At 48.4% G+C, this 143,332-nt stretch overlaps 1 protein-coding gene and 1 non-coding gene across 2 annotated transcripts; one reads left to right on the plus strand and one right to left on the minus strand.

The window, feature by feature from the left end:
• Positions 1-17,725: 17,725 nt before the first annotated feature.
• Positions 17,726-113,675, plus strand: CRISPLD2 (cysteine rich secretory protein LCCL domain containing 2). The gene is made up of 15 exons (XM_060254375.1): positions 17,726-17,829; positions 45,952-46,247; positions 64,848-64,966; positions 69,076-69,208; positions 73,710-73,825; positions 75,023-75,123; positions 76,244-76,387; positions 77,557-77,617; positions 81,018-81,084; positions 83,597-83,727; positions 87,712-87,755; positions 92,993-93,065; positions 94,692-94,767; positions 110,694-110,827; positions 112,613-113,675. The coding sequence occupies exons 2-15, from the start codon at positions 45,999-46,001 to the stop codon at positions 112,665-112,667; spliced, it is 1,503 nt and encodes a 500-aa protein (XP_060110358.1). The 5' UTR covers positions 17,726-17,829; positions 45,952-45,998; the 3' UTR covers positions 112,668-113,675.
• TRNAA-GGC (transfer RNA alanine (anticodon GGC)) lies at positions 69,719-69,790 on the minus strand. Its single transcript has one exon. It is a non-coding gene; the product is annotated as a tRNA-Ala (tRNA).
• Positions 113,676-143,332: the final 29,657 nt, after the last annotated feature.

Raw genomic sequence — 143,332 nt, forward strand, 5'->3', positions numbered from 1 at the left:
TATATCCTGCCGTGTACTCTGAGTCTCAGAGCGATCACAATCTCCTTTACCTCCACCCTCCCACAGTAGACACCCTGTGAGATAGGTGGGGCTGAGAGAGCTCTTGCAGCAGCTGCCCTTTCAAGGACAACTACAAAAGTTATGGCTGACCCGAGGCCATTCCAGCAGGTGCAAGTGGAGGAGTGGGGAATCAAACCCGGTTCTCCCAGATAAGAGTCCATGCCCTTAACCAAACTGGCTCTTTGGTGGAAATTAGTGTAACTTTATATATGAGATATATATGCCCCGTGGCGCAGAGGGGTAAAGCTGCAGTACTGCAGTCGGAACCCTCTGCTCACGATCTAAGTTCGATTCCAGCGGAAGCTGGTTCAGGTAGCTGGCTCGAGGTTGACTCAGCCTTCCTTCTGAGGTCGGTAAAATGAGTATCCAGCTTGGGAAGCGGGGGGGGGGGGAGTGTAATGACCAGGGAAGGCGATGGCAAACCACCCCGTAAAAGGTCTGCCGTGAAAGCAGCATCATCCCAGAGTTGAAAAATGACTGGCGCTTGCGCAGGTGACCTTTTTTTGTATATATGAGAACCAGCCCCAGTGAAAAAACCCCACATATCTTTTTTCGTTCTCAAATTACCCTTTTGCCTTCATTTTTCCTGGGTCTCAAGTTTTTTTCCATAATACAGGGGAGGCATTGAAGAAAGCTTTTTTGTTTTTTTTGACGGAGATATTCACGATGTGCTGGATTGCGAAAGAGGGACAGGTTGCCTGTTTTGAAACGGTGCATCCTTCCTGAAATGAAAAGCTATCAACAAAAGTTCTGCTTATTGATGTTTGGTAACCAATCGGACGCGGCTTTCGGCCGTCTTCGTTTCCAAGACGTTACGAGATCGGATCTGGCTCCAGGGCAAAAAGCTTCGTAAGAGAATTCCGCTCTCTCCCCCACCCCAGCCCACCCGGAGTTAATGAGTGTTTTAATCCTAATCGCAAAAACAAGTGTTGAAATCCTGTGGGTGAAAGGAGTTAATTGGTTCATCGTTTTAAAGATTGTTTTCGGCAGCAGGGCTCTCGCAATAGACCAGCGCTTTGCCAAGTGCCCAGCCTGTAAACCCTTTAAAGAGTTGACCAACTCAGTGGAGCAACGCAAAACACCATTATCACTTAACCACACTTGGCTGCTCCTTGCTGAACAAAATGTGCTGTCTTTCTAAGATCGCTGCTGTGACGCGTTATCAGTGCATCACTGGAGAGAGTCGGGAAGGGGCTATGGCTCAGTGGAAGGGCCTCTGCGCAGCATGCAGAAGGTCCCAGGTTCAATCCCCGGCAGCCTCTACTGTTAAAAGACCCAGCAGTAAGTAATGGGAAAGACCCCTGCCCGAGACCCTGGAGAGCTGCTGCCAGTGTGAATAGACAAGACCAGGGGTGGCCAAACTTGCTTAACGTAAAAGCCACATAGAATAAATACTAGATGTCTGAGAGCCACAAGACATGAATGTCAGATGTCTGAGAGCTGCAAGACGTGAACATCAGACGTTTGAGAGCTGCAAGACAGAGGGAGGGAGGAAAGCAAATAGATAGGGCGGGAGAGGTATAAAGAAAGCAATTTTAAATGCATTCTCCAAGCTGCCAGCTGGCTTGGCATGGACAAGTGATTTAAAGAGACAAATGAGAGCCAGTTTGATGGTGTGGTTAAGTGTGCGGACTCTTATCTGGGAGAACCAAGTTTGATTCCCCACTCCTCCACTTGCAGCTGCTGGGATGGCCTTGGGTCAGCCAGAGCTCTTGTAGGAGTTGTCCTTGAAAAGGCAGCTGCGGCGAGAGTTCTCTCAGCCCCACCCACCTCACAAGGGTGTCTGTTGTGAGGGAGGAAGGTAAAGGAGATTGTGACCACTCTCGAGATTCAGAGTATAGGGCAGGATATAAATCCAATATCTTCTCCAAGCTGGCCGACAGGGCAGTGGGGGCTTCAAGAGCCACACGATGTGTGCGAAAGCCACATGTGGCTCCCAAGCCACAGTTTGGCCACCCCTGGACAAGACTGACCGTGATGGACCAAGGGTCTGATTCATTAGAAGGCAGCTAGCTTCACCTGTTCATGAGGAGTAGTACTGTGTGTAGAGATTCTGGAATTGGGCAAGGAAGAAAAAGGGGACTGAATCCTAACTTCCAAATTTAAGGTCTCTAAAATATCAGAGGACATCTGATAACTACCTTTTTGGAGCCAACCATCTTCAGACGCAACTGCTGTGATGAAGAAACCCATGGACTCCTCTGTGAAAGTCATAGAATCAGAGTTGGAAGGGATCTCCAGGGTCATCTAGTCCAACCCCCTGCACAATGCAGGAAACTCACAAATACCTCCCCTGAAATTCACAGGATCCACATTGCTGTCAGATGGCCATCCAGCCTCTGTTTCCAAACCTCCAAGGAAGGAGAGCCCACCACCTCCCAAGGAGGAAGCCTGTCCCACTGAGGAACCGCTCGAACGGTTAGGAAGTTCTTCCTAATGTTGAGCTGAAAACTCTTGATTTAATTTCAACCCATTGGTTCTGGTCCTATCCATTGGTTCTAGTCGTGGAACCTGTTGGTTCTGGTCATGGAAAGCCAATGGTTCATATTCAGCTTCGATGGGGGTGGGTTGGTTTTAGTTATCATTGCCATCCACCCACTGAGAACCAGTTTCTCTGACTCCCCCAATCCCAGTTCTTCAACGGGGATTTTGCTTTAGCCCATGCAGTTTATATGGACCAAAACTGAATCCTGGCTTTGATACCTTTGAAAGGGGATTCAACAAATTCATGGGAGACAGGTTTATAGCAACATAAAACCTCCATGGACGGAAACACGGTATCTCTGAATGTAAATTCAGAGTCAGTTGGGTGTAGTGGTTAGGAACGTGGACTCTAATCTGGGAGAACTGGGTTTGATTCCTCACTCTTCCACGTGCACCTCCTGGGTTGACCTTGGGCCAGCCACAGTTCTCTCTGAGCTGTTCTCTCAAGAGCAGCTCTCTCAGCCCCACCTATCTTATAGGGTGTCTGTTGTGAGAAAAGGAAAGGAGACTGTAAGCGGCTCTGAGACTCCCAAGTGAAAGCTGGGGTACAGATCCAATCATCTCCTCCTCTCGTGATATGGAGTGCTCTCTCAGATCCGCCTATCTCACAGGGTGTCTGTTGTGGGGAGAGGAAGGGATTGTAAGCCACTCTGCAACTCTGAGGGAAAGGTGGGGTGTAAATCCAGCTCCTCCTCCTCTTCTTCTTCCTCCTCATCCTCTTCCCCCCACTATGTGCCCTGTTGGGACTTTCTGGAGACAGCTAGCTAAATACAAGAAGACGACAACGAAGACGACTGCAGATTTATACCCCGCCCTTCTCCCTGAATCAGAGACTCAGAGTGGCTTACCATCTCCTATATCTTCTCCCCACACAACAGACACTCTGTGAAGTGGGTCGGGCTGAGAGGGCTTTCACAGCAGCTGCCCTTTCAAGTACAACTCCTGTGAGAGCTCTGGCTGACCCAAGGCCATTCCAGCAGCTGCAAGTGGAGGAGTGGGGAATCAAACCCGGTTCTCTCAGATAAGAGTCTGCACGCTTAACCACTACACCAAACAGGACTTAAAATAGGTTTTTGATCTAGCTGGGTTGGCTGCTCATTGGTTCAGAATTTATGCCCCACTTTTTCTCTCGGCGGGGACTCAAAGCAGCTTACAACATCATTCTCGTTTCTGCTTTGTCTTCGCAACAACAACCCTTTAATGTAGACTAGGCTGAGAGTGTGTGGCTGGTCCAAGGGCACCCAGCAAACGTCCATAGTTCAAGTGGGGACTCGAAACCCATTCTTCCAGATCCATGTGTTGACATTCTGTCTGCTATACCATGCTGAGTCCCAAATGTTTTTATGTGCTTATAGCGTTCAATTAAAATTGGAATGATGGGTTTTTTTTCCCTATTTGTTGTCTTTGCACCGTCTAGATACTGGGTGTTTTCTTCTCCATCCATCAGGAAGGAGGTTTGTAGAAGGCAGACTCATCCGGGGGCTGGAACAGGAGATGGCAGCCCACTTTCTTCCCGGAACCAAGCTTTTTACACAAATGACTAAGTGAAATGAGCATCAAATTGTGGCTAAGAGCTGAGAACTTGGAAATCCCCAAACTAGACCCAAGTCTCAAAGCAGAGCTATAACAGATACCTGTAGATCCAGGAGGGTTACCTTCACAATATGTTTTAAAGTAGGATTACCATATAATCGTATTTTGAAAAGCAAAAAAAAAAGAAAAAGGACAAATTTCCTGACTACTTCAAACAAGTGATCGTTATGATAAATCTCATTTTAAAGACCCCTATTTAAGCTGTGATAATTGCTGCGCACTGGGAATGTTCCTAACCTGCCTACATGAAAAAGAGGACATTTTTCACCAGTTTTTTTTAAAAAAAGAGCCCCGAAGAGGACAGACAGACACTAAAGAGAGGACATATCCTCTAAAAAGAGGACATCTGGTAACCCTGTTTGGAAGGGGACTTACAGCTCTGTGGATTCTCAGTTGGGATCAAAACTATGGGGCCAGAAAAAAAGAGATTTTTTTAAAATCCTGCCTGGGCCATTTCACTCATCAGACCCGAACCGCTGTGCAGTTATTTGAAGACTGTCTGCCATAAAAGAAAATAACCAAAAGCGTGCTTTATAATACTTGTATTAGAGACTCCATATCAGGGGTGGCCAGACTGTGAGTCGGGAGCCACATGTGGCTCTTCCACACATATTGTGTGGATCTCGAAGCCCCCTCTAACCCATCGGCTGGCTTGGAGAAGGCATTTGTCTCTTGAAATCATTTCTCCAAGGCAAGCTAGCTGGCGGCTTGCAGAATGCATTTAAAGTGAAAGTTGCTTTCTTTCCATCTATTTTCCTTCCTTCCTTCCTTCCTTCCTTGCAGCTCTCAAACATCTGACATTCCTGTCTTGTGACTCTCAAACATCTGATGTTTATTCTATGTGGCTCTATGCGAAGCAAGTCCGGCCATCCCTGTGTCCAGATCAGTTCTTTTCAAGTTCCAACACTGTTCAAGCCACTGTGGTGAGCGGATACCAAAGAACACAATCCCAAAGATTTCAGGTTTTCATGGCTGGTAACATCATTAGGGTTTGTAGAATCTTTCAGGCTCAAGTGCAGTGTTCTACTGGAGAAAGTTTTTCTTCCAGCCGTTTCGTTCTCAGCTGCGGAGAACATCCTCAGTGGCGTTGCAGCCAGAGCAGGCGCTCTGACCTTCTTGGCTGCTGTGCATTGAGTGAGGCCGGGGCCGCTGGAGAGCTGCTATTTCTAGGCTGGAGGGGGTGTAGTGAATAGGTTTGTGGATGTGCCCATTGTGTGGTGGGGCTTCCTGGAAAGGTAGTGATAAGGAAACTGGCTGTTGAATGTGACCATTGTTCTGTGTTAATTGCTGGGAGGGTTGGAAGGGGTGTGAAGAAAAGGAAGATGGTTGTTGACTGTGCTGATTGTTCTGGGGAATGTACTGGTTGTTCTGTGAATTTCTGCAATTTATAGTCTGTAGGGTGTTTTGCAGAGCTGGATACCAAGATTGGTGGATGGAAATGCCTTCTTCCTTTCTGTTAAAGTTGTGCTGGTGTTTGTAAATCTCAATAGCTTCTCTGTTCAGGCGGGTATGATAATGTGAGGCCGTAGAAAGGACTTCAGTTCTTTCAAAGTGGATGACGTGGTCTCCTTCTTGAAGTGCATGTTCAGCTACAGCTGATTTTTCTGGCTAATCCCAGCATTAGGAATTGGTTCTGTTGGTCATTTTGAAGCTTTATTGTTACAGCTTGCTAGCGATCCTGGTTTTTACACCCAGGCACCATTTTAAATCCAGTTTCTACGTTACGCTTTATTTATCCCAGCACATTTTGGCTGTCTTTCTGTCATTAAGGGACTCGGGGTGGCAAACAATATTTACAGATCTATTTATATTCATTTGAACACGGGGAAAATAAAAACAAAATGTGGATCTTTTCGTCGAGTCTACCGAGCTGTCAAATTTGGGAGTATCCCTGCCGTGCAATGCCCGCTGGTCATACTAACAATTACTTGCCTTTGCAGTGCATGCCAAATTGTCAAATAAATAGCAAGGCCCCTGAACCAGGGCTTTTTTTTTTTGTAGCAGGACCTCCTTTGCATATTAGGCCACACTCCCCTGATGTAGCCCATCCTCCAGGAGCTTACAGTGGGCCCTGTGCGAAGAGCCCTGTAAGGAATTCTAGCAGGACCTCCTTTGCATATTAGGCCACACTCCCCTGATGTAGCCCATCCTCCAGGAGCTTACAGTGGGCCCTGTGCGAAGAGCCCTGCAAGCTCTTGGAGGATTGGCTACATCAGGGGGTGTGGCCTAATATGCAAAGGAATCCCTGCTGCAAACAAAACCCTGCCCTGAACTAATCTCATGAACTAGCCTTCGGGAAGTTCCCTACGTATGAGGTAGCCCAGGCTAGTCTGATCTCGTCAGATCTCAGAAGCTAAGCTAGGAGTCAGCCCTGGCTAGAATTTGGGTGGGAGACCTCCAAGGAATACCAGGGGTGTGACGCAAAGGCAGGCAACAACAAACCAGCCTAAAACGTCCCTTGCCTTAAAAACAAGTCTTTTACCAGTCAAGAAAAGGAGAACACGGAAAATTAATTCAGAAAAATCTGTGTCCTAAGACACTACACCAGGGGTGTCAAACATGTGGCCCAGGGGCTGAATCAGGCCCCCCCGAGGGCTCCTATCAGGCCTCTGAGCAACTGGCTGTCATCTGCTTCCTTCTCCCTCTCTCTTGCTTCCTTTTGCACAACAGCTTGTTTGGCAAGGCTTCCTCAATTGCACAGGAGCTACAGAGCAAAACCTTTATTTTTCTCCATTGGCTGAGGCTCCTCCCTTGAGGAGGAAGGACAGGGGAGGCAGAGCTTGCTTTGCCAGGCTCTCTCAACTGCACAGCGGAGCAACTGAGCCAAGCCTCTCTTCCTTCTCTTGGCTGAGGCTCCTCCCCCTCCTGGTCCCCTGGGGAGGGAAGGAAAGACCCAGAGCTTCCTTGGCCCAGTTCCCTGGATCCCATGGGAGAAATACCATGAAAGCACCTTTAAGACCAACGAGTGCTAATGTTTTAAGCATGTTTTATTTATTTTTAGAAAAAAATCTTTGTGTTTGTCCATGTCCTTTATAAAGTTTATATCTCTGCTACCTAATCTTCAATAGGTACACACATGGCCCAGCCTGGCCCGACAAGGTCTCATTTATGTCAGACCCAGCCCTCATAAGAAATTAGTTTCACACCCCTGCGCTACGCAATGTATAAGGTATATTAACACGATTCACTACTGCAACATCAAATTATAATAAACGTGCATAGAAAGGTGGATACAGTGTCTCAGATCCTCAAAATGTTACAAAGCCTGGGACTCCTCCAATATTAAAGCAACACAGGATAACAGTCCAAGACACTGTAAGAACAACTTGTGAAGCAGAGAGTCTGTTGCCAAATGAAAAATTCCAAAGGGAATAAATGCTACGCAACTTCCGGATAAATCCAGCATTTCGAGATCCAAGCCCTTCTTCGGGAGAGTATTTCATTTTACGCCAAGGTTTTTGCTTAATGAGGTCCCGCTTATAAAATTCCAGCCAGCTTAGCTCACAAGGTCCAAAGATTCGAGTAACACATCTCCTCTTTTAGCATAACGCCACAAGAGCTACAACTTCTGGCTGCCAGGCAATTTTAGGATCACCTGCTTATACTGCACACACTGCCACACGATAAACTAATGAAGGCAGAGTTCCTGGGACAATCCCACCTCCCCAGAGAGTGGTGCATGGAAGTGGCATAAGAACAATTTGTCCTCAATGTGCACTTTTCAGGTTTGCTTTCCCATGAAAGTTTCGCTACAGTTTGGGTGTCTAACCACAGCCAGCAGTGCCGGATTAAACCCCGTGGAGGCCCCTAGGCAGTCAAAATCTCAGGGGCTCCCTCACAAATTATCTCAGAATTGGACTGCCCACCCCGCCACCCACGGCCCCCACTGCAGCCTTCTCGAAAGCCCCTTCTCCAAAACTGCAGGAGAGAAGCAGAGAGAGACAAACTTGGCGGCGATGCCAGCAGCAGCTGCACCAGGCAGGTCAAGCAAAGAGTGGCTCATTTGCTGGCTGCGCGTGCAGACTGGGAGGACTGCAAGCAGGGGAGGGAATGTGGGGGGGGGAGAAGTCAGCCCCGGGCCCCTAAAGGTATGGGGGCCCCTAGGCCAGTGCCTATTTGGCCTAACTGTTAATCCGGCCCTGACAGCCAGCTTCTTCTGAGCTTCCCTCTGACATTTTTCGTCTGTCTGTTCTCTTTTTATGGTCCCCCTTCCCCCCTATTCTTTCTCAAACCAGTTTCTCCTGCAGGAATGCACATCTCGATGTGAAAGATCCCCACATGTTTGTGACCGGTGGCGCCAGCCGGAACCCCACGTCATTTTTAACCCAGATGCTGAACAGAAAAGGTCCTCCAACGGATCCTTCTGCTGGTTGCACGAGGGATCATCTGCGGAAGTTTCTATGATGTCCAGTCCCAGAGCATCCGCGAGGGTCATGCCAGGGTTATTTCCCAGGACCACGACTGCGGACGCAAGAATATTCCTTCTCAGTCTGGTGCAAGAGCTCCCCCTAATGTTCTTCCTGGCACTGCAGCTTCCCCGCTCTTAGAATGTTCACTTAGAATCGGGCACCAGACGGACGCTGGATGCGCTCCAGGCATGGGCTTGTGATGAGACCCATTTTTGGAAAGATGGCATCGGTTTTCCTCACTGCATCTCACGACACTTCGAAAAGGGTTCTGGCTGGGAAGAGTAGACATGCAGAGCTGGTTACTGACTTCTGCCTTTGCCATTAAGGGTGGGCAGAGGGCAGGGGTTGTTTTGTAGAAAAATAAGTGGCAGAACTCATTAGCACAACTCATTAGCATATGCTGATGCAAGAAAGGACAGCCCTGGGCAAGCAAAGCCTGCTTGGGCTGGCTGGCTAGAGATCCAGCCAGCCCAAGCAGGCCTCGCTCACCTGGGGCTCTCCTGGGCCTCCCCCACCCCAGTCAACAGGCCAGCAACGCACCCATTGCCCAAAATCACATAAGAAGTGGAGAAAGGGTGGCGTGGGCTTCTCCAGGGATTAATGAGGGCTGCTGGGGGCCTGGCAAAGCCCCTGGTGGCTGGCTGCCTGCCTGCTCTCCTAATCCAGGGATTGTTATGCAGCTGCACCTCCTATTCAATGGACAAAGTAGGTAGGTGGGGAGGAGGTGGGGGAATTCTCAGAAAGGTTCAGGAGTTGGGCTTCTGTGAGCTCCTGCTGAATTCAAGGCCTGGAAGAGGGAAAGGTGTCCCCTTCCCTTCCCAGTAAGCACTGGATTCTGAATTAACTGATATGTTTATTTATCGAAGCGGCCCCATGGTGCTGAGTGGTAAAGCAGCAGTACTGCAGTATTGTGGTCTGAACTCTCTGCTCACGGCCTCAGTTCGATTCCGGCGGAAGCTGGATTCAGGTAGCCGGCTCAAGGTTGACTCAGCCTTCCATCCTTCTGCTGGGGGGAAAGTGCAGATGACTGGGGAAGGCAAGGGCAAACCACCCCGTAAAAAGTCTGCCGTGAAAATGTTGTGAAAGCAACGTCACCTCAGAGTCGGAAACGACTGGTGCTTGCACAGGGGACCTTTCCTTTTTCCTTATTTATTTACTTCATCTATACCCTGTTTTGAGAGCCAGTCTGGTGTAGTGGTTAGGTGTGTGGAGAAGATACATGCATGCTACGACACCATCTCTGCCGCGTTACCATTGTTTATTAACTGCAGTCACAGACCTTAGCATGTTGCAAACGTATGAACTACGCCACCATGTACAATTTGGTTTATAACTTGACATGCTGCTGTTTTATTTGTTTTAAAGGTATAATTTAAAATTGTTACTTTAAAAAATGATGTTATCCACCCTGAATTCATTCTTGGGAAAAGGTGGGATACAAATCAACTAAATAAAAACAGGCAAATAAATAACTTGGAGAACTGGATTTGGGGAAAGGTGGAACACAAATCAACTAAATAAAAACAGGCAAATAAATAACTTGGAGAACTGGATTTGGGGAAAGGTGGAATACAAATCCACTAAATAAAAACAGGGAAATAAATAACTTGGAGAACTGGATTTGGGGAAAGGTGGAATACAAATCCACTAAATAAAAACAGGCAAATAAATAACTTGGAGAACTGGATTTGGGGAAAGGTGGAATACAAATCAACTAAATAAAAACAGGCAAATAAATAACTTGGAGAACTAGATTTGGGGAAAGGTGGAATACAAATCAACTAAATAAAAACAGGCAAATAAATAACTTGGAGAACTAGATTTGGGGAAAGGTGGAATACAAATCAACTAAATAAAAACAGGCAAATAAATAACTTGGAGAACTAGATTTGGGGAAAGGTGGAATACAAATCCACTAAATAAAAACAGGGAAATAAATAACTTGGAGAACTGGATTTGGGGAAAGGTGGAATACAAATCCACTAAATAAAAACAGGCAAATAAATAACCACTTCTCCACATGCAGCTGCTGGTAGGACCTTGGGTCAGCCACAAGTTCTCAGCAGAGCTGTTCTCTCAGCAGGAGTCCTCTGAGAGCCCCAAGTATCACATGGGGTTGTCTGTTGGGGAGAAGGTAAGGGAAAGGAGATTGTCAGCTGCTTTGAGACACTGAGTGAAGGGTAAGGTATTCTCCTCCTCCCCCTCCCCCTGCCCCCCTTGAGGGGGGGGGTCCATATCAGCTTATGTTGCCCTCTTCTCACCTCCATTTTATCCTAACAGCAGCCCTGAAGAAGTGAACTATGAGGAAAGCTCCTACCTCACGACAAATTCCGTTAGTCTTTAAGGTGCTGCAGGATTCTTGCTCTTTTCTACTACAATAGCTGCCTTACAAGGTAGGTTATAGCGAAACTATAGGATCTTAGCATACAGCTGTGTAAATAAAAAAACCACTAAGAGACACCATAAAGTTTAAACAACCAGACAGTGTAATGTAGAGGTCAGTGGTGTTCTGACCAAGCTTGCACATAGAACTTCAAATAGAAAAGGGAAAGGAAAGGTCCCCTGTGCAAGCACCAGTCGTTTCCGACTCTGGGGTGACGTTGCTTTCACAACGTTTTCACAGCAGACTTTTTACGGGGTTGTTTGCCATTGTCTTCCCCAGTCATCCACACTTTCCCCCCAGGTACTCATTTGACCGACCTCGGAAGGATGGAAGGCTGAGTCAACCTCGAGCCGGCTACCTGAAAACCCAGCTTCTGCCGGGGATCGAACTCAGGTCGTGAGCAGAGCTTAGGACTGCAGTACTGCAGCTTTAACACTCTGCGCCACGGGGCTCTTACAGAATAGAAATACAAATACAAATAGAAAAGAGCATGTAGCAAAAAGGCATTCACAGAAGACAGTTCAAAAGCAGTCTTTCCAATCGCAAAGGAGTGACAATATTCCAGCATCTAGTTCATGGAACTAAAGGAAGCCCTTCCAAAGACGTCTGTTCTAGATATCAAGACGTTTCATCTGTCTTTCTTCGGTTTGGAGGCTTATTTGTCACTGGAACCCAGTCTTTACAATACATTCACAGAAAACCAACAAGGTTCAGAACATGCCTGTAAGACTTCCAGGTTCTCAAAAAAACCATGGCAATTAGGCATTTGTCGGGTACCGAGGGGGAGGAAAGCCTGATTTGACGCCCCCCTCCCGGTGCCCTAGGCAAATGTCTAATCTGCCTAGTGGGCAGGCTGGCCCCGTCCACATGCAGCTGCTGGTGTGACCTTGGGTCAGCCATAGGTTTTCAGCAGAGCTGTTATTCTCAAGAGCAGTTCTCTCAGAGCTCTCTCAGCCCCACCTACCTCACAGGGTGTCTGTTGTAGGGAACAACAGTGTGATGCGGTGGCTAAAAAGGCAAATGCAATTTTGGGCTGTATCAACAGAAGTCTAGTGTCCAGATCATGTGATGTGATGGTATCGCTTTACTCTGCTCTGGTAAGACCTCACCTGGAGTATTGTGTTCAGTTTTGGGCACCACATTTTAAGAAGGATACAGACAAGCGGGAACGGGTCCAGAGGAGGGCGACGAAGATGGTGAGGGGTCTGGAGACCAAGTCCTATGAGGAAAGGTTGAAGGAGCTGGGGATGTTTAGCCTGGAGAGGAGGCGGCTGAGAGGGGATAGGATCACCATCTTCAAGTACTTGAAGGGCTGTCGTATAGAGGATGGTGTGGAATTGTTTTCTGTGGCCCCAGAAGGTAGGACCAGAACCAACGGGATGAAATTAAATCAAAAGAGTTTCCGGTTCAACATAAGGAATAACTTCCTGACCTTTAAAGCAGCTCCTCAGTGGAACAGGCTTCCTCGGGAGGTGGTGGGCTCTCCTTCCTGGGAGGTTTTTAAACAGAGGCTAGATGGCCATCTGATAGCAATGCAGATCCTGTGAATTTAGGGGGAGGTATTTGTGGGTTTCCTGCATTGTGCAGGGGGTTGGACTAGATGACCCTAGAGATCCCTTCCAACTCTATGATTCTGATTCTATGATTCTATGATAAAAACAGGCAAATAAATAACTTGGAGAACTAGATTTGGGGAAAGGTGGAATACAAATCCACTAAATAAAAAAATAAAAAGTTAGATGCATTTTTCGCATGAAAGGCAGTTCGTGCAGCAGGAAACGTGCTTTATAAGACCGGTTGTTTTTCTTATGGAGAGCCAGTTTGGTGTAGTGGTGAAGTGTGCGGACTCTTATCTGGGAGAACCGGGTTTGATTCTCCACTCCTCCACTTGCTGCTGCTGGAATGGCCTTGGGTCAGCCATAGCTCTCTTATCTGGGAGAGCCGGGTTTGATTCCCCCCTCCTCCACTTTCACCTGCTAGCATGGCCTTGGATCAGCCATAGCCCTGGCAGAGGTTGTCCTTGAAAGGGCAGCTGCTGTGAGAGCCCTCTCCAGCCCCACCCACCTCACAGGGTGTCTGTTGCGGGGGAGGAAGGGAAAGGAGATTGTGAGCCGCTCTGAGACTCTTCGGAGTGGAGGGTGGGATATAAATTCAATGTCTGCTTCTTCTTCTTTATTTTGAAAGTTTCTAAAGAAATAGAGAAGGAAGACAACTCCTGTCTCTCTTTCCTCTTTCATTTTTCCTTCCTTCCTTATGATGAAAGAAAGAAGAATCTAATGTGTATGCTGGGGGAGGGGGAGAAGGCCCTCATTGCTAGCTTGTGCGGCATGAGAATAAACTCAGGTTTCAGGGCTTCCCACTTTTCACATGGAGTGCATCTCGGGCATTGAAGCTGTTGATGGACGAACACAGATATCTCACCACACATAATATTCTCCCCCCAAAACAACAGCAAGGCATTTTTATCATGATATTTCTAATATGTTCTGGGCATGCTTTCTCTCCTCTAGGCTTAATACAAAAAAGTGTGAGCTCCCAACAGTTGATTTTGATGAACTGGATTTCTTAATACAATATGGGGACAGTTCTTTGTACATTCCTACAGTAGAACCGGTCAACAGGATGTATTGGCACTGGACACTCTTCAGTATAATTGTATTGGAGAGCCAGTTCGGTGCAGTGGTTAAGTGTGCGGACTCTTATCTGGGAGAACCGGGTTTGATTCCCCCCTCCTCCACTTGCAGCTGCTGGGATGGCCTTGGGTCAGCCATAGCTCTGGTAGAGGTTGTCCTTGAAAGGGTGGTTGAAAGAGCCAGTTTGGTGTAGTGGTTAAGTGTGCAAACTCTTATCTTGGAGAACCGGGTTTGATTCCCCACTCCTCCACTTGCAGCTGCTGGAATGACCTTGGGTCAGCCATAGCTCTGGCAGAGGTTGTCCTTGAAAGGGTGGTTGAAAGAGCCAGTCTGGCGTAGTGGTTAAGTGTGCGGACTCTTATCTGGGAGAACCGGGTTTGATTCCCCACTCCTCCACTTGCAGCTGCTGGAATGGCCTTGGGTCAGCCATAGCTCTAGCAGAGGTTGTCCTTGAAAGGGCAGCTGCCGTGAGAGCCCTCTCCAGCCTCACCCACCTCACAGGGTGTCCATTGTGGGGGAGGGAAGGTAAAGGAGATTGTGAGCTGCTCTGAGACTCTTCGGAGTGGAGGCCGGGATATAAATCCAAGATCATCTTCTTCTTTTCCTCACTTTGTTGTTTTATGAATTACTTTTTTTCTTTTTCTTGGCTTTTTAAAAATTTGTTAATTATATCCTCACTAAGGCTGCATTCTTTGAGGTGATCGATTACAGCGTTCTTTATTGTGAACTGAAAATCTGTTAATAAAAATCTGGGGGTGGGGTGGGGTGTTATTTAAAAAAAAATATGAACAAAGGAGTTGGCTCTGATGGGAAGCGTTGCATTTGAGGCTTTTATGATGTAATACGAAGATCGGTTCTGTGGTACTGAAATGATTTATGCAAGCATGAGCCAGTCTGTTTTCAGGACTGGGTGAATCACAGTTTGATTGTGTCACACACACACACACACACACCCAACTCTAGGGCTCTCCCTGAGATATACTGAGATAGTTAAAAATAATTGAAACTTGACTTTCTAAGCAATCTTTCCAGATCATTCTTCCCGCCCCAAGATTTTCTCAAAACACAAGGCACATTGTTTGGTTTTAATCAAGTTTAAATTGACTTTGGTTTCTACTGATGATAGGGGATACCGAACCTGCCTTCTACTAAATCAGACCCTTGGTCCATTGAATTCAGTCTTGTCTACTCAGGCTGGTAGTTGCTCTCCAGGATCTCAGACTGAGGTCTTTCCCATCACCTCCTGCCCGGTCCTTTTAACTGGAGATGCCAGGGATCGAACCTGGGACCTTCTGCATGCCCAGCAGAGGCTCTGCCACTGATCCAGGGTCTCAGGTTGAGGTCTTTCCCATCCCCTCCTGCCTGGTCCTTTTAACTGGAGATGCTGGGGATAGAACCTGGGACCTTCTGCATGCCCAGCAGAGGCTCTGCCACTGAGTCAGGGTCTCAGGTCGAGGTCTTTCCCATCACCTCCTGCCTGGTCCTTTTAAGGGGATGCCGGGGATCAAACCTACCACCTTCTGCATGCCCAGCAGAGGCTTTGCCACTGAGCCAGGGTCTCAAGTTGAGGCCTTTTCCATCACCTCCTGCCTGGTCCTTTTAACTGGAGATGCCCGGGATTGAACCTGGGACCTTCTGCATGCCCGGTAGAGGCTCTGCTGATATCATGATATGTCTGATAAAGTCCAGTGAAGAACTGGAAGCTACTATTTTATTTTATTTTTAGCTGTGGTTTTGTCACTGCTTATTTATTCGCTTCATTTGAATCTGGGGAAGGGAGCTTAGACTCTAGAATGCTCACACCCTGAAAACTTTGTTGGCCTTTAAGTTGCTGCTGGACTCGAACTCTGCTCTTCGACGACAAGCTAACGTGGTGACCCTCTGAAACAAAGCAAGCTGTAAGTGCTAGATATGACCACCGGCAACTTTGGTGGTTCTCCGTTCGATTTCCAGACCTATGTGAAGAACTGAGGGGTGACTCATGAAAGCTCACATTGACTCACGATAGCTGGTGTGGATAGAGCCGGGGTGGCCAAATTGCAGCTCGGGAGCCACACGTAGCTCTTTCACACACATTGTGTCGCTCTCAAAACACCCACCAGCAGTTGGCTTGGAGAAGGCATCTTCCTCTTTAAATCACTTCTCCAAGCCAGCCAGCCAGCAACTTGGAGAATGCATTTAAAGTTAAAGTTGCTTTCCTTGAACATATGAAGCTGCCTTTACTGAATCAGACTCTCCTGGGTCCATCAAAGTCAGTCTTCTCTACTCAGACTGGCAGCGGCTCTCCAGGGTCTCAAGCTGAGGTTTTTCACGCCTACTTGCCTGGATCCTTTTTGGTTGGAGGTGCCGGGGATTGAACCTGGGACCTTCTGCTTCCCGAGCAGATGCTCTGCCACTGAGCCACCGTCCCTCCTGTAAAATAGTTGAACATATGAAGCTGCCTTCTACTGAATCAGACCTTCGGTCCATCAAAGTCAGTCTTCTCTACTCAGACTGGCAGCGGCTCTCCAGGGTTTCAAGCTGAGGTTTTTCATGCCTTTTTTGCCTGAACCCTTTTTAGTTGGAGATTCTGGGGATTGAACCTGGGACCTTCCGCTTACCAAGCAGATGCTCTACCACTGAGCCACTGTCCTTCCTTCCTTCCTTCCTTCCTTCCTTCCTTCCTTCCTTCCTTCCTTCCTTCCTTCCTTCCTTCCTTCCTTCCTTCCTTCCTTCCTTCCTTCCTTCCTTCCTTCCTTCCTTCCTCCCTCCCTCCCTCCCTCCCTTCCGTCCATCTTGCGCCTCTCAAACACCTGACCTTTATTCTATGTGGCTCTTAAATTAAGCAAGTTTGGCCACCCGGGGTATCGAGCTTATCTTAGACTAGCATCTGGGAGGCTCAGGTTCGAATCCCCTCTTGTGTCATGGAAGCCTGCTGGGTGAGCTCGGGCCAGTCACAGCCCCTCAGCCTAACCTACCTCACGGGGTTATTGAGGGGATAAAATGGAGGAGAGGGGAAGGATGTCAGTGGTTTTGGGACCCCACTGGGGAGAAATGTGGGCTCGGGGCCAGCCCCGCCGCTAGGCAAGCTAGGGGATTGCCTAGGGCGCCGGTCTTCTGAGGGTACGGATCTGGGCACCCCCCCCCCATGTGACTTGGTGGCATCAATGCAGGAGGGGCACTAGAAATTAGCCTTGCCCAGGGTGCCAGACAGTTTAGGGCTGGCCCTGGGTGGATTATAAATGAGTGAAATAAAGATTAAAAGAAATGCTGTGAGGCTTTGAGGTGCCCCCAGACTTTTTGTTCTCTTCTGCTACAGTAGAAGAACATCGTGACTCCTTTGGCGACCTTGGGCCACTGTAGATCCATCACATTGCGAGATTCTCGGTTGTGTTCGCGTTCAGCAGCCTCACAGAGCTCCGCTTCCCCCCGGGGACCCTGCAGCTGGGACCCTCCGCTCAGAACCGGTTGGCATCCACAGCTGGTCTCGCTCTGCCTTTCGATCCCCTCAACATCTGGAAGCTGCAAAGGAAACCTCCGCAGCCTGAAGTCAGCCCGAGAGACCCCCGGACTGGGTTGTGTGTGCAGACTAGAGAATCACATTTCAGAGCTCGGGCACGCGGGGAGGGGGGGGGGGCGGAATCTCCCACGAGAAACGTTAAAAGCTCCTTTTATCCCCCATCCATGAAATAAACACGCAGCTAACTCTTTCCTCGCTTCCGTCTCGGGCTTCGAGAGGTCCGTTTCTTTGTCATTCCGCCCCCGCCCCACACACCCCCGGACTGTGGTTGGGCGCGACCCTCTGTTGCCGATTCTCTGATCTCTCCTGGCCCCTTCGCCCTCGGGCAGTTTGTCTCGCTCTGTTGGCTTAAAGTGGGTGGGACGTTTGGACGGCGGGGGGGGGGGGGAGGGGGTCGCTTGCCTTGAGAAACTGGCTCTCCCCCTCCTCTTTCCTGAAGCAGAAAGGGGGAGGAAAGAACCCGCGTGAGCCCAGACTGCTGAGTCTGTCTCTTCCAATCTGAGCTCGGCACTTCTGAGAAAAGCACCTACTTCTCTCTGGCTCAAAGGGGTGGGAAGGGAGAGGAGGAGGGAGAGGAGGAGGAGGAGAAAAGGTCCTGGGGATGCTATAAATGCACCAAACCAGACGCGCTCCTGCAACAGTTATTCCCAGCGAGTTCTCCTCCCTTCGGCCTCCTGCTTTTCAGATTGAAGGGACTTGTGCTTCTCGCTCTCTCTCCGCCAGTGGCAGCGTTTGAAGGAGGATCTTTAAAAAAAAATCATTGCAAAGGTAAGTGCCCTGTTGGGGTTTCTTTCATTATTATTTTTTTTTGGGGGGGAGGGAGAGTGTCAGAAGGTTTGAATGGCTTAGAGGGGCATTTGTGTTCCCCTCCAGAAAGTCCCAGGCATTTTTCCCCTCTAAGCTGCAGAGTCTTGTGAGCCAAAATTCGATTTTGTGAGCTGCTGGCATGACAGTAGTGAGCTGCTGCATCGATTCGTGTGCTCCGGGGTCCTCCTTCCTGAGCTAAGACAAAAATGGGTGAGCTGGAGGCTAAAAATCGGCTCGCTGGCTCACGCTAACTAGATAGATAGATAGATAGATAATTTTATTTGTATCCCGCCCTCCCCGCCGAGGCAGGCTCAGGGCGGCTAACAACATCATACAAATTTCAATTATACAAAAAGCAAAAAACACAAAATTACATTTAAGCATTAAAATTCTGATTAGGTTTAAAATTAGTTAATTAAGTTAATAAAAGTGCTAATACTGTTCTTTAGGATGGCGGTTATCATTAACAACTCAGTTTAGAGGGGACCCTGGTCCCAGGTTTTAATCCCTGGGACTTCCAGTCGAAAGGACCTGGCAGGAGGTGATGGGAAAGACCTCGCTAAAAGGAGGAGAACTAGCCTGAGACCCTGGAGAGCTGCTGCCAGTCCGAGTAGGCAAGAGGCATCTGAAGAGCTTTGTGAGAAAGGACGGTGGCTCGGTGGAAAAGCCTCAACTTTGCATACAGAAAGTCCCTAGTTCAATCCCCGGCATCTTCAGTTAAAAAGACTCATACACAGGGCTCTTTTTTTTTTTTGCAGAAAAAGCCCAGCAGGAACTCATTTGCATATTAGGTCACACCCCCTGACAACACCGTTGTTTGACACAGGGTGTTTTTTGTAGAACAAGCCCAGCCGGAACTAATTTGCATATTAAGCCACACCCCCTGACACCACCATTGCTCGACGCAGGGTGTTTTGTAGGAAAAACAAGTGGGAACTAATTTGCATATTAGGCCACACCCCCTGACATCGCCGTTGTTCGGCACAGGGTGGAGGGTTTTTTAAAAAAACAAGCCCAGCAGGAACTCATTTGCATATTAGGCCACACCTCCTGACATCCCCCGTCGTTTGACACAGAGTGTTTTTGTAGGAGAAAAACCCAGCAGGAACTCGTTTGCATATTAGGCCACACCCCCTGACAGCACCGTTATTCAAAACAGGGTGTTTTTTCAGAACAAGCCAGCAGGAACTCATTTGCATATTAGGCCACACACCCCCGGATGCCAAGCCAGCTGGAACTGCTCAAAAAAAGCCCTACTCGTGCATAACGTGATGATGTGAAAGACTGCTTACTTTGTTTGAGACTTTGAAGAGCTGCTACCGGTCTGAGTAGGCAATCGTGGCCTTGAGGGACCGAGGGTCTGATTCCATACGAGGGGAGGCAGCTCCCCGAGGGGTCGTGGCTCAGCGGCAGAGCCTCTGCTTGGCATGCAGAAGGTCCCAGGTTCGAATCCCCTGAAAGACCTTTGCATAAGACCCTGAAGCGCTGCTGCCGGCCAGAGCAGACAGAACCAAATCGGATGGTCTGATTCAAGATACAACAACTTCATGTGTGTTGAGGTGTGTGCTTTTATTCCTCCGAAGAAAGCAAACGGGTTCTCTTTCAAGTGAGACAGCAATATCAGCTCTTCAGAGGCTGGTTTTTGAACTGGGGGCTTTCTTCTTTCGGAGGGATGGAATAGATCGCTATTTCAGGTCCCCCCTGGATTTAGCAGCTGAATCTAGAGGGAGCTCTTTTGTGCTATTCCACTTTTTCTAGCTGTTCCGGCAGCCTGAGAGAGAGAGAGGAGGGAGGGAGGGAAGGAGGGAAGGAAGGAATTAAAAGCAGCCCTGGTACCAACACTGTACAAAATGAAGTAGAGAATTATTTGTCTAAATTTAGGTGTTTTATTTGTAGCCAAACAAGGATTTGAACCCAGGTCAAAGGCTGGCATTCCATGGACACCTGAACTCTTTCCCATGTGTTGGGGTCATGAGAGGGCAGCCTCGGACTATTCTCCCTTCCACGACACAATTTTGTCACTGAAAAGAGCGGAAGAGCCGGCGCAGCCTTCAGCCTGTTCACCTCATTGTGTGGCGGGAACCTCTGAGCCATAATTTGCATGGCTGTTGGCGCTTTAGGCGAGAGGCGGTTGCTTCCTGAAGCCATCCCTTGACCCAGCCAGATATTTCCATGTGCTTTGTTTTTGGCAGTTCTTTTTACTTTCCCTCTTTCATTTGTAGTTCCCCTTTACCAGATTGGTGTAATGGTGAGAGCTTGGAACTATGGTGTGAGAGAACCAGGTTCGAATCCCTGGTCTGCCGTGGAAGCTGTAGGTATGCACGCAGGCATGCATGCAGGGGTCATTTTGGAGAAAAAGAGATGCCAGAGCTCCTTAGTGCAATTCATTTACATAATAATAATAATAATAATAATAATAATAATAATAATAATAATAATAATAATAATAATAAGTTTTATTCATATCCCGCCCTCCCCGCCGAAGCAGGCTCAGGGCGGCTAACAGGACATGGTATAGACCATGATCAGTTATACAATTCATAAAAGATACAGTTAATATACAGTTTAAAAATTACATAAAAATTATAAAACCATAGTAAATTAAAGGTGCTACATTCAGTTGGATGTCTATCCAGATGGCTAGATGTCACATTCAGAGTTCCCTATAAGCTTGTTGGAAGAGGGTAGTTTTGCAAGCCCTGCGGAATTGGTTAAGGTCCCGCAGGGCTCGCACTTCATCCGGTAGCTGATTCTTCCGGTAGCTGATTCCATTTACATAACTCGTTTGCATGTGCCACCCCCCCCCCCTGACGTCGCCAGAAGATGTACTAAATTATGTCAGCTCAGCATCCCCCTTAAAAGGCTTCTTGAATTAGAATGCTGAAAATAAAACCTTACTCCCATCATATTTTTTAAAATGACTTTCTCCTATGTGGCCACAGCGGCATGAGGAAGATTTCCATCTGTCTGCTTTATGCATTTTGGTTATTTCCCCATTTTTTTGTGGGGGGAAATATTAGGAAGTCAAATCTTCGAATTCAGCAAAATTCTCACAGAGGGTTTGAACAGTGGAGCCCAGAAGCAAGTATTTTTTTTGGGGGGGGAGGGGGCAGAGAAAGAAAGAGGTCAATAAAATTTAGAGGTTCCAGAGCTCTCCTCCTGTGAGCTTCTGTCCAAATTAAGGCCTATATGTATATATGTATGTATGTATGTAAGAGCCCTGTGGCGCAAAGTGGTAAAGCTGCAGTACTGAAGTCAGAGCCCTCTGCTCATGACCTGAGTTCAATCCCAGCGGAAGCTGGTTCAGGTAGCCAGCTCGAGGTTGACTCAACCTTCCATCCTTCCGAGGTGGGTAAAATGAGTCTCCAGCTTGCTGGGGGGAAAGCATAGATGACTGGGGAAGGCCATGGCAAACCACCCTGTAAAAAATCTGCTGTAAAAACATTGTGAAAGCAACGTCACCCCAGAGTCGGAAACGACTGGTGCTTGCACAGGGGGCTCTCTCGGCTTGGCTTCGCGAACGAAGATTTAAGAAGGGTGCAATAGTCCACGTCTGCTGCAGGCTCGCTGGTGGCTGACAAGACCAATGCGGGACAGGCAGGTCCGGCCACAGTGGCTGCAGGGAAAAGTCTGATTTAGGGTTGGTGCTGTAGCAGTGCGATTCTTCCTCAATCTCCTTTTGTCCTCAAGACCAGCTATGCGTGCGTTCTCAAAAGAAGAGACAGCCTGGTGGATGGTGTGCCTCCATGCTTTGCGATCTGAGGCTAGGTCAGACCACTGGTGATGGTTGATGCGACAGGTGCCAAGGGATTTCTTCAAGGAGTCCTTGTACCTCTTCTTTGGTGCCCCTCTATTTCGATGGCCGGTGGAGAGTTCGCCATACAGGGCAATCTTGGGAAGGCGGTGGTTTTCCATCCTAGAAATATGCCCTGCCCAGCGCAGCTGCGTCTTCAACAGCAGTGCCTCGATGCTGGTAACCTCCGCCCGCTTGAGAACTTCAGTGTTGGTCACAAAGTCACTCCAGTGGATGTTGAGGATGGTGCGAAGGCAGCGCTGATGAAAGCGCTCAAGGAGTCGCAGGTGATGACGGTATAAAACCCACGATTCGGAGCCGTAGATTAGGGTTGTCATCACAACCGCTTTGTAAACATTGATCTTTGTGCCTTTTTTCAGATGCTTGTTGCTCCACACTCTTTTGTGCAGTCGGCCAAAGGCACGGTTTGCCTTTGCCAGCCTGTTGTCAATCTCCTTGTCGATCTTAGCATCTGAGGAGATGATGCACCCCAGGTAGCTGAACTGCTGGACTGTCTTCAGAACTGATTCACCCACAGTGATGCAGGGAGGGTGATAATCTTCCTGGGGTGCAGGCTGGTGGAGAACTTCTGTCTTCTTCAGACTAACTTCTAGGCCGAATAGCTTGGCAGCCTCTGCAAAGCAGGACGTCATATGCTGCAGAGCTGATACAGGGGGCTACCTTGACCTTTATGTATGTATGTATTTATAATCTGCCTTTTCCACTGAAATTTAAAGCAGATTACAGAACTTTCACACACACCGAGTAACACTCTTGCAAGCCACTTCCAGTGGACTTTGCAGCTGGATTTTGCGTGTGCGAAATGGCAAAATCCACTTGCAAACAGTTGCCAAAGTGGATTGAAACTTAGCGCACGTGAAAGCACACAGAGTGAGTCCATTAAAAAAAAGGATGAAACAGTAAATAAACGATGAAATAGGATGTGAGCTGTAGAACCAGCCAGAAATCTCAAACAGACCAGAACTGAAGCAAAACCTAAGTGTCAACAGGACACATTAAATCAGTGGTCCCCAATCTTTTTGGCACCAGGGACCAGTTTTGTGGAAGACAATTTTTCCACAGACCGGAGGGGGGGGGATGGTTTTGGGATGATACAATTATGCACTTTATTTCTATTAGTTTGGTGTGGTGATTAAGTGTGCAGACTCTTATCTGGGAGAACCGGGTTTGATTCCCTGCTCCTCCACTTGCACCTGCTAGCATGGCCTTGGGTCAGCCATAGCTCTCGCAGAGTTGTCCTTGAAAGGGCAGCTTCTGTGAGAGCTCTCTCAGCCCCACCCACCTCACAGGGTGTTTGCCTTGGGGGAGGAAAGTAATGTAGATTGTGAGCCACTCTGAGATTTAGAGTGGAGGGCAGGATGTAAAGCCAATGTCGTCTTCTTAGCTCCCGAGCCACAGTTTGGCCACCTCTGCCATAGGGTATAATGGAGAATTGATTTGAGGGTATCTGGGGCTCTTGGGGGGGGGTGCTGTTTGTTGAGGTAGAGGCACCAAAGTTTCAGCATAGCATCCAGTGTCTCTCCCCAAAATACCCTCCAAGTTTCAAAAGGATTGGACCAGGGGGTCCAATTCTATGGGCTCCAAAAGAAGGTGCCCCTATCCTTCATTATTTCCAAAGAAGAGAAGGCATTTAAAAGATGTGTGGTCACTTTAAATGTGATGGCCAGAACTCCCTTTGGAGTTCTATTCTGCTTGTCACAACCTTGCTCCTGGCTCCACCCCCAAAGTCCCCAGATATTTCTTGAGTTGGACTTGGCAACCCTAGTTAATCCGGCCCGAGAGACCGTGGTGGATAGGTTTCTCGATCAGATGGGGGTTTAAAGTAGGTCAGTAGGAATTTTTTTGTAAAACAGTCCTTAGATCCTAAAGACAGATGTACAAGGAACATGGTCTTTGTGTTCAGTGAGCGGAGCCAGCAAAGTTCAGCGTGTGCTGAAGACGTTGTAAAACAGATGTCTGATACGGACAGGCTGAGATGTAGTAAGGATGCTTCTCACATTTTTATTTGAATGAGTCTGTGTACCCGGTGTGCATGCCAAAAGCACAAATCCCTTCTCTTCAAGGAGGCTCTTTGATTTGCACTGATAATGTTGGTGAACTTCTCAGAACTGGATCCGGTTACTCTCTTCTGTGAAGATGGGGCTCTGCCTTTGCTGGAAGGAGACATTCTGCAAAGGAAAGAGAGAGAGAGAGAGAGAGAGAGAGAGAGACTCCCTGGCTGAGTGGAAGGTAGGGTTGCCAATCTCCAGGTGGGAACAGGGGATCCCTTGGTTTGGAAGCCCTTCCTCCACTTCAGGGACATCAGAAAGCAGAGTGGGGAGGAAGGAAATGTCTGCTGGGCATTCTGTTGTTCCCTATTGAGACCGATTCATAGGGTATAATGGAGAATTGATCCATAGGTCTCTGGAGGAGGCTGGGTTTTTTTGAGGTAGAAGCACCAAATTCACAGCATAGCATCTAATGTCTCTCCTAAAAACACCCTCCAGATTTCAAAAAGAGTGGTCCAGGGTGTCCAATTCTATGAGCCCCAAAAGAAGGTGCCCCTATCCTACATTATTTCCAATGGAGGGGAGGCATTAAAAAGGTGTGCAGTTTCTTTAAATGTGATAGCCAGAACTCCCTTTGGAATTCAGTTATGCTTGTCACAACCTGTCTCCTGGCTTCACCCCCAAAGACTCCTGGCTAGGCTTCCCAATCCCCAGGTCCCAGAGGGGGATCCCCCGGTTTTACAGGCTTCCCCCCTCCCCCAGCCAGCTGGCTGGCGGGGGGAGCCCCGCCCCCAGAGCCATCATGCACCTCCATGAACGATTCCCATAGGGAATGATGGGGAATTGAACTGCAGGTATCGGGGGCTCTGGGGGGGCTGTTTTTTGAGATAGAGGCACCAAATTTTCAGTATAACATCTAGTGCCTCTCCCCAAAATACCTACCAAGTTTCAAAAAGATTGGACCAGGGGGTCCAATTCTATGAGCCCCAAAAGAAGGTGCCCCTATCCTTCATTATTTCCTATGGAAGGAATGCATTTAAAAATTTGTGCTGTCCCTTTAAATGTGATGGCCAGAACTCCCTTGAAGTTCAATTATGCTTGTCACACCCTTGCTCTTGGCTCCGCCCCTAATGTCTCCTGGCTCCACCCCCAAAGTCCCCAGATATTTCTTAAATTGGACTTGGCAACCCTACTCCTGGCTCCACCTCCAAAGTCTCCTGGTTCCATCCCCAAAGCCCCCAGATATTTCTTGAATTGGATTTGGCAACCCCAGCAGAAGGGAATCACTGTACAAGAACCCACACTGAGGCATAAAGAAGAAAGTGTGAACAATTCCCTTTCTGTAATAATGCTGACCCTCCTCTGCAGGGCTCTTGTAAAAATGAAAGCAAAATATTGAAGGTGCTGCCCTCCAGAGACCAGAAAACACTGCACGGGATAAAGCAGGGGTGTCAAACATCTAGCTCGGGGGCCGAATCAGGCCCCCGGAGGGCTCCTATCAGGCCCCCGAGCAACTGGCTGCCATCTGCTTCCTTCTGTCTTGCTTCCTTCTGCGTAACAGCTTGTTTTACAAGGCTTGCTCAATCGCACAGAAGCTACAGAGCAAAACCTCTTATTTTCTCCATTGGCTGAGGCTTCTCCCTTGGGGAGGAGGGGGAAGGAAGAGCTTGCTTTGACAGGCTATCACAATTGCACACAGAGCTACTGGGCTAAGCCTTCTATTGGCTGCGGCTCCTCCCCCTCCTGGTCCCCTGGGGAAGGAAGGAAAGAGCCAGAGCTTCCTTTGCCCAGTTCCCTGGATCCCATGGGAGAGATACAAAGAAAGCACCTTTAAGACCAACAAGTGCTCATGTTTTAAGCATGCTTTAAGTTTTTATTTTTTAAAAATCTTTAATTGTTGAACAAAGCAGGAATCAAGTTGGACCTTTAAGACCAACCAATTTTTATTTAGAACGTAAGCTTTCGTGTGCTCTTAAGCACACTTCATCAGATGAGGAATCCAGCACAGTGAGCAAAGCCATACATACTGTGCTGGATTCCTCGTCTGATGAAGTGTGCTTAAGAGCACACGAAAGCTTACTTTCTAAATAAAAATCGGTTGGTCTTAAAGGTCCAACTTGACTCCTGCTTTGTTCCACTGCTTCAGACCAAGACGGCTGCCTGCTTGGATCAATCTTTAATTGTGTTTGTGTCCTTTATAAAGTTTATACCTTTGCTACCTAATTTCAAATAGGTACACAAATGGCCCAGCCCAACATGGCCCTACAAGATTTCATTTATGTCAGATCCGGCCCTCATAACAAATGAGTTCGAGACCCCTGGGATAAAGGATGTTGTTAATAATTCTTACCACCAGGGCAGTTTCAATCCTGGACAGCTTTAGCAATTTAGTCTTCAGTTTATTCCAGATTAGTCTTTAAATCTTGCTGAGAATCTTGACTCTGCTCCTCCACTACTTACAGTTTCCAAGTCTGCGTTGGAAAAGACCTGGAGACTTTGGGGGCGAAGCCAGGCGAGGGTGGGGTTTGGGGAGGGGAGGGGCTTCAGCAGGGTCCATGACCTAGACCAGGGGTGGCCAAGCCTGCTTAAAGTAAGAGCCACAAGACACCAGCTTCAGATGCTGGAGAGCTGCCAAATGGGAGGGAGAGGTGGAAAGAAAGCAACTTTAACTTCAAATGCATTTTCCAAGCCACTGGGTGGCTTAGCTTGGAGAAATGATTTAAAGAGACAAATGCCTTCTCCAAGCTGGCTGATGGGGAGGTGGGGACTTCAAGAGCCACACAATATATGTGAAAGAGCCACATGTGGCTCCCGAGCCACAGTTTGGCCACCCCTGCCCTAGACTTTGGAGTGGAGCCCAGAGCAAGGATGTGAAAAGCACAAGTGAACTCCAAAGGGAGTTCTGGCCCTCACATTTAAACGGACCGCACACCTTTTAAATGCCTTCCCTCCACTGGAAATAATGAAGGATAGGGGCACCTTCTTTTGGGGCTCATAGAACTGGACCCCTTGCTCCAATCCTTTTGAAACTTGGAGGGTGTTTTGAGGAGAGGCATCAGATACTATGCTGCCAATTTGGTGCCTCTTCTTCAAAAACCAGCCCCCCCAGAGCCCCAGATACCCCTGGATCAATTATCCATTATACCCTATGGGAATTGGTCTCTATAGGGAATAATGGAATGCCCAGCGGACATTTCCCCCGCCCCCGCTTTCTGATGACTCCAAAGTGGTTGGAGGGCCTCCAAACTGGAGGATCCCCTGCCCCCACCTGGGGATTTAAACACAAACAGGAAACCACAGCATCAGATAATAGGAAACGAGAAATAAGACGCCGTGTACATTGTACTTATACTTGTGCACATTCCTTTACCTTTATCCATCATACATTTCTCAGACGATTCACACAACGATTTCTTCACATGAATAGTCCCAATTCTGATATAGTTCATACAAATCAAATCGGCGCCGGTTGAATTGAGGACCGCTGCCTTAAGAACATCGTGATATGGTACGTTTACACGGTATTACCTGCATCTGGAAGTCATCGACTCAGCAAGGACTGGTACCGTTTATTTCAAGCATCCAAGATCGGATTATTTTTTGATTTGTATGAACTATATCAGAATTGGGACTATTCATGTGAAGGAATCGTGGTGTGAATTGTCCGAAAAATGTATGAAGAAGAAGAAGATATTGGATTTATATCCCGCCCTCCACTTCGAAGAGTCTCAGAGCGGCTCACAATCTCCTTTACCTTCCTCCCCCACAACAGACACCCTGTGAGGTGGGTGGGGCTGGAGAGGGCTCTCCCAGCAGCTGTCCTTTCAAGGACAACTTCTGCCAGAGCTCTGGCTGACCCAAGGCCATTCCAGCAGGTGCAAGTGGAGGAGTGGGGAATCAAACCCGGTTCTCCCAGATAAGAGTTCACACACTTAACCACTACACCAAACTGGCTCTCCAGTATGATGACTATATGTAAATGAATGTGTATAAGTATAAGTACATTGTACACGGCGTTTTATTTCTTGTTTCCTACCTGGGGATTGGCAACCCTACAACTGCCGAAATTCTCCAGGAATTGCCCCCTGCCCCCAAACCAATGTTCCCTCTAAGCTGCAGAGTCTTGGGAGCAAAAATTCTACTTTGTGAGCTCCTGGCATTAAAGTTGTGAGCTCCTGCCTCAATGAGTGTGCTCTGGGACCATCCTTCCTGAGTGAAGACAAACGTGTGTGAGCTGGAGGCTAAAAACCTGTGAGCGGGCTCACGCTAACTTGTAAACTAACAAACATCAGACCCCCCAACTCGTGACTCTTTTAATCTGCTAAAAAAAACATTTCCATGACGCTACATACTAACCCACTGCCCGCTTTCTTTATATTTAGGACTGCCTGCCATTCCATACTACTGTCTGATGAGGTGTGCTTAGAGCACACGAAAGCTTACATTCTGAATATAACTTGGTTGGTCTTAAAGGTGCCACTTGATTCTTGCTTTGTTCTACTGCTTCAGAGCAACACGGCTGCCCAGCTGGATCTATCAGCTTAGAGCAGGGGTCTGCTCCATGCCCTGTTAGCAACAGGGCTGTGAGTTGTATAATTATTTCATTATATATTACAATGTAATAATAATAATAATAACATGAAGAAGAAGAAGACAACAACGACATTGTTTTTATATTTTGCCTTCCACTCCAAATCTCAGAGTGGCTCACAATCTCCTTTACCTTCCTCCCCCACATCAGACACCCTGTGAGGTGGGTGCAGCTGAGAGAGCTCTCCCCAGAAGCTGCCCTTCCAAGGACAACTCTGCAAGAGTTATGGCTGACCCAAGGCCATTCCAGCAGCTGCAAGTGGAGGAGTGGGGAATCAAACCCGGTTCTCTCAGAGAAGAGTCCGTGCACTTAACCACTTCACCAAACTGGCTGTACAATCTCCTTCATCTTCTTCCCCCAGCAGACACCCTGTGAGGTGGGTGGGGCTGGAGAGGGCTCTCACAGCAGCTGCCCTTTCAAGGACAACCTCTGCCAGAGCTATGGCTGACCCAAGGCCATTCCAGCAGCTGCAAGTGGAGGAGTGGGGAATCAAACCCGGTTCTCCCAGATAAGAGCCTGCGCACTTAACCACCACACCAAGCTAATAGGCATAAAGTGCACAAGTGACAATTGTATCATCCAGAAACCATCCTCCCGCCTCCCTCCACCGGTCAGTGGAAAAATTGTCTTCCACAAAACTGGTCCCTGCTGCCAAAAAGGTTGGGGGCTGCTTAGAGGGAACACTGCCCCCGACCCCTTAATGCTTCCCTCCCCCCACTTCAGGGTCATCAGAATGGAGAGCCAGTTTGGTGTAGTGGTTAAGTGCGCAGACTCTTATCTGGGAGAACCGGGTTTGATTCCCCACTCCTCCGCTTGCAGCTGCTAGCATGGCCTTGGGTCAGCCAGAGCTCTGGCAGAGGTTGTCCTTGAAAGGGCAGCTGCTGGGAGAGCTCTCTCAGCCCCACTCACCTCACAGGGTGCCTGTTGTGGGGGGAGAAGATATAGGAGATTGTAAGCCGCTCTGAGTCTCTGATGCAGAGAGAAGGGTGGGGTATAAATCTGTAGTTTTCTTCTTCTTCCTCCTCCTCCTCCTCTTCCTCCTCCTCCTTCTCCTCCTCTTCCTCTTCCTCCTCTTCTTCTTCTTCTTCTTCTTCTTCTTCTTCTTCTTCTTCTTCTTCTTCTTCTTCTTCTTCTTCTTCTTCTTCTTCTTCTTCTTCTTCTTCTTCTTCTTCTTCTCCCCCCATGAGCTTTCTTCTGTGTCTACAACCGGGAGGTACTTTTATTTTTTTGGTCAACTCATGGATTTCTGATCCGTCCCAGATGTGGAGGTGGCATTCAGAGCATGAGCTGGGCGGACTGGAGGCCAGGGCCTGTATCTCTCTCTCTCTCTCTCTCCAAACAAAAGCCCAGTTGATGCAGCTGCCTAGAGGGCAGTAGGTGCCTTTGGAAGAGGCTGAGAAGACGCATCCCAGCTTCTCCTTTACCCAAATCCATTTTTGCAGGAGTTTGAGTCGCTGGGCTGGGCGGCAGAGGGAGAGGAGGTCAGGCCCGAGGGCAGCCGAAGGGCGGCCCCTCCAAACTGCATGAGCAGCAAGAAGCCGGAGCGCAGGGAACAGCGGGCGGCCGGTCTGGGCGCAGCGGGACAGTCTGGGAGCGAAGAGTTTCCCAGACAGAGGAAACACAAGGCAGGTTGCAAGAATCTAGGCAGCCCTGGGAGTTCCTGGGCCCCCCCCCGAAGAGGAGGAGGCAGGCCTGGGCAATAGGGTTGCCAGGTCCAGTTCAATAAATACCTGGAGACTTTGGAGGTGGAGCCAGGAGGCTTTGGGGGTGGAGCCAGCAACATGTTTGTGACAAGCAGGACTGAACTCCAAAGGGAGTTCTGGACATCGCATTGAGAGGGAGCGCACACCTTTTAAATGCCTCCCCTCCCCTGGCAGAGTGTTAAAGGCGCAGTACTGCAGTCCTAAGCTCTGCTCCTGACCTGAGTTCGATCCCCGGCGGAAGCTGGGTTTTCAGGTAGCCGGCTCGAGGTTGACTCAGCCTTTCCATCCTTCCGAGGTGGGTGAAATGAGTCCCCAGCTTGCTGGGGGTGGGGGAAGCAATGGCAAACCGCCCCGTCAAAAGTCTGCCATGAAAACGTTGTGAAAGCAACGTCACCCCAGAGTCGGAAACCACTTGTGCTTGCACAGGGGACCTTTCTTTTCTCCCTGGAAATAATGAAGGATAGGGACACCTTCTTTTTGGGCTCATACAATTGGACCCCCTGGTCCAATCTTTTTGAAACTTGGAGGGCGTTTTGAGGAGAGGTACGAGATGCTATGCTGAACGTTTTGTACCTCTACCTCAACAACAACAAAAACAACCAGCCCACCCCCCAAGCCCCAGATACCCACAGATCAATTCTCCATTATACCCTGTGGGAATCAGTCTCCATAGGGAATGATGGAGTGCCCAGCAGACATTTCCCCTCCCCTGCCCCTGAAGTGGGGGGAAGGCCTCCAAACCGGGGGATCCCCTGCTCCCACCTGGAGATTGGCAACCCTATTCAGCATCCCAGCTAGAGCTGCCTTCAAGTTCTCCCCCCATTCAAGTAAGGTTGCCAGTCTCCAGGTGAGGCCTGGAGATCTTTTGGAATGATCACTGATCCCCTGATGGCAGAAATCAGAGGGAAAAAATGGTTGCTCTGGAGGGCGGAGTCTATGGCATTATACCCTGCGGAGGCCCCTCCCCTTCCGAGGTTCCACTACCCTATATCTCCAGGAATTTGCCACCCTGGAGTTGGAAACCCTGAACAGTCGAGGGTTTTTAACCTCTGGCCCAGCACAGCGGGAAGAGGCGGGCCTTAGATTTGGGGCCACCTTCCTGAGACATCCATCTAGGGTTGCCAAGTCCAATTCAAGAAATATCTGGGGACTTTGGGGGTGGAGCCAGGAGATATCGGGGGCGGAGCCAGGAGCAAGGGTGTGACAAGCATAACTGAACTCCCAAGGGAATTCTGGCCATCACATTTAAAGGGACTGCATTCTTTTTTAAACGCCTTCCTTCCATAGGAAAAAATGAAGGATAGGGGCACCTTCTTTTGGGGCTCATAGAATTGGACCCCCTGGTGCAATCTTTTTGAAACTTGGGGGTTATTTTGGGAATAGGCACTGGATGCTATGCTGCAAATCTGGTGTCTCTATCTAAAAAAACAGCCCCCTCCAGAGCCCCAGATACCCGCGGATCAATTCTCCATTATTTCCTATGGGAATGTCTTCGTAGGAAATAATAGAGTTCCCAGCAGCCATTTCCCTCCCCTCCCCCCGCTTTCTGATGACTGAAGCGGGGAGGAGGGCCTCCAAACCGGGCGATCCCCTGCCCCCACCTGGGGATTGGCAACTCTACCTCCATCTGTGTCATTTTTTTTAATATCCCTTCTTTCTTCCATGGAACTCCGAGTGAAACACACCATTCTCCTGTCTTCACTTCACCTTCACGACAGTCCTGTGAGATAGGTACGCCGAGAGTCCATGAACAGCCTGACTGAGGCCACTCATTGAACTCTGAGGCAGAGTGGGGATCTGAACTCGGGTCTCCGAGATCTCAGTGCGGCCCTCTAAGCCCTACACCATCCCAGTGCTGCCGTTTTATCTCCGTCTGACATCCTCCGAAGAGCACAGCCCATCGTAGCCGATTCTTTCTACCTCCGTTTTATGCTCACAACAACCCTATGAGGTAGGTTGTTGTCGATTTTCCGGGCTGTGTGTGGCCGTGTTCTTGGCATTGTGAGACCTGACGTTTTGCCAGCAACTGTGACTGGCCTCCTCAGAGGTGTAACCCAGAAAACTGGAGTTCTCTCTGGGTCAAATTGAGAAGAAGCTGAGAAGAATTTGCTGGCGAAACGTCAGGTCTCACAATGCCAAGACCACGGCCACAGATCCTGGAAAATATACTACAACCAATGGACCGGCTGTGAAAGCCTTTGAAAACCTATGAGGTAGGCTGAGGGACACACAGAGAGAGACAGAGAATCTGGAATGTAGAAGGAAGGAGAATTTTACCTCCATCGAATGAGGGAGGGAAGACACAGCTAGAAATGTTTCCCCTGGAAACAATGGGGCAAACAGAGTTGAACAATGATAATGATTTGTGTTCGCAGCAGAGGTTATGAAACCAAATCAAGGGTTTTTGAAAAAGACGCATTTCTCTCTAATTACGGAGCCAGATCCCATGCAGGGGTTTAGTTATGTGCAGTGACTGGACACTGTTGCTTCCCTGGGGAGAGATTCTTGAAAATCCTCTGGATCGGAAAACCCGGTGTCTGGTTCTTTATCACAAGACAGAGGGGCCATAGCCAAGCACCCAGCTTGGGCTGGGGGGGGGGCGGGGAATGTAGACAGTTTGTTTAACTTAAGATGCTGAAAGAGCAGAGCGTCCTTCCTTTTGTGTCAGGATGGGAGGGACACAGAGGTTAATGCATTCATACACAAAAGAGCATTACGACTTACAAGCTATCAGAGAGTCGGCTTCCGAACATTAGGGCTGCCAGCCTCCAGGTGGGGCCTGGAGATCTCCTGCTTTTACTTCTGGTCTCCAGCTGGCAGAGATCAGCTCCGCTGGAGGAAATGGTTGCTTGAAAGGGTGGACTCTACAGCAGGGGGTGTCAAACATGCAGTTTGGGGGCCGAATCAGGCCCCCGGAGGGCTCCTATCAGGCCCCTGAGCAAATGGTTGTCATCTGCTTCCTTCTCCCTATATCTTGCTTCCTTCTGCATAACAGCTCACTTTGCGAGGCTTGCTCAATTGCACAGGAGCTACAGAACAAAACCTCTGTTTTCTCCATTGGCTGAGGCTCCTCCCTTGGGGAGGAATAGCTTGCTTTGCCAGGTTCTCTCAATCGCACAGCAGAGCTACTGAGCCAAGCCTCTCTTCCTTCAAGCTCCTCCACCCCCCCGCCCAAGTCCCTGGGGAAGGAAGGAAAGAGCCAGAGCTTCCTTTGCCCAGTTCCCTGGATCCCATGGGAGAGATACAAAGGAAGCACCTTTAAGACCAAGGAGTGTTAACGTTTTAAGCATGTTTTAATTTTTTTAAATGTATATATTTGTGTTTGTCTGTGTTCTTTATAACATTTATCTCTCTGCTACCTCATTTTAAGTAGGCACACACATGGCCTGGACCAACATGGCTTGGCCCAACCAGATAGGGCCCAGCCCAACAAGGCCTCTCCAGCCCTCATAACAATTGAGTTTGACACCCCTGCTCTCTGGCATCACACCATGCTGGGGCCCCTCCCCTCCTCAAACCCCGCCCTCTCCCAGCTCCACCCCCAAACTCTCCAGGTATTTTCCAGCACAGACCTGGCAACCCTACACTGTACATTGGCCTAGAGCCCCACAACTGTGGGGCTTAGGTGATTCATAAATATAATAAATAAAGAAATTTAGTCCACCCTTTTGAAGCAGCCCTTTTCTCTGTTGTGGGGGGAAGAAGATAAAAGAGATGGTGAGCCGCTCTGAGACTCTGAGATTCAGGGTGCAGGGTGGGATATAAATCCAATATCATCATCATCATCATCATCATCATCATCATCATCATCATCATCATCATCATCATCATCATCATCATCATCATCATCATCATCATCATCATCTTCTTCTTCTTCTTCTTCTTCTTCTTCTTCTTCTTCTTCTTCTTCTTCTTCTTCTTCTTCTTCTTCTTCTTCTTCTTCTCTGCCAGAACTACTCTCCATGGTCTGGAGAGGAGTCGTAATCCTGGGAGTTCTCCAGGTGCTACCTGCAGGTTGGCAAGCCTAGTTCCGTGCCCTTCTTGTCGGCCCTGCTGGGCTAGGTGGACCAGGGGTCTGATCCGACGCAGCTGTTCCGAAGCTCATAACCAATCCCCTGATTCTTTGGATTCCGAGGAATGCCAAAGAATGTCGCCTTGGCCTGACGGGGAGCGCATGCCGGCAGTAATCTCGCCCTGTCGTTTAAATCATGTTGCCGTCGAAACATCTGGCTTCGGGCCTTTGTCGGTGACAGGAGTCTGGATGAGGAAGGAAAGTGCGCTCAGGATGTTTTCGCCAGCCCCTGTGTTTACCTCTCTTCTTCCCCCAATTTTCTGTCCTTTTCATAAGACACTTCATGCGTCTTATCCCGGGGAAGCAGACATTGCCAAGCAGTCAAAACCGGAAAGAGGATAGTCGGAGGAGGGGATGACGGGGTGGGGGGAGAACGGTTTACGGAGATGCTGTTCTGAGGCTGGCTTAACTCGTGCCAGAGGGGGGGGCTGTCATGGCATGCCCCAGGAAATGCTGTTCACCCCTTGGGGGTCAGGCAACAATTTTTCTCCAAGCCAGTTTGGCCAGGGATCCTGGAGAGGGTTTTTCTTTTTGTCATCTTCTGGGCATGGAGCAGGTGTAACTGTGTGTGTGTGTTTGTGTGTGTGCAGGGGGGAGGTATTTGTAGGGTTGCCAAGTCCAATTCAAGGAATATCTGGGGACTTTGGGGGTGGAGCCAGGAGACTTTGGGGGTGGAGCCAAGATCAAGGCTGTGACAAGCATCATTGAACTCCAAAGGGAGTTCTGGCCCTCACATTTAAAGGGACGGCACACCTTTTCAATGCCTTCCTTCCATAGGAAATAATGAAGGATAGGGGCACCTTCTTTTGGGGCTCATAGAATTGGACCCCCTGGTCCAATCTTTTTGAAACTTGGGGGGTATTTTGGGGAGAGGTACTAGATGCTATACTGAAAATACCCTAAATAACAGCCCCCCCAGAGCCCCAGATACCCGCAGATCAATTCTCCATGATTTTCTATGGGAATAAATCTCCATAGGGAATAATAGAGTTCCCAGCAGACATTTCCCTCCCCTCCCCCCCGCTTTCTGACGACCCTGAAGCAGGGGGACGGCCTCTAAACCGGGGGATCCCCTGCCCTCACCTGGGGATTGGCAACCCTAGGTATTTGCAAATTTCCTGCATTGCACAGCGCAGGCCTTGAATTCAGCAGAAGCTCACAGGAGCACAGCTCCTGAAGCTTTCTGAGGGTTCCCCCTCCTTCTTCCCACCTACCTACCTTGTCCATTGAATAGTAGGTGCAGCTGCATAACAATCCCTGGATTAGGAGAGTGGCCAACCAGCCAGCCACCAGGGGCTTTGCCATGCCCCCAGCAGCCCTCAGTAACCCCTGGAGACGCCCACGCCACCCTTTCTCCACTTCTGATGCGATTTTGGGTGCCGGGTGGCTTGCTGGCCCTTTGACTGGGGAGCCTCACTCAGCTGGGGCTCTCCTTTCTTGCGTCAGGTTGCTTTTGGCTGGTGGGGGCATATGCAAATGAGTTATGCTAATGAGCTCCACCTCCTGTTTTTCTACAAAACAACTCCTGGTGCAGGGGGTTGGACTAGATGATCCTTGAGGTCCCTTCCAACTCTATAATTCCAGGGTCGATCCTGCTTAGCTTCTATGACCTGATGAAACCGGGCTAATTTGAGCTAATATGACCAAGATGGAAGCGTAAGAAGACGCACGGCATTACCAAGGGGGCCATGTGCCCCCTCCATGAAGGCTGGCCTCACCCATCATATCCTGCCACCCTTCTTGGGTCTTCTCAGAGAAGGGCCTATGAGGGCTGCTAACCTCCAGGTGGAACCTGGAGATCTCCTGGAATCACAACCGATGTCCAGACGACAGAGATCAGTTCCCCTGGAGAAAATGGATGCCGCGGAAGGTGGAGTCTAGGGCACTATACCCCCAAAGCCCACCCTCCCCAGGGTTCACCCCCAAATCTCCAGAAATATTCCAACCTGGAGCTGGCAACCCCAGTTGACACGGCTCAGTGAGCAGATGAAATAGGGTTGCCAAGTCCAATTCAAGAAATATCTGGGGACTTCGGGGGTGGAGCCAGGAGACATTGGGGCGGAGCCAGGAGAAAGGGTGTGACAAGCATAATTGAACTCCAGGGGAGTGCTGGCCATCACATTTAAAGGGACGGCACACCTTTTAAAATGTCTTCCTTCCATAGAAAATAATGAAGGATAGGGGCACCTTCTTTCGGGGCTCATAGAATTGGACCCCCTGGTCCAATCCTTTTGAAACTTAGGGGGTATTTTGGGGAGAGGCACTAGATGCTATATTGAAAATTTGGTGCCTCTAGCTCAAAAAACAGCCCCCTCAGAGCCCCTGATATTCACAGATCAATTCCCCATCATTCCTTATGGGAATTGTTCATGGAGGTGCATAATGGCTGTGGGGGAGGGGCTTCCCCCGCCGGCCAGCTGGCTGGGGGAGGGGGGAAGCCTGTAAAACCGGGGATCCCCTGCTGGGACCTGGGGATTGGGAAGCCTAACATGAAACCAAGACAGATTTCCCAAATCAACTAGAAACTGAGGGGTGTGACTCTAGTACGGGGGTGGCCAACTTGCCTAAAGTAAGAGCCACATAGAATAAACATTGAATGTTTGAGAGCCGGAAGGGAGGGAAGGAGGGAGGGAGGGAGGAAGGGAAGGAAGGAGGGAAGGAAGGAAGGAAGGAAGGAAGGAAGGAAGGAAGGAAGGAAGGAAGGAAGGAAGGAAGGAAGGAAGGAAGGAAGGAAGGAAGGAAGGCTGGCTGGCTTTGGGAGAGGGGGAGGGAGGAAGAGGTGTAAAGAAAGCAACTTTCTTTAAATGCATTCTCCAAGCTACTGGCTGGCTTGGTTTGGGGAAGTGTTTTAAAGAGAAAAAATGCCTGCTGATGGGGTGATGGGGGCTTCGAGAGCCTCACAATATGTGTGAAAGAGCCACATGTGACTCCTGAGCCACAGTTTGGCCACCCCGGCTCTAGTATTTTTTTCTTTATCTTCGTTCATAAACTCTGCATCCAAACCCCGCCCTGAATCTCAAAACCATCTCTGATTGTTGGCAGTGGAAGTGATGGAAGTAGATTCTGGCACTTCCTCCAAATGCAGAAAATGGCCTCTTTCGGTGGTGTGACTCTAGTGTATTTCTCTCTTTATCTTCATTCGTAAACTTCTAATCCAAATCCACCCTGAACTTCAAAACCATTGGTAAGGCGGCGGCAGCAAAGAGAACGAGTAGGAAAGTCCCTGGTTTGAATCTCGGCCAGAAGTAGATTGAGAAAAGCCTTGCCTTCTTTCAATCTACTTCCAGGTGAGATTCGAACCAGGAGCTTTCCTGCTCATAGCCCGTTCTCTTTGCTGCTGCCACCGCTGCCGCCCTACAGAACCTTCCTTCAAATAAAGAGCTGCTTTCAGGTTTTTCTGTAGACAGACGGATGGGCCTGTGGATTGTGAAACAGATGGACACAATGCTCCGTCTGTTCACCGGCAGGCCGGGGATGAGTTGATGGAAGAGCTTCAGCCAGGGTGGCCGAGGATTGGCCTAGAAGACTCTCTCCTTCCTCCATCCAGGGCATAAACACAGTGCCGGATCAAACCCTGTGGAGGCCCCTGGGCAGTCGAAATCTCGGGGTGCCCCCTCGCAAATTATCTCAGAGTTGGAGCGCTTGCCCTGCCGTCCACAGCTCCCGCTTCAGCCTGCAGGCCCCTTCTCAAAAGCCCCTTTGACAAAGCTGCGGGGGAGAGGCAGAGAGAAGCCGACTTGGCGACGACGCCAGCATCAGCCACACCAGTAGGATTGCCAAGTCCAATTCGAGAAATGTCTGGGGACTTTGGGGGGTGGAGCCAGGAGACTTTGGGGGTGGAGCCAGGAGCAAGGTTGTGACAAGCGGAATTGAACTCCAAAGGGAGTTCTGGCCATCACATTGCAAGGGTCAGCACACCTTTTAAATGCCTTCCCTCCATTAGAAATAATGAAGGACAGGGGCACCTTCTTTTGGGGCCCATAGAATTGGACCCCCTGGTCCAATCCTTTGAAACTTGGAGGGTATTTTGGGGAGAGACGCTCCAAAGGGAGTTCTGGCCATCCCATTGAAAGGGACCAGACGCTTTTTAAATGCCTTCCCTTCTTTGGAAATAATGACGACTAGGGGCACCTTCTTTGGGGGTTCTTAGAATTGGACCCCCTGGTCCAACCTTTTTGAAACTTGGGGGGGGGGTGTTTTGAAGAGAGGCGCTGGATTCTACGCCTCTATCTCAAAAAAAAAAACCCCAGTCCCTCCAGAGCCCCATATGCCTACAGATCAGTTCTCCATTATACCCTATGGGAACTGGTTTCCATAGGCTATTATGGAGTACCCAGCAGACATTTCCTTTCCCCCCTCTCCGCTTTCCTGAAGAGGGGGGAGGGCTTCTAAACCAGGGGATCCCCTGCCCCCACCTGGGGATTGGTAACCCTACACACTAGGAAAGTCGGGCAAAGAGCAGCTCAGTTGCTGGCTGCACTTGCAAGCAAGGGGGAAACCGGGGTGGGGGTGGGGGAGAAGCCAGCCCGGGACCCGTAAAGACATGGGGGGCCCATAGGCCAGCGCCTATTGGCCTAATTGTTAATCCGGCCCTGCATAAATGCATCAGTTTGGGGGCCTCTCTCTCTCTGGGCATCAGCAAACATTACGTCAGATTGGCACTCCTCGCTCTCTCTGTAACTTCACTGTTTCCCCAGAACTCCCGAAACAGAGACTCTCGCTGCTAGGATGCCCGCGTTCACTGTCTGCTCCTGAGCACCATCGTGCCTCAAAAGCAGGCAGCCTTGGGAAAGGGTTCCTTCAGCTCAAAGGCCGCATTGTCGGAGCTGGGAGAAGAGCATCTATTTATAACCCCTCGGAGGAGTCTCTTGAAAGCGGGGATTGTCTTCTGAAGTGGGTCAGGCCGTCTACAAAAGGGGCAGCTTGGGGTTCACCTTCGCCCGAGCCAGCCTCTGGCCCGCAGGGCGGTTCCAGGGCAACGAGCAATGCTGCAAAGAGAAGGAGGTTAAGGCAATGTTTGTCTTGCGAATAGCGAAATTGCCAATTTAGAAAACTTGTGGGGCGGCGGAGGGGGGGGGGGGCGGGCAAAGAGAGAGGAATTCTTGGGCAGCCCCGTCTGTGGTCTTTGGAGGTGCAGAGTGTGAATGAGGATGAGGCTTCGGCCTTTTGTCAGGTTTGGGACGGAGAGGGCCCCCTGAAGGGATCCGTTCCCAAGAAGCCGTCTTTGCAATGTTCCCTCTAAGCTGCAGAGTCTCGTGAGCAAAAATTCTACTTTGAGAGCTACTGGCATTCAAATGGTGAGCTCCTGCATCAATTAGTCTGCTCTGGAGTAATTCTTCCTAAGCTAAGACAAAAAGGTGTGAGCTGGAGGCTACAAATCTGTGAGCTCTCTCACATTAACTCAGCTTACAGGGAACACTGGGCCTTTCTACAGGTAGCAGTTCCAGACGCCAGTTTTCCCCTCCTACAATTCCAGCCAAGATGTGTCATGCATCCGTAGAAGGGTCTCGTTTCTTGCATGGGTCTCGTATGTATCAGGATGCATAAAAAAATCATGGAACTGACTGGAAAGCGGTTGGTGGGTTTAAACGACTGAAGCAGAGCTGCCTGTTACAACGCCTTCTATATCTGGCCTACTTAGGGTTTCTAGGTCCAAGCCAAGAAAAATCTGGGAACTTTGGGGGTGGAGCCAGGAGACATTGGGGGTGGAGCCAGGAGCAAAGTTGTGACAAGCTCAATTGAACTCCAAAGGGTGTTCTGGCCGTGACATTTAAAGAGATCGCACACCTTTTAAATGCCTTCCCTCCATCTGAAATAATGGAGGATAGGGGCACCTTCTTTTGGGGTTCATAGAACTGGACCCCTCGGTCCAATCCTTTTGAAACTTGGACAGTCTTTTGAGGAGAGGCATTGGATGCTATGCTGAAAATCTGGTGCCTCTACCTCAAAAAACAGCCCTACAAGAGCCCCAGATACCCGCAGATCAATTCTCTCCATTACACCCTATGGGAATCGGTCTCCCTGGGGAATAATGGGGTGTCCAGCAGACATTCCCCCCTTGCTTTCCAATGACCCTGAAGTGGGTGGAGGACCTCCAAACTGGGGGATCCCCTGCACCCACCTGGGGATTGGCAACCCTAGGCCTAGTGGGGGTGGGTGGGAACCAAGATTCTGTTCCAGGTGATTTTAAAACGAGCCTACCCATCCACCGGTAGCATCTGCCAGTGAGGAATAATCATTTGAGGATTATCCTGGTCCAAACAATATCTCTGGTTGTCGCTCAGTGAAAGAGCCTCCAATTGGCATGTAGAGGTTCTCAAGTTCAACTCCCCGCGTCTTCCACTAAAAAGGGATTCAGTAGTAGGTGGTGTGAAAGACCTCTGCTCAGGCCAATAGCTAAACAGGGACTCCTCCTCCTTTTCTTCTTCTTGTTCCTCCTCCTCCTCTCCTTTTTCTTTTTCTTCCTCCTCCTCTTCTTCTTGTTCCTCCTCCTCTCCTTCTTTTTCTTCTTCTTTCTCTTCCTCCTTTTCTTCTTGTTCCTCCTCCTCTCCTTTTTCTTCTTCTTGTTCCTCCTCTTCTTGTTCCTCCTCCTCTCCTTCTTTTTCTTCCTCCTCCTCTCCTTCTTCTTGTTCCTCTTCCTTCTCCTCTCCTTCTTTTTCTTTTTCTTCTTCCTCCTCTGCAGAACTTAAACTTCTCTGCCTCCCCCCCCGCCCCCACATCTCCAGTCCTCTTTGGTATTTAGTCAGCTGCTCACCTGCCTGTCAAAGGGGTGATGTTGCAAGGGCAAAAACAAAGCAAAATAAAATCCCACATCGGCTTCAGCAAACGGGTCTTTCCACTGCTCTGATATTTTTGGCGTCTCTTCCTAGAAGCCGCTCAGGATCCAGGGAGCTGGCAGAAGGCACTGCTTCTGTGTTCTGCCAGGCAGAAATGGCTCATAGCTCATGTCTGACCTCTTCAGCCCTGCTTCTTGGGGAAACATCTGCCAACCCCTTCTATTAAGAAGAGCCCTTCACTGCCTTGCCTCCTCATCTGAACGCCCACAACTTTTAAGTTCAGGGTCATTTAAGGTGCTGAGAATCCACATGAATATATGAAGCTGCCTTATACCGAATCAGACCATCCGTCCCTCAGCGTCTACCCAGACGGGCAGCAGCCCTCCAGGGTCTCAGGCAAAAGTCTTCACAGCACCTACTTCTTGGTCCTTTGACTTAGAGATGCCGGGGATTGAACCTGGGACCTTCTGCATGCCAAGCAGAGGCTCTTCCACTGAGCCACAGTAGTCTCTCCCTTTGCATAACGGCAGGGGTGGAATTCTAGCAGGAGCTGCTTTGCATATTAGGCCACACACCCCTGATGTAGCCAATCCTCTTGGAGCTTACAAAAAAGAGCCTTGTGAGCTCTTGGAGGATTGGCTACATCAGGGAGGGGGTGAGGCCTAATATGCAAAGGAGCGCCTGCTAGAATTCCATCCCTGCATAAGGGTCTTGTACTCTTGCTAGAACTTGGAAAATTCCCACTTCTATTCAGGGCTTTTTTTGTAGCAGGAGCTCCTTTGCATATTAGGCCACACACCTCCTGATATAGCCAATCCTGCTAGAGCTTACAGGGCTGTTAGTACAAGACCTACTGTAAGCTCCAGGAGGATTGGCTACCCCAGGAGTGTGTGGCCTAATATGCAAAGGAGTTCCTGCTACAAAAAAAAGCCCTGCTTCTATCCATTTATTTTAAAACCAGTTCTATTTGCATTACTCTGTGGGGTCCAAGGATACATTCTGATGCATGGACCATGGTTCAGCGGTCGAGTACCTTCTTTTGGAGTGGTGAAACTCCCAGGTTCAGTCCTTTCAGTTATGTTATTATAGTCCGCCTTTCTCGCAAGGACTCAAGGCGGATTACCCAAAGTGCGTCAGTACAATCATAAGAACATAAGAGAAGCCATGTTGGATCAGGCCAATGGCCCATCCAGTCCAACACTCTGTGTCACACAGTGGCCAAAAAAAATTATACACACACACACACACACACACACACACTGTGGCTAATAGCCACTGATGGACCTCTGCTCCATATTTTTATCTAACCCCCTCTTGAAGCTGGCTATGCTTGTAGCCGCCACCACCTCCTGTGGCAGTGAACTCCACATGCTAATCACCCTTTGGGTGAAGAAGGACTTCCTTTTATCCGTTCTAACCCGACTGCTCAGCAATTTCATCGAATGCCCACGAGTTCTTGTATTGTGAGAAAGGGAGAAAAGGACTTCTTTCTCTACTTTCTCCATCCCATGCATCATCTTGTAAACCTCTATCATGTCACTCCGCAGTCGACGTTTCTCCCAGCTAAAGAGCCCCAAGCGTTTTAACCTTTCTTCATAGGGAAAGTGTTCCAACCCTTTAATCATTCTAGTTGCCCTTTTCTGCACCTTTTTCCAATGCTATCCTTTTTGAGGTCCAGTGACCAGAATTGTACACATATTCCAAATGAGACCGCACCATCGATGAGCTGTTTCCATTCAGAAGCCAACGCATTAAGTAACGAGCCCAGTAGCGCTCTGAAGACTTAACCAATTTTATTGTAGCATAAGCTTTCGAGAAACACAGCTCTCTTCGGCAGATGCACGGAGGAAGAGATGAAGAGAGCTGCGTTTCTCAAAAGCTTATGCTACAATGAAATTGGTTGAGCCTTCAAGGTGCCACTGGACTCATTTCTATTTTGCAGCAACAGACTAGCATGGCTGACTCATCTGGGTGAATGCATTAAGATTTTAAAAGACTGGATCCACCAGAAAGGTTTGACGCGTTGAGGGCTTTTTTTGTAGCAGGAACTCCTTTGCATATTAGGCTACTCACCCCTGATGTAGCCAATCCTCCAAGAGTTTACAGGGCTCTTCTTACAGGGCCCACTGCAAGCTCTTGGAGGATTGGCTACATCAGGAGGGTGTAGCCTAATATGCAAAGGAGTTCCTGCTAAAAAAAAAACCCTGGATGCATATGTATTCACACAGTACATTAAGCGGTACAGAAATTACATAATCCTTGGCAAGTTGGCATCTTCCATTGACCAAAGGATCGCAGCAGATGTTGAGAAAGACCTTCCTCGGCCTGAGACCTTGGAGAGCGACTGGCGGTCAAAGCAGACCTTACAGAGCTAGACAGACCAACCGTTCCATAGGAGGCAGTTTTGCATGCACCTTGCCGCACTGCTTGAGCCACGGCAGGAGCCCCAGACCACACAAGACCTGGCCACCATTTGGCTGTTCCCCACACCACAGTATTGCAACTTCTGGGAATTAGGCAATGCTAATGGAAAGGAAGACATACCGTGGATTTTTCCCACATGCTCTGGGGCTTCTGACATTAGATGAGCGCAGGGTTATTTTTGAAGCAGGAACTCCTTTGCATATTAGGTCACACCCCCATGATGCAGTCAATCCTCTAAGAGCTTACGGGGCTCTTAGTACAGGGCCTACTGTAAGCTCCAGGAGGACTGGCTACATCAAGGGGGTGTGGTCTAATCAGGGTGTTTTTTTTGCAGCAGGACTCATTTGCATATTAGGCCACACCCACATGATGCAGCCAATCATCCAAGAGCTTACAGGGCTCTTAGTACAAGGCCTACTGTAAGCTCCAGGAGGATTGGCTACATCAAGGGGGTGTGGCCTATTCAGGGCTTTTTTTGCAGCAAGAACTCCCTGATGTAGCCAGTCCTCCTGGAGCTTACAGTAGGCCCTGTACTAAGAGCCCCATAAGCTCTTGGAGGATTGGCTGCATCATGGGGGTGTGGCCTAATATGTAAGGGAGTTCCTGCTACAGAAAAAGAGCCCTGGATGAGTGATACAAAGAGGAGATGTACTGCGGTGATTTCCATGCTGAGAAGGTGACATCTCAAAGTCCTCTTAAATGTGCGAGGAGATGTGTTTTTTTACAAAGTTGTTTTGTGCCTTTTGTCCGTTAGAGTGGACAAAAACGATAAAGTCAAGGGATCTCCGAGTTGTTCAGACCTAGATTTAAAATGACTCCATGAGACCAACCGAAACACACCGTATGCGAGCTTTTGCACTTTCCAGAACTCTTCACCGAGCTGAATGTTGAGGGAAAATGGGGGAGGGGACAAGAGTGTTTCGGGATGTGATTTCCAGACTTCTTTCCGTGCGTGGTGGGTAGGACATATTGCGGGCTTCGGTAGGCTCGGAATATGGCAAGCCAGTCTCAGGGCATGTTTTGGAATGCTGGGAACCAAAAGCAACCCCCCCCCTCAAAAAAACCCCCCAACCTTCTGGTGAAACCATGACAATTAACAGCCAGTCAAATGCCTCTCTGATGCCAAATGGAATGACATTTTCCCTAGGAGTCCCAAACTCCAAGTAGCACTTGGAGAATCCCCGGGAATTGCAGCTCCTCTCCAGACCAGGGTCCTCTGTAAGCTACGCCCGTGAGCAGCCACTCATGAACAAAGGGAGCCACGCCCAGCAGCAATCCGGAGCCACGCAGGGTCTTGCACTGCCCGTTGCCTGTTCTAAGATGACAACAGTTATATCCTGCTGCTCAGTAGGGGTGGGGGTGGAGGGAATTAAAGGGAACACTGCCACAGACTAACGTTCCCTTGAAGCTGCAGAGTCTTGTGAGCAAGAATTCTACTTTGTGAGCTACTGGCACTAAGGTTGTGAGCGACTGCATACATTAGTGCGCTCTGGGGCCATCCTTCCTGAACGAAGACATAAAGGTGTGAGCTGGAGGCTAAAAATCAGTGAGCTAGCTCATGCTAACTCGGCTTAGAGGGAACAGTGCCTCCCGACTACAGAGATAAGTTCCTGTAATGTGTATGTAATTTAAAACAAGTTGACTCATCGTCCTATATTCTTCTTTATGGAGAGCCAGTTTGATGTAGTGGTTAAGTGTGTGGACTCTTCTCTGGGAGAACCAGGTTTGATCCCCCACTCCTCCACTTGCACCTGCTGGCATGGCTTTGGGTCAGCCATAGCTCTGGCAGAGGTTGTCCTCGAAAGGGTGGCTGAAAGAGCCAGTTTGGTGTAGTGGTTAAGTGTGCGAACTCTTATCTGGGAGAACCGGGTTTGATTCCCCACTCCTCCACTTGCAGCTGCTGGAATGGCCTTGGGTCAGCCATAGCTCTGGCAGAGGTTGTCCTTGAAAGGGTGGCTGAAAGAGCCAGTTTGGTGTAGTGGTGAAGTGTGCGGACTCTTACCTGGGAGAACCGGGTTTGATTCCCCGCTCCTCCACTTGCAGCTGCTGGAATGGCCTTGGGTCAGCCATAGCTCTGGCAGAGGTTGTCCTTGAAAGGGCAGCTGCTGTGAGAGCCCTCTCCAGCCCCACCCACCTCACAGGGTGTCTGTTGTGGGGGAGGAAGGTAAAGGAGATTGTGAGCTCTTCGGAGTGGAGGGCGGGATATAAATCCAATATCTTCTTCTTCTTTATTGTCCTCTAATACGATACTATACGCCTTAGGGTTTCCAGATCCAATTCTGATCCATGCGACAGGCTGCTCAGACGTTGTAAAGGTTTGCCGTCTTCTGAATGATTTGTCACCTGCAATAACTGAAAGGGTTGCTTTGTTCTTGAGTCCGGTAATCAAGGATCAATTGTCCAATGTATAGCCGCATACAACTTTTTATTGTTTCTGTAGCTACTTTATTTGTTTATAATCTGATCTATGCCAATCAAGGCGTTTGATTGATGGATTGATAAATTCCTCTGTTGAAAATGGCTGCTTTTTGAAGGATGGACTCCATGGGATTCTACCCTGCTGAGGTCCCCTCCCTTCCCTTCCCTTCCCTTCCCTTCCCTCCCCCAAACCCCACCTTCCCAGCCACCCGCTCCCCCCAACACACAAATCACCAGGTATTTCCCAATTCAGAGCCGGCAACCCTAATTTCCCGTGCTCTTCCCCCTCTCTTCCAGGTCATCAGAAATTCTTTGGAAGGGAGCGTTTCCGCCTTGAGCAGAGAATGGCCCAAAGTCCTGCTCTGTCCCGGACCGTCGTCTCCTTGGGGCTCCTCTTCTTGGTCCACGGAACCCACTGCTTGTTCTTGCCCAACGCAACCCACCTGGAAAGCATCTTGAACCGATACCAGGATCCGCAGCCCCACTCCAGGATCAGGAGGGCCATTTCCCGATCCGACAAAGAGGAGATCCTGATGCTTCACAATAAGCTGAGAGGCCAGGTCTACCCTTCGGCATCCAACATGGAGTACATGGTGAGTGGAAAATGCCGAGAGAAGCCCGGGCACACCGCAAGGTTGCTTTCGCTAGTCCTGCTTCACTTAAAGTTTTGGGACACGCTGCATATCTTAAGAACATCAGGACAGCCCTGCTGGACCGGACCGGTGGTCCAGTTTGGTGTAGTGGTTCTGAGCGGCAGACTCTAATCCGGAGAACTGGGTATGAATCCCCACGCCTCCACAGGAAGCCTGCTCAGTGACCTTGGACAAGCCACAGAGCTGTTCCCTCAAGAACAGTTCTCTCAGAGCTCCCTCAGCCCCACTTTGCTCACAGGGTATCAGTTGTGGAGAGGGGAAGGGAAGGAAGCCGCTCTGAGACTCTGAGTGAAAGAAAAGGAAAGGAAAGGTCCCCTGTGCAAGCACCAGTCGTTTGCGACTCTGGGGTGACGTTGCTTTCACAACGTTTTCACAGCAGACTATTTACAGGGTAGTTTGCCATTGCCTTCCCCAGTCCTCTACATTTTCCTCCCAGCAAGGTGGGGACTCATTTTACTGACCTCGGATGGATAGAAGGCTGAGTTAACCTAGAGTCAGCTACCTGAAAACCCAGCTTCCACTGGGGATCGAACTCAGGTCGTGAGCAGAGCTTAGGACTGCAGTACTGCAGCTTTAACACTCTGCGAAGGGTGAGGTTGGAACCTCCAACCTCCTCCTATTCTTCTTCTTCTTATTCTTCTTCTCCTCCTCCTCTTCCACCTCCTTCTCCTCTCATATTGTGGTCAACCAGTTCCTCTGAAGGGCCAACAGTTTAGCACAGAGACATTTTTAATATGACAAAGGGTAACCCCTAATGGATACCTGCTCCGTGGAGCAGAGCGGTAAAGCTGCAGTACTGCAGTCCTAAGCTGTGCTCACGACCTGAGTTCGATCCCAGCGGAAGCTGGTTTCAGGTAGCCGGCTCCAGGTCGACTCAGCCTTCCATCCTTCTGAGGTCGGTCAAATGAGCGCCCAGCTTGCTGGGGGGAAAGTGTAGAGGACTGGGGAAGGCAATGGCAAACCACCCCGTAAAAAGTCTGCCGTGAAAACGTTGTGAAAGCAACGTCACCCCAGAGTCGGAAATGACTGGTGCTTGCGCAGGGGACTACCTTGACCTTTAACCCCCTAATGGAAGACTGTTGATCTCTGAGGCTCCAACCGCAACTGTCTATGCAACAATTGGAAAAACTGGAGAGTGTCTAAATATAAATTTGAAGGAAGTATTGGGCATTCCAGTACTGAATTCAAGACTTTGCCTTGAATTCAAGACTTTGCCTAGTGTACTGCAGCCTGAAGAAGTCAAATGAAATGGATTGTTACCTAGGCCATCCATTGCAGCTGCTGTTGCTGCAACATCAACCTTCAATTGTAATTTTGCCAGTGTTGTTAAAATCCAGCATCTAGTGTGTCATGTTTTTCTGTATCAATCGTGAGCTTTGTGCTTTTTTAAATCCCCAGGTGGGGGCAGGGGATCCCCCGGTTTGGAGACCCTCCCCCCATTTCAGGGTCATCAGGAAGCAAGGGGAGGGGAGGGTAATGTCTGCTGGGCACTCCGTTATTCCCTATGGAGATTGGTAGAATGGGTCTTTGCGTATCTGAGGCTCAGAGGGGGGCTGTTTATTGAGGTCGAGGCACAAAATTTTCAGCATAACATCCGGTGCCTTTCCTCAAAACATTTCCTAAGTTTCAAAAAGGATTGGACCGGGGGGGGGGGTCCAATTCTATGAGCCCCCAAAGAAGGCGCCCCTACCCGTCATTATTTCCTATGGAAGGAAGGGATTTAAAAGGAGCACGGTCCCTTTAAGCGTGATGGCCAAAACTCCTTTTGGAGTTCAATCATGCTTGTCAGAACCTTGCTCCTGGCTCCACCCCTAATGTGTCCTGGCTCCACAGTCCAAAGTCCCCAGACATTTCTTGAATTGGACTTGGCAACCCTAGATCAGTTCCCCTGGAGAAAATGGCCGCTATGGCATTGCACCCCGCTGAGATCTCTCTCCTCCCGAAACCTTGCCTTTCCCTTGCCGTACCTCTATGTCTCCAGGATTTTCTTAACCCAAAGTTGGAAACCTGTGGAGCTGGAGCAGCCAGAGCCCAAGGGTGGGACTGTTAGTGGCTCCTCCATGTTTATCGCAACGTGTAATTCCATCCCAGGACGTGGCCTTGAGGCTAACCTCTTCCCCCTCTCCTTTCGGCCGCCTGCCTGAAAGAAATTCCAGCGTGAGGAGGTTTTCCCTCAAGTGGTTTCCCTCAAGTCGGAATCCATCTCCTATTTCTACTCCTTGAGTCATTTCAGTTGGAAAGGAACTGTTAGTAGGTCAGGTCAACCCTGCCCTTTGCTGAGAGAACGCTCCTGATTTGTAGGCAGCCTAAAAATGGTCCTCTGTTTTTCGTCACTCACTGTTGTGTCCAGGAAATGGAATCCAGTGCGGGGTTATTTGGGGCTACGCTTGATTCTGCGTGCCTTTTCTCTGGAATGAACTATCGCCAGATACTCTGAGAGCAGATACGCAATTTTCACACATATACACCACCTTCCTTCCCTACTTCTTAGTTCAGGGCTGCTAAATTCCCTGCTAGTTTAGGGTAACATTTTAATTCAGGTCAACTTAGTTCCCTACTTCCTAGTTTGGGGGCAAGAGAGCTCTCAAAAGAGAAGAATACAAGTTCCAGGGCTTTTTTTTTGTAGCAGGAACTCCTTTGCATATCAGGCCGCACCTCCCTCATGTAACCAATCCTCCAAGAGCTTACAGTAGGCCCTGTAAGCTCTTGGAGGATTGGCTACATCAGGGAGGTGTGGCTTAATATGCAAAGGAGTTCCTGCTACAAAAAAAAAAACCCTGAATGCAACTAATGTTTGCGAGTGTGCTAAACACAGCCAAGTCACTTCTCACTAATGGTATAAATTAACGTCCCTTTGTCACAGTCTTGGTCTGGTCTTGCAAACCTAGGCTTGCCAGGTCTGATTCAAGAAATATTTGGGGACTTTGGGGGTGGAGCCCGGAGCAAGGGTGTGACAAGCATAATTGAACTCTGAAGGGAGTTCTGGCCATCACACCTTTTCAATGACCGCACACCTTTTAAATGCCTTCCCTCCATTTGGAAATAATGAAGGATAGGGGTACCTTCTTTGGGGGCTCATAGAATTGGACCCCCTGGTCCAATCTTTTTGAAACTTGGAGAGTTTTTTTGATGAGAGTCATTGAATGCCATGCTGCAAATGTGGTGCCTCTACCTCAAAAACAGCCCCCCAGAGCCCTAGATACCTGCAGATCAATTCTCCATTGTGCCCTATGGGAATTGGTCTCCACAGGGAATAATGGAGTGCCCAGCAGATATTTCTCTCCCTCCCCCCTGTTTTCTGATGACCCTGAAGCTGGGGAGGGCCTCCAAATTGGGGGATCCCCTCCCCCCACCTGGGAATTGGCAACCTTAAGGCCACAGCTTCATAGATCCAGGCGATGCATCTCCTCCTGCGTCTTTTTCTTTTTCGGCTGCCTGCCAGTTTTCCTACCTTTAGGCCCTGTTCACACAGCGTGCTGAGTCCGTGTTAAACTGACCCGGTTCTGTTCCGAATATCTTTGTTCCGGATATTATCGATCAGACTGCCATACTGCAATTCGAATCACTCCGTGGTGAAACCGTCTTCTGCCATCCACACGACGGCACCATGCGGTTCTTTTTTTCCTCCACTATTATACACATGCGCGCACTATGCGCATGCGTGCACTATGTGCATACGCGCGCTATGCGTACGCACTATTCATGCATGCGCATAGGTTAAAACATTATGCGGTTATGCGCATATTGCTAAGTAGTAAAAAAAAACTGGTGACCGTAAACCGGATGTCTGAGGCTCCTTTTGCTCTGGGACAGCCTTCAGACATCCGGAAGTTGGTTAATATCGCAGCAGAAGTATCCAGATGAAGAAAACTATGATGTGAAACCGGAGAACTCAAAAAACACCGCAAAGGAACAAGTAACAAAATAATCCAGTTCCGAGAAGGATTGGGGGGGGCGGCTACCACGAGTTAATACCGGGAGGCCGATGTTGCTGTCTGATCAGCCACTTTAAATCGGGAAGGAAACAGCAGCGACATCTGATTATACTGTGCGCCTGAACAGGTCCTTAGTGTCTTTCCCAACAACACTTGTCTTCTCGTAATGCGACCAATGTACAATAGCCTCAGGTTAGTCATTTTAGCTTCTAGGGAGAATTCAGGCTGGATTTATCAAGAACCCACCGATCTGTCTTTTTTGGAAGTCCACAATATCGACTAACTAGCCACTCGCATTAGTTTATATCATCAGCACAGATTTTGGTAGAGCGGGTAGAAAAGAGCAAGAGACTGGCAATGCACAGCAGCCAAGAAGGTCAGAAGAACGCCTGCTCCGGCTGCAACGCCACTGAGGATGTTCTCCGCAGCTGAGAACGAAACGTCTGGAAGAAAAACTTTCTCCAGTAGAACACGGCACTTGAGCCCGAAAGATTCTACAAACCCTAAAGACTGGCAACCACATAAAGACTAGCCAAATCTGTGGCAGGGTGCGAGCTCTCTGTTCACGTCTGCAGACACAGCTACCCTATATATTGGAAAGTGGAGTGATTCCGGATGCCAAATGACATTGGGTGTTTTTACACTGACAGTTTGTGACTATCACCACATTGGAAACTCACCTTTTTCATTACCTAACGTTCTCACGACTGTTTTGCATCGTTGCTGTCCGAAGCATCTACATTTGTTTCGGTGAGATGGGTTCCGGCGCTGCTGCTGTAATGTTTTTCTTGAAGCTAGTTTTGATCCGGTCTTTTCTCTACAGGCGTTTCAAACTTGTATTGTAGAAGTTTTCATGCATTTTAAAAGACGCCTCCAAAAGCCACAAGGTGCAGTAATTTGCATGAGAACTGACAGCACTTCAAATTTTTGCATATCATTGCTTGCCTCATCTAGTAATTTAAATTTGTATTGCTTTTGCAGTGTTGACACGATTTCCAAGCAATCGTATACATTTAACTAAGCACTGGTATTCTGGCTGCCCTCTGATCAGAGACCTCCCCACCCCCCACCCCCCAAATTGAACCGCTTAAATGTAAAAGCAAAATAATTAAAACGGAACAGTGGCAGGCGATTTGAAGACTCTAAAACTCTGGATCAAACTGAATGTAAAAACACCCATTATCAGGCAAATGACAATAGCAGGTGAGATTGAATTAGGTGGGCTATTCATGGCGTTTATTGAAGCAGGAATGCCTTTGCATATTCAGCCTACGGTCGCCAAGTCCAATTCAAGAAATATCTGGGAACTTTGGGGGTGGAGCCTGAAAACTTTGGGGGTGAATCCAGGAGACAGTGGGGGTGGAGCCAAGAGCAAGGGTGTGACAAGCATAACTGAACTCCAAAGAGAGTTCTGGCCATCACATTTAAAGGGACCACACACTTTTTAAATGCCTTTCTTCCATAGGAAATAATGAAGGATAGGGGCACCCTCTTTTGGAGCTCATAGAATTGGACCCCCTGGTTCAATCCTTTTGAAACCCGGGGGGCATTTTGGGGAGAGGCACTGGATGCTATACTAAAAATTTGGTGCCTCTACCTAAAAAAAAGCCCCCCGTCAGAGCCCCGGATACCCACAGATCAATTCTACATTATTTCCTATGGGAATACGTCTCCATAGGGAATAATAGAGTTCCCAGCAGACATTCCCCTCCCCTCCCCCTGCTTTCTGATGACCCTGAAGTGAGGGGAGGGTCTCCAAACCGGGGGATCCCCTGCCCGCACCTGGGGATTGGCAACTCTAATTTGGCCACATCCCCCTGATTTAAGCAATCCTCCTGGAGCTTACAGTAGGCTCCGTTAGGCTTCCCAACCCTCCCGCCCTGGCGGGGGACCCCAGAATTTACAGCCTCTTCCCCCGCTCTCCAAAAAAACGGAAGCGGGGGGAGGGGGGGAAACGGCGCCAAGGAGCGTGGCGAGCCGCCCCATCTCGGAGGAGCAGCTAGGTGAACTGGAGAAGAGGTGGCAGCGCAGCGGCATCACCCACTCCACTCCACCTCTGAGGTAAAATCAGAGAAGGGGAGGGTGGAGGCAGGCCAGGAGCGTGGCGAGCCGCGAGTCCGGGTCCAAGAAGGACCCAGATTCGCGGCTCACCGTGCTCCTGGCCTGCCTCCACCCTCCCCTTCTCTGATTTCACCTCAGAGGCGGAGCAGGCGACGCCGCTGTGCTGCCACCTCTTCTCCGCTTCACCGTAGTTGCTCCTCCGGGATGGGCTCAGAGTCGCCGGCTCTGCTCTGCCTCTGAGGTGAAATCAGAGAAGGGGAGGGTGGAGGGAAGGAAGACATTTAAAAAGGTGTGCCAATGATGCTTGTCACACCCTTGCTCCTAGCTCCACCCCAGTGTATCCTGGCTCCACCCCCAAAGTCTCCTGGCTCCACCCCCAAAGTCCCCAGAGATTTCTTGAATTGGACTTGGCAACCCTAGGCCCCGTACTAAGATTCCTGTAAGCTCTTGGAGGATTGGCTACATCAGGGGGTGTGGCCTAATATGCAAAGGAGTTCCTGCTCCAAAAGAAGCCCTGCAGCCCCTGACAGCTTCTGTCAACTATATCTCGTTAGGATGTTGCTGTTTTCTTAAACTTTAAATGGTGTCTCCAAGGGGTTAAACTTTTCCATCGTTGTTGGCAAAAATGCCTGCATAGATTTGCCGCATTTGTAAATTCTGAGAAGCGATTTTAAAAAGAAAAAAAAAACCCACAGCCCATGCCGTACAATAATTTTCCATTGCCTGGGCAAAGCATGAAGGATCCAGCTTGAAACCACTCCAGGATTAAAAAGTCTGCTTTGCTTAAAGGCTCGGCTGCTGGGAAATCCAGCAGGCGCTGGCTCTTCAAACCGCCCTAGTTCTGCAAACTGAAAACCTTGCTTGTGATTGGCTGGTTGTGAGACCCAACCAGGGCTTATTTTGTAGCAGGAACTCCTTTGCATATGTAAGTTAAGTGCAGGGACTCTAATCTTGGAGAACTGGGCTTGATTCCTCACTACTCGACATGCAAGTGCTGATGTGACCTTGGAAAAAGGCAAGGAAAGATCCCCTGTGCAAGCACCAGTCGTTTCCAACTCTGGGGTGACGTTACTTTCACAATGTTTTCATGGCAGACTTTTTACAGGGTGGTTTGCCATTGCCTTCCCCAGTCATCTACACTCCCCCCCCCCCCCCCAGTAAGCTGTACCCAGTAAGCTGGGTACTCATTTGACCGACCTCGGAAGGATGGTCATTTGACCGACCTTGAGCCGGCTACCTGAAAACCCAGCTTCCGCCAGGGATCGAACTCAGGTCGTGAGCAGAGCTTAGGACTGCAGTACTGCAGCTTTAACACGCTGCGCCACGGGGCTCTTTGATGTGACCTTGAGTCAGTCCCAAATTAAAGCTTGGAAAAGCTGTGAAAATGTCAGTACATTTGCACATTGCTGGTGGCATTGCCCACTAATAGAATCTTTCTGGGGATAGATTCTTGAACACATTAAGCATATTACTGGTTACAACATCCCACACTTTCCTGAAGTCTTTTTTTTTTTTTTTTTGCAATCCTGGCAAACTCTGAAGATCCCAAAGCTTTCTTCCAAATTGATTAAAAGTCTTCTTACAGCTGCTAAAACGGCTATAACATCCAACACATGGAAATCCAACATCTTCCCTTCACTTGAACCCTGGTTTACAAAAATCTAGGACATTTTAATAATGGAGAAAATCACGGCGCAATTTCCTTGTCCGACATTTACCCCAAGGTCACGTCTTTTGAAGAAAAATGGCTTCCGTTTCTGGAATATACTGAATCTGAAAACATCTTACCTATTAACACAACTTACCTTCAGTTTCTCTCACTATAATTCTTTCTAACTTACGCTATCCTTTCTTTCTCGTTGTATTTAAATATTCCCTTTTGTTTGGCTTGGGATGGAGCAAGGCATTATTCTTAGCTTAAAAGTCAAAATTCTAGTCCAATTGCCAGTTAATTTATCCTTAGAAGATATTTATTTATTCCTCTATTGATTGAGTGATTGATTGGCGAACTGGATGTTATCTTAAATGCTAGATAAGATGTTCAACAATGTTATATACCGTAGTACTTTCTGCATAGTAGAATTTTGTTTTATGTGGAATTAATCCACTTGATACTACTTCACCCAACAAAGTTCCGTATAACTTGGAATTTCTAAAATAAACTTATCATATTTTTTTTTTAAAAGAATCAGTCCCAAGTTCTCACAGAGCTGTTCTGCTCAAGAGCAGTTTCTGTCGGAGCTCTCTCAGCTCCACCTACCTCACAAGGTTGGAGTCCAGTAGCTACATGTTAAAAAGTAAACTAGATGGACAGTTACACCTCTGAGAAAAAACGTGTTCTCAGTTTAACCCAGCCTTGAGGAACCATAGCGCAATTAACAGACACTGCATTTATTGCCTGTGGCACTCTCACCGTCACTCTCCCATTCTGACATGTTTATTGGCTTTGCTGTTGTCCAACACAGCAAATGGTATCAGGGCCGGTGTGGGGCTTTCTGGCGCCCTAGGGGAATCACCCACTAGTGCCCCCCCCCCATTATTAAAAAATATATAGGGGAAATGAAGAGCGCCAAACTTGGAACTTTTCACATTTTTAAATTACTGATTTTTAATTTTAATTTTTTTTTTTAAAAAAATGTGATACGTTATTAAAAAATTGTGAGAAGAAGTGCTTGCCGGTCATGCCGGGAAGGAGGGTGGTGGAATAGGATAAGATGGGAGGCCAAGTCACACATCGGGGAGAGGGGGGTGGCTTGGCTTTGTTGAGGGCAGCTTGGAGATGGGAGAGGACAAGGGGACAGTGGTCAGGAGCTAGAGTCATGTGACAGAGAGGGGGCGCCCAGTGGTGCCCTCTAGGCCAGGTGGCGCCCTAGGCGACTGCCTATTTTGCCTACTCCCACGCACCGGCCCTGAATGGTATCTAAATCCAACTGGTTGTTCTTTCAGTTTGCTAATGATACTATTTTGGCATAGATTCTGACTTGGTACTCTTTTGCGTGCTTAATCACTGCCCACCAACTACATATAGCTTGGCACGCTGTACCCCATTCCATGGTCTGATGAAGTGTGCATGCATACGAAAGCCTACATTCTGAATAAAACTTGGTTGGTCTTAATGGCGCTGCTGGACTCCTGCTTTGTTCTGTCGCTTCAGACCAACATGCTTGCCCACCTGGATCTATCTCACAGGAAATGTTCCCTCTAAGCTGTGGAGTCTTGTGAGCTCTACTTCATGAGCTACTGGCATTAAAGTTGTGAGCGACTGCATAAATTAGTTGGCTCTGGGGCCATTTTTCCTGCGCTTAGACAAAAATGTGTGAGTTAGAGGCTAAAAAACTGTGAGCTAGCTCACACTAACTCAGCTTAGAGGGTGTCTTTTGTGAGGAGGAGAAGGGAAAGGAGATTGTAAGCCGCTTTGAGACTCCTTCAGGTAGTAAAGGGCGGGGTATAAATCCAATCTCTCTCCTCTCCTCTCCTCTCCTCCCCTCCCCTCCCCTCCCTCGTCCCGTCCCATCTCGTCTCGTCTCCTGCCCTCCCCTGCCCTCTCCTCTCCTCTCCTCCCATAGATGGGGGTGGGGGAGAAGTTGTATTGTAATTGCCTGCATGGCAAAAAAAAAAAGGCAGAGTTTTTAAAAATAGTACCTAAAAGATGGAAAATATTTATCCCCAGATCTTCCAGTTCTTTCCCCATCAGTCATTGTGGCTTTTGTCAGTGAAAGAAGAATATATAATTCCTTTCTAAGAAGTCTGTATTTACTGTTCTTAAAAAAGTTACATATTTATGTAGATAACCTCTACATTTCCATGGAAAAGGCCTTTGTTCTGGGGCCAGTTTCCAGAGACAAAATGAACTCAATTGGTGTCGATTTAGTGTGAGGCTAAAAGGAGGTGAAAATATTATGTGATTGGGACACCTCCCTGACATGTACCAGATTCATTCTGAGCATCGCCAACCTCAATATCTTGGAAAGCAAGATGAGAAAGAGTTGCCTGGGATCTCCTGGGGACCTTTGGTTGCTGGTGTCAGGATAGATGACCTTTCAAAATGGATCTCCACAGGCTGCCTAAGAACATCAGAAGAGCCCTGCTGGATCAAACCAATGGTCCATGAAGTCCAGCCTCCTGTCTCACACAGTGACCAACCAGTTCCTCTGGACTACCAACAATAGGACAGAGAGGCCGAGGCCTTCATAAGAACCTGAGAAGAGCCCTGCTGGATCAGAATAGTGAGGGTCCATCTAGTCCAGCATCTTGTCTCACACAGTGGCCAACCAGTTCCTCTGAAGGACCAACAACAGGACAAAGAGATCAAGCCCACCCCATCGAAGATCATCAGAAGAGCCTTCTGGGTCAGACCAGTGAGGGTCTATTTAGTCCAGCATGTCTCATTCAGAGGCCAGCCAGTTCCTCTGGAGGACCAACAACAGGCATGGAGGCTGAAGCCTTCCTCTGAGAAGAACATCAGAACAGCCCTGCTGGATCAGACCAGTGAGGGTCCATCTAGTCCAGCCTCCTGTCTCACACAGTGGCCAACCAATTCCTCTGGAGGGCCAACAGGGCAAAGAGGCCAAGGCCTTCATAAGAACATCAGAAGAGCCCTGCTGGATAAGACCAGTGAGGGTTCATCTAATCCAGCCTCCTGTCTCACACAGTGGTCAACCAGTTCCTATGGAGATCCAACAACAGGGAATAGAGGCTGAGGCTTCATTAGAACACCAGAAGAGCCCAGCTGGATCAGACCAGAGGTCCACCTAGTCCAGCCTCCTGTCTCACACAGTGGCCAGCCAGTTCCTCTGGAGGGCCAACAGGGCACAGAGGCCGAGGCCTTCATAAGAACATCAGAAGAGCCCTGCTGGATCAGACCAGTGAGGGTCCATCTAGTCCAGCCTCCCGTCTCACACAGTGGCCAACCAGTTCCTCTAGAAGGCCAACAACAGGGCACTGAAGCTGAGGCCTTCACCTGATAAGAACACCTTATTGTAGCTGGCCAAACTTCTGAGAAGTGTGTCTGTTGTGGGGAGAGAAAGGGAAGGCGACTGTAAACTGCTCTGGGACTCCATTGGGTAGTGAATAATAGGTTATAAAAACCAACTCTTCTTTTTTAAAAGAGTGCTTGAAGCATTTTTTTAATAAACAATTATGAAGGGAGTAAACATTCCTCTCCCTGGGAGCTATTTTGTGCCCCTAGCCCTACTTTAATGCCAAAAATGTTTGCAAGCAAACTTTCTGCATAGCCCTGCTATGAACTTGCCCCTTTAGGGTTGCTGATCCCCAGTTGGGAAAAAACCCCAATAAAAATCGAGTAGCACATACAAATTCTATTGTGAAAATTCACTTTAAAGACACGGTATCACATAGAAATTACAAAATTCATACAAAAGTCCCAGTATACTCAATTGTTCTATTCAGAATCTTGTACTGTAATCTTTAATGATGTAGAGATGATTCAAGGAGAAGAAATAATCCATATAAGAGACCAGTTTCGGTCACGCCTTCTTCAGTCACGATTCTCACACTATAAAATGTGTATAACTCCTCCAATTCCAAGTACGACTGTTCGTTGATGGGGACCCAATCCCTGGACATTACCAGCTTGTGAATTCAGAATGAGGCATTGCCCATAAATGTAGCTAGACCGGGTCCCAATCAATGAATAATTGTACTTGGAATTGGAGGAGTTATACACATTTTATAGCGTGAGAATCGTGACTGAGGAAGGCACGGCTGAAACGGGTCTCTTATATAGATTATTTCTTCTCCTTGGATCATCTCTACGTCGTTGAAGATTACAGTACAAGATTCTGGACTGAATAGAACAATTGAGTATACTGGGACTTTTGTGTGAATTTTGTAATTTCTATGTGATGCTGTCTTTAAAGTGAATTTTCACAATAGAATTTGCATGTGCTGCTCAATTTTTGTTGGGGTTTTTTTTGCCGTATTTCTATCAGGTATCCTTTATATTTACCAAATTCCCCAGTTGGGGGCAGGGGATTCCCCCCGGTTTGGAGACCCTCCCCCTGCTTTAGCGGCATCAGAAACTGGGGGGAGGGAGTGAAAAGTTTACTGTGCACTCCATTATATCCTATGGAGACCAATTTCCATAGGGTATAATGGAGAATTGAACATTGGGTATCTGTGGCTCTGGGGGGGGGGTTCTATTTTTTGAGGTAGAGGCACCATATTTTCAGCACAGCCTCTGGTGCCCCTCCTCAAATCATCCCCCAAGTTTCAAAAAGATTGGACCGGGGTCCAACTCTATGAGCCCCCAAAGAAGGTGCTCCTATCGTTATTTATTCCAAATGGAGGGAAGACATTCAAATGGCGTGTGGTCCCTTTCAATGTGACAGCCAGAACTCTCTTTGGAGGTCACTCGTACTTGTCACACCCTTGCTCCTGGCTCCACCCCCGATGTCTCCTGGCTCCACCCCCAAAGTCCCCAGATATTTCTTGAGTCAGACCTTGCAACCCTGACTGAGAGGTGATAGGATCACCATCTTCAAGTACTTGAAGGGCTGTCCTATAGAGCAAGGGTGGCCAACGGTAGCTCTCCAGATGTTTTTTGCCTACAACTCCCATCAGCCCCAGCCAGCATGGCTGATGGCTGGGGCTGATGGGAGTTGTAGGCAAAAAACATCTGGAGAGCTACCGTTGTCCACCCTTGATATAGAGGATGGTGTGGAATTGTTTTCTGTGGCCCCAGAAGGTAGGACCAGAACCAGTGGGTTGAAATTTAAATCAAAAGAGTTTCCAACTCAACATTAGGAAGAACTTCCTGACAGAGCGGTTCCTCAGTGGAACAGGCTTCCTCAGGAGGTGGTGGGCTCTCCTTCCTTGGAGATTTTTAAACAGAGGCTAGATGGCCATCTGACAGCGATGAAGATCCTGTGAATTTGGGGTAGGTATTTGTGGGTTTCCTGCATTGTGCAGGGGGTTGGACTAGATGATCCCGGAGGTCCCTTCCAACGCTATGATTCTGCGCCCCTCGCCTTTCTTGACTCCTGTTCCGCATTGCTCAACGAACGCTGCTCATGTGCCATTCAGTGGCAGGTGTACGGAATACACGGTAGCCCTCTCGCTCAGCTCCAGCTGCAAATCTGTTTGGGCTTCTGTTGCTCTCCCAGACCTGCGCGGGCAACACCACCCCTGCTGCGTCTCAGAAAATAAACACGTGCCTGAGCTTGGGAGCCGCATGTATTTTCTTTGGCTTCCCGGCTCCCTGGCGCTCCCGGCTGCTGCAGCAGAAGTTCCAGCCAATGTCTATTTACTCGTCCAGCATGGTCTCTGCTTCATGTTTGGATCCGTTGAATGTTCTTTTCTCATGGCTTTTCCCCCTTCTTCTTCTGGGCGATGCGGGGCATATAAAAGAACCTCACAGAGGGCAGAGCGAAAGACGATGCTCAGCCGTTCCCCTGAGAGGAGCCCATAATCCACCTTTCAGCGAGTCCTATTTACCTAATGGGACTTGGAAATCATAGCGGACGCCTTCGGAATACCAATTTTTGGAGTCCTTTTGTGTTTCCCCCAGGACGTGTGTTTCGTCCGCGGGGAGCCTTTTGTGCTTTTAGGACCGGGTGCTGATCTTACGAACAGAAAAGGATGAGCAGATGGTCTCTATGCGTTGCGTTTTCGGCATTCGCCCTAGCAAAATGTTCCAATTAGAGCGGGTGCGAATGGAAAGCAATCAGCTTCGACATGTGTACTTGGCCCAGTGCCTGGTTTCCCCCCTGTGCTCTCCATGATTTGGCCATGAAAAGCCATAGTACCCGAGCGTGGGTGGACTGAAATGACCTGAAGTAGGTCAGGTTTGCCAGGAAAGTCATGTACCTAGAGCCTGCGCTTGGTTTTGCTTTAAATGTAACAGATAAAATAAATACTTGTGCGGCTAATGCAATGAAAAATTCATGTGCATGTCGAATCCCTTTCCTTGTTAAAGGCCACCACTGTCAAAGACTAAAACCATGTTTTTTCCCATAGGGGGGGGCTTTCTTTGTAGTAGGAGCTCCTTTGCATATTAGGCCACACCCCCCTGATGTAGCCAATCCTCCAAGAGCTTACAGGGCTCTTAGTACAGGGCCTACTGTAAGCTCCAGGACGATTGGCTACATCAGGGGTGTGTGGCCTAATATGCAAAGGAGTTCCTGCTACAAAAAAGCCCTGCATAGGAGTGCTCCACTTCTGGGTAGGGTTGCCAATCTCCAGGTGGCATCTGGAGATCTCCCACGGTTAGTCAGACAAACAAGACCAGTTCCCCTTGAGAAATGGCTGCTTTGGAGGATGGTTTCTATGATATTGTCTTCTTTCCCTGAATCCCATCTTCCCTAGGCTCCATGCTCCCCTTTCCCAAATCTTCAGGTATTTCCTAGTCCGGACTCCAGAAGTGGCAACGCTAGACTTCTGGGTTTCTTTGTGTGCTATTTTGTTAGTGCCTTTATACCAGGGGTAGCCAAACTTGCTTAAAGTAAGAGCCACGTAGAATAAATGTCAGATATTTTAGAGTCACAAGACATGAACATCAGATGTTTGAGAGCCGGAAGGAAGGAAGGAAAATAGATGGGAGGAAGTCCATTATGAGGACTGATTCCCATAGAGTACAATGGAGAATTGATCCACGATTATCTAGGGCTCTGGGTGGACTGTTTTTTTGAGACAGAGGCACCACATTTGCAGCATAGCATCCGATGCCTCTCCTCAAAACACCCTCCAAGTTTTAAAGGATTGGGCCAGGGAGTTCAATTCTATGAGCCCTCAAAGAAGGTGTCCCTTAGGGTTGCCAAGTCCAATTAAAGAAAAATCTGGGGACTTTGGGGGCGGAGCCAGGAGACTTTGGGGGTGGAGCCAGGAGACATTGGGGGTGGAGCCAAGAACAAGGGTGTGACAAGCATAATTGAACTCCAAGGGAGTTCTGGCCATCACATTTAAAGGGACAGCACACCTTTTAAAATTCCTTTCTTCCATAGGAAATAATGAAGTATAGGGGCACCATCTTTTGGGGCTCATAGAATTGGACCCTCTGGTCCAATCGTTTTGAAACTTGGGGGGTATTTTGGGGAGAGGCACTAGATGTTATACTAAAAAATTTGTGCCTCTACCTCAAAAAATAGCCCCCCCAGAGCCCCCAATACCAACGGATGAATTCCCTATTATTCCCTATGGGAATCGTTCTCCATAGGGAATAATAGAATGCCCAGTAGACATTTCCCTCCCCCCCCACGCTTTCTAAAAGGGGGGAGGGCCTCCAAACCAGGGAATCCCCTGCCCCCTCCCTCTCTCTCACACACACACTTACCAGATCTTCTTCCGGAGAACTCTTGTGAAAGCGAAAGCAAAAGAAAGGGCGGGGCTGTTCTCCCAAGCCCTTCCTGCTCCCTGCCCAGCCTTAAAGGAGCAGACATTTTACAAACGGCTCAGGAGCTCTATAATGAAGCCTACAGGTATGTTCTCCCCCCCCTCCACCCCCCACCCCCCGCTTCCCACTTCTTGAAGACCGGGAGATGAGGCTGCAAACCCAGGAGACTCCCGCCAGAGCGGGAGGGTTGGGAAGCCTAGTGTCCCTATCCTTCATTATTTCCAAAGGAGGGAAGGCACGTGGTAAATGTGTGGCCGGAACTTCCTTTGGAGTTCAATTACGCTTGTTACAGCCTTGCTCTTGGCTCCACCCCAATGTCTCTGGACTCCACCCCCAAAGTCTTTTGGCTCCACCCCCAAAGTCTTTCGGCTCCATCCCCAAAGTCCTCAGATATTTCTTGAATTGGACTTGCCAACTCTAGGCTACACTCCCCTGGTGTTGCCAATGCTCCAAGAGCTTATCGGGCTCTTCGTACAGGGCCTATTGTAAGCTTCAGGAGGACTGGCTACATCGGGTGTGTGTGTGTGTGTCCTAATATGCAAAGGAGTTCCTGCTACTAAGAAAAAGTCCTGGCCTTACCCCAGAAAAACCAAAGGTTTTGCTGAGTTGTTCCCTGCGCTAGAAGAGAGTTGCGCTCGTTTCAGACTTCAGGGTTAAAAGCAGAACGGATTCCGTAGCGTGTGTTTTGGCAGTCGCCCTCCGTCCGCCAGATGTGAACAATGTACAGTTTTCATGGCCTGGCTGGCCAAAAAGAAAATTGCCCCAAACCACTTTGCGAGTCTAATCACAAGCACTTCCATTGTATGTTTTCATTATAGAACAGTAGTAAAAACGGTGGAAGGCGGCCAAGGCCGAGAAGGCTGTGTGTTGATGGTGAACCTAAAAGGGAAAGCAAGCAAAGGCATAGGTGGCTTAAAAGCCTCGCTTAGTTCTCAGCAGTGCAAGGTGGGAGCAGATAGCTGAGGGGAGTCAGGATACTGGGGCGGGGCCTGGGGTGTGGTAGGTCTCCGTGAAGATCCAGGAGCTTTTCCGTAGGACTTCACCCAATTCCCAACCTACAAAATATTCAGGTGGGAAATGCCCCCTGCACTCAAGCGTACCCTTTAAGTACCTTTAGCTCCGGTGACTGAGAGGAACTTCCAAGCTGAGAGGCACTAATTCTTTGAATCCCAGAGCCGGGAGGCAAAATCAGGGGAAGGCCTCAGCCTCAGTGCCCTATTGTTGGCCCTCTATCCTGTCTCTGCGTGAGGCAGAATGCTGAACTAGATGGATCACTGACCTGATCCAGCAGGGCTCTTCTGATGTTTATTATTTATTTATTTGATTTATATCCCGCCTTCCCCGCTGAGGCAAACTCAGGGCGGCTCACAAATCTGAGGTCACGCAGTTACATTTTATTACATAAAATACAACAACAATAAAAACGTAAAACATAAAAACGACTTCCAAAAACGTCTACTTATACCGGTGTCAAGGTTTCGGACAGCGATCTGAATGGCGGTTAGCCATTCCAAGAGCTCCTAGGATTGCAATAACGTAAAGAGGTAGACGAGGGGTGGCCAACGGTAGCTCTCCAGATGTTTTTTGCCTACAACTCCCATCAGCCCCAGCCATTGGCCATGCTGGCTGGGGCTGATGGGAGTTGTAGACAAAAAAACATTGGAGAGCTACCGTTGGCCACCCCTGAGGTAGACCATCGGTGATGTTTCTATGGACCAATCCCGCTGCTGCGGATGTTATCATTATAAAAATGCCTGGCGGGACAGTGCCGTTCTGCAGGCCCTGCAGAACTGTGAAAGCTCTCACAGGGCCCTGATCTCTTCCGGTAGCTCATTCCGCCAGCTAGGGGCAGCAACGGAAAAGGCCCTGGCTCTTGTTGATCTGAGCCTCGCTTCTCTGATGCTGGGGACCGTCGACAGGTTTTGAGACCTGGACCGAAGTGCTCGCTGGGGCATATGCAGGGAAAGGCAGTCCCTAAAGTATGCAGGACCCTGGCCATATAGGGCTTTAAAGGTAATAACCAGCACCTTGAAACGAATCTGGTACATTATTGGTAGACAGTGCAGCGCTTTCAGCACAGGCTTATGAAGGCCTCAGCCTCTATGCCCTGTTGATGGATCTCCAGAAGAACTGGCTGGCCATTGGGTGAGACAAGATGCAAGATTAGATGGACCACTGACCTGATCCAGTAGGACCCATCTTATGTTCTTATGAAGGCCTCAGCCTCTATGCTCTAACTGTTGGCCCTCCAGAGGAACTGGTTGGCCATTGTGTGAGACAGGATGCTGGACTAGATGGACCATTGGACTGATCCATCAGGGCTCTTCTTATGTTCTTATGAAGGATTTGGCCTCTGTGCCCTGTTGTTGGCCCTGCAGAGGAACTGGCTCACCAGTGTGTGAGACAGGATGTTGGACTAGATGGACCATTGGTCTAATTCAGCAGGCCTCTTCTGATGTTCTTATGATAAATGAATACATGAAAGGGCCTCATAGTGATTCAGACCCTTGGTTCATGAAGGTCAATAGAGAAGGAAGAGAAAGAAGTACTTTTCTCTCTTTCTCACAATATGAGAACTCGTGGGCATTCAATGAAATTGCTGAGCAGTCAGGTTAGAACTGATAAAAGGAAGTACTTCTTCATTCAAAGGGTGATTAACAAGTGGAATTCACTGCCAGAGGAGGTGGCGGCAGCTGCAAGCATAGACAGCTTCAGGAAGGGAATGGATAAGCATATGGAGCAGAGGTCCATCAGTGGCTATTAGCTGTAGCTTATTGTTGGAACTCTCTGTCTGGGGCAGTGATGCTCTGTATTCTTGTGCTTGGGAGGGCACAGTGGAAGGGCTTCTAGCCCCACTGGTGGACCTCTTGATCGCACTTGGTTTATTTGGCCACTTTGTGACACAGAGTGTTGGACTGGATGGGCTATTGGCCTGATCCAACATGGCTTCTCTTATGTTCTTCTGTGACACAGAGTGTTGGACTGGATGGGCCACTGGCCTGATCCAACATGGCTTCTCTTATGTTCTTTTCCCGCCGTGCTTGAATACTGTTGAAGATTCCCTTCTCCACCTCTGTGGATACCCCTGGCTTTAGCTGTGGTTTTGCAATTGTGTTTCCAGAGACTGGACTTCCTTTTGCGACCTCCTAATCTAGGATCCTGCCCTCTTTTTTATTTCTCTCTCTGTGTGTGCAGATATGGGATGATGAGCTGGAGAGATCTGCTGAATCCTGGGCCCAGCAATGCGTTTGGGATCATGGCCCTGCCACCCTCCTGATGTCTATTGGTCAAAACCTGGCAGTTCATTGGGGCAGGTAAGAGCTGGAAAGATGGACTGGATGGGCCACTGGCCTGATCCAACATAGCTTCTCTTATGTTCTTATGGACTGGATGAGCCATGGCCTGATCCAACATGGCTTCTCTTATATTCTTATGGACTGGATGGACCATGGCCTGATCCAACATGGCTTCTCTTATATTCTTATGGACTGGATGGACCATGGCCTGATCCAACATGGCTTCTCTTATATTCTTATGGACTGGATGGACCATGGCCTGATCCAACATGGCTTCTCATGTTCTTATGGACTGGATGGGCCATTGGCCTGATCCAACATGGCTTCTCTTATGTTCTATGGAAATCTCTCTGGGATAGGACCACCACTGTGGTTTGAAATGGTTGGCATGGAGGGGAAGGTCTTTGTTTGAAATGGAAAGCATTTTCAATGGCACAGGGCATCGACAGCAGATTCCCTACTCTGACTTCAGCCCTCTGCCTACTCCTATTTCCAAAGATCCTCCAACTTTCAGGAGTGACTTGTGGGGATACACGAGGCTGAATCAGTGAGCAGGAGAGCCAAAAATATATTTTCTACAAGCAAACTCTGCTTGTGATTCTCTGGATTTCATTCAATGCACATAAGGCCTCCTGGTTCATGCTCCCTGTCTTAGCCACTATGCTATGATGGAACATCAGCTTTAATCATTCAAATGACAATCCATCAGCATCATCTGTAATGTTGTCTCTCCCTCCAGAAACTCTCCTGGTTTTCCCTGAGCATGCTCAGAATTTGTCCATGCTTATGTAAAGCCCTTTAAGGACCTTCTGGACTTTTGTAGACTGGGAGAGCACTTAAGCCCAGAAACATCTGTGTTTACACAGATACAGAAGGTTCAGCTTAAACCTTGAACCATGTCTGTTTGAGTCTGTGAATTCCTTATGACTGTACCGGCCCAAAAATATCTTGCAGGACTTGTAAATCTTGCTAGGAGTGTATAGACAATTGGGTGCTCATCAAAATTCACAAAACATTTCCTTCCAGTTTGTTGGGGTTAATTATAAATTCAGGCCTCCTCTCTGTACCAACCACAGCATACCCATTATGTTGAAGTGAGCTCATCACTAGAACTTTGTTTTTCACTGGTTATTAGCTAATGGGGGGAGGGGGGGCTGTGGGAGTTCCTTATAGTAGCATTGAAATGCACCATGGGATAGATTCTCTGTTCTGATTGTGGATGCAGCTAGCGATGAAACAGCTGTGTAAATTTAAAAAACCGCTAAGAGACACCATAAATTTTAAACAACAAGACAGTGTAATGTAAAGATCAGTGGTGTTCTGACAAAGCTTGCACATAGAACTTCAAATAGAAAAGAGCATGTAGCAAAAAAAAAAACACATATTAACAGAAGACAGTTCAAAAGCAGTCTTTCCAATCACAAAGGAGTGACAATATTCCAGTATTTAGTTTATGGAATTAAAAGAAGCCCTTCCAAAGACGTCTGTTCTAGATAACAAGACGTTTCACCCGCCTTTTTTCAGTTTGGAGGCTTATTTATCACTGGAACCCAATCTTTGCAGTACATTCACAGGAGACCAACAAGGTTCAGAACATGTCTGTAAGACTTCCAGGTTCTCCTATAGCAGGGGTGGCCACTGGTAGCTCTCCAGATGTTTTTTTGCCTACAACTCCCATCAGCCCCAGCCAGCATGGCCAATGGCGGGGGCTGATGGGAGTTGTAGGCAACAAACATCTGGAGAGCTACCGCTGGCCACCCCTGCCCTATAGTTTCGCTAGCCATGAAACAGCAACAATTGGACTGTGGAGAATACTCCGAAGGGGGCTACCGTGATTCCAGGTTGCAAGTTTTTAGGGATGCCAGCCTCCAGGTGGGGCTTGCGGATCCCCCAAAATTATAGCTTAGGGGTGGCCAAGGGTAGCATGGCCAATGGCTAGGGCTGATGGGAGTTGTAGGCAAAAAACATCTGGAGAGCCACCCTTGGCCACCCCGTTATAGCTCATCTCCAGATTACAGAGGCTGATTCCCCTGATGCTTTGGAGGTTGGACTCTCTGACATTGTACCCCACTGAGGCCTCTGTCTTCTCCAGGCTCCATCCCCAAATCTCCAGGAGTTTCCAAACCCGGAGATGGGAACCCTACCCCCCCCCCCCCCCCTGGAACTTGTCAACTCTACCAGTTTTGTAAGCAAAAACTGCTACTTCTTGCTGCGCAGTTTGCCTGTCTGGAGACAGGCGGCTTGGGTAACAATCCTCAGCACCGCACAGCTACCGGGTGAGGATTGAAATATTTCCGATGGGACACACTGGAACAGAGAGACACACAGGCAAAGTCGAGTCCTCTGAAGCTTGCAAAAATCCAAATTCGGCTTCCAGTAGGGTCCGTGCTGCGGTTCTCTTTAATCCTCCCAGGGCGTCTGGTTGCCGTTGTTTGTCCATCCAGAGCTCCTTTCCCCCCGCCCAGGAGTCTCTTTGTGTTCATTCCCCAAATGCAAACACATGCGTGGGTTAACTGGAAGGGCACTTTACATAATCCCGGTTGAACGTTTCATCCTAACACAGAGGCCAGAGTAAGAAAACCAGGCCTGTTTATCTAGACAGATGTTTGCGCTTGCTCGAAATGGTAAGGAAGCGGCTGAAGAGGGACTTGGGGTGGGGGGTGGGGGTGGAGAAATCCTCGTGAGGCCAGCCTGGTGTAGTGGATAAGTGTGCCATCCCAAAATTCAGAGAGTGGCCCAAATACACATCGCTTTTCTGCATTTTGGTTGGCGTTTATAGAGTCTATGTGAGAAACATAAACATTTTCCCTATTTTTTTTTCTTATTTTGTATAATTCACTTTGCAATATTTATAGTTTGGTTCAGAGGTTGTTTTGTAGAAACGTAAGTGGCAGAACGCATTAGCCGAACTCATTAGCACATGCTGCACCCTCCCCCCTCCCCCAGCCAAAAGCAACCAAATGCAAGAAAGGTGAGCCCCGGGCGAGTGAGGCCTGCTTGGGTTGGCTAGAGATTCAGCCAGCCCAAGCAGGCCTTGCTTGACTGGGGCTTTTCTGGGCTGCCCCCCCCTCCCCAGTCAAAAGGCCAGCAAGCCACCCTCCGCCCAAAATCACATAAGAAGTGGAGAAAGGGAGGGACGGTGGCTCAGTGGTAGAGCATCTGCTTGGGAAGCAGAAGGTCCCAGGTTCAATCCCTGGCATCTCCAAAAAAGGGTCCAGGCAAATAGGTGTGAAAAACCTCAGCTTGAGACCCTGGAGAGCCGCTGCCAGTCTGAGAAGACAATATTGACTTTGATGGACCAAAGGTCTGATTCAGTAGGAGGCAGCTTCATATGTTCATATGCCTGCTTTTGGGGAGGAATGGTGGCTTAGTGGTAGAGCATCTGCTTGGTAAGCAGAAGGTCCCAGGTTCAATCCCCGGCATCTCCAACTAAAAAGGGTCCAGGCAAGTAGGCGTGAAAAACCTCAGCTTGAGACCCTGGAGAGCCGCTGCCAGTCTGAGTAGACAAGGCAGACTTTGATGGACCGATGGTCTGATTCAGTAGAAAGCAGCTTCATATGTTCATATACGTTCATATGTGATTACCATATATGTTCAAAGGGTGGTGCGGGCTTCTCCAGGGGTTCATGAGGGCTGCTGGGGGTGTGGCAAAGCCCTTGGTGGCTGGCTGGCTGCTCTCCTAATCCAGGGATTGTTATGCAGCTGCACCTACTGTTCAACGGACAAGGTAGGTGAGGAGGAGAAGGGGGAACCCTCAGAAAGGCTCAGGAGCTATGCTCCTGTGAGCTCCTGCTGAATCTGAGGCCTGGCTTGGTTAATTTATTTTGATTTTGTTCATTGTGGGCAAAAGTGATGAATGATGTCTGAGAAATGTAAATGGAAGTAGAGTTATAAGCGGGGGGAAACGCTTAGGAAAAAATACACTTTTCATTTTGACATGTGTGCCAGGAGGCTTGATGTAGGGTGGGAAACTTCAGGACTAGGGTGCCAACACAGAGAAGGCCCTGTCTTTGCACTTCTGGACACCCTGGGGACTTAACAAAGGAAGAAAGATGTTTGGTAGAAGTAATTACCTTTTGTGAAGGGAGCATTCCTGGTAGAATCAAAGTGCGCCTTTGGTTTCCTAGGTACCGATCTCCAGCATTCCATGTCCAGTCTTGGTATGATGAAGTTAAGGACTACACATACCCGTATGCTCACGAATGTAATCCGTGGTGCCCCGAGAGATGCTCTGGACCGATGTGCACTCATTACACACAGGTAAGGGACATCATGTGTTGCTGGAACGTGTAGTCTCTTGTTCAAGTCTTTGTAGTGTAGATAGATAAAGTAAAAAGGTAAAGGTAGTCCTCTGTGCAAGCACCTGTCGTTTCCAACTCTAGGGTGACGTCGCATCACAACGTTTTCATGGCAGACTTTTTACGGGGTGGTTTCCCATTGCCTTCCCCCGTCATCTACACTATCCCTCCAGCAAGCTGGGTCCTCATTTGACCGACCTCGGAAGGATGGAAGGCTGAGACAACCTGGAGCCGGCTACCTGAACCAGCTTCTGCCGGGATCGAACTCAGGTCGTGAGCAGAGAGCTCGGACTGCAGTACTGCAGCTTTACCACTCTGCACCATGGTAGATGCATGCATACAAATGAAGCTGCCTTAGACTGTTTCAGTTTCTTGGCCCATCAAGACCAGTATTGTCTACTCGGACTGGAAGCAGCTCTCCAGGGTCTCAGGCAGAGGTCTTTCCCATCACCTATTTCTTGGCCCTTTGACCTGGAGATGCCAGGGATTGAACCTGGGACCTTCTGCTAGCCAAGCAGATGCTCTACCACTGAGCCACAACCCCACCTTTTAAAAAAAGGTGCTACGAATCTTTTGCAAATGGTGCCATATATCACACTGGAGTCCATTTCAGAATAAGCCTTTTTGGTATCAGCTAGCATAGATGGAAAGAGCCCCATAGCACAGAGTGGTAAAAGCTGCAGTACTGCAGTCTGAACTCCCTGCTCACGACCTGAGTTCGATCCCGGTGGAAGCTGGGTTCAGGTAGCCAGCTCCAGGTTGACTCAGCCTTCTATCCTTCCGAGGTCAGTCAAATGAGTCCCCAGCTTGCTGGGGGGAAAGTGTAGATGACCGGGGAAGGCAAGGGCAAAAGTCTGCCATGAAAACATCATGTGACGTCACCCCAGAGTCGGAAACGACTGGAGCTTGCACAGGGGACTACCTTTACCTTTACCATAGATGGAACCGATTTTCGAGGATGCATGGGATTTAGGGACTTGTTTTTCTAAACACGGTCATAAAGTCCCATTTGTTTGTTCCATCCTTTGAGGTCTGAACTGCATGTATTCATGACTTTCACAATTCCCTCGTTTTGAATTTCAAAGTCTTGTTCCACTCGCACAAAAGAGAAGCAAAAACCAATTTGGGGATTCTCATTTTCCCATCGCTTTCTGTTCCTTTGCGGAGAACTTCTGCAATAAATTGACGTGAATTGTAAGGGCTTTTATTTATGTATTTATTTTGCACTGGTCGCGAATAATGTCGAAATGGGGTAGAAACGGCATCCTTAGGAATAACGGCAACAGAAACGGGTGAAACAAAGGCATCTGAACACAAAGACAGGGGGGGGAACCAGATCTGGTTTTTTATATATTTTTATTTGACAAACAATACAATCAATACATACCTTATCTAAAGCTTACTCGAATACAACACAAACAATACATACCTCACCAACATCCAAAGGAGTGTTCAGATAAAAATCTAATACATGTATCTTCTTCTATCTAATCAGTTTTCCAATGTTTCACCCATTCATACATAGGCTTCCATGTATTCTTACATTCTACAATATTCTCGTCTCTCAATCTAGTAGTTAATAAATCCATTTCTGCCGTCGCCATCAATTTTACAATAAATTCTTTTCTATTCGGTATTTCACAGGTTTTCCAATATTTGGCGTACAGAATTCTGGCCACAGCTAACATATGGAGTAAAAGTTTTTTCTCTACTTTAGTTGTCTCGATTTTACATACATTTAATAGGGATAACTCCGGAATATGAGGAATTTGCCTTTTTAGGATCTTCTGAATCCATATAGATACCAAAATCCAGTACCTATCACATTGCCACCACATATGGAACAATGAACCTTTTGTTTTTTTACACTTCCAACATTTATCTGAGACCTCAGGATAGGCTCTAGATAATTTTTCTGGAGTGAAGTACCAGCGATAAATTAATTTGTGTAAGTTTTCTTTAAAGAGTGCAGATTTCGTCAATTTCATCTTTTCCTTCCAAATTTCCCCCCACTCTATTACTTCAATATTATCTCTCTCTCTCTTTTTTTTTTAATAATATGATATAAAAGAGATCTGTTTGTATAGGCTAGCCCAGGGGTGGCCAGACCCCATGTGGCTCTTTCACACATATTGTGTGGCTCTTGAAGCCCCCACCAGAGAAGGCATTTCTCTCTTCAAATCACTTCTCCGAGCCAAGCTAGCCAGTGGCTTGGAGAATGCATTTAAAGTTAAAGTTGCTTCCCCCTCTACCTCTTCCTTCCCCCTCCCCTCCATCTTTCCACCTCCCTCCCTCCCGCCCTGTCTTACGGCTCTCCAACATTTGACATTCCCATGGCTCTCAAACATCTGTCATTTATTCCACGTGGCTCTTACACGAAGCCGGCTCGGCCACGGCTGGGCTAGCCTGATCTTGTCAGATCTCAAAAGCTAAGCAGAGCTGACCCTGGTTAGTCGGATGGGAAACCACCAAGGCAGGCCGGGGTTGCTGTGCAGAGACGGGCAATAGGAAACCGTCACTGAACATCTCTTGTATTGAAAACCCTACAAGGTTGCCACAAGGCAACTGCCGCTTGACACTTTTCACGACCACCGCACATGTTGGCCTGTCAATTACCGCTTGTGGACCGTGAGCAGGAACCCACGGGGGTGTTGTTTATGTTTAATTTGATTAATTCCCCGCCCTCCCTGCCGAGGTGGGCTCAGGGAGGCTTACATCAGATCAATCATAAAATCAATAAAATCAATAAAACCGTTAAACAATATACATTGAAAACAATATACAGTTGGTGCTACGAATTAGATGTTACTCGTTCTCGGGCTGACAGTTGTTCCAGAATTCTCCTACGGTCGACTGAAAGCTTGCCGGAAGAGAACGGTCTTACAGGCCTTGCAGAACTGAGCGAGAACCAGTTTGGTGTAGTGGTTAAGTGTGCGGACTCTTATCTGGGAGAACCGGGTTTGATTCCCCGCTCCTCCACTTGCAGCTGCTGGAATGGCCTTGGGTCAGCCAGAGCTCTCTTATCTGGGAGAACCGGGTTTGATTCCCCACTCCTCCGCTTGCAGCTGCTGGAATGGCCTTGGGTCAGCCATAGCTCTGGCAGAGGTTGTCCTTGAAAGGGTCATTGAAAGAGCCAGTTTGGTGTAGTGGTTAAGTGTGCAGATTCTTACCTGGGAGAACCGGGTTTGATTCCCCACTCCTCCACTTGCAGCTGCTGGAATGGCCTTGGGTCAGCCATAGCTCTGGCAGAGGTTGTCCTTGAAAGGGTGGTTAAAAGAGCCAGTTTGGTGTAGTGGTTAAGTGTGCAGACTCTTATCTGGGAGAACCAGGTTTGATTCCCCACTCCTCCACTTGCACCTGCTGGAATGGCCTTGGGTCAGCCATAGCTATGGCAGAGGTTGTCCTTGAAAGGGTGGTTGAAAGAGCCAGTTTGGTGTAGTGGTTAAGTGTGCAGACTCTTATCTGGGAGAACCAGGTTTGATTCCCCACTCCTCCACTTGCACCTGCTGGAATGGCCTTGGGTCAGCCATAGCTCTGGCAGAGGTTGTCCTTGAAAGGACAGCTTCTGGGAGAGCCCTCTCAGCCCCACCCACCTCACAGGGTGTCTGTTGTGGGGGGAAAAGATATAGGAGATTGTGAGCCGCTCTGAGTCTCTGATTCAGAGAGAAGGGCGGGGTATAAATCGGCAATTCTTCTTCTTCTATCCTCTTCCGGCAATTGATTCCACCAGGAGGGGGCTGCCACTGAAAAGGCCCGATCCCTGGTGGTTGACAATCTCGCCTCCTTCAGCCAGGGAATCACTAGGGGAATGTGTGGGGACAGACGGTCCCTCAGATAAATGGGTCCTTGGCCATATAAACATAAAAACATAAACATGTGTTCCACTACTGGTTCAAGGAGGCTTCCATCGTTGGAAGGGCCTCTTGCATTGGTGGAAGCCACCAGAGGAAAACAACATCTTCAGTAGAGGAGACCTGTAGGCAGGGGTGGAATTCTAGCAGGAGCTCCTTTGCATATTGGGCCACACACCCCTGATGTAGCTTACAGGGCTCTTAGTGCAAGGCCTGCAGTAAGCTCTTGGAGGATTGGCTACATCAGGTGTGTGTGGCCTAATATGCAAAGGAGTTCCTGCTACATAAAAAGCTCTGGCTACCCATCTCAATCTATCTCCATGGGGCTGCCAAGGGCTGAACTTTTGTTGAAAAGTAACTATGAAATCTGCTAAATCAGGTGTGGCCAACAGTAGCTCTCCAGATGTTTTTTTGCCTACAACTCCCATCAGCCCCAGCCATTGGCCATGCTGGTTGGGGCTGATGGGAGTTGTAGGCAAAAAAACATCTGGAGAGCTACTGTTGGCCACCCCTGTGCTAAATGGATACCTAATACTCAATAGATGTGCTTCTGTATAAGGAACTTGGAGCATTTCGGTGACCCCCCCTAATTACCACTTGTTTCTTGTGCAGATTGTTTGGGCCACCACCAATAAGGTCGGCTGTGCTGTGAACGTCTGCCAGAGGATGAATGTGTGGGGCGAGACCTGGGAAAATGCCGTCTACCTGGTCTGCAACTATTCTCCCAAGTAAGGGCAGCAAGGCCAAGATGGTGGGATCTGAATTCTGTGCCTTCTCCAAAGCAATGTAAAGGGGTTTGTGGTGGAGCTTCTAGGATGCATTGGGGTGGTAATCTGAACTCTTCTTCAAGACAACGAGGCCTATGTTTTTAGCCTGAACACGAGATGTTTGTTCATATTTGTTGCACACCACGAGCAAGTATGCGATGCTCCCTCTGAGCTGTGGAGTCTTGTGAGCAAAAATTCTACTTCATGAGCTACTGGCATTAAAGTTATGTGCGAGTGATTTGGCTACTGCGTAAATGAGTTTGCTCTTCCCGAGCTAAGGCAAAAATGTGTGAGCCGGTGGCTAAACAACTTTGAGCTAGCTCGCACTAACTCAGCTTAGAGGGAACACTGCAAGTATGTTCCTGATTGGCTCAGAGTAGACTTCGTCAATGCCCCAACGATGGACGACGAGATCCAAAACTTCCGTTCCCCTAACGGCAGAGCTTTTCTCCCAGGAAAAGAACGTTCCTCCTGTGGATTGTGCCTCTTGGCCTAGGTGATGACGACACCACTGCTAATGGAACAGAAACTTTGGGTCCAACCCCTAAGTTGGTACCGACTGATTTCTAGTCCTCAGGCCAAGTGAGCGAAACATGAGGAAAACACCATGAGAAGTTAAAATTCCCAGACATTTGCAAATAGTCCGGTGTACCACAGCTAATATTTGGGGTATGTTGGAAGACTCTTGGAAACTTTTCCAACCTGAAATTGACCATGCTACTGAGAGAAGAAGACCTTCCAGGTCTAGCTGGTTTCTCCAACCACCTTGAATGATGTTATGAGGAAAAGCAACAGAGCGTTTGGTGTTGCCAAAGATGTAGGTAAGGGATCTGTGGAAGAACCTAGGCCCTGGTTCTTAGCTTTCTTAGGTTTGACTTTGACTTAGGTTAATTTTGGTTGAGTTCCTCAGGACTATATGTCTGTAGAAAGAGCCATCTTTCCCCATGTTTGCAGTCATTTCTCAAAATGCGATGACAGGTTCTCCACAGCTGCATGGTGCTAGAAGCCTCAGGAGGGTAAAGATTTAGACAGTTGGTCTAGAAAAAAAAATCCAATGAAGTTATTGTAGGGTATACGTTGCAAAGCCCACGGTGTTGCATGTCGAGCAGCTGATGTTTGAGAGGGGGAAATAAGGCACATTTCTCCCACATCTTCCAGGGGGAACTGGATCGGAGAAGCGCCATACAAACACGGCAGACCTTGCTCTGAGTGCCCACCTAGTTACGGAGGAGGCTGCCAGAATAACCTGTGCCACAAAGGTATGCAATCATTTGCTTGCTTGCTTGCTTGCTCGCTTTAAAAAGGTAAAGGTAGTCCCCTGTGCAAGCACCAGTTGTTTCCGACTCTGGGGTGATGTTGCTTTCACGACTGCTTGTTTTACAGACTTTATATCCCACCTTTCTGTCTTTATCATGCATCATACATAAAGGAGAGCCAGTTTGGTGTAGTAGTTAAGTGGGTGGACTCTTATCTGGGAAAACTGGGTTTGATTCCCCACTCCTCCACTTGCAGCTGCTGGAATGGTCATTGAGAGCTATGGCTGGCTCAAGGCCGTTCCAGCATCTGCAGGTGGAGGAGTGGGGAATCAAACCTAGTTCTCCCAGATAACAGTCCATGCACTTAACCACTACACCAAACTGGCTCAGGAGATGGAACTGGAGACACAAAGTATCTGAAGGTCCGACATAAGAGCTCTGGCAGCTATTTGGCTGGCTGCTGTGACATACCAAAAGCCAGATTAGATACACATAGGGACACATGAAGCTGCCTTATACTGCATCGGACCACTGGTCCATCAAAATCAGTATGGCCTACTCAGACCGGTAGAGGTCTTTCACATCACCTACGACCACATCCTTTAAACTCGAGATGCCTTTAATTGAACCTGGGGCCTTCTGCATGCCAAGCAGATGGTCTACCACTGAGCCACAGCCCTTCCTAGATTAGATCAGGGGTGGAATTCTAGCAGGAGCTCCTTTGCTTATTAGGCCACCCACCCCTGATGTAGCCAATCCTCCAAGAGCTTACAAGACTCTTTTTTTGTAAGCTCTTGGAGGATTGGCTACATCAGGGATGTGTGGCCTAATGTGAAAAGGAGCTCCTGCTAGAATCCCACCCCTGGATTAGATGGTGCTTTGGATGAATCCCTGTGGTATTTTGATGTCCGGTTCTTGTTTTCTGGGGCTAACCCAAGCCAGGAGTGGTCTGCTTTCTTCCCTGTTTACTTGATATCTCAAGCTTTCAACTAGACACAAATTTCTGTGTGATGTAACCACATCTTTAATGTGCTGAAATCAATTACACGCCCGCTCTCCAGCCGGTGGTCTGCTCGCTGAGCCCTTGACCTTAAATATTACCTTGCTTCTCTTTTTTGCAAAGATGATCGTTATGTCCCAAAGCCGGAGGTGGAGGAGACCAACGAAGTGGAGACGCCCCAAGTGACAGAGGACAAACATACGTGGGTGCAAGAGAGGGTGACCAAACCCACCAAGGAGAGGAAATCGTCTGCCGCAACTTACATGAGTAAGAGAGCGTCTTTGTCTCCCGAGATTTGGGGTGGTTTGGGTTTTACATCTGCAAGGAGATCGTTGAATAGCTGCCTACATACCTTTTGGCACTGCTCGAGTCCCTCTGGTCAAGCAGCTGGTACAGGCGGCGTGGATGGACGCCATGTGTGTGGCATGAGTCTGGAGACTTTATGCCTCAAAAGGACAGCTGGCACCAAACCTGGATGTTCTTGGCTTGCATATTTAGAGAAGGGCACAAGTTTCTACCACTCGTGGCTGTGGAAAAAAACACCTTGGCTCAAGGGCATGTGCTGCTACATTTAGCACGTGGTCGATCCCAGGTTCAGTTCCGGGCATCTCCACAGGGGTGCTAAACATGCAGGCCTCCGGAGGGCTTCTATACAGGCCCGTAGCCAGAAAATTTTAGATGGGAGGGTCAGGGGATAAAAATGTAGATGGGGGGGCAGCGGAGTGGGTGGTGAGGACGGCGGCTGGCAGGGAGAAAGGCAGGCGAGGAAGACTGTGAGCGACTGAGAAAGGTGGCCGGCGGCCAAGGAAGGCAGCAGGTGACAGAGAAAGGCAGGAGAGAAATGTGGCAGGTGGGCAAGGAGGGCGGCTGGCGATTGAGGAAGGTAGTGGGCAGGAGAGAAAGGCGGCGGGTGGGTGAGGAAGGCGGCAGGTGGCCAAGGAAGGCAGTGGTTGAGCAGTGGAGGGGCCAGAAAGGTAAAGCAGGGGGAAGATTAGTGGGGTCTGCCCTGAGCTCCTTGGAAAAGAAGGATGTACGTGAAATAGGGAAGCATCTGGAAATTGCTTTGGTGAAGATGTTGGAGATGTGCTGCTGCAGATGCTTTTTGCATGTAGAAGGCATCTTTATCGAGCGCCAGAGTGGTGTAGCGGTGAAGAGCGATGGAATCTAATCTGGAGAACCAGGCTCAATTCTACACTCCTTCATGTGAAACCAGCTGGTTGACCTTGGGTCAGTCCTTCAGAGCTCTCTCAGCTCAAAAAAAAAGTCTAGCTTACCACCTAATAGTGCATAGCTGTAAAAGAGCTAGAACTTCAGGCTGCCAGACAATCTTAGGCTCTCCTGACCAATACTTCCTCTAAGCTGTGGACTGGGTGTCTGATTTGGTGTGGCGTCTTACGTTCATTGGCTCACAGGTGCGTATCGTCCTTGTTTTCCAGCACAAGCCATAAAGTGTGACACCAAAATGAGGGACAGATGCAAAGGATCGACCTGTAACAGGTAGCTGGGCTCCTCCCCTTTCTGTCTTTTCCTGTTTCACTTGAGGTAGCCAACTCCAGGTGGAGAAATTCATAGAGATTTGTGGGTGGAGACTAGGGAGGGCGGGGTTTGGGGAGGGGAGGGGCCTCAGCAGGGGGTGGTGCCATAGAGTCCACCCTCCAAAGCAGCCATTTTCCCCAAAGAAACTGACCTCTGTTATCTATAACTGTAATTCCAGGAGATCTCCAGCCTTCACCTGGAGGTTTGCTGTTACTCTAAACTTACTGCTCCATAGGCTTGCCGATCCCGAGGTCCCAGCAGGGGTTCTTCCGCTTTTTCAGACTCCTTTCCACCTCCAGTCAGCTAGCCGGTGGGGGGAAGTCCCGCCCCCAGAGGACCATGTGCCTTTCCACCTCCAGAGGCTTCAGTCTCCGATTGAAAGGCTTCCTCTTATCTGTGTCTGTGTTGCTGTGAAGAAGTTGGCAGCAACTCATGAGTAGAGAGGCCAGTCCCTCGCTTCAGAGTCACCAGAAAGGGAGGGGGGGAGGGAAACGTCTGCTGAGCACTTCATTATTCCCTATGTGGAGATCGATTCTCATAGGGTATAATGGGGAATTGATCTGGAGGTTTCGGGGGCTCTGGGGGAGCTGTTTTTTGAGGTAGAGGCACCAAATTCTCAGTATGGTATCTAGTGCCTCTCCCCAAAGTACCCCCCCAAGTTTCAAAACGATTGGACCAGGGGGTCCAATTCTATGAGCCCCAGAAGAAGGTGCCCCTATCCTCCATTATTTACTATGGAAGGAAGACATTTAAAAAGGTGTGCTGTCCCTTTAAATGTGATGGCCAGAACTCCCTTTGGAGTTCAATGATGCTTGCCACACCCTTGTTCTTGGCTCCACCCCCAATGTCTCCTGGCTCCACCCCCGAAGTCCCCAGATATTTCTTGAACTGGGCTTGGCAACCCTACCGCTCCAACAGGCTTTGGCCTTCCAACAAATAATTAAAGACCTTATCACCCTCAAGAGCTCTGTTCTGCTTGTTATGACACGAGTCTTACAGGCTGCACAGAACTGCTTTTCCCATGAAATAAACCTTTAAGGTAGGGTTGCCAGGTCTGGGTTGGAAAATACCTGGAGACTTTGGGGGTGGAGCCGGGAGAGGGCGGGGTTTGGGGAGGGGCCTCAGCAGGGTCCAATGCCACAGAGCCCACCCTTCCAAGCAGCCATTTTCTCCAGGGGAGCTGATCTCTGCCAGCTGGAGATGAGTTGCAAAAGCGGGAGATCCCCAGGCCCCACCTGGAGGTTGGCAACCCTACGTTAAGGCTATTTGACGTGCAAATGGTGTCGCCAGAGCGGAGTGGCACTCTTTGCTTCACGCTCAGAACAAGCACTCGGAGTGAATGCTCTGTTCTCGATGGGCTCGGCGCAGTTTTGCCGCCGTCAGCACCAATCTTTCATCGTTTCTCTCCTGCGGTGTTTACTTCTCTCGGCGGGACCATCTTTAGAAAACTCTCCTCCGCCTAGCCTGGTTTAAAGACCTGCCTGAAATGGTTTCTTTCGTTGAAGTGCAGTACAGTTTATCACTTTGCGGGGAGGAAAAGAAACAGCTCTGACCCAAACCAAACATTGGTCTGGGTGTTTGCAAACGGTAGAGTTGGAAGCACGTCTCTCTCGCTGGCTCTCTGCGTCAATCTGTGCTGCTTCTTTTTTTTTCCTTTTAAAAATGTAGTCATTGAAATGAGGTTTATCCATAATGAAAATTGTAAAATTCCCCTTCCCAAGATTTCATGATCTAACTTGGTGGTTTTCCGAGTTTTTGTCTTCAGGGATCAAATACTCCCCCCGCCCCCATAGCCACTGTGCTACTTAACTGTACAATATTGCAAAGCAGGGGTAACCAGACTGCTGCTTGGGAGCCACATGTGGCTCTTTCACAGATATAGTGCGGCTCTCAAAGTCCCCACCACCCCCTTGGCCAGCTTGGAGAAGGCAGTTGTCTCTTGAAATCACTTCTCCACGCCAAGCCTCCTGTGGCGGCCATTTTGTGTCTCGTTCCACCTCCTGCGGCAGCCCTTTTGTGGCTAGCTTCACTTAGGGTTGCCAAGTTCAATTCAAGGAATATCTGGGGACTTTGGGGGTGGAGCCAGGAGACATTGGGGTGGAGCCAAGAACAAGGGTGTGACAAGCATCATTGAACTCCAAAGGGATGGAGTTCTGGCCATCACATTTAAAGGGACGGCACACCTTTTCAATGCCTTCCTTCCATAGGAAATAATGAAGGATAGGGGCACCTTCTTTAGGAGCTCATAGAATTAGACCCCCTGGTCCAATCTTTTTGAAACTTGGAGGGTGTTTTGGGGAGAGGCACTAGATGCTATACTGAAAATTGGGTGCATCTACCCCAAAAAACAGCCCCCCAGAGCCCCAGATACCCGCAGATCAATTCTCCATGATTTTCCATGGGAATAAATCTCCATAGGGAATAATGAAGTTCCCAGCAGACATTTCCCTCCCCTCCCCCCGCTTTCTGACGACCCTGAAGCGGGGGGAGGGCCTCCAAACCAGGGGATCCTCTGCCCCCACCTGGGGATTGGCAACCCTAGCTTCACCTCCTGTGGCGGCCCTTTTGTGGCTGGCTCCGCCTCCTGTGGCAGCCCTTTTGTGGCTGGCTCTGCCTCCTGTGGCAGCCCTTTTGTGGCTGGCTCCGCCTCCTGTGGCGGCCCTTTTGTGGCTGGCTCCGCCTCCTGAGGCGGCCCTTCTGTGGCTGGCTCCACCTCCTGTGGCGGCCCTTTTGTGTCTGGCTCCGCCTTCTGTGGCGGCCCTTTTGTGGCTGGCTCCACCTCCTTTTGTGGCCCTTTTGTGGCTGGCTCTGCCTTTTGTGGCAGCCCTTTTGTGGCTGGCTCCGCCTCCTGTGGCGACCCTTTTGTGGCTGGCTCCACCTCCTGTGGCGGCCCTTTTGTGTCTGGCTCCGCCTCCTGTGGCGGCCCTTTTGTGGCTGGCTCCACCTCCTTTGTTGGCCCTTTTGTGGCTGGCTCTGCCTTTTGTGGCAGCCCTTTAGAGACTGGCTCCGCCTCCTATATTGGCCGTTTTGTGGCTGCAGCCACCGCACTTTGTCAAAATGCCAAGGGTCCCTGCAGGATCAAAAAGGTTGGGACGTCCTGCTGGGTTGCAGTACAGACAGACTTCTTGTCTTTCCACCTGAGCCCAAAAGCAAGTCTTTGGTCTGAAAAGGCTGCACATTGTGACGAAGGCTGCGATCAGACACATTAAATAATGCACTTTAAATCTACTTTCAATGCACTATCCAACTGGATTTTCCTGTGTGAACTGGCAAAATCCAGTTGAAAAGTGCATTGAAAGAGGACTGACAGTGCATTAGTTAGTGCGTGCGATCACAGCCTAACATTGGTCTCTTTTGCTAGATACCTGTGTCCGGCTGGCTGCTTGAACAACAAGGCAAAAGTGTTTGGGACTTCCTTCTACGAAAGCGTAAGTAGGCACAGCTGAAGTTCCTGTGGGGAAATGATTTGCCAGCCCCAGAATGTCCCCTTAGGCTCTGCTTTGCAGAAGGTGATTAACTCCATGCTGCTCAGAAACACATTCTTGAATGTGCTGGATTTCATTGAGTTTAAAGGGGGGGCTCTCTGGGGTAAGGACGCCAGATCAGTTTGATCAGTAAATGATGCTTCTCTGGGTAATTAGGAAAAGGCTTGCCAACTCTGCCTTCTGTTGTTCCGAGGTCGGTAAAATGAGTCCCCAGCTTGCTGGGGGGAAAGCGTAGATGACTGGGGAAGGCAATGGCAAACCACCCCGTGAAAAGGTCTGCCGTGAAAACGTTGTGAAAGCAGCATCACCCCAGAGTCAGAAACGACTGGTGCTTGCACAGGGGACCTTTCCTTTCCTTTGCCAACTATGAGTTGGGAAATTCCTTGAGATTTTAAGGGTGGGGACCGTAGAGTTTGGGAAGGGGAGGGACCTTGGTGAGCTATAGTGCCCTAGAGTCCACCTTTCAAAGCGATCGTTTCTTCAAGGGAACGGAGAGCCAGTTTGGTGTAGTGGTGAAGTGCGCGGACTCTTATCTGGGAGAACCGGGTTTGATTCCCCACTCCTCCACTTGCAGCTGCTGGAATAGCCTTGGGTCAGCCAGAGCTCTTGCAGGGTTGTTCTTGAAAGGGCAGCTTCTGGGAGAGAGCTCTCAGCCCCACCCACCTCACAGGGTGTCTGTTGTGGGGGAGGAAGGTAAAGGAGATTGTGAGCCGCTCTGAGACTTTGATTCAGAGAGAAGGGTGGGGTATAAATCTACAGTGGTCTTCTTTTTCTTCTCCTCCTCCTCCTCCTTCTTCTCCTCCACCCCCAAATCTCCAGGTATTTCCCAGTCTAGAGCTGGCAACCATTTGTGTGAGGTCCAGGATACATCCTCCTTGTCCACTTCCCGTCTCTCTTTCGATAGAGAGACGGGAAGCCACACACGGGCAGGAGATTTCCCCAAACCTTTGTGAGACTCCCTATTCTGGAGAGTTTGAGCACTGGTTTGGCACCTTCTTCTGCTTCTCAGAACACTCGCTTACTGAAGAAGTGTGCCTGCCCACAAAAGCTTATACCCAGAATAAAACTTTTGGGGGCCTTCAAGGTGCTGCTAGGCTCAAAACTTTGCTCTGCTGTTTTAGATCAACACGGCTACCCACTAGAATCTTACTTTGACTTGATGGGACAAGTGGTCCCACCAGAGTCCAGCTTCTATTCATCCATTTCAAGTCAGCATCAACACGGACTACACTCCTGATTGGTCACTCCAAAGTAAATACACTGGGAGGGGGGAGTGTTTCAGGCCTAAATGGACCCTGAGCTACGGACACACACCTGACCAAATTCCAGACTCACCGTCTAGGACAGGGGTGGCCAAACTGTGGCTTGGGAGCCACATGTGGCTCTTTCACACATATTGGGCGTTTTCGCACTGACCTTAATCGGCAGCGACGCCCCTCTTCAGCGCGCAGGATCAGCCCGGATTTCGCGCCAATTGCCGCGGAGCACCCGGAAGATCCGGAAAGTCCCACAGCTTTTGCGGCGCAAATGGAAACTGGATTTTGGCGGTTTCCATTTGCGCCGCAAAAGCCGCGGGACTTTCTGGCTCTTCCAGGTGCTCCGCGGCAATTGGTGCGAAATCCGGGCAGATCCTGCGCGCTGAAGAGGGGCGTCGCTACCCATTAAGGTCAGTGCGAAAACGCCCATTGTGTGGCTCTTGAAGCCCCCACCACCCCACCGGCCAGCTTGGAGAAGGCATTTCTCTCTTTAAATCACTCCTCCAAGCCAAACCAGCCCTTGTCTTGGAGTATGCGTTTCATGTTGCTTTCTTTCCATCTCTCCCTCCCATTTTATTTTTATTTATTTGGTTGATTTATATCCCGCCCTTTTCCATACAGGCTCAGGGCGGATCACAGTCATAATAAAACAGTTTAAATACAGCAGTGGCTCAATAATATGCCAATAAAACAAAGTTACAATAATATACATTGGTGGGCAGGTACATATTTCAGATAAAACAAATATCCCGGCTCGTTGTAGTTTTATAGCCCATTGTGGGGGAGGGCAATAGATGGTATAAGCCAGGGGTGGCCAACGGTAGCTCTCCAGATGTTTTTTTCCTACAACTCCCATCAGCCCCAGCCATTGGCCAGGCTGACTGGGGCTGATGGGAGTTGTAGGCAAAAAAAAAAAAGGGAGAGCTACCGTTGGCCACCCCTGGTATAAGCAGTAGAATGGAAGGACGTCTGCCTGCCTCAACCGAAACAGCTCTTTCCTGCAGGCCCTACAAAATGGAAATAAATCCAGTAGGATTTTCTGGCTCAGACATCTGACAATCATGTCTTGTGGCTCTTGAACGTCTGACATTTACTCCACGTTGCTCTTGGTTTAAGCAATTTTGGCCTCCCCTGGTCCAGGAACACCTGTGCCAACGGCTCCGTTAAACGTTCTTCTCTTTTGAACTTCTCTCTCAAAGTCCTCCAGCATCTGCCGAGCGGCCGTTCATTCTGGGATGCTGGATAACCGAGGAGGCCTGGTGGATATCACCCGGAGGGGCAGAGCCGACTTCTTTGTGAAATCGGCAAGAAACGGTGTCGAGTCTTTAAGGTAATTTGCTCATGGGAAGGGTAATCGAAGCCATGTGGGTCCTTTGGGTGTCGAGGAGATCAGACATCGGGTTTGGTCTGCTGCTTTGCCAGTTGGCGTCCCCGTCTGCTGAACTGTTTGGGAATAATAACTCCGACGACGGGCGGCTTGGCAGACGCGATCGGCGAGGATAAAGGCTGTGCTTCGGCCCAGCGGAGGCTCCTGTGGAGGAAACGCTGAGTCACGATGGTGTGGCTGCGACTCAGCTCCTGATTTGCTCCTCGACACGATAAAAAGCGTACTTGGATTCTGGACAAAATCTCCACCGACGGGAGGGGATTTTGAACAGTGCTTGAATTCAGTGGTGCACCTTGAAGAGCAACCAAGTTTTCATCAGGGTATAAGCTTGCATCTTTAGATGTAAACTTATATCTCGAATAAAACTTGGTTGCTCTTCAAGGTGCCACGGAACTCAAGCTTCGTTCTACTGCTTTGTGTCGGGATATCCAAATCAAGAATGCACCGCTTACAGGCACAGCAGCACAACAATAAGAGTATTTTAGTGACAGCCAGTCATACACACCCCGTGGCGCAGAATAGTAAAGCTGCAGTACTGCGGTCGGAGCCCTCTGCTCACGACCTGAGTCCGATCCCGGCGGAAGCTGGTTCAGGTAGCCGGCTCAAGGTTGACTCACATGGAGTCAAATGGACAAGTTAACAAGAACCTTAAGAGGCTATGATTTAGAAGCATTTGAGATGGAGTGGAAAAAGTTCAGAAGAGACGTAGAAAAAGAGTGGAAAATAAAAGGACATTGGACAATTTTTGATAATGACTAAGTATAAGAGGGAGGAGGATATTAATTTTGGTTCTTATTAATTAAGGGTACCTTTAATATTAAGATTTTAAGTATATAACACCAGCGGGGGTCAAGTAACGGGGGAGAGGGGTGGGTAGAAAGTAATATATGAGGTAGATAAAAAAATTATTATTAATGATGTAAGAAATTGAAATTTATTACCATATGTTACTAATAAAATTGTTTGAAGTACAAAAAGGCTGACTCAGCCTTCCATCCTTCCGAGGTCGGTCAAAGGAGTCCCCAGCTTCCTGGGGGGAAAGTGTCAATGACTGGGGAAGGCAATGGCAAACCACCCTGTAAAAAGTCTGCCGTGAAAACGTTGTGAAAGCAACGTCACCCCAGAGTCCCTAATGACTGGTGCTTGCACAGGGGACTACTGTTACCTTTAGTCATACACACAGCGCCAGCCCAAGGGCTCATGGTGCCGCGGGCAGGCACCCCCCCTCTACCCCCCCATTGCCCCCCACACCACTGAAATGCAGAACCGCACTCCTTCAACCCCCCCCCCAAGTGCGCCATGCCTCTGCGCGGCGCCCACCCACCCCTTCCTTTCTTCCCCTCCCCTCCCCTTCCCATCGCCTTCCCCCCTGCGCAATCAGAGTGCACCATGTCTGGGCTGTACTGGCTGTGACACGGCACGAAGAACACGCTGGGGGCTTCTCCAGAAGGGGGGAGCCAAGCCTCCTCCAGCACATTCTTCGAAAGATAAGATGCACGCCGTGTTGTGGATGGCAGATCCCAGGCGCAGTGCGCTCTGATCACTGGGGGGGGGGGAGGCGAAAGGATGGAAAGGGAATGAAAAGGAGGGGGCGGGCAGTGGTGGCCGCGTGAGGCAGGCCAACTAGGCGCTTGTCTGGGGCACCAGCAAGGGGGAGAGGCCAATTCTGCGCCTCCACCCTCCTGGCGCCCTAGGCAAGCGTCTAGTTTGCATACATGGCAAAACACTAATTCCAAATATACATTCCCAATATATGGATATACAAAGTCCAGAAAGGAATTCAACTATATTGACACATGTATGGACAACGTGCACCATTCCAAATCTTCATCAGGTCCAAGGTGAATGGATGAATATATAGTTCTGTTTGTTAAAAAGTTAAAGAGATGGAAGTTAAATCATTGAGGCGTAAAAATAACCAAAAATAAAGCGTAAACATTCAAAAGAGCACCTACTTGGTGGCGCTTTGAAATGGGACCTTTAACCTGGACTCCAGAGAGCTTACAATCTTAATAACTAAAAATGAAAAAAAAAATACAAACTAAGTCACAAAGGCTTAACAAATTAATGACATGAATATTATGCTTCAAGATGAACAATTTGTGTAGCCATATATTGGGAATGCAGGGGTGGAATTCTAGCAGGAGCTCCTTTGCATAGTAGGCCACACCCCTCTGATGTACCCAATCTTCCAAGAGCTTACAAAAAAGAGTGTTGTAAGCTCTTGGAGGATTGGCTACACCAGGGGCGTGTCGCCTAATATGCAAAGGAGCTCCTGCTAGAATTCCACCCCTGTGGGAATGTCTATTTGGAATTAGCGTTCTGTTGTGTATGACTGACTCTCACTAAAATATTCCTATTGTTGTGTTGCGCCTGAAAGCAGTGTTTTTTTTAATTTGGATTCTCCACACCGCAGTCCATCGTTTTGACGACTCACGTTGGGATATGGCAAGATCTGAATTTCAGCCGTTATAGGGTTAACATACTTGTTTTGATTCCAGCGGAGACCTGCCCTGGAAGTAGAACCTGACTCAAAGCCAATCCTGGGTGTTCATTGATTTTATTGGTTTTTTTTTTTTAAAAAAAATATTGTACTTCATTATTCACTGTTGTAAATAGCCCAAAGACTGATGCTAGCCAGGATCGAGAAGAAAAGTCACAGGGGAGGTGAATAGGGTTGCCAAGTCCAATTTGAGAAATATCTGGGGACTTTGGGGATGGAGCCAGGAGACTTTGGGGGTGGATCCAGGAGAAATTAGGGGTGGAGCCAAGATCAAGGCTGTGATGAGCATCATTGAACTCCAAAGGGAGTTCTGGCCATCACATTGAAAGGGACGGCACACCTTTTCAATGCCTTCCTTCCATAGGAAATAATGAAGGATAGGGGCACCTTCTTTTGGGGCTCATAGAATTGGACCCCCTGGTCCAATCGTTTTGAAACTTGGGGGATATTTTGGGGAGAGGCACTAGATCCTGTACTGAAAATTTGGTGCCTCTACCTCAAAAAACAGCCTCCCCAGAGCCCCAGATACCCGCGGATCAATTCTCCATTATTTTCTATGGGAATAAATCTCCATAGGGAATAACAGAGTTCCCAGCAGACATTTCCCTCCCCTCCCCCTGCTTTCTGATGACCCAGAAACGGGGGGAGGGCCTCCAAACCGGGGGATCCCCTGCCCCCACCTGGGGATTGGCAACCCTAGAGGTGAACAAATCAGGAATGTGGACCCCCCCCCACCAGCAGTCCTCGACTTAACCTCTAGGTGGGACCTGGATCTACTGGAATTGCAGCTCATCTCTAAATTTAGGGTTCTCAACCTTCTGCTAGGGGCGGGGGTTCCCCTGATTTCGGGCCTCCGACCCGCTGGCACGGGATTGACCGGTGGGAGAGCCCGGCCCCTGAAGAGCTTTGATGGCGCCTGACATTCCCAACGTGATTACATCATCTCGAAGTGATGTCATCGTGCCGGGCGCATCGCGTGGGGACGCTCTAACATTTTGGTATAAAACTCTATTGCACCATAGAGTGTTATACCCAAATGCAAGAGTGTCCCTGCGCGACGTGCCTGGCGTGATTACATCACATCCAGGCGACATAATCGCACTGAAGGAAGTCCCCCCACTGGCAGCCAGGTAAGATCTGGCAACCGTATCCAGACAACAGAGACCAGTTCCCTTGGAAAAAATGGATGCTTTGGAGGGTAGACTGTGGCTTTGTACCCCACTGCTGGCCCTGTTCAGCTCAAGGTCTTCCCCCAAATCTCCAGGAGTTTCCTAGTCCTTGGCCTCACAGCCTGCCTGGGACATCTTTTTTTAAACCACCGCTCCATCGTTTCCTGCTGTGGCACACCAATACGGTTTTTGAACGTGCGTCTTCTTTTTATGCAATCTGCTCACGCATCTTTTCCCTCTTCATTTCTTTCACAGCAAATTCAAACCTTCAAATTCCTTCGTTCTTTCAAAAGTCACAGGTGAGCAGGGGCATAGCCAGAAAATTTGGGGCGGTGGGGCGTTGGGAAATCTGGGGGCGGGGGAGGGGGAAAGAAAGAACACCTGTCTCCACCTCTACGACTGTCGGAGAGGCACAGGCGCCTTGGATATTCTTCCTGAATGCTCAGGGGCGTGGCTGTTGGGTTAGGGGGTGTGGTCCCGGGATGCCCCGCTGCAGCTGTGCTCCTGAAAGAGAGTCTTTTAATAGGAGCAGAGGAGCATTCTCATTCTTGTCATTGGAAAGGGACCACCACTCAGTGGTAGAGCATCTGCTTAGCATCCGTGCGGTCTCCGGTTTGATCCCCGGCAGCATCTCCAATTAAAAGGATCAGAAAGTGATGGGAAAGGTTTCTGCCTGAGAACCTGGGGAGTAAATACTCACCTTGATTGACCAGTGGTGTGATTTGGTATAAAGAAACGTCATGTGTTCATAAGAAGCAGTCATTCAGAGTTCTTTTAGATCAGAGGTGGCCAACGGTAGCTCTCCAGATTTTTTTTTTGCCTACAACTCCCATCAGCCCCAGCCATTGGCCATGCTGGCTGGGGCTGATGGGAGTTGTAGGCAAAAAAAAAAAAAAACATCCGGAGAGCTACCGTTGGCCACCCCTGTTTTAGATGATTTCAGACAGAAGGGATTCCTGAAGGGGTGGAGGGTCCCTCTGTTTGCATGCGAACAAGCAGCCCGCTGCAGAGTTCCCAACCTCCATGTTCAGCCTAGAGATCTACCGCTCTCACAACTGACCTCCAGATATCAGTTCCCTTGGGGGGAAATGGCTGCTTTGGCGGGTGGAGCCTATGGTATTATATCCCACTGCGGTCCATCCCCTCCCCAAGTCTCGCCCTTCCCAAGCTGCATCCCCAAGGTCAACAGGTATTTTCCATTCCAGAGCTGTCAAATCTGCTCATTCTTGGTGTTTGGGGGGGCAACAGTGGGAGGGCTTCTAGTGCCTGGCCCTACCGATGGACCTCCTGATGGCACTTGGGGTTTTTTGGCCAACACAGTGTTGGACTGGATGGGCCATTGCCTGATCCAACATGGCTTCTCTTATGTTCTTCTGTGACACAGAGTGTTGGACTGGATGGGCCATTGGCCTGACCTAACATGGCTTCTCTTATGTTCTTCTGTGACACAGAGTATTGGACTGGATGGGCCACTGGCCTGACCTAACATGGCTTCTCTTATGTTCTTCTGTGACACAGAGTGTTGGACTGGATGGGCCATTGGCCTGATCCCACATGGCTTCTCTTATGTTCTTCTGTGACACAGAGTGTTGGACTGGATGGGCCATTGGCCTGACCTAACATGGCTTCTCTTATGTTCTTCTGTGACACAGAGTGTTGGACTGAATGGGCCATTGGCCTGACCTAACATGGCTTCTCTTATCTTCTTCTGTGACACAGAGTGTTGGACTGGATGGGACACTGGCCTGACCCAACATGTCTTCTCTTATGTTCTTCTGTGACACAGAGTGTTGGACTGGATGGGCCACTGGCCTGACCCAACATGGCTTCTCTTATGTTCTTCTGTGACACAGAGTATTGGACTGGATGGGCCACTGGCCTGACCTAACATGGCTTCTCTTATGTTCTTCTGTGACACAGAGTGTTGGACTGGATGGGCCATTGGCCTGATCCCACATGGCTTCTCTTATGTTCTTCTGTGACACAGAGTGTTGGACTGGATGGGCCATTGGCCTGACCTAACATGGCTTTTCTTATGTTCTTCTGTGACACAGAGTGTTGGACTGGATGGGCCATTAGCCTGATCCAACATGGCTTCTCTTAAGTTCTTATGTCCTTAAGAGCTTTCATAGGGCTATACCACCTGACTCCTAGGTGATCTTAACCTGCGGCACATTCTACTTTGGTTTTTCTGCAAGTCTCTATGGATCCTTCCAGTGAAATAGTTTTTGGGCAGAACAGGTTTCTCATCTACAAAATGAGACTCAGGGTAACCTACCTTGCCGACCCCACTGCATATTATAATTGTTGGGTTTGTGATGAATAGCAATGAAGTGCCTAGTTACCCAGCGGGACTCTTCAAATTTAAGGCACTCAGGTCCAAAATGTGTCCTGCCTTTCTTTACTTTGAACTGAAATGATGCTTTCCTGTTGCAGAAAGGAAAAAAAAAGACTCGAGCGGTTTGTTTTTGCAAGCCTATGAAAGAGATAATTTTCATAATTGCCAGAAGAGCGGGGCAGGAACTCTCGAGAAAGAAACAGGAAGGACCTTGATCTGAAATGGACCCGTTTTTTCCCCCAGCCAGTTTCAGTTCTGATCCAGGCCAAATATCCTTTTTTGCCAGGCCTCTCTTAGGCTGAACAAAGACATTAGAGTTCAGAGAAACCAGCAGAATCAAAGGCCTTTGGATGTCAGAAATTTGACTTAAAACCTGGCAGGCGGAAGAGCCAACGAAATGGTAAAAATGACAGTTTCAGGAAAGGAAGAGGCCCCTCCAAACAGGAGACCGATTCAAAAAGCTTTGGATTTTTTTCCCCCCCTTTAAAGGAAGGGATCTTCTTGCAATTCAGCAAATTCCCAGAAGGAAAAAAAAAAAACACTCCAGCAATTTCTCTGTTGTGCAAACAGTTTGGGCTGCATCTGGAAGTCAGTGTGCAATATCACATGCAAGGAACCGATAGGGAGGGACTGTGGCTCAGTAGTGGAGCATCTGCTTGGGAAGCAGAAGGTCCCAGGTTCAATCCCCGGCATCTCCAAAAAAGGGTCCAGGCAAATAGGTGTGAAAAACCTCTGCTTGAGATCCTGGAGAGCCGCTGCCAGTCTGAGAAGACAATACTGACTTTGATGAACCAAAAGGTCTGATTCAGTATAAGGCAGCTTCATATGTTCATATGATGGCTGACGACTTTTGAACAGGCCTGGTTTAGATTTAGGCATGCCATGCACCTGAGAATCCTGAGGTTCTCATTAGAAACATAGAGCTGGAAGGGTCACCAAGGGTCATCTGGTCCAACTCCCTGCACAATGCAGGGAATTCACAACTATGCCCCCCCACGCCCCCTCAGTGACCCTCGCTGTATGCTCAGAGGCAGGCAAAAAAACTCCAGAATCCCTGGGTCAATCTGATAGGATTGCCAAGTTCTTCTTCCGCTGCAGCAGGGAACTCTTCTCTCGCATGTGCCGCACGTGTGTGGAATGATGACGTCATGTGGAAGTGATGTCATCATGCCAGGCATCATCATCATCACATTTTATTTGTATCCCGCCCTCCCCGCCGAAGCGGCTCAGGGAGGCTAACAACAAAACTTAATGCATACAAAACTTAATGCATACATTGTACAGTATATAACAATTTAACTACAATTGATTAAAATCTATTAAAATTCTAAAAACAAAACATTAATATATTGGTGCTATAATCGCTGGCAAGTTTACTTAGCAGTTTAGCAGTTTCAGACGGTGAAGGCCATTCGGAACAAGGTGGTCTTGCAGGCCCTGCGGAGCTGTTCAAAGTCCCGCAGGCCCGCATTTCTTCTGGAAGCTGATTCCACAGCTGTGGGGCCATAGCAGAGAAAGCCCGAGTACGGGTGCTCTGGAGTTCTACCTCTTTTGGCCCGGGGATGGTCAGCAGGTTCTTCCCTCGGTTAAATTCCTCCTTGACCTCTGAGAGCCACGCAATAAGTTTCCAAACCATAGTTTGGCCACTCCTGATCAAATCATTTAACTCCTAGTCAGAGGTACAAGAGCCCCATGGTGCAGAGTGGTAAAGCTGCAGTACTGCAGTTGGAGCCCTCTGCTCACGACCTGAGTTCGATTCCAACGGAAGCTGGTTGAGGTAGCCGGCTCGAGGTTGACTCAGCCTTCCATCCTTCTGAGGTCGGTAAAATGAGTCCCCAGCTTGCTGGGGGGAAAGTGTAATGACCAGGAAAGGCAATTAAGAAGAAGAAGATATTGGATTTATATCCCGCCCTCCACTCCGAAGAGTCTCAGAGCGACTCACAATCTCCTTTACCTCCCCCCCCCCACAACAGACACACTGTGAGGTAGATGAAGATATTGGATTTATATCCCGCCCTCCACTCCGAAGAGTCTCAGAGCGGCTCACAATCTCCTTTCCCTTCCTCCCCCACAACAGACACCCTGTGAGGTAGATGAAGATATTGGATTTATATCCCGCCCTCCACTCCGAAGAGTCTCAGAGCGACTCACAATCTCCTTTCCCTTCCTCCCCCACAACAGACACCCTGTGAGGTAGATGAAGATATTGGATTTATATCCTGCCCTCCACTCCGAAGAGTCTCAGAGCGACTCACAATCTCCTTTCCCTTCCTCCCCCACAACAGACACCCTGTGAGGTAGATGAAGATATTGGATTTATATCCCGCCCTCCACTCCGAAGAGTCTCAGAGCGGCTCACAATCTCCTTTCCCTTCCTCCCCCACAACAGACACCCTGTGAGGTAGATGAAGATATTGGATTTATATCCCGCCCTCCACTCCGAAGAGTCTCAGAGCGGCTCACAATCTCCTTTCCCTTCCTCCCCCACAACAGACACCCTGTGAGGTAGATGAAGATATTGGATTTATATCCCGCCCTCCACTCCGAAGAGTCTCAGAGCGGCTCACAATCTCCTTTCCCTTCCTCCCCCACAACAGACACCCTGTGAGGTAGATGAAGATATTGGATTTATATCCCACCCTCCACTCTGAAGAGTCCCAGAGCGGCTCACAATCTCCTTTCCCTTCCTCCCCCACAACAGACACCCTGTGAGGAGGGTGGGGCTGGAGAGGGCTCTCCCAGCAGCTGCCCTTTCAAGGACAACCTCTGCCAGAGCTATGGCTGATCCAAGGCCATCCCAGCAGGTGCAAGTGGAGGAGTGGAGAATCAAACCCGGTTCTCCCAGATAAGAGTCCGCACACTTAACCACTACACCAACGGCAAACCACCCTGTAAAAGCTGAGAAATAAATAAATAAAAAGGTCTGCCGTGAAAACGTTGTGAAAGCAGTATCACCCCAGAGTCGGAAACGACTGGTGCTTGCACAGGGGACCTTTCCTTTCCTTCAGATGTACACCGCATTAAGGCTATTGGTTCATTCTGGGTATAGCATGCAAGTAGATACTATTAGAGAATCTCTGCTTCTATTTTAAGTTGTGTGGTTTTTTTTTTTAAATTAAAGCACAGTCATGTTCTTTAAAAAGTGTCTCCGTCCAGCTTGTGGACCACGTGGCTGAATCTCCCATGTCTTTTCCACAGTGCAGACGCTGGACTGTTACACCACGGTGGAGGAGCTCTGTCCATTCAAGAAACCAGCCGCTCATTGCCCCAGGTAAATAGTCTTGTCAACTTTCGACAGGCCACCTCTGGGAAGTGTAATAGTTTAGTAGTATAGCAGAACTCCATGAAGGGTTCCCAACTCTGGGCTGGGAAATTCCTGGAGATTTGAGGAGTGGATTCTCAGGAAGGTGAAGTATGGGAAGGGGAGGTACCACAACATGGTCTAATGACTTCCAAATCAGCCTTTTCCTCCAGGGGAACTGATCTCTGCCATCTTCATATAATACATATAGAAAAGTCCATTAAGTCTTTCACTGCAATAGTCCATCCAAAATCATGGGGAAATCCTCTTACTCTAATAGTCCATCCAAAATCATGGGGCAATCCTCATAAACTACTTCTTCTAAGGTGAGACTTTTGTCACACTGCAGATGTTTAAAAATACAAGCCTCAGTTTTACAATATGCATATTTATAAAAATGCCTTTAAATGCCATATTTCGTACTTCTGATGGATTAGTAAGTGGCCATCGAAACAAGCTGCAAGTCGATTGCGTGTCGATGGGACTATGATTTTGCATATGAAGAAAGACACTGCACATCAGCGTATAACAGAACTTGGATTTGTTAATGAATAAGCCTTGGACATGAAGCTGGACACAGCATTGGCTTTTTTGAACGCACTTCTAATGAGGATTTTTCCAAAACAAAACAAAAAAGTTCTGTTCCAGATATAATTGTTGCATGTAATTGTTCAATTCCAGAGTGAACAAAAAAGTTCATTTCCAGGTGTGAGAACTAAGTGACAGTTGTACATGCGTAGATGTCATCCTAAAACCTGCACACATAAGAACATAAGAGAAGCCATGTTGGATCAGGACAATGGCCCATCCAGTCCAACACTCTGTGTCACACAGTGGCCAATATATGTGTGTGTGTATATACATATATATATACATACACACACGTATACATACACACACACACACACACACACACACACATATATATATATATATACATATATATATATATATACACACACTGTGGCTAATAGCCACTGTTGGACCTCTGCTCCATATTTTTATGCAATCCCCTCTTAAAGCTGACTATGCTTGTAGCTGCCACCACCTCCTGTGGCAGTGAATTCCACAGGTTAATCACCCTTTGGGTGAAGAAGGACTTCCTTTTATCCGTTTTAACCCAACTGCTCAGCAATTTTATTAAGAAGATAAGAGAAGCCATGTTGGATCAGGCCAATGGCCCATCCAGTCCAACACTCTGTGTCACACAGTGGCCAATATATGTGTGTGTGTGTATACATACACAAACACACACACATATATATACACACTGTGGCTAATAGCCACTGTTGGACCTCTGTTCCATATTTTTATGCAATCCCCTCTTAAAGCTGGCTATGCTTGTAGCTGCCGCCACCTCCTGTGGCAGTGAATTCCACATGTTACTCACCCTTTGGGTGAAGAAGTACTTCCTTTTATCCGTTTTAACCCGACTGCTCAGCAATTTCATCGAATGTCCACGAGTTCCACACCGTGGAAGGAAGCCCCCATTGGTTCAGAAGAATAGGCCATTGCATAGGGAGTACAGGGATTTTACTCTTTTGGATTAAAATAAAAAAAATTAATATCCATTCTGTGATTTTTTTTTAAAAAAAGATCCTACTGTCCAGCTTACTGCAAAGAAGAACCTTCCTATTGGGCACCGGTTTACGGCACGAACGTTTATGCAGATGTGAGTATTCATCTCTCCTTCCTCCTTGGCAAAACGGGTTGTGTTGGGTTAGTGGAACCGCTGCGCCGTTTTAGGAGACTGCTTCTCTCCAAGGCTTTTCTGAACCACACAAATGGGCGGGCATCTTCTACAACCGGGCTGCATATGATATTAATCCCATTTCTGTGGTTTTTAAACAATTGTTTCATTCACATAGTTTTTATATTGTTATCGATATCCTAAGCTGCCTTGAATTCTGCAAGGTGGCTAATAAATATGTTGTGCTCATAAATATGAAAACAAACAAATAGAATAAAAATGGCCAGAAGTAAACTAGATTCTGACTGTTGCAAATTCTGAAGATGACCACAAAGACAGATTGAAAAAAGCTGGAAGGGGTCTTAGAGCTTTTTTTGCTGCTCAGTTTGTATTTATCTCTCTCTCCTTGAGAACGTTATTGTCCTTGCTCCTCTCCCTATCAATCCGTAGGGGAATGTTGGCCCATAGAGGAGAAGGAAGCAAGGCAGAGATTCCCACCAACTTTTCTTGTGTTCAGAGCAGTTTCAGAATTCCCAGCGATTACTTCAGGATACTTTCAATGCAAGCATCTTAACACAGAGCTAGGCTCCTCCAATGGAAAATACTTAAGAACGTAAGAGAAGCCATGTTGGATCAGGCCAGTGGCCCATCCAGTCCAACACTCTGTGTCACACAGTGGCCAAAAAAGCCCAGGTGCCATCAGGAGGTCCACCAGTTGGGCCAGAACATTAGAAGCCCTCTCACTGTGCTCCCCCCCAAGCACCAAGAAGACAGAGCATCACTGCCCCAGACATAAGAACATAAGAGAAGCCATACTGGATCAGGCCAGTGGCCCATCCAGTCCAACACTCTGTGTCACACAGTGGCCAAAAGAGCCCAGGTGCCATCAGGAGGTCCACCAGTTGGGCCAGAACACTAGAAGCCCTTTCACTGTGCTCCCCCCAAGCACCAAGAATACAGAGCATCACTGCCCCAGACATAAGAACATAAGAGAAGCCATGTTGGATCAGGCTAGTGGCCCATCCAGTCCAACACTCTGTGTCACAGAAGAACATAAGAGAAGCCATGTTGGATCAGGCCAATGGCCCATCCAGTCCAATACTCTGTGTCACAGAAGAACATAAGAGAAGCCATGTTGGATCAGGCCAATGGCCCATCCAGTCCAATACTCTGTGTCACAGAAGAACATAAGAGAAGCCATGTTGGATCAGGCCAATGGCCCATCCAGTCCTACACTCTGTGTCACACAGTGGCCAAAAAAACCAAGCGCCGTCAGGAGGCCCACCAGTGGGGCTAGAAGCCCTACCACTGTGCCCCCCCAAGCACCAAGAATACAGAGCATCACTGCCCCAGACAGAGAGTTCCAACAATACACTGTGGCTAATAGCCACTGATGGACCTCTGCTCCAGATGTTGATCCAATCCCCTCTTGAAGCCATCTATGCTTGCAGCCACCACCACCTCCTGTGGCAGTGAATTCTACAGTAAATTCCACAGGGGCTCCAGTCCAGGGAAAATGAGTGACTACATGGTACCTTCCATTCTGGGGACTATAATCAGTGGACTTTGCCGTTATGAAGGGCTCCTAGCCAATTGGGGCTTGAAGGACTCCCCCCCTCTTTCCCCATGCCCATTTGCCTTGGGAAGATTTTTTGACTTTCATGTGAAATCTGACTCCCTTCCAGTTCCTTAAGGATTTGTTGTATTTGGAATATTGCTAAGCGAAGCCCAACAGCCTGGGAGTTTTTGGAACAGGCCTTGAATAAAGGAAGTAAGACGGAATATTGCTAGAACTGACCGAATGTCGAGACACGGCTCTGTAGGAGGCAAGAACTAATGTTTCCCGAGGACATGGCTTTATGGCTCTTCAGAGTTTTGTTTCTGATTCAAGGAATCAGGAGCTCTTTTCAGGGCCGGGGCACTTGGAGCAACTTGGGAGCCTCTCGCTTCTTTTCCAACAAAATCAGAAGCTATTTTTGCTCGCTCAGTGCTGGTGCCTTGGGAAAGGTACGTTTTGTAAGAAGAGAGGTCAAGAAAGTCTTGGAAGAGCTCCCGAAGCCAAGAGGCTTGTAATCAGGGGCAGAATAACGAGACCGCAAACATGTCCAAGCTTTTGAAACGTGCTGGGTGAACCAGAGAAGGCCAAGGTGGCAGAAGGAGGACCATCAAAGCCAGAGGCTTGCAGCGTGACATGAGACTGGTTTCTAGAGTTGAAACGGCACTTGGCAACCGGCAGTGCTGGATTAAACCCTGTGGAGGCCCCTAGGCAGTCGAAATCTCGGGAGGCCCCCTGCAAGAGCCGGTTTAATGTTTCTGGTCTAGTCACTGCCTTTGCCTTAGGGATGCTTCCCTTGCCTAAAGCAAGGACCCTAGGCCCCTAAAGGTGTGGGGGCACATAGGACAGTGCCTACTTGGCCTAATTGTTAATACAGCTCTGGCAACCGGGCAGGGAGCATAGCATGGTCAGTTACTTCCAAAATAGACTGGAGGGTAGAGGGAGAGAAGAAGATAGAAACCCACTGGAACATGAATGCCCTTCCAAGCTCATGCATGTACTGCACATCTTCTTTGGTTTGGCTTTAGGAGAGAAGGAAAGACTAGCTGTAAAACAAGAGGCATTCCAAGGACTGCTGAGTCCCCCGTGACTGTCATTTCGGTGTAATGGTAAAGTGTGCAGACTCTTATCTGGGAGAACCGGGTCTGATTCCCCACTCCTCCACTTGCAGCTGCTGGAATGGCCTTGGGTCAGCCATAGCTCTTTTGCAGTTTGTACTTGAAAGGGCAGCATCTGGGAGAGCTCTCTCAACCTCACCTACCTCACAGGGTGTCTGGGGCTCTTTTTGGATTTTTGATTTGGACTATTTGCTCACTGTTGTATATATGTGCATAAATATGCACATGCGGTATGTAAAATGATGAGGTTGCTGAAATGCGCTTTTCCCCTTGTATGAATTACATTTTGTAATAATATTGTTCACAGAGTGGTTTTGATTTATTTGGTTGCAATCCCCAGTTGGGGCAGGGGTTTCCCCAGTTTGGAGTCCCTCCCCCTGCTTCAGGGTCATCAGAAAGTGGGGGGAGGGAATGTCTGAAGGGCACTCCATTATACCCTGTGGAGACTGATTCCTGTAGGGTATAACGGAGAATCGATCTGTAGATTTTAGGGGACTTGGGGGGGGGCTGTTTTTTGAGGTAGAGGTTTTAGCTTAGCAACTGGTGCCTTGCCTCAAAACAACCCCCCAAAAAAATTTCAAAAAGATTTCACGAGGTAGTCCAACTCTATGAGCCCCCAAAGAAGGTGCCCTTATCCTTATTTCCAAAGGAGGGAAGACATTTAAAAGCTGTGCAGTCCCTTTAAACGTGACGGACAGAGCTCCCTTTGGAGTTCAATTGTGTTTGTCACAACCTTTCTCCTGGCTCCACCCCCAAAGTCCCCAGATATTTCTTGAGTCGGACTTGGCGACCCTACCGCCAATCTCCAGATGGGACCTATAGATCTCCTAGAATTACAGCTCATCTTCAGACTACAGAGATCAGTTCCCCTGGAGAAAATGGCTGCTTTAGAGGGTGGACTGTGTGGCCTGGTACCCCACTCAGGACACTGCCGTTCCAAGGCCCCACCCCACCCCAAATCTCCTGGAATTTCCCAATCCGGGGCTGGCAACCCTAAAGTGGTTTTCTGGCTTGAAAGAGGCAGTTAAGTGCTCCCTAGTTTTCAGAAGGCAGGCCTTTCGCCGCTTGAGAAGTTGCAGGACGGCGTAAAATGACCGAGGGAGAAGTTCTCTTCTGCAAAGGTCAGGAACGAAAGGCACAGTCCACTGGCTCTCGCGGCGGAACAAAATCTTCAGCACTGCGGTGCCCCTGGTTCTTTTCAACTTCTCCAGGAGGTGCCAGCAAACTGTCCGAGTCTGAATTCCAGCAGGCACAGAAGGTTGCAGTTGGGAATCCAGAATCAATCTCAGGAGCCGAAACAATGAGGTCAATTTCATTAGTCACTGAGAGAAATACCGGAGCGTTTCCTTCCCCCCCCCCCCCCGCAAGGGTGAGCAGGCATAGCTAAAACCTGTGAATACCACGAGGCAGGAACAAACCACCTTATAGCTAATACTCCAGTGTGGCCTAAACTGTGGATACTTAAATCCATGCATTGGGGCAATCGATTGTCAATGGACAGTTCTCAAAACTTGGGTTTCAGCGAAACCTGAAAACTTTTTTAAAATTTTATATATATATATATGGAAGAGGGGGTTAAAATCCCTCCCCCAAAAGAGAGCCAGTTTGGCGTAGTGATTAAGTGCATAGACTCTTATCTGGGAGAACCGGGTTTGTTTCCCCACTCCTGCACTTGCAGCCGCTGGGACGGCCTTGGACCAGCCATAGCTCTCGCAGAGCTGTCCTTGAAAGGGCAGCTTCAGGGAGAGCTCTCTCAGCCCCACCCACCTCACAGGGTGCCTGTTGTGGGGGAAGAAGATAAAAGGAGATTGTAAGCCGCTGTGAGTTTCTGATTTAGAGAGAAGGGCGGGGTATAAATTTGCGGTCTTCTTCTTCTGGTCAATTGAATCGAGGACATTTTGTAGCTCCAGTTTCAGCTGGAGGGGGTGGGGGTGCTGCAAAGTATAAATCCAGCTACTGAGAGTTAAATACTGTGGCCCCCACCCCACTCCAGCAGTCAAGGCACTAATGAGGGAAGGGGGGGCCCTTATCTTTTGAAGCCATGAGAGAGCTTTTTAAAAGTTCTCTGCCCCAGGGCTGTCCTGTCTGCGCCAAAATCCTTGGGAGTTTCAGGCTTCCTCTGTGTGCAGGGCGGGACGTGCATTTCCCGGTCCATGTTCTGGAACATTAATGAGGTGAGAGAGAGCTTTTCTGTGGCAATATCAAAAGTGACTCTGTCTCTCACAGTTTGTGAGGCAATTAGCCGGGGCCTGAGAGTTCCTGCGTATGGAAACTTGCATAGTGAAGCTGACTTGGGAGTGTGTGTGAAAAAATCTTAAAAGCACCTACAGAAAACACAGGGCTGCGTTGCTGATGCCTGGGGGAGACTCGCTTGTGTTCAGCCAGCTTGGCGTCAGCAGAGCTCTGCTGGGCCCATCCTGAGACCGGCATCCCCTGGTGCTCCTCTTGCAGCTTCAGGTTAAGGTGGCCAGCCTCCAGGTGGGACCTGGAGATCTTGCAGCAGATTCCAGATGCCAGAGATTGGGTCCCCTGGGGGAAAAAATGGCTTCCTTGAAGGGTCATCTTTACGGCATTGTCCCTGCTGAGATTAGGGCTGCCAATCCCCAATTGGGATTGCCGGTGAAAAAGTCTTAAAAGGCCACTTACCGGTAAATCCTTTGCAAACTGAACTCTGTTATAGTCATAGAACACATCAAAAGGGCATGCTGTGCTTTGTAATGTATGTGTATTACATACCTTATTCATATCATTGCATTTAATATTAATAATAATAATTTTTTATTTATACCCCACCCTCCCCACCGAGGCAGGCTCATGGTACATACCATGATACAACAACAATAAAATCAAACAATAGCAGTATAAAACTTCATACATTAATTAAATTGCATAAATAGTCTAAAATCCAGTAAAACTTAATGGTGCTACAAACTCAGTATATATAAAAATGGCTTGATGTTACTGCTAAGTTCAACGTAAAAGGCTAGTTGAAAGAGGGCGATTTTACAAGCCCTACGGAACTGGTTAAAATCCCGCAGGGCCCGCACCTCCTCTGGCAGCTGGTCCCACCATTGGGGTGCCATTATCGAGAAGGCCTGCTCCCTAGTTGTTTTTAACTTAGCCTCCTTTGGCCCAGGGATTTTCAAAAGATTTTGTGAACTAGATCTCAGTGCTCTCTGGGGAACGTATGGAGAGAGAAGGTCCCTAAGGTAGACAGGTCCTCGGCCATATAGGGCTTTAAAGGTAATAAAGGTAAAATAAATAAATAAATAGAATATAAACCCTTATCAAAGTTCTTAAAGTTACAGTCCCAAGAATGAGTGTATACACAAAAAAAGGGGGAAGTCATGCGCGCGCACATACACAAATGCTATTCACGAAGGGAGATAGCGAGCCAAGAAGAACAGGAAGAAAAATGAAGATATATCAGCAACCGGTATGCAGAGTGATAGCCCAGTTCCATCAGCTTGGAAGGGGCCATGGCTCAGTGGCAGAGCATCTGCATGGCATGCAGAAGGTCCCAGGTTCAATCCCCGGCATCTCCAGTTAAAGGACCAGATGATAGGTGATGTGAAAGACCTCATCTTGAGACCCAGGACCCAGGAGAGCTGCTGTCAGTCTGAGTAGACAAGACTGACCAAGGGTCGGATTCAGTATAAGACAGATTTATTTGTGCTCTGTAGTCTAATCAAAAGTGCATTCCAGATTTCCTCCCCCCCTCCGTTTCTAACGCTTTTCTTTTGTTATCCGCCACCTCCAATCTGTTCCTTCACAGCCACTTTTATCCTTCCGTCACCGAGGTTTCGCCTCCAGTGGGGAACTGTTTTCATGCACGCTTTGCATGTGTGGTGTGATGACATCACCTGCCGGCCGCTCTAGGCATTTCTGGGCAAACTCTATGGTTTTCCCAGATGCTCTAGCATTTTGGGAGGGAAAACACTATGGTGCCATAGAGTTTTCCCTCCCAAAATGCTAGGGCATCCGGGAAAACCATAGTTTCCCCGGAAATGCCTAGAGCAGCCGGCGCAACATTGCCGGCGTGATGACGTCACTCGTGGGTGATGTCATCCCACCGGTGACATTGGGGGAGGTTCCTCCTGCCAGCCCAATGTGGGCTGGCGGGTTGGGAACCTCCCAGGCAGGGGAACTCTCACCTGGCCCGGGGCTTGGCAGCTAGGGTTGCCAAGTCCAATTCAAGAAATATCTGGGGACTTTGGGGGTGGAGCCAGGAGACATTAGGGGTGGAGCCAAGATCAAGGCTGTGACAAGCATAATTGAACTCCAAAGGGAGTTTTGGCCCTCACATTTAAAGGGACCGCACACCTTTTCAATGCCTTCCTTCCATAGGAAATAATGAAGGATAGGGGCACCTTCTTTTGGGGCTCATAGAATTGGACCCCCTGGTCCAATCTTTTTGAAACTTGGGGGGTATTATGGGGAGAGGCACTAGATACTATACTGAAAATTTGGTGCCTCTACCCTAAAAAATAGCCCCCCCCCCGAGCCCCAGATACCAATTCTCCATGATTTTCTATGGGAATAAATCTCCATAGGAAATAATAGAGTTCCCAGCAGACATTTCCCTCCCCTCCCCTCCCCCTCCCCTGCTTTCTGACGACCCTGAAGTGGGGGGAGGGCCTCTAAACTGGGGGATCCCCTGCCGCCACCTGGGGATTGGCAACCCTATTTGCAGCACTAGAACATCATGTGTATTCCCCAAAGAGTCAGGGAGGAGATAAAGATAGATTACACCAGGGGTGTCAAACTCATTTGTTATGCGGGCCGGATCTGACATAAATGAGATGTTGTTGGGCTGGGCCATGTCGGGCTGGGCCATGTGTGTACCTATTTAAGATTAGATAGCAGAGATATAAACTTTACAAAGGACACAGATAAACACAATTAAAGATTTTTTTTAAAAAAAAATCTTAAAACATGCTTAAAACATTAGCACTCATTGGTCTTAAAGGTGCTTTCTTTGTATTTCTCCCATGGGATCCAGAGAACTGGGCAGAGGAAGCTTTGGCTCTTTCCTTCCTTCCCCAGGAGGGGGGAGAAGCCTCAGCCAATAGAAGGAAGAGAGGCTTGGCTCAGTAGCTCTGCTGTGTAACTGAGAAAGCTTGACGAAGCAAGCTATCCCTCCCCCCCCTTCTTCCCCAAGGGAGGAGCCTCAGCCAATGGAGAAAATAGAGGCTTTGCTCTGTAGCTCCTGTGCAGTTAGCAAGCCTTGCAAAACAAGCTGTTACAAAGAAGGAAGCAAGATATAGGGAGAAGGAAGCAGATGATGGCCAGTTGCTCGGGGGCCTGATAGGAGCCCTCTGGGGGCCTGATTTGGCCCTCGGGCCAGATGTTTGACACCCCTGGGTTACACTCTCTTGCTTGAGGTGAAAACAGGGAACACCATGTGTATTCCCCAGAGCTTCTTAGAGGAGAGGAGAGTAGGACAGAGATTACAAATAGGGTTTCCCCGGATGCTCTAGCATTCGGGGAGGGAAAACTCTATGGTACAATAGGTACCATAGAATTTTTTAGCTCCCAAAATGCTGTGGGTGATGTCGTCTCGCCTGCGCATGAGAAGCACTCACAAAAAACAGCCCCCCCCCCCGGGACTTGGCAACCCTCATTACAAAGGACATCTGACTCTCCAGAAGTCCTTTCCGATAATTACAACATTTTCCACAAAGGGAGGAAGCTGCTTCCTGCCCTTTTCTCCAGGGATTCTCCTCTTCAAAGGGCTTTGGAGTTTGCTAATGAAGATAAGAGGGCCCCTCTCGACAGCCAGAGTTCAAAAGCCCTTCAGGGTCGGAGGCCAGGGGGAGAGAAAAGGGTGTGGTAGCCATATAATACCAGTGGATATTATCAGCAGAAGGCACCCAATTTTGGAAACAAAAGCTTTGGCTGGGACTGGAGTAGGGTTGCCAAATCCAATTCAAGAAATATCTGAGGACTTAGGGGGTGGAGCCAGGAGACTTTGGGGATGGAGCCAGGAGTAAGATGGTGACAAGCATAATTGAACTCCAAAGGGAGTTCTGGCCATCACATTTAAAGGGACCGCACACCTTTTTAAATGCCTTCCATTCATTTGGAATCGTGAAGGATAGGGGCACCTCCTTTTGGGACTCATAGAATGGGACCCCCTGGTCCAATCCTTTTGAAACTTGGAAGGTCTTTTGAGGAGAGGTGTTGGACGCTAAGCTGAAAATTTGGTGCCTTTACCTCAAAAATCAGCTTCCCCAGAGCCCCAGATACCCATGGATCAATTCTACATTATTCCCTATGGGGATCGGTCTCCATAAGGAATAATGAGTGCCCAGCAGAGTGGTAAAGCTGCAGTACTGCAGTTGGAGCCCTCTGCTCATGACCTGAGTTCAATCCCAGCAGAAGCTGGTTCAGGTAGCCGGCTCCAGGTTGACTCAACCTTCCATCCTTCCAAGGTTGGTAAAATGAGTCCCCAGCTTGCTGGGGGGAAAGTGTAGATGACTGGGGAAGGCAAGGGCAAATCACCCCGTAAAAAGTCTGCCGTGAAAATGTTGTGAAAGCAACGTCCTCCCAGAATCAGAAATGACTGGTGCTTACACAGGGGACTACCTTTACCTTTTTTTTAGCAGACATTTCCCTCCTTCCCCTTGTTGGGTTTCTATTGCAATTTCACTTCCTGTTGTCATGAGTTAATTAAAAGAATGTATATGCATGCTGATGTTTAGCCAGTGAGAGGTATAGCCAATGAGAATGTGTGCACGTACTTCCCGCTCAGGCTGGGTGTCAATATGCATAGTGACCATTGAGGGAGAGCCCTAATAGGCTAATCCATATATTTGGGAGGTGGTTTGGGGGAAACCATTTGGTCAGTGTTTATTGCCCTTTGTGTAAAGCCCTCAGATCTCCATGCAGTTAGAGTTTGGACTCAAGAGAGTCGAGATGTAGTCTAGAGACTAGATAGGATAATGAATCCTTATTTGTTTTCTAGAAATCCCAGTCACCTTTTCCTCATAGTAAAAGTAAACTACTTTATTCTTAAGCGAAACCGTGTGCCTGGCTTGTTTATGTGTGGTTCTCTCCACACAACTCTGCTAAAGTATCTGTAAACCCTAACACCCCCCCCCCCCAGCTTTCTGATGACCCTGAAATGGGGGGGAGGGCCTCCAAACCGTGGGATCCCCTGCCCCTACCTGGGGATTGGCAACCCTAGACTGTAGGAAGGGACATTTCCTAGTGAATGGAGTGTTATAGAACAGCCAGGCTTGGTCGCTTGAGGGCAGAGAGTGCTTTTAAAAAAAAAAAGTCATATTTTTTCTTAGAAAGTTTGCACTAGCCTATTGACCGTCTTCCCCTGTTCTTCTTAACCATATATAGAAACCCCAAAAACCGAGCTGGCAACCGAACCTCTGCACGCTGCCAACACAGAGGCAGTGATTAATGTAAACGGGGAGAGACGAAAGCCGTCCTTTTATGGCCCTGGGGTGTGCGAGACGGACAGCGTGATGTATAGGCTGTGTGGGTGATCTATACATAAATACTGCTTATGGCATGGAGGCCTTTTGGCACCCGGAGGACTGCCTGCGATAGGAATTTGAAGGCCGAGATGGATAAATAGAGGGTTTTCTTCCCCTTTCGCTCAGAGAGGCAGCCCTGGAGTGATCCTGCCATCTTCATTCCTCTGAAACAGAGTCCATAAATCTTCCAGAACTCAGTCTGGGCTTCTCTAGAGCTCAGTGTTCTCGACTATTAGTCACTTTCCCAAACAGTTTTGGAATGCGGCCGTCCATCAATGGGTGTTGCGCTTCTTAACGTCAGGCTTAGACTTTGGGGAGGAAAGTAATGCAACTCAGGAGAACAAATTCAGCAGAGGCAGATAGGATTAGGATTGGGGGCAGGGGATCCCCCGGTTGAGGGGCCCTCCCCCCACTTCAGGGTCATCAGAAAGCGGGGGAGGGAAATGTCTGCTGGGCACTCCGTTATTCCCTATGGCAGGGGTGGGGAACCTTTTTTCTGCCAAGGGCCATATGGATATGTATAACATCATTCGTGGGCCATAAAAAATTGTCAACTTAAAAAACTGCTCCGCTGAGGGAGAATGATTCAGGCCAGCGAAATTAATGCAACTAATTGTTTTTCTATTTGAAGTAGGCTTCCCAACCCTCCTGCCCTGGCGGGGGACCCCAGGATTTACAGCCTCTTCCCCCGCTATAAAAAAAAACGGAAGCGGGGGGAGGCGGGAAACGGCGCCAAAGAGCGTGGCGAGCCGCCCCATCTCGGAGTAGCAGCTAAGGTGACCCGGAGAAGAGGCGGCAGCAGTGCAGCGGCATCGCCCGCTCCACTCCGCCTCTGAGGTCAAATCAGAGAAGGGGAGGGTGGAGGCAGGCCAGGAGCATGGCGAGCCGCGAATCTTGGTCCTTCTCGGACCCGGACTCGCGGCTCGCCACACTCCTGGCCTGCCTCCACCCTCCCCTTCTCTGATTTCACCTCAGAGGCGGAGCGGGCGACGCCGCTGCGCTGCCACCTCTTCTCCGCTTCACCGTAGCTGCTCCTCTGAGATGGGCTCAGGCTGAGCCCATCTCGGAGGAGCAGTTACGGTGAAGCGGAGAAGAGGCAGCAGCAGCGCAGCAGCGTCGATCGCTCCGCCTCTGAGGTGAAATCAGAGAAGGGGAGGGTGGAGGGAAGGAAGGAAGACATTTAAAAAGGTGTGCCGTCCCTTGAAATGCGATGGCCAAAACTCCCGTTGGGGTTCAGTGATGCTTGTCACACCCTTGCTCCTAGCTCCACCCCAGTGTCTCCTGGCTCCACCCCCAAAGTCTCCTGGCTCCACCCCCAAAGTCCCCAGAGATTTCTTGAATTGGACTTGGCAACCCTAATTTGAAGTCATGTGAGGAGAGCCTAATCTGGCACACACACACACACACACCCAGCCTGCCGCCCTAGGCAAATGCATAGGTCCATGGCTTTTTTGTAGAAAAAGCCCATCAGGAATTCAGTAGCATATTAGACCATATCCCCTAATATTACGATATCAGGTCACACACTCATTAGCATATTAGGCCACACCCTCTGGGATAATCGAGTGCAAACTGAACTGTGGCAGTAACTTTTCCAAGCCCCGCAGCAATTCTGGCCGGCCGGCCAGGCCCCAGGGAGGCTGCCGCACAGTACATCTGGGCCCTGTGATCCCTGCCTGGCCCAGGGGAGGCTGCTGCACAGCGCTGCTGGGCCCCATGATCCTCACTGGCCCACCAGGCCCCAGAGAGGCTACCACATGGCTCAGTTCAGCCCAGCAATCCCTGAGGGCCACACCAAGTGATCTCGAGGGCCGCATACGGCCCTCAGGACGGAGGTTCCCCACCCCTGCCCTATGGAGACCTATTCCCATAAGGTATAATGGAGAATTGATCTGTGGGTATCTGGGGCTCCGGTGGGAGGATGTTTTTTGAGGCAGAGGCACCGAATTTGCTGCATAGCATCCAGTGCCTCTCCTCAAAACACCCTCCACGTTTGAAAAAGATTGGACCGGGGGGTCTGTTTCTATGAGCCCCAAAAGACGGTGCCCCTATCCATCATGATTTCCAAAGGTGGGAAGGCATTTAAGAGGTGTGCGGACCCTTTAAATTAAATTAAAATTATTAGGACTCCCGAAATGGGAGCATATACAGCCAGGGCTGCGTGAACTGCACTGGCTGCCAGTTACATACCGGGTCCAATACAAAGTGCTGGTTATCACCTTTAAAGCCCTATATGGCCGAGGACCTGCCTACCTGAGGGACCGTCTCTCCCCATATGAGCCCCAAAGAGCACTGAGGTCAGCAGGGAAGAACATGCTGACTATCCCTGGGCCAAAGGAAGCAAAATTACAGAGTACCCGGGCACGGGCCTTCTCTGTTACAGCCCCGTGCCTTTGGAATCAACTCCCGGAGGAGGTACGGGCCCTGCGGAATTTGGATCAATTCCGCAGGGCCTGTAAGACCATTCTTTTTAAGCAGGCTTTTGTAGACCGTTGATAGGATGGCTGTTTAATCCATCAACGATTTATCTAGTGACCCCTGCCATAACATAAGTGAACAGAACGACATCAGGAAGATCACTGCCGTCCAAATCATGGAATGATCCAGGCAACTGGAACTGGTTTTAGATCACTGTTTTAAATTATTGTATAATCTTATATTGTTTTAGATTGTTATTTTATATTACTGTATAACCTAATTGTTTTAAACCCTATATTGTATAACTTATTGAAATGTTGTTAGCCGCCCTGAGCCTGCCTGGGCGGGGAGGGCGGGATATAAATAAAATTTATTATTATTATTATTATTATTATTATTATAAATGGGATGGCCAGAACTCCCTTTGGCGTTCAGTGGTGCTTGTCACAACCTTGCTCCTGGCTCCACCCCCAAAGTCTCCTGGCTCCACCCCCAAAGTTCCCAGATATCTGGAACTGGCAATCCTAGATAGGATACGATGTTCCGAGAAATTGGCAGCAGCAGCGAAAAGTGGCATCCAGTTGCAGCTAACTTATGGCGACCCTGTAAGGATTTCAAGGCAGGCAGTGAACAGAGGGGGTTTCTGTTGGGATTTGCAAGTTCCCTTCCTGAAGCCATGAAAGAATTATCCGTTAGCTTCTGCATGCTGATGCCTTTGTTAGGTTACGTTTAGGGACCCACTGGCAGAACCTGCATGCATTTGCCTCCAGAGCTAGGTGACAAGATGCATAATGAGCTAGCACGAGGGCTCTTTTTTTGTAGCAGGAACTCCTTTGCATAGGGTTGCCAAGTCCAATTCAAGAAATATCTGGGGACTTTGGGGGTGGAGCCAGGAGACTTTGGGGGTGGAGCCAGGAGACATTAGGGCCGAGCCAGGAGCAAGGGTGTGACAAGCATAAATGAACTCCAAGGGAGTTCTGGCCATCATATTTAAAGGGACAGCACACCTTTTCAATTCCTTCCTTCCATAGAAAATAATGGATAAGGGGCACCTTATTTGGGGCTCATAGAATTGGACCCCCTGGTCCAATCTTTTTGAAACTTGGGAGGAATTTTGGGGAGAAGCACTAGATGCTATACTGAAAATGTGGTGCCCCTACACCAAAAAACAGCCCCCCCCAGAGCCCCAGATACCCATGGATCAATTCTCCATGATTTTCTATGGGAATAAATCTCCATAGAGAATAATAGAGTTCCCAGGAGACATTTCCCTCCCCTCCCCCCACTTTCTGATGTCCCTGAGGGTCTCCAAACCGGGGGAGGGTCTCCAAACCGGGGGATCCCCTGCCCTCACCTGGGGATTGGCAACCCTACCTTTGCATATTCGACCACACACCCCTGAAGTAGCCAGTTCTCCTGGGGGTTACAGAAGGCTCTGTAAGAAGAGCTCTGTAAGCTCTTGGAGGATTGGCGACATCAGGGGTTTGTGGCATATAGAGCTGCCAATCCCCAGGTGGGGACAGGGGACCCCCTTGTTTTGGAGGCCCTCCCCCCACTTCAGGGTCATCAGAAAGCGGGGGAGGGGGAGGGAAATGTCTGCTGGGCTCTCCATTGTTCCCTATGGAGACTGATTCCCATAGGGTATAATGGAGAATTGACCCGCGGATATCTGGGGCGCTGAAGGGGCTGTTTTTTGAGACAGAGGCACCAAATTTGCAGCATAGCATTTGATGCCTCTCCTCAAAACACCCTCTAAGTTTCCAAAAGGAGTGGACCAGGGGTTCCAGTTCTTTGTGCCCCCAAAGAAGGTGCCCCGATCCTTCGTTATTTCCAATGGAGGGAAGGCATTTGAAAGGTGTGCGGTCCCTTTAAATGTGATGGCCAGAACTTCCTTTGGAGTTCAGTCATGCTTGTCGCAACCTTGCTCCTGGCTTCACCCAAATGTCTCCTGGCTCCACCCCCAAAGTCCCCAGATAGTTCTTAAATTGGACTTGGCAACCCTAGTGCCTAATATGCAAAGAAGTTCCTGCTACAGTGGTTGGCACTGGGGTAAAAGCCCTGGTGAGCATAGATGCTGGGAAATGATCCTGAGATTTCCTGCATGCCAAGCAAATGCTGAGCGATTTCTCCTTTCCTTAGTCCATAGAGCTCCACACTGACTGCCCCAGTTGGAAACATCTGCCCAGGCAATAGAGAAAGCTCTTTCCCAACACCAGCTGCTTCCATCTTCTTCATCTGGAGGTACCAGGGACTGAACTTGGGACTTTCCAAGGTCCCTTCTCAAGCATAGCTGACCAAATTTGTAGCATCCTACAATCCCTTCTTCAAGAGGGAATTGTATAACTTCAAGAGGGGATTGGATAACTTCAAAAGGGGATTGGATGAACATCTGGAGCAGAGGTCCATCAGTGGCTATTAGCCATAGCATATTGTTGGAACTCTGTCTGGGGCCGTGATGCTCTGTATTCTTAGTGCTTGGGAGGGGCAACAGTGTGAGGACTTCTAGTGTCCCCACTGATGGACTTCCTGATGGCACCTAGGGGTTTTTTTGGCCACTGTGTGACACAGAATGTTGGACTGGATGGGCAATTGGCCTGATCCAACATGGCTTTTCTTATGTGACACAGAATGTTGGACTGGATGGGCCATTGGCCTGATCCAATATGGCTTCTCTAATGTTCTTCTGTGACACAGAGTGTTGGACTGGATGGGCCATTGGCCTGATCCAACATGGCTTCTCTTATGTTCTTCTGTGACTCAGAATGTTGGACTGGATGGGCCATTGGCCTGATCCAATATGGCTTCTCTTATGTTCTTATGTGACACAGAGTGTTGGACTGGATGGGCCATTGGCCTGATCCAGCATGACTTCTCTTATGTTCTTATGTGACACAGAATGTTGGACTGGATGGGCCATTGGCCTGATCCAACATGGCTTCTCTTATGTTCTTCTGTGACTCAGAGTGTTGAACTGGATGGGCCATTGGCCTGATCCAACATGGCTTCTCTTATGTTCTTCTGTGACACAGAATGTTGGATTGGATGGGCCATTGGCCTGATCCAACATGGCTTCTCTTAGGTTCTTAACACACCAGAACTGGTGACTAGAACTGGTGCTCCACTTGAAACAGGTTAATTTTGAATCTGGATCCACCAGGGTTCATGCTTGGGACCTGATTATGAATGCCGGGGCTTAACCCTGAAAGATGTAAAACAACCACATCCTCCTGAGCATGTACAGAGTTTTTCCATTTTTCACCAAGGAACCACAGGCTGCTCAGGCAATAACTCTTTGTGAAAAGTGATTTCTTGTCCCTCTTTCAGAGTTCCAGTATCTGCAAGGCTGCCGTGCACGCTGGAGTCCTGACGGATAACGCTGGCGGTTACATAGATGTGATGCCTGTGGAGAAGAAGAAATACTACAAAGGTTCCCTGAAGAATGGGATCCAATCAGAGAGGTAAGATGTTCACTCTTTCTAGCAGGGTTTTTGGGAGGTCACTCTACTGTGTGCTTCACAACACTGTCTGGGTGTCTACATTGCTTTTATTCTGCCCTTACTTAAGAATGTAAGATGGGCCCTGCTGGATCAGCCCAGTGGTCCATTTAGTCCAGCATCCCGTCTCACACATTGGCCAGCCAGTTCCTTTGGAGGGCCAACAGCAGGGCACAGAGGCCGAGGCCTTCATTAGAACATTAGAAGAGCCCTGCTGGATGAGATCAGTAGACCAGCTAGTTCAGCATCCTGCCTCACACAGTGGCCAACCAGTTCCTCTGAAGAGCCAACAACAGGGCAGAGAGGCCGAGGCCTTCATAAGAACATCCGAAGAGCCTGCTGGATCAGACCAATGGTCCATCTAGTCCTCACTAGTGGCCAACACATAGTGGCCAACCAGTTCCTATGAAGGTCCAACAACACGGCATGGAGGCCTGTCCCTGTCGTTGCCTCCTGGCTCTGGTATTCTGAGGTTGACTGCCTCTGGTCATGGAGATTCCCTTTAGTCCTCATGAGTAGTAGCCACTGATAGACCTATCCTCCATGAATCTGTCTCATTCCCTTTCGAAGCCATCCATGGAGTTCAGAGCTGTGTGCAGGGATTTCTCATCCAACCTTCAGTCCTCACAACATCTGGGAGAGAAAGACTGGCACAAGATGTCTCAGTAAGCTTCATTTTCTTAATAGGGCAGTGCTTGAACTTTAGAAAATCCAGGGAGAAGAAATACCCTCAGTGCTCATACCATGTGCCTTCTCAAACTCGGGTTTTCTATGCCAACGTGTCCTTGGCTTTCCCACGAGGTTCGATGCCAAGGTCACAACTCTGCCATTCCTGTCTTGGGTTCCACCGGAGTGTTTGAGAAAGAACTTCTTGGCTAGCATTCTCCGTGATCTTTGTGGTCCTGTGTGAGCCCTCTTGGCCTTCTGTCCTCAGGGGAGAAGGGAATGCTGGGAATTTCCCAAGATAGGCAACATCAGGACTTTCGAGATCTGAAGTTCTCATAACTAAGACTGGCTTCAGAGAATCAGTTACTTCCCCCCCCCCCCCAAGACAAAAGCAGGAGGAAAGCAAGGCAGGTTTTGAAACATCTTGTTGAGAGGCGAGAGTTCAGGGAGAAATGCTTTTGAACACAGAGTTCGAATGTCAAATGCAAGTAAGAGCTGAGAGGGCCTTTCCTTCTCTACCTTTCCTCAGAGGAGCAATTTCAGGTTGGTTCTCAGGTGTTCTCACGCCTGGACAGCTGACAGACCAGACCCTTCTCGCTCCAGCACATAACTTGCTATGCCTACTGTTGCCATTCACAGCTGGCAACCCCCTGGGGAGAACTGGGGGGTGGGGACAGATGTGGCTGTCATGCATGGGCACACAATATCATTTCCGGTACCAAACAGGAAGTGATCTCATGGTGTTATGGGTGACAATCTAGGAGTCACTCAAAAGCTCAATGGTTAAACCATAGTGTTTGGGGTAAATTTTAGAGTGTGCACCGCTTCTGCTTTGGTGCCAGAAGTGACATTTTATGTGACCTTCATTTTTACCTATTTCTGTCCTACCACTCTGTGAAGATGTGTGTGTGTGTGGGGGGGGGTGTTCTCAGAAGTACCTGGGCCGCCAGCTACATCATGTGACTCCAGACCAATGACCCAATCAAATAAAAGACGCGTCTTCCATTTTGTGTGGGAGAAGTGCCCCATCTTTTAAAGTCTCTGTTCTCCCCTTCCACCTTATTCTCGATCCTTCCTTTCCAGCCTAAAGACCCCAAGAGATGGGAAAGCCTTCCGAATTTTTGCCGTGAAGCAGTAAATTTCCTGGAGCGCATTGGAAGGAGAACGTTGCAGCGTTCCGGAGAGATGGGAAGATGAAGCGTGATGGCGTTTGTCCTGAAATGTAGTACGAGAAAAACTCTGTTAGCCAAACTCTTCCTTCAGGGGAAAACAGAACTAAAAGTGGGAGGGATACCTTTCTGATTTGACCGATTTACATCTTATCGGCATCAGCTCAGTCACGTATTATATCTAATTTCCGGTCATCTGACAATGGTTGTAAGTTCAGATAATGAGGCAGAGAGATTAACATCTCCCCTTGTCCAAAGATAGTGTATTACATGTCATGGGATTGACTGTTACTGAAATGAGAGGGGGTGGGGTGGGGACTCACGAAATGGCTGACATTATGTAGAAGAAGGACCAAGATGGATGGAGAATTTTCACATCAACTTGGAGGCAGCTCCTCTAGAAATTCCCCTCGATAATTTCCCATTGAATAAAGAACTGCCACTTGGGGGAAATCTTGAATGGTCAAAAATAGGATAAATTGGATCCACTGAGTATAATGTTGTAGACTTGTTCTGGAGTCATTGGAAAAGACAGTGAAACTGTGGTACCTTTCTGGGCAGGTGGGATGAAAAGAAAGCAGCCTTGGGAAATAACACCTCTTCCTGGAAATTGTGCATTTCTAGAGAAGAAGTGGGAAATAGAAGCAATCTGGGTTTGCTGGCCAAACCATGTAAGGAAGTTCGGAAGCTAGGTGGTGTTCGCTAGAAGTTCAAAGAATTAGGATCCCCATCTGGGCACATTTCGATTGATAGTAAGTTAAGACAGCATTGATTTATTTCCAAGTAAATGCAATTTATTTTATTCAGCAGTGCTGGTCATATTCTTATATAAGCAATGCTCTCTAAAAAAATGGTCTTTATTTTGCTAGAAAGTTAAGTATCTTTACAAAGGATATGTGCTTTTCTTAATTTGTACAGATTTTGGCTTTATTATTTACATATCTATAATTATTAAAAAGCCAATAGGGCTGAACTTGTTCTCTTGTATGCATTATGTACGGTATGTAGATTACATGCAGGTCCTAACTATGTACCTAATGAATAACATACAACTTTCCTTCAGTAATTTCAAGGGTCTGGATGTTAGGAATTAACCATTCTCGTATGTATTTGTTTGCCTAAAACTCTCATGTTTGACAAAATCAATAGCTGAAATCCAAAGGAGTTGCTTGCATATTCTGGTGGAATATCTGGCATCTTTTCTTGCGCATTGGACTTCCAGGTTATGTCACAAAGTGCCGTAGATTATAATTTGAACATGCAATAGCTATTTATTTCAAGCAATCCATTACAAAGGTCAACATTTTCATTTTTTAAAAGTAGAACACACGTTTAAATTGGTGCTCCGGAATTCAAGGGCCGCACACCTGAGCCACTTCTGATTAACAGGTGCTAATTAGGGATGAGTGCTTCTCCCACCAAATCCACTCGAGAAATCATCTAGAGGGAATAACTTAATTGTCCAAATGTCTTCCATATATTAAGACCTGGCACAAGGTGAAAGAGATGGCAACAGTCATATGAACATATGAAGCTGCCTTCTACTGAATCTGACTCTCGGTCCATTAAAGTCAATCTTGTCTACTCAGACTGGCAGTGGCTCTCTAGGGTCTCAAGCTGAGGTTTTTCACACCTACTTGCCTGGACCCTTTTTAGTTGGAGATGCCGGGGATTGAACCTGGGACCTTTTGCTTGCCAAGCAGATGCTCTACCACTGAGCCACCATCCCTCCCCTTAGACATATGAACATATGAAGCTGCCTTCTACTGAATCAGACCCTGGGTCCATCAAAGTCAGTCTTGTCTACTCAGACTGGCAGCGGCTCTCCAGGGTCTCAAGCTGAGGTTTTTCACACCTACTTGCCTGGATCCTTTCTAGTTGGAGATGCTGGGGATTGAACCTGGGACCTTCTGCTTACCAAGCAGATGCTCTACCACTGAGCCACCGTCCCTGATGATGAGGCCATGCGGAGGGATCAGCCTTCTGTCTATGTCTCCTTTTATTTATGAAGGTGGGAAAGGGAAAGGGAGCCCAGGTTGGGAGAACTCTGCTCAGGGTGGTGAAGAAGACCACAGCAAGGAGCAGAGGCCTGTAGGTTTCGGCACGCCATGAAGATCTCAGGGCCTCAACTCCTCTAGGATCCAGTTTATATTTCGGGTTGTATCTGGTCCCCAGACTGCAACAGAGCAATGTGGAAAAGGAGACTCACCAAATCAAGGGCTAAATCTGGGTTTCGTAAAGGTTGCGAGTAGGGTTGCCAATCGCCAGGTGGGGGCAGGGGATCCTCTGGTTTGGAGTCCCTCTCCCTGCTTCAGGGTCATCAAAAATGGGAAGGGGGGAAGGAAATGTCTGCTGGGCACTCCATTATTCCCTATGGAGAATTGATCCGTGGGTATCTGGGGCTCGGGGGACTGTTTTTTGAGGTAGAGGCACCAAATTTTCAACATAGCATCCGGTGCCTCTCCTCAAAACACCCTCCAAGTTTCAAAAAGATCGGACCGGGGGAGGGGGGTCCAATTCTATAAGCCCTGAAAGAAGGTGTCTCTATCCTTTATTTCCAATGGAGGGAAGGCATTTAAAAGGTGTGTGGTCTCTTTAAATGCGACTGCCAGAACTCCCTTTGGAGTTCAGTTCTGCTTGTCACACCCTTGCTCCTGGCTCCACCCCCAATGTCTTCTGGCTCCACCCCCAAAGTCTCCTGGCTCCACCCCCAACATCCTCCGATATTTCTTGAATTGGACTTGGTAATCCTAGTTGTAAAAAGCCCGAATGCATGGTGGTAAATAATAACCAATTTAAGGTTGCCAACTCCTGGGTTAAGAGATTCCTGGAGATTTGGAGGCGACAGGTGGAGGGGAAGAGAAAAAAAGGAGGGGAGGGCACTTTCTGGAGTTCTGATGCCATGGAGTCCACTCACAAAAACTGTCATTTTCTCCAGGGTTATTGTCTGGAGATCAGCTGTTATTCTGGATGAACTTCATGTGCTCCCTGGAAGTTGGCAACCCGAGAGTTATTATATCGCCCTGAGGGGGGTGGGGGTGAAAAATGGCATCAACCTGCAGTTGAGTTATGACCTTGATGGAATTCTAGCAGGAGCTCCTTTGCATATTAGGTCACACACACACACACACACACACCGATGTAGCTAATCCTCCAAGAGCTTACAAGGCTCTTTTTCGTAAGCTCTTGGAGGATTGGCTACATCAGGGGTGTGTGGCCAAATATGCAAAGGAGCTCCCGCTAGAATTCCACCCCTGGTTATGGTGACCCTGTAGAGTTTTCAAGGCAAGAGACGTTCCGAGGTGGTTGCCTCTGCGTAGCAACCCTGAACTTTCATGGTCGTCTCCCATGCAAGTACTCACCAGGACCAATCTTGCTTAGCTTCCAAGATTTGACAAAATCAGTCTCTCCTGGGCTGTCCAGGTCAAGGGGCATCATGCTATTGTCTTTTGTTTTGGGCTCTTCTGTGCCTGAAGGTGCTCCAGTAAAAAAAGGGGAAGTAAATAGTTACAGGGACACTGTCAATTTACGAGTGGGCCAATCAGAAATCAGGAAAAGAACAAGCATTTCAGCTTCTCAGTCATCTCTTGGGGCGACTTCTCTGTTTCTGAAGAGCGTTCATCTGCATGGGTCTTATCTGTAGGCCACCAACGCCTGCAGTTTTTGTATATTTGCTTTGTTTTTTCTATGAAAAACGATGTATTTTTTACTTACTTTCTTTGTGTAAAAAAAAAAGTTTACTGTACATGGAGTTTGTTTTGCTCTTGCATGATCTTTTTACAGGCCAGCTTTCAGGTTTTCGAGCTGCTGTTGTCTTTTCTTCACTTCAAGTCAAGTATCTACACAACAGAAATATTTGGGTTTCTTGCTACTTTGGTTTACGACTTATTTGTGAGAATAAAACTTCAGGATGGAGTTTCGGTTCTTCTGTTCTCTTGTTGTTTTTGTTTTGAAAAAAATCTGCATCCCTGGGTTTGTTTGAAAGGGCAAGGAGGGACTTAGCTTACATGTTCTTATACTGCCACAGGAGGTGGGGGCGGCTACAAGCATAGCCAGCTTTAAGAGGGGATTGGATAAAAATATGGAGCAGAGGTCCATCACTGGCTATGTATATACACATACACATATATTGGCCACTGTGTGACACAGAGTGTTGGACTGGATGGGCCATTGGCCTGATCCAACATGGCTTCTCTTATGTTCTTCTGTGACACAGAGTGTTGGACTGGATGGGCCATTGGCCTGATCCAACATGGCTTCTCTTATGTTCTTATGTGACACAGAGTGTTGGACTGGATGGGCCATTTGCCTGATCCGACATGGCTTCTCTTATTTTCTTCTGTGACACCGAGTGTTGGACTGGATGGGCCACTGGCCTGATCCAACATGGCTTTTCCTATGTTCTTCTGTGACACAGAGTGTTGGACTGGATGGGCCATTGGCCTGATCCAACATGGCTTTTCTTATGTTCTTCTGTGACACAGAGTGTTGGACTGGATGGGCCATTGGCCTGATCCAACATGGCTTCTCTGATGTTTTTATGTGACACAGAGTGTTGGACTGGATGGGCCATTGGCCTGATCCAACATGGCTTCTCTTATGTTCTTCTGTGACACAGAGTGTTGGACTGAATGGGCCATTGGCCTGATCCGACATGGCTTCTTTTATGTTCTTCTGTGACACAGAGTGTTGGACTGGATGGGCCACTGGCCTGATCCAACATGGCTTCTCTTATGTTCTTCTGTGACACAGAGTGTTGGACTGGATGGGCCATTGGCCTGATCCAACATGGCTTCTCTTATGTTCTTCTGTGACACAGAGTGTTGGACTGGATGGGCCACTGGCCTGATCCAACAGGGCTTTTCTTATGTTCTTACATGTTAGAACACTGAGGTTCGCTTGTGTTTCCTCAGACATCCTTCAAATGGTGTAACTGCTTGCAAATTTATCTCCCGAATGTTGTGGATTCTTCTCCAACACCGCAGCTCGAAAGCATCTATGCTTCTGCGCTCGGCCTTCCTTATGGTTCAGCTATCACAGCCATATATTACTACTGAGAATATCCTCGCTTTGACTATATGGACTTTTGTGGGCAGGGTGATGTCTCTACTTTTTATTATATTGTCCAGATTTGCCATATCTGTCCTCCCAAGGAGCAAACGTCTTTTAATTTCATACCTCCCCCTAAATTCACAGGATCCTCATTGCTGTCAGATGGCCATCTAGCCTCTGCAGGTGGCCAGGGGGGAACTGGCCACCCCTCCATTTTGTTGTCTCTGCCCACGCCCAAACTCCATACCTGGAGTCAGAGAGAGCAACCGAAACACAGGAAGATGTTTCCAGATGTCGCAGTATTCCTCTTGATCTGTTCCTGACCGAGGCCCTTGAGATCTACATTCCGATAAATAATAGGGTTGCCACAACTTGCCAGTCCCCAGTTAGGAGGCAACCGTGCTCACGAACCACAAATATCACAACAATAAGGCTGCTTAAATGCACTTCTAAGTAAGCGTTTATATCATAGAGTCAAGCAATCGCTGATACTTCTTGATGAACATGCATTCGATAACAAGAATGATGTACAAAATCAATTTATATATGTCAACTCATACAAAAAAAGCCTGGTCCACTGACTAACACAGACCCAAAACGCCATATTTTGCCAAGGTGCCAAAGTTCATAACTCCAGAATGAATAGAATTGTGACACGATTCCGGGAAAGTCGTGTTTCTGTGGCGACTCTTCTTCTGACAAAAATTATTCTTTCTGGAACCACAACTCAATACATTCAAAATGCACATCAGTTCTCTTAAGCGGCCGCAGATAGTAATTCCAACCTGGAACCAGTGCTCAGAAACTAGACACCAAGTTGCTGGTCAGTTACTTACAAACGGCACTGTCGGTTCTCCTTAGTTAGGGGCAGGGGATCCCCTGGTTTGGAGGCTTCAGGGTTATCAAAAAGTGGGGTGGGGAGGGGAAGTCTGCTAGGCACTCTATTATACTCTATGGAGGTCAATTACCATAGGATATAATGGATAACTGAGCTGTGAGTATATCTGGGGCTCTGAAGGGGGCTGCTTGTTTGAGTTAGAGGCACCAAATTTTCAGCATAGCATCTGGTACTTCTCAAAACAATTCCCAAGTTTCAAAAAGATTGGACTATGGGGTCTGAGCCCCCAAAGAAGAGGTCCCTATCCCTCGTTATTTTCAAATGGAGGGAAGGCATTTAAAAGGTGTGCAGTCCCTTTAAATGTGATGGCCAGAACTCCCTTTGGAGTTCAGTTCTCCTTGTCAGAACCTTGTTTCTGGCTCCACACCCAAAGTCATTTCTTGAGTCGGACCTGGCAATCCTAATAAATAATAAAAACTGTGGCTTTAGTTACAGCTGTATGGTGTTGGTAAAACCGGATACTCATCTAGCTGATGTGAATTTCAAAATTGTGCTCATCACCAACTTTGTGCTGTCCGCCAAACTAGGGTTGCCAATCCCCAGGTGGGGGCAGGGGATCCCCCGGTTTGGGGGCCCTCCCCCCATTTCAGGGTCATCAGAAAGAGGGGTGGGGATGTCTGCTGGGCACGCCATTAGTCCCTATGGAGACTGATTCCCATAGGGTATAATGGAGAATTGATCTGCATGTTTCTGGGGCTCGGGGGGGGGGGGACTGTTTTTTTAGAAAGAGGCACCACATTTTCAGCATAGCATCCAGTGCCTCTCCCCAAAATACTCTCCAAGTTTCAAAAGAATTAGACCAGGGGGTCCAATTCTATGAGCCCCCAAATAAGGTGCCCCTTCATTATTTCCAATGGAGGGAAGGCATTCAAAAGGTGTGCGGTCCCTTTAAATGTGATGGCCAGAACTCCCTTTGGAGTTCAATTGGGCTTGTCACAACCTGGCTCCACCCTCAGTGTTCCCTGGCCTCACCCCCAAAGTCTCCTGGCTCCACCCCCAAAGTCCCCAGATATTTCTTGAATTGGACTTGGCAACCCTACACCAAACTCTGGGTGAGGCCTGGAGATCTCTCATGATTACAGTCAACCGCCGGATGATAGAGATCAGTTCCCTTGGAGAACTTTGGAGGGTGGTATTGTAACCTGCTGAAATCTTTGGAGGATGGTATTGTAACCTGCTGAAATCCCTCCCCTTCCCAAGCCCCACCTTCCTCAGGCTTAACCCTGCCCCCCCCCACCCCCCAAAAATTCTAATTATTTCCTGGAGTGCCAGTTTGGTGTAATGGTGAAGTGTGCGGACTGTTAACTGGGAGAACCGGATTTGATTGCCCACTCCTCCGCTTGCACCTGCTGGAATGGTCTTGGGTTAGCCATAGCTCTGGCAGAGGTTGTCCTTGAATGAGCAGCTGCTGTGAGATCCCCCTCCAGCCTCACCCATCTCACAGGGTGTCTGTTGTGGGGGAGGAAGGGAAAGGAGATTGTGAGCCACTCTGAGACTCTTTGGAGTGGAGGGCGGGATATAAATCCAATATTTTCATCTACCTCACAGGGTGTCTGTTGTGGGGGAGGAAGGTATAGGAGATTGTGAGACGCTCTGAGACTCTTCGGAGTGGAGGGCAGGATATAAATCCAATATCTTCTTCTTCTACTTCTTCTTCTTCTTCCTCGCCCAAAGCAGTCAACCTGATCAGAGACGCCTGAATCATATATAAGTTTCACACAGAGCAATATGACACTTTTCTAATGTATGAATTTCTCATCTTGACTGCCCTAATAATTAAACTCTTTCCCAAAAAAGTCCCGCAGCCAGCTTGACAGAGGCATAGACTGGCCTGGTTGTAGAACAGCAAAGTCACTCAAACCTTTATATAACGGGAGCTCTCAATACGTAAAAGGAAAGAATTCTGTTTTCAAACAGCCTTCAGCTATGACAGAAATGCCGGGAAAAAGCTCCCCCCGCACCCCCCCCCCCCCGTCTTTGGCTGTATGCTTCGGAGTTTTTAAAATTAGCACCATCGGAGACCCACAGAAAGGAGCCTGCCAGTTCTGAGGGCTGAAACGTTTAGAAATTTGGGCTTCGCAAAAGAATCCAGCCATTGAGATCTGAACAGGAACCCGAGCGGATCGTTAAAAAAAAAAGGCTTCATCGGCTGTGGCAGAGAAGAAGAACTTCCTTCAGTCCTGTCCACGGAGAGAAGGGTTATAGTTTATAAAAAGATCTTCCTTAAATAAATGTTGGATTAGGACTCCCCAAGCCAAGAAAGACCAACTCATACATCAGGGGGGGACTTAAACATCATGGAGCTGGATAAAGACCAGTCTTTTTTCTAAAATGAATGATGCTCAGGAAAGTGGCGAATCTCTTTTCCTTTCCATCCCGATATATATCCCATGGCTGAAAGACTGAGCAGGGGTGGATCTTAAATTCTCAAGTGGGTTGAACCTGAAGCTGTCCGCATTCCTTGGGAGCAGTTGATGGGGCTCTCTACACCAGGTCGGGAAATTCCTGGCAATTCAGGGGTGAAATTTGGGAAGGGTGGAGTTTGGGGAGGGATGGGACCACAGGGAAGTGTAAAGGGGTGTCAAGTCCCTCCAGACTTGGTGTAGTGATTAAGCGCATGGACTCTTATCTGGGAGAACCGGGTTTGATTCCCCACTCCTCCACTTGCACCTGCTGGGATGGCCTTGGGTCAGCCATAGCTCTTGCAGGAGTTGTCCTTGAAAGGGTGGTTGAAAGAGCCGGTTTGGTGTAGTGGTTAAGTGTGCGGACTCTTATCTGGGAGAACCGGGTTTGATTCCCCACTCCTCCACTTGCAGCTGCTGGAATGGCCTTGGGTCAGCCATAGCTCTTGCAGGAGTTGTCCTTGAAAGGGTGGTTGAAAGAGCCAGTTTGGTGTAGCGGTTAAGTGCGCGGACTCTTATCTGGGAGAACCGGGTTTGATTCCCCACTCCTCCACTTGCAGCTGCTGGAATGGCCTTGGGTCAGCCATAGCTCTTGCAGGAGTTGTCCTTGAAAGGGTGGTTGAAAGAGCCGGTTTGGTGTAGTGGTGAAGTGTGCGGACTCTTATCTGGGAGAACCGGGTTTGATTCCCCACTCCTCCACTTGCACCTGCTGGAATGGCCTTGGGTCAGCCATAGCTCTTGCAGGAGTTGTCCTTGAAAGGGCAGCTTCTGGGAGAGCTGTCAGCCCCATCTGCCCCAGCTGCCCTGAGCCTACCTTTGGCAGGGGAGGGCGGGATACAAAAATAAATTTATTATTATTATTATCCACCTCACAGGGTATCTGTTGTTGGGGAAGAAGATAAAGGAGATTGTCAGCTGCTCTGAGTGATTCAGAGAGAAGGGTGTGGTATAAATCTTCTTCTCCTTCTTCTTCTCCATTGTGATGGGGGACAGGGGTTTTTTACATGCAAAGTGAATGCAGCATGATGATATCACCCAAAAGTGCCATCATCGTGCCAGGGATGTCGCGCCGGGATGCTCTAGGACTCACAGCAAAACTCTATGGCACCATAGAGGCTTTACCACAATTCCTAGAGTGTCACATTGGGAACGCTCTAGGATTCACGGTAAAAAACTCGATGATACCATGGAGTTTTTACCGCAAGTCCTAGAGCATCCCCAGTGCAATGTCCCTGGTGCGATAATGGTGCAATAATGTCACTTTGGGGTGATGTCATTGTGCTGGGGACAGTGCGCGGTGACAGGGCTTTTCAGGGGCAGGGAAGCCCCTGGTGGCTTGTTGCCCTGGCAGGACTTTTGCACCCCTGAGGTGTCATCAAACCCACCCTTCAGAGCAGCCACTTTCTCCAGGGGAATCGATCCCTGTCGGCTGCTGAGATCAGCTGTCATTCCAGCAGTTCTCCAGGCCCCAGCTGGAGGTTTTAAACCAACTCAAACCTAGCAACTGAGCAAACTATACTGGAGCAGTGATGAAAGAGGGGGAAATAGGCAGGTTTGCAAGGTCACCCAGAGACCTAGAGTGGGAAAAGAGAGTGCAAGAGCCTAGGGAGCCACTGGATGGAGGGATGGAATTAAAGAGGGTGGTGCAGGATTCCCAGAGCTCTTGTAGGAGCTGTATTTATTAAACTTGGTGTCAAGGCAAAGAGAGATGCACAATGATGCAAATGGTGGTCAGTGAATTATGTGGCACATGTGCATTTCCTTATCCCACTGATGCAAAAAAATAAATAAATCCCTAACCTTTCCCTGTGCTGGACTTATGCGGATTGTTATTCCCAGCTTTTTTTTTTAAAAAAAAGTCTCCTAGAATGGTCATGTTGTCATGCGCCTACTTATGTATTTTCTCTTTCTGTGTGAAAAAGGGTATCAAGAGTTTTAACTAAGACGTGTGTGTAATATTTGTTCATGTCTTGTGGCTCTCAAACATCTGACATTTATTCTATGTAGTTCTTATGTTGAGCGAGCTTGGCCACCCTGGGACGAGGCGGTAGGTGATGTGAAAGACCTCTAGCAGATACCTTGGAGAGCAGCTGAATATCTGAATGGACAAGGCTGGCCTTGTTGGAACAAGTGCCTGTTTCAGAATTTGGCAGCTTCATGTGTTCATGGGGCAGCTTGAAGATACATATGAACATATGAAGCTGCCTTCTACTGAATCAGACCCATTTGCCTGGACCCTTTTTAGTTGGAGATGCCAGGGATTGAACCTGGGACCTTCTGCTTCCCAAGCAGATGCTCTACCACTGAGCCACAGCCCCATTCATTCATGGCTCTCCAGGGTATCAAGCTGAGGTTTTTCACACCTATTTGCCTGGACCCTTTTTTGGAGATGCCGGGGATTGAACCTGGGACCTTCTGCTTCCCAAGCAGATGCTCTACCACTGAGCCACCGTCCCTCCCCTAAATTGGTTGGCTTGATCTGTAAAAGAGGTTGTCTTAGGTACACACACTTTCCAACAATGGGGCATATATCCCTTGATGCTATTTTTCTTCTGCCCTTTTCCCAAGCAGTGTGTACCCTGGACTGGTAAAATAATCTGTGAACACATCTTCCCATTTCATTAAAATCATAGAATCATAAAGTTGGAAGGGACCGGCAGGGTCATCTAGCCCAAACTCTAGGAAACTCACAAATACCTAAATTCACAGGATCTGCATTGCTGTCAGATGGCCATTTAGCCTCTGCTTAAAAACCTCCAAGGAAGGAGAGCCCACCACCCCCTGAGGAAGCCTGCTCCACTAAGGAACCACTCTAACTGGTCAGGAAGTTCTTCCTAATGTTCTTTTGATTTAATTTCAACCCATTGGTTCTGGTCCTACCTTCTGGGGCCACAGAAAACAACTCCACACCATCCTCTAGATGACAGCCCTTCAAGTACTTGAAGATGGCGATCCTATCACCTCTCAGCCCTCTCCTCTCCAGGCTAAACATCACCAGCTCTTTCAACCTTTCTTCATTAGCTCCAGTTCTAACCCCTGCCTGGGGAAAGGTACTTCAGAGACCTTTTCCAGTTCAGTAGGGGGTCATTCACCAACGGTCACCTTGACTTCCAGGTGCACACACATACACAAACACACAAACGGGTAGCCCCGTTTGTCTGTCGCAGCAGAAAAGAGCAAGAATTCAGCAGTAGCATCTTAAAGACAAGCAACATTTATGGCTAGGGTTGCCAAGTTCAATTCAAGAAATATCTGGGAACTTTGGAGGTGGAGCCAGGAGAGGAGACACTGGCGTGGAGTCAAGAGACACTGAGGGTGGAGCCATGAGACACTGAGGGTGGAGTCAGGAGACATTGGGGGTGGAGCCAGGAGCAAGGGTGTGACAAACAGGCTTGAACTCCAAAGGGAGTTGCCATCACATTTAAAGGGAACCACACATCTCTTAAATGCCTTCCTTCCATAGGAAATCATGGATAGGGGCACCTCCTTTTGGGGCTCATAGAATTGGATCCCCTGGTCCAATCTTTTTGAAATGTGGGGGGTATTTTGGGGAGAGTCACTGGATGCTATACTGAAACTTTGGTGCTCTACTTTAAAAAAACAGCCCCCCCCCACAGAGCCCCAGATACCCAAGGATCAATTTGCCATTATTTTCTATGGGAATGTCTCCATAGGGAATAACGGAGTGCTCAGCAGACATTTCCCCCTCCCGCCGCTTTCTGATGACCCTGACACGGGGGGAGGGCTTCCAAAGCAGGGGATCCCCTGCCCCCACCTGGGGATTACAAACCAAGAGAGAAACGTGTTCTTAAAGCAATAACGACAGCAATATTTAGAAACGCTCAGAAACGTTCACAAAATGTACACTGTGTTCTCAACGTGAATTTACTAAACGCTGAATAACATTCTAATGGAAGCATTGCAAATAAAGCATTAAGACACTGCATATACAGACACATTTAACATTGTCACGACAGACGCATTAATAGGGAATATACCACGCGACTCACTGCTCGCTTCTTCAAATACCCGGGACTTCAAAGGTCAGAGGGCACAATGAGGAGGACCGTGTCACCCACTTGATTTCTAAGGAAGAGGCAAAGACCCATGCACCAACATGCCTCTTTTGGAGGCTCTTTGAAAATCAACACTCCAGAGACAAATTGAGTTTGATCTGCCAACACGTGTACAACAGCTGTATCTAACCCGCACCCAGTTTGGTGTAGCGGTGAAGTGTGTGGACTCTTATCTGGGAGAAAGAGCCAGATTGGTGTAGTGGTTAAGCGTGCAGACTCTAATCTGGGAGAACCAGGTTTGATTCCCCACTCCTCTACTTGCACCTGCTGGGATGGCCTTGGGTTAGCCACAGCTCTGGCAGAGGTTGTCCTTGAAAGGGTGGTTGAAAGAGCCAGTTTGGTGTAGTGGTGAAGTGTGTGGACTCTTATCTGGGAGAATCGGGTTTGATTCCCCGCTCCTCCACTTGCACTTGCTGGAATGGCCTTGGGTTAGCCATAGCTCTGGCAGAGGTTGTCCTTGAAAGGGTGGTTGAAAGAGCCAGATTGGTGTAGTGGTTAAGCGTGCAGACTCTAATTTGGGAGAACCAGGTTTGATTCCCCACTCCTCTACTTGCACCTGCTGGAATGGCCTTGGGTCAGCCACAGCTCTGGCAGAGGTTGTCCTTGAAAGGGTGGTTGAAAGAGCCAGTTTGGTGTAGTGGTGAAGTGTGTGGACTCTTATCTGGGAGAACTGGGTTTGATTCCCCGCTCCTCCACTTGCACTTGCTGGAATGGCCTTGGGTTAGCCATAGCTCTGGCAGAGGTTGTCCTTGAAAGGGTGGTTGAAAGAGCCAGATTGGTGTAGTGGTTAAGCGTGCAGACTCTAATCTGGGAGAACCAGGTTTGATTCCCCACTCCTCTACTTGCACCTGCTGGAATGGCCTTGGGTCAGCCACAGCTCTGGCAGAGGTTGTCCTTGAAAGGGTGGTTGAAAGAGCCAGTTTGGTGTAGTGGTGAAGTGTGTGGACTCTTATCTGGGAGAATCGGGTTTGATTCCCCACTCCTCCACTTGCAGCTGCTGGAATGGCCTTGGGTTAGCCATAGCTCTGGCAGAGGTTGTCCTTGAAAGGGTGGTTGAAAGAGCCAGTCTGGTGTAGTGGTTAAGTGTGTGGACTCTTATCTGGGAGAACCGGGTTTGATTCCCCACTCCTCCTCATGCACCTGCTGGAATGGCCTTGGGTTAGCCATAGCTCTGGCAGAGGTTGTCCTGGAAAGGGCAGTTGCTGTGAGAGCCCTCTCAGCCCCACCCAGCTCACAGGGTGTCTGTTGTTGTGGGAAGAAGACATGGGAGATTGTAAGCCGCTCTGAGTCTCTGATTCGGAGAGAAAGGCGGGGTATAAATCTGCAATTATTCTTCTTCTTTATTCAGTCACTCTTCGGCTCTTATTTCTGGAGCTTATATAATTTGAAAAAGAAGGCCAATCAAGAGCACAATTTAGATCCAATTTATTTTATTTTATTTTTTTTGAAGAGTGAGAGAGTGATTTCTTGGCCTCTTGGTTTTTTGGCCACCTGTCTATTTTCTCCCCCGTCTCTTTCTCTCTCCGAGGGAACAAAGCGTTGGCTGAGAGGAAGCAGATGCTGCACAGAACTCCATCCCTGCCTCGTGCTGCGGTCCCGCTGTGCTGCGCTCCTCCAAAGGAAACAGGAAAGCACCTATCAAAATTTACTGAACAGGCAGGCGCCTCTGGCTGGCGGGCTCTCTGTCTCTCCGGCACGCTCCAGTTCTCCGGCACAAAGAGCAACTCTGCCCTCGTGCCTCCGCAGGCCACCAGGAAGGGTGTGAAGCTCCAGCCAGCGAGGAGCTGCTGTTCGCTTGACGCCTCTGTGAAAAGGGATTGTTCCGGTGGCCAGAGACCTAAAATTCCAAAGGCAGAGCCCCAGAGACTTTACACTTTGGTGTCTTCTCTCTGGATTTCAAGCCTACACATTCTGCTCCCTGGTTTAAAGTTGGCTAGATTGGTTTAGAATAGGAAAAGGAGTTCAACAAGGATAGATATTGTCACCCTGCTTATTTAATTTATATGCAGAGTACATCATGCGGAATGTCGGCCTGGATGAATCATAGAATCATAGAGTTGGAAGGGACTTCTAGGGTCATCTAGTCCAACCCCCTGCACAATGCAGGAAACTCACAAACACCTCCCCCTAAATTCACAGGATCTGCATTGCTATATAATAATTTTTTAAATTTATTTTTATCTCGTCCTCCCCGCCGAGGAAGAGGGACGGGGAGGGCGGACCTTCTGTCAGAAGGCCATCTAGCCTCTCTTTAAAAATCTCCAAGGAAGGAGAACCCACCACCTTCTGAGGAAGCCTGTTCCACTGAGGAATCGCTCTAATGTTCAGGAAGTTCTTTCTAATGTTGAGCCAGAAACTCTTTTGATTTAATTTCAACCCATTAGATCTGGTCCTACCTTCTGGGGCCACAGAAAACAATTCCACACCATCCTCTATATGACAGCACTTCAAGTACTTGAAGATGGTGATCATATCACCTCTCAGCCGCCTCCTCTCCAGGCTAAACATGCCCAGCTCCTTCAACCTTTCCTCATAGGACTTGGTCTCCAGACCCCTCACCATCTTTGGCGCCCTCCTCTGGACCCATTCCAGCTTGTCTATATGCTTCTTAAAATGTGGTGCCCAAAACAGAACAAAATACTCCAGGTGAGGTCTTACAAGAGCAGAGTTAAGTGATACCATCATATCACGTGATCTGGACACTATACTTCTGTTGATACAGCCCAAAATTGCATTTGCCTTTTTAGCCACCGCATCACACTGTTGAGTCATGTTCAGCGTATGATCCACTAAGACCCCAAGATCCTTTTCGCACATACTACTACTAAGACAAGTCTCCCCCGTCCTATAACCATGCATTGGATTTTTCCTACCTAAATGCAGAACTTTACATTTATTCCTGTTAAAATTCATTTCATTGGTTTTAGTCCAGTTTTCTAGCCTCTCAAGGTCTTCTTCTGTGTTTGCAGCCCTTCCCAATTTAGTATCATTGCAAATTTAATGAGCATTCCCTCTATTCCTTCATCCAAATCATTGATAAAGATGTTGAACAAAACAGGTCCCAGGACAGATCCTTGAGGCACTCCACTTGTCACTCCTCTCCAAGAGAATGAGGAATCATTCAGAAGCACTCTTTGGGTGCGATCTGTCAACCAGTTACAGATCCACCTAATGGTAACAGGATCCTAACCACATTTTACCAACTTGTCAACAAGGATAGTATGTGGAACTTTATCAAAAGCCTTACTGAAATCAAGATAAACGATGTCTACAGCATTCCCCTGATCCAGCAAGGTAGTAACTTTCTCAAAAAAAGAGATCAGGCTAGTCTGACATGACTTGTTCTTGAGAAACTCATGCTGGCTCTTAGCAATCACATCCATTCTTTCTAAATGTTCCAGGATCGACTGTTTGATTATTTGTTCTAAAACTTTTCCAGGTATAGACATCAAGGTGACGGGTCGGTAGTTACTCGGATCCTCTTTTTCCCCCTTCTTGAAGATGGGGACAACATTCACCTGCCTCCAATCTTCCGGCACCTCTCCTGTTCTGCAAGAATTCTCAAAAATAATAGCCAGAGGCTCAGAAATTACATTGCGAGCTCTTTTAGAACCCTTGGATGCAATTCATCTGGTCCTGAGGACTTAGTTTCATTTAAAGAAACTAGGTGTTTATGTACCTCCCCTATGCTGATCCTAGGTTGGAACTTCATGCCCTCCTTATATTTTCTGTTTTTGCCACGTTGAGCACTGTTTCCTTCAGAAGAGAAGACTGAGGAAAAGTTGAAATTGAGCAGTTCCACCCTCTCTTCATTACCTGTTACAATTTCACTTTCTTGCCCTCGCAATGGGCCTACCGTGTCCTTGCTCTTTTTTTTACTCTGAACATAAGAAAAGAACCCTTTTTTGTTGTTTTTAGCATCTTTGGACAGCCTAAGCTCATATTGAGCTTTAGCTTTCCTAACTTTTTCTCTACAAGCACTGGTGATTTGTTTATATTCATCCTTGGTTATAAGGCCCTCCTTCCAATTCCTAAAAGAGTCTTTTTTATTTCTCAAGTTTATGGAGCCACTTTGGCTTCTTTAGGCTTTTTCCATTTTTTCTTCTCATAGGAATCGTCTGTGATTCCGCTTTCAGTATTTAGCTTTTAAGAAACTCCCACCCCTCCTGAACCCCCTTCCTCCTAAGTATTTCTGACCATGGGGTTTTACCCAGCATAGTTCTAAGTTTATCAAAGTTTGCCTTTCTGACTACATATAGCTTTTCCCTTCCCTAAGACTGTAAATTCCAAAATCACATGGTCACTACTGCCCAGGGCGCCCACTGTTTCTACTTCTTCAATCAATTCTTCCTTGCTGGTGAGAATCAAATCTAAGATAGCAAATCCCCTTGTTTCCATCTTCACTGTCTGGAAAAGGAAGTTGTCAGCAAAACAAGTCAGGAATCTATTTGACTTTTCATTTTTAGCAGAGTTGGACTTCCAACAGATGTCTGGGTAGTTGAAATCTCCCGTGATCACTGTATCCCTTCTCTTGGAGAACTTCCCAATCTGCTGTAGAAGTATCTCATCCAAGTCCTCTGCCTGACTTGGTGGTCTATAGCAGACCCCCACAATAATATCCCTCTTATTTCTTACTCCTTTTATTTTTACCCAGAGACTCTCAACTGAGCTGCCCTGCTCCGATTCACATATTTCCTCACAAGTATATACCCTGTTTCCCTGAAAATAAGACCTACCCCAAAAATAAGCCCTAGCAGGATTTCTATGCATTTGTTAAATATAAGCCCTACCCCGATAATAAGACCTAGCGATGGGCGTCGCAAAAAATTCAGGATGGAATTCCGGGTCTGGAGAGTTATGACAATGTTCCAGAAGATGATTTAACTGTATTTGAATAAATGTAGATTGCTGTATCATAATTAGGGTTTGTAGAATCTTTCGGGATCAAGTGCCATGTTCTACTGGAGAAAGTTTTCCTTCCAGACGTTTCGTTCTCAGCTGCGGAGAACATCCTCAGTGGCGTTGCAGCCAGAGCAGGCGCTCAGACCTTCTTGGCTGCTGTGCATTGAGTGGGGCCAGGGCTGCTGGAGAGCTGCTATTTGTAGGCTGGAGGGGGTGTGATGAAAGGGCAATTGTTTTGTGGATGTGCCCATTGTTTGGTGGGGCTTCCTGGAAGGGTAGTGATAAGGAAACTGGCTGCTGAATGTGACCATTGCTCTGTGTTAATTGCTGGGAAGGTTGGAAGGGGTTTGAAGATAAGGAAGATGGTTGTTGACTGTGCTGATTGTTCTGTGGAATTTGCTGGTTGTTCTGAGACTTCCTGCAATTTATAGTCTGTAGGGTGTTTTGCAGAGCTGGGTACCAAGATTGGTGGATGAAAATGCCTTCTTCCTTTCTGTTAAAATTGTGCTGGTGTTTGTAAATCTCAATAGCTTCTCTGTTCAGGCGGGTATGATAATGTGAGGCCGTAGAAAGGACTTCAGTTCTTTCAAAGTGGATGATGTGGTCTCTTTCTTCCTTATCTTCAACCCCCTTCCAACCTTCCCAGCAATTAACAGGAAGGAAGGAAGGAAGGAAGGAAGGAAGGAAGGAAGGAAGGAAGGAAGGAAGGAAGGAAGGAAGGAAGGGAGGAAGGGAGGAAGGGAGGGAGGGAGGGAGGAAGGAAGGAAGGTTAGGAAGGGAGGTAGGAAGGAAGGAAGGAAGGAAAAGAAGGACGGAAAGAAGGAAGGAAGGAAAGAAAGAAAGAAAGAAAGAAAGAAAGAAAGAAAGAAAGAAAGAAAGAAAGAAAGAAAGAAAGAAAGAAAGAAAGAAAGAAAGAAAGAAAGTAGATTGGGGGAGGGAGATGTAGAAAGAAAGCAATTTTAAATGTGTTCTCCAAGCCAGCCACTGGGGCGGTGGGGGCTTTGAGAGCCACGCAATATGTGTGAAAGAGCCGCACGTGGCTCCCGAGCCACAGGGAATCTGGCTTGAATTACCATTTGTTTGTAAGTGCTGCCTGCCAGTGACCCCCCTTGGAAATGTGTTTTCAGTTTTCCCTTCTGAAATAGGAATCAGGTAGCGATGCCAGCTGAGGATCTGATCTCTCAAATATCTGCCATATTCCAGCATATTCAATCTAGCTCAAAGTCTTATTCAGTTCAGACTAGTTTGAAGACTTCTTTGCTCAGACTCTAAAGAGATCATCATGAAAAGTGAAGGTGAGACAGCATTTCCTTCCCAGCCAAATTGGCTTTCCCTCACTGAACTTGTTGTTTTTGGGACACCCCTGTGAATTGTATGTAGCTGGTCTAGGGAGCGGGTGGGTGGCTGGAAACAGATCGGACTGGAATAGCTTTTCCATCCTTCCGGAACTTCTGCTATTTTAACTTAAAACGTGGATAATTAACTCCTAGACTAGTTGGCATCAGGTTATCTGCTCTGGCAGAAACATGGACTCTCTGGCTATAAAGGGAAGAGAAGGTCTGTGGATCTAAATATCTATTGGGCAGCACAAAAATACTGAACGAGTCACAGATATTGAACTGTCTGACACAGAGTGTTGGACTGGATGGGCCATTGGCCTGATCCAACATGCTGGGGTGGAATTCTAGCAGGAAGCTCCTTTGCATATTAGGCCACACATGGAATGGAATGGCTTCAGAAATCCCTTGGGTTGGATGTTTAGTGGTATGGTAATCCGATTTTGTCAAATCTTGGAAGCTAAGAGAGGTTGGTACTTGGTTGGGGGACCACCAAGGAAGGTTCTGCAGAGGAAGGCAATGGCAAACCACCTCTGCTTCTCAACTTGCCTTGAAAGCCCCTTGCTTGGATGGGAGACCACCAAGGAAGGCTCTGCAGAGGAAGGCAATGGCAAACCACCTCTGCTTCTCACTGGCCTTCAAAGCCCCTTGCTTGGATGGGAGACCACCAAGGAAGGCTCTGCAGAGGAAGGCAATGGCAAACCACCTCTGCTTCTCACTGGCCTTCAAAGCCCCTTGCTTGGATGGGAGACCACCAAGGAAGGCTCTGCAGAGGAAGGCAATGGCAAACCACCTCTGCTTCTCACTGGCCTTCAAAGCCCCTTGCTTGGATGGGAGACCACCAAGGAAGGCTCTGCAGAGGAAGGCAATGGCAAACCATCTCTGCTTCTCACTGGCCTTCAAAGCCCCTTGCTTGGATGGGAGACCACCAAGGAAGACTCTGCAGAGGAAGGCAATGGCAAACCACCTCTGCTTTTCATTTGCCTTCAAAGCCCCTTGCTTGGATGGGAGACCACCAAGGAAGACTCTGCAGAGGAAGGCAATGGCAAACCACCTCTGCTTCTCACTGGCCTTGAAAGCCCCTTGCTTGGATGGGAGACCACCAAGGAAGACTCTGCAGAGGAAGGCAATGGCAAACCACCTCTGCTTCTCACTGGCCTTCAAAGCCCCTTGCTTGGATGGGAGACCACCAAGGAAGGCTCTGCAGAGGAAGGCAATGGCAAACCACCTCTGCTTCTCACTGGCCTTGAAAGCCCCTTGCTTGGATGGGAGACCACCAAGGAAGACTCTGCAGAGGAAGGCAATGGCAAACCACCTCTGCTTCTCACTGGCCTTGAAAGCCCCTTGCTTGGATGGGAGACCACCAAGGAAGACTCTGCAGAGGAAGGCAATGGCAAACCACCTCTGCTTTTCATTTGCCTTGAAAGCCCCTTGCTAAGACGAGAGACCACCAAGGAAGACTCTGCAGAGGAAAGCAAGGGCAAACCACCTCTGCTTCTCCCTTGCCTTGAAAGCCCCTTGCCGGGGTCGCCATAAGTTAAAAGTCAAGCAGGGTCAGTACTTGGATGGGAGAACCGGAAGTGAGGTGGGTTGAACCTCCTCCAGCGTGCTCTTTAAAGAACTTAGAAGAAGCCCGGGCCCAGTCAAAGCAGGTAGGGCCGAGCCTCATCGTGGCACTGCTCTGATTGTGCCGGGGGGGGGGGGCAGAGCATGGCACTGCACTGTGGAAGGGAAGAGAGGGGGTGGTTGGTGGTGGTGGTGGGGGCGGCAGCGGTGTGTGTGGGGGAGATAAACTTAGGCATTTGCCTTGGGCATGGTGGGGAACCTAATTCGGCACCTCCTTCCTGGCACCCTAGGCAAATGCCTAGTTTGCCTAGTGGACGAGCTGGCCCTGTGTGTGCCGATACGCAAAGGGGTTCCTGCTACAAAAAAGCTGTTCCCATGGGGGTTGCCATAAGTTAGCTGTAAGATGGTGACAACAGCAATCGGGGGCAGAAGTATCGGAGGCTGTTTTGGATTATTTATACATGCTGCTGACTTTCGACATTGCTTTTCTTTGCCTGGGCATCCTAGAACTGCCTTTGTGAACTGACTTCAGTCCTTGGAGAAGGAGGAGGAGAAGGAGAAGACTGCAGATTTATACCCCGCCCTTCTCTCCGAATCAGAGACTCAGAGCGGCTTACAATCTCCTATATCTTTCCCCCCCACAACAGACACCCTGTGAGGTAGGTGGGGCTGAGAGGGCTCTCACAGCTGCTGCCCTTTCAAGGACAACCCCTGCAATAGCTATGGCTAACCCAAGACCATTCCAGCAGCTGCAAGTGGAGGAGTGGGGAATCAAACCCGGTTCTCCCAGGTAAGAGTCCACACACTTAACCACTATCTATCTATCATCCATCCATCCATCCATCCATCCATCCATCCATCCATCCATCCATCTATCTATCTATCTATCTATCTATCTATCTATCTATCTATCTATCTATCTATCTATCTATCTATCTATCTATCTATCTATCTATCTATCTATCTATCTATCTATCTATCTATCCATCCATCCATCCATCCATCCATCCATCCATCCATCCATCCATCCATCCATCCATCCATCCATCCATCCATCCATCCATCCATCCATCCATCCATCCATCCATCCATCCATCCATCCATCCATCCATCCATCCATCCATCCATCCATCTATCTATCTATCTATCTATCTATCTATCTATCTATCTATCTATCTATCTATCTATCTATCTATCTATCTATCTATCTATCTATCTATCTATCTATCTATCTATCTATCTATCTATCTATCTATCCATTCATTTTGATTTATATCCTGCCCTACCCCATCCCACTACACCAAACTGGTGGGATGGAGCTATTTCTTAACAAAAGCATAAATAGAACATTCTGTGGGTGCTTTTCTAGAAGGATCCCATGACAATACTACGTCTGAATTGGGTATTCAATTTTCTTTCCCGAATCTGATCAGTAATAAATGGTTACAGCAGGAGAATGATATCTACGAATCCCAAGAAGTTCCCATCAGTCACATCTTGTTCGATCATGACTAGGGCCAAGCTAAATATAGGAAGTTGGCAGTCAGATAGGACCAAGGCTTTTTTGGTAGCAGGAACTCCTTTGCCTATTAGGCCACACACCCCTGATGTTGCCAATCCTCCAAGAGCTTACAGTAGGCCCTGCAAGAAGAGCCCTGTAAACTGTTGGAGGATTAGCTACATCGGGGGGGGGGGGGGGGGTTGTAGCCTAATATGCAAATGAATTCATGCTACCAAAAAAGCCCCAGCTAGGACATCAACAGGGTGAGGAAATTTGTTTTTCAACACACCACCAACTTTGAGCTTCACCCTGCCAGGCATGCAGCAGAACTAAATTTGAGGTCCTCCAAAAAAGGAAGAAGGAACCATCATTTTCATTCCTAATGGATTTTTTTTTTTCATGGATTCCTGTCAGTCCATGCATTTGGGGAGATACACAAAATCCAAGCCAGGTAGCGCTTGACAAGTCATAATCACCCTGAATTGCACCGTTTTTATTTACTAAGTCTGGCATGATCATAAACACTGTTTTGGACTTGATAGATCGTTAGCGGTCATGGCCTTACGCCTTCGACTCGAACACTGGCCGACAAGTCCGGGAGCTCTGCTCATTTTTCATCTATTTATGACGAGCGTCGTCGAAGTAAACTCACGTTGTAAACAGGGCAAGGACGGAAGAACACTGGACCACCGCTCTTTGCTGCATGAACGAATGGGAGGGGATGGCGGTTTGCGCAGGAACACACCCACGAAATATTTTTCTCACGCTCAACAAAGCGTGAAATGTGGCGGGGCAGTTTGGCAGCTGTTTCCTTGCCCTGCCTCTGGAGTTTTCTTTGTTTCGATGTCTGGAGCATCTCCCTCCTTTTCGGTCGCTGGTTATACCAGACCGATGAGTCATACCAGCTTGCCGGGTTACCTGAGCGGATGGGGGAACTGCTTTCCATCTGCTTTATTTCTGTGGGATTGTAAAGCTTCTCGGGGAATTGTTTTTGTTCGCGGAGCATGTTACAAAGTGATCTGGATGACAGCACTTTTCAGGGCTTTTTTGGTAGCGGGAGCTGCTTTGCATATTAGGCCACACCCACCTGATGTAGCCAACCCTCCAAGAGCTAACAGGGCTCTTCGTACAGGGCCTACTGTGAGCTCCAGGAGGATTGGCTACATCAGCGGGTGTGTGGCCTAATCAGGGCTTTTTTTGTAGCAGGGACTCCTTTACATATGAGGCCACACCCACCTGATGTAGCCAATCCTCCAAGAGTTTACAGGGCTCTTCATACAGGGCCTACTGCAAGCTCTTGGAGGATTGGCTACATCAGGGATGTGTGGCCTAATCAGGGCTTTTTTTTGTAGCAGGAGCTCCTTTGCATATTAGGCCACCCACCCCGGATGTAGCCAACCCTCCAAGAGCTAACAGGGCTCTTTGTACAGGGCCTACTCTAAGCTCTTGGAGGATTGGCTTCATCAGGGGGTGTGTGGCCTAATATGCAAAGGAGTTCTTGCTACAAAAAAAAAAGCCTGGCGACTTTTTTCAGTATTGAATTGTCATATGAGCATATGAAGCTGCCTTATACTGAATCAGACCTTTGGTCCATCAGTCAGTATTGTCTTCTCAAACTGGCAGCGGCTCTCCAGAGTCTCAAGCAGAGGTTTTTCACGCCTATTTGCCTGGACCCTTTTTTGGAGATGCCAGGGATTGAACCTGGGGCCTTCTGCTTCCCAAGCAGATGCTCTACCACTGAGCCACTGTCCCTCCCCATGAGCCACTGTCCCTCCCTGTCATGTTGTATTTGGCATGCAGACAGGTAGATGGACACTTGGGTAGAAGTAGAAACGATAGGAAGCAACCTCTTGTCATCTGAACACATAAAAGTCCTCCAGCTGCCCCCTGATGTGGTAGGGGAAAATGTGGGAGGAATGCAACATTGCCCCACACAGCGGCATCACTTTATGGTGAAAATGCAGACGTTGCATCACATGGCACTCTAGGAATTCCCCCAGTCTCTATGGTGTTTACCATAGAGATTCTAGTCTTCACCATAATATAATCACACATGAGTTGCAGGCAGGGTTTTTTTGAAGCAGGAGCTCCTTTGCATATTAGGCCACACACCCCTGATGCAGCCAATCCTCCAAGAGCTTACAGGGCTCTTAGTACAGGACCTACTGTCAGCTCCAGGAGGATTGGCTAAATCAGAAGGGTGTGGCCTAATATGAAAAGGAGTTTCTGCTATTAAAAAAGCCCTATATAATTAGGCCACACACCCCTAATTCAGCCAATCCTCCAAGAGCTTACAGGGCTCTTTGTACGGGACCTACTGTCAGCTCCAGGAGGATTGGCTACATCAGGGGTGTGTGGCCTAATATGCAAAGGAGCTCCTGCTATTAAAAAAAACACCCTGGTTGCAGGTTCTCCTCGGTTCCTTCATGTATGGTACTCAATTAGGATCAGGACCGCAGCGGGTGTGTAGAGGGGCTTCATTTTATTGTTAAGCTTTTTTCAAAAAAAAAAAAAACTGGAATGGAAAATTTTGAGTCCCCAGTTAGAAAGAAGAGTCACGTTGGGAGTTCTGAAAGCCAACCAGATTGCACAATGACTCCTGGAAACTGTTAAAATTTATTTATGGAATAGTCAAGTGACAAAAACAGCACCAAAAGGACATGTTGTACCCTACTCGGGAGGCATAGAAAATAATAGAATACCAAGAATCAGGGCTTTTTTTGTAGCAGGAACTCTTTTGCATATTAGGCCACACCCCTCTGATGAAGCCAATCCTTTTGGAGCTTACAGTAGGCCCTGTACAAAGAGCCCTGTAAACTCTTGGAGGGTTGGCTACATCAGGGTGTGTGGCCTAATATGCAAAGGAGTTCCTGTTACAAAAAAAAGCCCTGCCTAGAATTCAGTTTAATATACCGAGAATCCATTTTGAGAGTACTCCTCGAAATGAGAAGTAGGCCTTCATAGACAGATGCACCGAGTTCTGGGTCTTTTGAATGAATGGGTCTTTAGATGGCACCATTAGTTGGAGTACCCATCCAATCTCTCCCAACCACAGATATGCAGCAGGGGTGGCCAACGGTAGTTCTCCAGATGTTTTTTGTCTACAACTCCCATCAGCCCCAGCCATTGGCCATGCTGGCTGGGGCTGATGGGAGTTGTAGGCAAAAACATCTGGAGAGCTACCTCCGGCCATCCCTGGACTATGGCATAGAAAGATGTATAAGGAGGATGTTTGACATAGACCATGCAAAGGCAGAGCTGATCTTACAAATGTATAAAGCATCAGACAAAGACTGCTTGAAGGGGTATGATGTTATGGAACGTTCGCAAACATTCCTAGTCGTCCATCAATCAAAATTACCAGACAGTTTATCATCCCATCTCTGTGAGGGGCTCTTTTGATTTCTGCTTTCCTGGCATGAAAAACCTCAGCCGGACTTTATGGAGAGGAAGAGTTCTGTGTGTGTCTTTGTGGAGCAGGGAGGAGGTCCTAAAAGGCAGGCAAACGTAATCCTCAGGCTTTTTTTTTTTTTAGCAGGAATGCACAGGATCACAGTTCCAGCTGGCTTGGTATCAGGGGGTGTGTCCTAATATGCAGATGAGTTCCTGCTGGGCTACAAGAAAGCCCTGCGTGAAAGAATGGTGATGTCAGGGGGTGTGGCCTAATACACAGATGAGTTCCTTCTGGGTTTTTTCTACAAGTAAGCCCTGTGTGAAAGAATGGTGATGTCAGGGGGTGTGTCCTAATATGCAGATGAGTTCCCTCTGGGCTTTTTCTACAAGAAAGCCCTGCGTGAAAGAATGGTGATGTCAGAGTGTGTGTCCTAATATGCAGATGAGTTCCTGCTGGGCTTTTTCTACAATTCAGCCCCGCGTGAAAGAATGGTGATGTCAGGGTGTGTGTCCTAATACGCAGATGAGTTCCTCCTGGGCTTTTTCTACAAGTCAGCCCTGCGTGAAAGAATGGTGATGTCAGGGGGTGTGTCCTAATACGCAGATGAGTTCCTCCTGGGCTTTTTCTACAAGTAAGCCCTGCGTGAAAGAATGGTGATGTCAGGGTGTGTGTCCTAATATGCAGATGAGTTCCTGCTGGTTTTTTTCTACAAAAAAAGCCCTGTGTGAAACAATGGTGATGTTGGGGGGGGGGGTGGCCTAATATGCAGATGAGTTTCTGCTGGGCTTTTTGTACCCAAAAAAGCCCTGGTGATCCTTTACATAGTTACTCCAGTTAAAGCCAACTGAAATCAATGAGCTTAGACTGGAATAACTATGCCTATAGGGTTGCACTGAGGGAAGGTTGATGTTCAGGAGTTTTGGAGTTTGCCGCTGTAGAGTAAGCGACAGTCTGGGAAGCAGTGGTATGAAAACACTCCTCTGCATGGGGCTGCCAATCCCCAGGTGGGGGCAGGGGATCCCCTGGGTTGGAGGCCTTCCCCCCCACTTCAGGGGCATCAGAAAGGGAAGGGGAGGCAAATGTCTGCTGGGAACTCCATTATTCCCTATGGAGACCGATTCCCACAGGATATAATAGAGAATTGATCAGCGGGCATCTGGGGCTCTGGGGGGCCCCTGTTTTTTGAGGTAGAGGCATCAGATTTGCAGCATAGCATCCAATGCCTCTCCTCAAAAGACTCTCCAAGTTTCAAAAAGATTGGTCCAATTCTATGAGCTCCCAAAGAAGGTGCCCCTGTCCTTCATTATTTCCAGTGGAAGGAAGGCATTTAAAAGGTGTGCAGTCTCTTTAAATGTGATGGCCAGGACTCCCTTGGGAGTTCAATTACGCTTGTCACACCTTTGCTCCTGGCTCCACCCCCAAGGCCTCCTGGCTCCACCCCCAAAGTCCCCAGATATTTTTCTTGAATTGGACTTGGCAACCCTAGCTGAATGCCTTCTGGATTCCTTCTAGAAACATACAGCCAAACAGGGCTTTTTTTGTAGCAGGAACTTCTTTGCATATTAGGCCACTCCCTGCCTATGATGTAGGCAACCCTCTAAGAGTTTACAGGGCCGTTCTTACAGGGCCTACTGTAATCTCCAGGAGGACTGGCTACATCGGGGGGGGGGGGCGTGACCTAAATACAGAAAGGAGTTCCTGCTTCAAAAAAAGCCCTGCTAATAACTGTGTCATCATCCCACAGCTGATCAGATGTGGCTTTGTGGTAGTGCCACTGAGGGCAAATGAAGGCAATTTAGAGAATGGGCCATACTTCCTGAATAGGTGTTGTCTTCTCAAAGATTTTAGGTTTTCACGGCTGGTAACATCATTAGGGTTTGTAGAATCTTTCGGGTTCAAGTGCTGTGTTCTACTGGAGAAAGTTTTCCTTCCAGATGTTTCGTTCTCAGCTGCGGAGAACATCCTCAGTGGCGTTGCAGCCAGAGCAGGCGCTCTGACCTTCTTGGCTGCTGTGCATTGAGTGGGGCCGGGGCTGCTGGAGAGCTGCTATTTCTAGGCTGGAGGGGGTGTGATGAAAGGGCAAAAGGTGTTGTCTTCATTTCAAAGCCCTTTGGGGACATTACGATCGCATGTTCTGGGAGCCCACCTATGGCAGGACCTGCTACCCATAATCCTCCAGAGATGTGTGACTGTCAAGTTGTGTGAAGAGGGGCAATTTGCATATTGACCATGTGCATACTGAAGCTTTCTTTGCATGGGATATTTTGTTACCCATATTCACACAATGTGGCGATCGTGCATATCAGGAGGTTTGGTGGTAATGCATGCGCTTTTCACATGCACTTTGTAGCAGGGATGGAAGCTCCCTTGCATATTAGGCCACACACCCCTGATGTAGCTAGTCCTCCTGGAGCTTACGAAAAAGAGCCGTTTAAGCTCTTGGAGGATTGGCTAAATCAGGGAGGTGTGGCCTAATATGCAAAGAAGCCCCTGCTAGAATTCCAGCCCTGCTCGGTAGGCACCCAATACCCATGATTGTGATCTCTGGAAAAGTCTTACATTATCTCTATTTCCAAGCAACATTAGCATGAACCTAAATCTGAGTAACTGCAAGAAGAAGAAGAAGAAGACCACCGCAGATTTAAACCCCACCTTCCTCTCTGAATTAGAGTCTCAGAGCGGCTTACAATCTCCTTTATCTTCTTCCCCCACAACAGACACCCTGTGAGGTGGCTGGGGCTGAGAGAGCTTTCCCAGAAGCTGCCCTTGCAAGGACAGTTCTGGCGAGAGCTACAACTGACCCAAGGCCATTCCAGCAGCTGCAAGTGGAGGAGCGGGGAATCAAACCCAGTTCTCCCAGATAAGAGTCTGCACACTTCACCACTGCACCAAACTGGCTCTCTGAAATCTGAAATCACTGATTTGTGAACAAGGTGCGAGGCATCTCCTCTTACAGGTCCTGCTATAAGCTCCAAGAGGATTGGCTACATCAGCGGTGTGTGGCTGAATATGCAAAGGAGCTCCTGCTACAAAGAGAAAGCCCTATTTAAAGCATGCATAATAGCACAAAGAAGAATCTGCAGATGGCCCAGGAGCCAAAGTTCTCCTCCTTTTCCATTTCATCGCAAGGAGCCTTTCTCATCCCAAGCCTTGCCCAAAAGCCAAAGGAATTAAAAGACAAATAAACTCGCCTAATAACAATGTGGGCGTTGACTTTTGAAGAAAGCATCTGCAGCCATGAGCGTCAGGCAGCCTTTCAGCAAGAGTGATGCAAGACCTTTTTGGCTTCAGGGGACCCTTTTCCTTCTGGAGATCGCTGGTTGCAACAGTCAGCCGTTACATAAGTGCTTCTTTCAGCTCTGCCAGATTTCGGGTCAACCTGCTGTTGGCTACTCGTTATGCCAATAAAGGTTTTTGGAACTGGCTACTCCCGCTGGTCTCGTTTGTCAACAAGATTCCTGATCTAGAGAGAGACTCCGGGGATCTGGATCCACTAGAAAGAGAGCATTACACAAGGGATGAAGAAACAGAAGTTAGACAGCTGTGGCTCAAGGGCAGAGTCTGTGCTTGGCATGTAGAAGGTCGCAGGTTCAACCCCAGCATCTCCAGTTAAAAGGACCAGGCAGGAGGTGACGGGAAAGGCCTCAGCCTGAGACCCTGGAGAGCTGCTGCCGGTATGAGAAGAAGAAGAAGAAGAAGACCACAGATTTATACCCACCCTTCTCTCTGAACTAGAGTCTCAGAGCAGCTTACAATCTCTTTTATCTTCTTCTCCCACTACAGACACCCTGTGAGGTGGGTGGGAGAGCTCTCCCAGAAGCTGCCCTTTCTTCTTCTTCTTCTTCTTCTTCTTCTTCTTCTTCTTCTTCTTCTTCTTCTTCTTCTTCTTCTTCTTCTTCTTCTTCTTCTTCTTCTTCTTCTTCTTCTTCTTCTTCCTTCCCCCCAAATCTCCACGAATTTCCCAACCTGCAGTTGCCAATGTGTGCTCCTGCGTTTGGGGCTGCCTTTTCTACAGGGGCTCTGACCTCTGCTTGCTCCAGGGGTGTTTTAACATCTTAACCTACCTCTGGACCTCCCCGCTGCATGAATGTTCTATGTCCCTTTTGCATATGACTCAAGTCCCACAGTTTCTCTGCCTATCTGTTAGGGATCTGAATCCAGACATCCCCTTGAAACCGAGACCTGGTGAGTATTAGGGCAGTACAAATTATGGCTGCCAAGTCCCAAGCACTAACAGAAGAAACATCAGGGTGAAACAATAAACACTATTCTATCAAAACATTTATTACAAGAAAAGAATGGGGTGAAGAGAAAAACCCGTAGTCTCTACCTCTAAGTAGAGTCAGTAATGAGAAATACTGTATTAGTGTGCACCCAGGCACTTTAACATTCCAAAGCCTCTGCCTTTGAACAGACTACAATAAAATACACGCAGGCACTTTAACACAACCTCTTTTTCCAAACAGTCTGCACTTAAATGAATCCAAACAGTCTGCAGCAGAATATATCAGAGTGCACACAGGTGCTTTTTAAAGGATAAGTGTCTGCACGTGACTCATAAACCAAAAACATTAGAAAACAGTCTGTAATGGATTCTTTCATCCAGAGTGCACACAGGCACTTTATCAAACAAATTATTCCACTTCACAGTCATGCACTCTCAGTCCACTCTTGTTTCAATGAGGTGTTGGGATCAAGAATAAGTTCATCCGCATAAAGCCAGTCCACGTTTTAGGCCACGCTGGGAGGGATGGTGGCTTAGTGGTAGAGCATCTGCTTGGTAAGCAGAAGGTCCCCAGGTACAATCCCCAGAATCTCCAACTAAAAAGGGTCCAAGCAAATAGGTGTGAAAATCCTCAGCTTGAGACCCTAGAGAGCCGCTGCCAGTCTGAGTAGTCAAGACTGACTTTGATGGACTGAGGGTCTGAGTCAGTATAAGGCAGCTTCATGTGTTCATGTTAGCTAGTGTCAAACGTTTCATTGCCTTCATCAAGACTGATGGTTTTTAAGTGGAACCCAACAATCCTGTCTCTTCCTCACAAGGCTCTAGCTCATTCTGGGTGACATTCTTGGTGTCTTTTTTCCCCCCTAAGGTCCCAAGCGCTGCCTGGAGGTCTCCTGGAATTACAACTGGGTTTTTTCAGTCCACAGAGATTAGTTCCATTGCAGGAAACAGCTCCTTTGGAGGGTGGAGCCTATGACATTATACTTCTCTCCTCAAACCCAGCTCTCCCCAGACTCCAACCCCAAAGCTCCAGAGGTTTCCCAACCCAGAAAAAAAGTGCAAACTTATAATTGAGTGCTGCCACCGCCCCTTTTCACCCCCAAAGCACTGAGTGAATATGAGGTTGGAGTCAAGAGGCACCTTTAAGACCCAACCAAGTTTTATTCAGGAATGTAAGCTTTCGTATGCTCCAAGCACACTTCATCAGATGAGGGATCAGGTACAGTGGGCAGAGCTACAGATAGCTGGCAGGCAGTGGTTTAGAATGCAAAATGGTACAAA

This window comes from Heteronotia binoei, chromosome 14 (genome assembly GCF_032191835.1).
Source record: "Heteronotia binoei isolate CCM8104 ecotype False Entrance Well chromosome 14, APGP_CSIRO_Hbin_v1, whole genome shotgun sequence".
Taxonomy (NCBI): domain Eukaryota; kingdom Metazoa; phylum Chordata; class Lepidosauria; order Squamata; family Gekkonidae; genus Heteronotia; species Heteronotia binoei.

Coding starts and splice junctions, on each gene's coding strand:
- CRISPLD2 (XM_060254375.1), top strand. CDS start 45,999: ATGGCCCAAAGTCCTGCTCTGTCCCGGACCGTCGTCTCCTTGGGGCTC. Junction 64,967..69,075: donor CTGGCAGTTCATTGGGGCAG/GTAAGAGCTGGA, acceptor TTGGTTTCCTAG/GTACCGATCTCCAGCATTCC. Junction 83,728..87,711: donor AACGGTGTCGAGTCTTTAAG/GTAATTTGCTCA, acceptor TTTCTTTCACAG/CAAATTCAAACCTTCAAATT.